Source organism: Atractosteus spatula, chromosome 3 (genome assembly GCF_055471065.1).
Source record: "Atractosteus spatula isolate fAtrSpa1 chromosome 3, fAtrSpa1.hap1, whole genome shotgun sequence".
Classification (NCBI taxonomy): Eukaryota; Metazoa; Chordata; class Actinopteri; order Semionotiformes; family Lepisosteidae; genus Atractosteus; species Atractosteus spatula.
The window spans coordinates 8,025,340-8,169,518 of record NC_142708.1 but is presented as its reverse complement, the minus strand read 5'-3'; the positions used below and the strand labels follow the sequence as shown (position 1 = coordinate 8,169,518).

Below are 144,179 nucleotides of genomic sequence, written 5' to 3'. Positions count from 1 at the left end.
TATTAGTGCCACAGTTAAATGAGAGTTACTGTATGTCTCTGTTACTGGTTTCTGGTTTCAGTGATATAAAAAAGGAGTATAAAACATACCATCACACCATTTTAGGTCAAGTCAGCTTCTAAATGAAGAAGTTTGAGAGTCAAAAGTTTGTTTAATCAGTGCTTCTTTCTAGGATTGAGAGCTCACTAATATTTACATTCCCATAAATCACAATCTTTAAAGATTCTGTAACCCTCAAAGGTATTCCTTGTAAGATACATTTTATATCAAACTGGGAGTGTTTCAAATTGAATTATAAAAAATATAAAATAAAAATAAAAACTATCAATTGAATATCAAATATCATGTTCTGATCATGTTTTGCAAGCAAATTCTAGAAATGACTCAGAATGATATTGTCTGCAGTCAGGGAATACCAAACTTTACACAACATGTGTGTTCTTGCTTTTCAGTTCTGTGACCAAGTACATTAATAACCAGGAAGCAATCTTAAATACAGGACAAAAACAATTATTACAATAAATTATGGAAATACAGTATTTAAATGTGTCGGATAGGTGTACAATCTTTAAGATGGATGGTATGATTTAGGAGAGCAGTCCTTCCCGGTTGTGGTAGGAATAAGACTGGGTACTTGTCAAATATTTGATGACAATCACTCTGCTGTTTCATCAGTCGTGAAGTAAAGTTAGTTCCCTGATCAATATTTCACAGACATTCACAGATCTTAGATTGGGAATGACTGTATGACTGTAGTAGTCTCCCACTACACAGAACATATTCTCTTGATAATATTCTTATAACTAATTTGCGGTTCTCCTTATAATACAGATATGAATGTCATAAAGGGCGATAAGGGATCCTGTGTCCAATCAAACATGAATCTTGCCAAAGACTAAATAATCACCATTTAAGACAATTTACCTGTACCAATTCAAACTGTGTGCCATGAAACAGTGAGAGATGTTGAAAACTCTTGGATTCCACAAACAGAAATTCAGTATTTTCAGCAAGATTAGACAACAGGTCCCTTAAGGCCTAGTTAGTTATACACATTTAGCGCTCATGTTACCTGGACAGGTAAAGGTTCTCTGTTCTCTTTTGAAGGACGTTGGTAACTCTTGCATGTCCCAGATGCTTCTCTTTGCAGTGTTTTTTTTTTCTATGTACGTGTGGCTTTTAATCCTCTCTTGAGACACAGTATTCCTGTGCAGGCTGGCTTTATGATCTCAACAAGAATTATCCAATCACTGTTAAAAATGTATGAACTAAGCATACAAAACTGCAAATCAGATCAGTCTAAATTAAAGATTAGTAAACCATTTGAATAATTATTTGGCTATTGTGACTACCTCAAGTGAGTTGATCAGATAACAGACAACTACTGTACATTATGTAAATGTTAAAAGTTTGCCCATTGTTTTATACTTACAGAACAGAGTATGTTTGATAGTACATTTAAAATAAGAATATCTGCAAGATATGCTACAATATACAGTATCTACTCACTTCACTGATTAAAGGTCAAAGAAAATGCTAGCCATGACTGCTAGCTTTGATGTTATACACATAAAGCAGAACTAGAAGCCTACAGTAGTTAGATGGTTCTTCCTTGTAGCATTGTAAAACAGCTAGAGAAAATTACAATTCACACTCCCATTATAGATAGACTTGCTCATTTTTTTACTTTTCCCTGTTCTATACCTGCTTGTAAGGCTGCAATTCCAGTAAACACTGCGGGGGCAGAACTCATCTCACTTAACAGAGGTAATTGAAAGAGTTTAAAAAATGAATTATTTTTTTTTGCAGAAAATTGTTTTCTTACGAAATGTTACAGTTCCAGACCATACTGCAAGCTTATTTTAAGTATTGTGAAGACAATAAACAATGCAACTAAGAAAAACAAAAAGGAAATTGCTAAATCCACCAGTCGGGGTAAGAGTTTGTTAAATTGCTTTACTTACCAAAACAACAGTAAATTGTCTAAATAACAGGAAATGCTAACAGTTACTGTAACAAACATCAAATTACAAAATAAAAAGGTACAGAAACAAAAACTGTCCTACTGTGGGTGAGAATCCAAAGTAAAATTCTAAATTTACAAATCAGTAATGAATCAAATCAGTATGGCACTGATATAACAAATGAAAATACAAAAGAACTCAAATTTTCTAAAACTCTTACCAGGAATAACATTTTTTTGGGATAATTGATGGGTGGAATTAAGAGCTGTTAAAAGGAAATAAAAAAATAGAAAGCAACAAACATCTTTCCTTTGTAATACAGCTTCTTGAGATTATTTTGACTTAAATAATAAAATGGTTGTTTTTTTGTGTGGCAGACAAATGTTGTCTCAAGGATCTGCACAATATAAATGCTGAAGATCTTTTGTCATCTGTGCCAGTTTCCTCTCCATTTCCTGTATCCTGCTCCAAGGGTTTTTTTGAAATAACACCAGAGGTGACCTGTGAGTATACAGCTAACAGAAGCTCGCCTGTCTGGAGCACTAAACATCCCTGTGTGGGTAAGACTATTGCTTTCTTTGGTCATAATATAACATACACTATACTGTACCACATGTATAATAGACTGTGGGAAGGCAGCACAATCCATTCACATTAAAAAGAAAATGTATATAAAAATGGAAATTACTGATTTCAGATGCATTAGCATAGACATCACGTGTACATCTGTGTACTGTAGGTACAGTATGTCAGTACTGTGCTATTATTAGGCAAATAGGAAAACACTGAAATTGCACAGAAATTGTGAGAATTCCCACAAAAATTGTTTATCTTTTCTATGAAATCAACTCAATACACTGAACTTGAAAATAAATATAACACCATTTATGCATGTGTTTTTAAAAAAAGAGGGTACACAGGCTTTTTATATTGACTATATGTTTTATGTGATATTTTGATTAATCGGTCACTTGTGACTGACTGTGATACACTCAAGTGACTTTGACTATGTGAAATCACCTCATTCATTGGTTGATGGAGTGTTGCAATTCGTTGAATGTCAAGCCTGTTGAAAACCCAAAAAAAGAAAAACACAGAAAGAAACCAATATGCCCTGCTTATCAGGAGAATAATGTCTGAATTATTCACTGGTGTTAGATCATTAGTTTGTCACTGATTTGCCTGCAAAGGAGACCAAGTTCCAGTAATATTTTAAAATTTTGTTTTCAGAATTGATCTTGTTTCAGTTACAATTTGCAGGACAGGATAAATAGATCTAGAGTATATAGATATGGATTTGAAAGAGCATCCTTCCAGTTTTTGGTGGAAATTCAGGACATACGTTGTAATGAATTATGGGTATGACTATGAGTTAACTTTTCAGCCAATTATAACACTATAGGAAAAGTGTCTTCCAACTTCTCTTGCCTTTTTTTGGACATAAAGATTCAAAGGAGGATGTTTTGCATATTCATCTCTATTAAATATAAAAAAAGAAATATAAATATAAAATATTGTGGTATATCATTATGAAGTCATTTTATTGCAATGGGTGTCATTTGAAATACACCACATTTATGACCCGTATGATATTAATACATTTTTTTGTTATGGCCTTGTGATTAATTATAATGAAAAATGCAGTCAGAAATACAATCCAACACTGATAATAATCATAATAATTCTACTACTGTACATGGTATAAGTATTCCTAGAAATGAGATATTTTGAAATTAGGTAGTCTGATGAACTCCATTTGGATTCATAAACTTTTCGTAATCTATTATAGCTTTTTGTTGTTCTTTTTTACAGAAACACCAAATGTGTGGGTGAAATTTAATGAAATATCATCTGAGAATGTCAGCTTGACATGGAACTACACTCAAATTCAAAGCAAGGTCTATTATGTTAATATCACCGTGAGTTGTCAGCTGGAGAGATTATTTGGAAGGACCTGTTCCAGGCATCAACGTGCAACTGTCCATCAGGAAGGGCCGGGCGAAATAACTTGTGCAGCACTATGGCCATTCTCACGCTACTTTCTAAATTTCACAGTGAAGGTCTTCAAAACAAGGCTGAAAAACAAAACACAGAGACTGGAGTTTGAAGGCCCACTGCAAAATGAAGTAATCTTCTTCAACACATCTCAGACAGGTAGCCCGTTCTACATGTAAAAGCTCCAAAGAGTTTAAAAAATATTCCTAAATGTTGTAGTTCTCCAAATAAGAAAATGTTTAGGATGCATGATATAATAGAGACATATGAGATATAGAGATATTACATATAGAGATATAGAGATATGTAAAAGGGACAATAGAGATATTATGGCAAGACTTTACTTTCTCCAAAATTCAAGGCAAACAAAATGGTCTAGCTTTATGCCTGCACTATATTAAGATTAATAGTATTGTTATTATTTTCTTAGTTCCTGACAAGCCAGAATTTCACAATACGTCTTTCTTCAGTAGTGGATGGATTCAATGGAAACCACTGTCAGACTGCGCAGGAACCATAATAGCATATGAGGTAAAATACTCATTGGACTTTTACAACCAGAACAGTACAGTAACTCCACAACAAGTTAAAATAATTTTTTTTATGGCAAAGAACAGCATTGCCAGGTACAACCATGGGCACATGAGAACCTGCATACAACGGAAGTACCATTGCTAGGACCTAATTTTCAACAAAGGCAAAGAAATGTGCTTCCCACTGTTCCCTGGGCAAAGGTTTACAACTGAGGTCAGCTGTGGGTTCCTCCAAATTAGCCATGATCATTAGTTCATGATTATTGAACAGGTCAATCTAACTACAGAAAATTTACACAATGATTTCAGCATTTCAGCCAAAAAAGACAAACCTTACTGTACACCTCTGTGATCAGAATCACTTTGTTGAATAATGTATTCAAATAAAAATAGTGAAACTCCAGTTATCTAGGAATGTAAATATTGCCATAAAATAGTCTCTACACTGTATGTACATTATGCATTCCAAAATTAAGTTTTGTGAATAAGTACTGTATATACAGTACTGTCATACTGTTAGCCAGCCAAGAATAGGGCTAACATGACAAATACCCAAATATAATTAGATAAAAACCTAAATATTATTGTCATTGTACAAATTGAGGACTTTGAAAGTTTTTGTAAACATCTTTATTTTTTTCTGTGTGTTTAAATCCCAAGGCCACCAAATGGAAGCCCTTGCTGAACTCAGGTGACAGCAATTAAATATACTGTTTTAGTAATCTGAGGCAATTGTGTTGTAGAATTTGCTGCATCAATCTGACAAGTGTAATTGATGCTTACTCTGTGAGTGATGCTCCATTTTAAAGGATGTATCTTAACGTTTTCGTTTTCTGTCCTGCAGCTGAACTACACAGGGAAACGAGACTATAATGATTCATTCATAGAAACATATTCTGTCCTTGTGAATTCCTCTGTGACAAGCTATAATCTTCCAAATTTAAAAAGTGCAACTAACTACTCTTTGGAAATCCGTGGCTTCACTGAGGCAGGCGCTGGAGAAGTGTCCCTTGGGAATTTTCAAACAGAACTAAAAGGTATCAGTTTTGTTTGTGTGTGATTAATTTATGAATAGCTAAATAATAAACTGGACAGACATTAACACAGATTCACAGTTTTTGGCAGGTTCTAGTGGTCTAGTGGTATGTAATAATGCCTTTTACTGCCAGTTTCATTGATCTCAATTACAGCTACATCTAAATGACATATTGTCTTCTATTACTCTCACCCTAGTTTTCTTGTATCCATAATATAAAATGAGTTAGCAGAAAAAAAATTTTAATAATACAAAATAATATATATATAAGTCTTAATTTGTTTAATCAAAATAAACAATTTGCTTTCTATTTGCTTCTTGTTTTATTCAGTGTCTAATTAAGCAGTCCTGTAGTCACATTTTAGTTCAGATCTACAGTATTAAGCAGATAAGAGCAAGCTAGAAAACAGCAGTTAATACTGATATAGGCTTTTAGATTCATATAGCATCCTTCCCATGTCATTGACTGCAATCTTTTCTTACTCTCATGTAAACCCTTTTGGTTTTAAGAATCGAAGAATGATAGTGGTGACTTCCTTGTAATTCAGATATTTGTCTTTACAGAACCAGTTATTCCAGAAACTGAAAACCTTACAGCATTTAATATCTCTAGTGGCACTATTGTCATTCCTCTGCATCCTGTTCTTGACACCAATGGACCAATTAGGTACAATATCATGTACTAAAGTGTCTTACCATCTAGTTATTTTAATTTTCCTATGGATGATATACTGTATGAGGAAACATAGTGTAGCTGTTGAACATGTGCTTGTCATCCAAAACAGCAAGTTGAACAGAATGTAAAATCTGCTCCAATATCCTTGGTGAAAATGTTCTCAGCCTGGAAGTACACGCTACAGGAAATTAGAGCAGAGTAGATGAAATCAGAGCTCTTTGTCATGCCTTTAGACAGGCAGTCAAAGCTTTAGATTCCTGGCAATGCATTCAGATAAAAAAATAAGTATAAAGTGAACATACTTTGGCCACAAAAGCTTCAGTTAATTTCTAAATATGATTTTTGGCATTTTCCAAGGTAGATTCAAATGTTTGCATATTATTGCTTATGATCAAGCTTGTCTTTAATGTAAGACATTTGTTTATATTTTTCAGCTAGTTTTTATTGAAGGTAATTGCAGACCTTTTTAATAGTCTGACTAGGTAACAGAACTGTGGTGCATGGTTTCATACAAAGAAGAAGAAAATAAATTTCTCAAACTCTTTGACTCTTTTCTTTGTCATGAAATAACGAGACTAACTTAAAAATATACAAGTAATTTCATTCAAGTAAAATTGATGCTGTTTCTTCAGTTTATTTTTTGTATTAATTTAACAAAAAGTCCTTTGAGGTTTTTTTTACTGGGTCCAAAACAGGGCAGAAAAGGATGATTCAACCCGGGTTTAAGTATTTTCAAAGGATAATGGAAATCTCTCAGTTCTGATTAATGAAATCTTTAATGACAAATGACCTTACAGGGTGCATTCCTACATGTTTTTAGAGATTCACATTTAGACAAGCAGTAAAAAAACATCTTACTACTACAGGCTAGTATTACCCTAATTTGTGCTTGTCAGTGTAGTGTAGCCATGTCCTAGCTGTGCCCTCATTACATATTCTGTCTTTCTTTGTAAATGTATATGATTACAATACACCTTTGATTTCTCCTTTTTATCTTGTAGCAGTTACCAGGTTATTGTACTGGAACTGGAATCTGTCTCAGGCAGGAACGGAAGTTTGGCCAACATCTGTGTCAGGATGGACCTGGCAGGTTTCAACAGCAGTAGTGCTGGGAGCATCATCTATATTGCAGGAGAAATCCCAGCAGAGAACCTGAGCAGTCTGCCAGAGTTCACTGTGGGAGATGGGAAGCTGTATGGGCAGTACTACAATGCACAGTTACAACCTGAGAAAAACTATTCCATCATATTCAGGGTGATTAGTACATGGAAGCAGGTATACCTCAACACAGCTGCCTTCATTGAATACTCAGAAAGCGAAACCACTCAGAAAATAGGAAGTACTAAAACAAACGATCTATAATTATTTTAATTCCTGATATAACATGTACTGTACATATGCTGTTTATATTAATATCTACAATCTTCCAATTGGAGATTTTAAGATTATATATTTGATTACACTAGTGGTTGATAAAATGATGTTACTGGCATGATTGTTAGATTATTCTACCTCATCAATTCATCCCATTTTAAAATGATCTGGAAATAAATGCAGGAGGTGCAGAAGGAATTTATATATCTGTCTTTCTTGCTTTTTTTTTTTCAAAAAAGGAAGTGAGATTCTCCTGCTCAGAATATGAACCATTCTATGGTAAGTAAAATGGTAAGTGTTACTGTCACTTGTGGGGCATTTCATGTTCACACTGCTCTCTGGTACAGTGCAATTTTTAGATTGTATCAAAGGCAATCAAAGAGAATACATTTTAAATAAATGGACTAGTGTTGTTCCATTTTAACTGTAAAATGTTTTGAAACTTGGGAAGGTTTACCTTGGATATTGTCACTGCTATAACCCTCAGGCGTCCAAGGATATGGCTCGGATAACATCATACCAAGCTGCTGTATTTCTATTTAGAGTTTACCTATATTTTTTCATTTGTTTTCTTAGGAGTACTGTTGCAGAGACAGAGAGTCAGTGCAAGTACTCTCTATTTCAATGTTGGTCTATTTTATTTCTCATTAAAAATTGTTGTCAAAGATTGTTTTCATTTCTTGATTTGTCTGGAATATTTCATGTGGACAGTATCCTCAGGTTTCCTGTGGAACATCACAGGAGGTTCAATGATCACGAGTTCTATTACAGAGAGATATTTACTCATCCAAAACCTGCATGTGTTTACTGAGCAATTACATCATTTGAGATGTTCAATCAAACACCCAACTGTCTCAAATAACAATCACGAGGTATAATTAGGATTGAAAAAATTACATTTCTCCATAATCTGTGAGTGACATGGCATGAAAGATTAATATTTCTCATACTCTTAATATCTAGTTCCTGCAGAAGTCCAGCATGATGCTTCTCACCAGCTTCTAAAGATCTATCTTTATGTATTTCTACCCGTGACCTGCACTCTTCTTCTTGTCTTTCTCATCATCATTTGGTTAGTATTAAAATTATTAGACTCATTTTGTTATCGTATACCTAGTTTTTGTTTTGTAATTTGGTGAAGGTAGAGCTCATGTTCTGAAAAAAAGTGGATTCAGACAATTGTTGTAAAAAATAGTTCTTAATAGCCTTTATATGAGCATACTGTACTGTATAGTATGCAGTTCACACAGGTTACTGCAAGTTAGAAAAAACATGTTCTTTTTTTACAGGAGATGCACCCATCACCATAGAAAGTATATAGACAATAATGCCTTGGCTCTATCAGTTACAATACAATCAGGTAATTAATTAGAACATCTAACATACAGTTTTATTTTATAATAATGACTTTAATTATCTATAGTATATGTTAAAGTGCTTCTTCCTGATAACAAAAGTAAAACAAACATTTATAAGAGTGTAAAAATAATAAAAGCCAAGATGGGCTAATGCACAGAAGGACTCGAAAGTAATACATTATAAAATGAAAATAGGAAGACATCTTCAGAGACTATTAACCAAATCTAAATCTAAATGTTAAAGTCTTACTACAAAGGGCTTAGCATTAAATTTGTGTCTTAAGTTTCTGAGATAAATTAATGTCACAAGAAGACCATTATCGCAACTGTGATGTGACCTGGATTTGTATCATCATGTCTGATTGCAGATGGTACAGTATACTTATAATTTCACATCTCAGGTATAGTATATGATAATGGAAACAGAACCACTTAAAAAATGCACAATTTTGTGCACTGAAACTATTTTTTTAATTTAACAAAATCAAACTTTTTTTTCAGCTTTGTTATTTTCACATCCACTTTCAAAGTTCAGATTGTGTATTTTCGAATCTTGGTTCACACCTAAATAAAGACCCTGAACCCACACACAGGGAAAAATAAGGAAGTGTAGACTGACTCCTTCAGGTTTTGAGTCACTAATCTTCTACGACATCACAGAACACACACCACAAGCCATGCTTGGCTAATGCACAACCCAGGCTTGAACCCATAATGCCTGGATCATAGCACTGCACTCTGAAGGGCCCCATGAAACTAAGACATCCAGGAACCTAATTCAGACAACTTTCAAAAGGAATCTTTGAGAAATAATAGACCAAGAACCCAAAATCAATAATTAATGTATACAAAAATTCTTCATACATGTATAGGTCATTTTAAAGAAGCAATGTCTTCTGTTTTTGCTGCCTGGTGCCCTTGACCTATCAGACACTAAGCCTGTGGAGCAGCTGATACAGCACATGATCCACATGAAGCAAGATTGCAATAGAGAAGCAGAAAGTGAGGAGGAAGGGGGCCTGACTAAGGAATTCAAGGTAAGAACCCCCAAGGTTTTTCCAAATCAGGTAGATTAACAATAAATAATTGATAATTCTAAATGTTTTAGATTAGGTTTATTAAAATGTGCACATAAAATATTGTGTGCAATTTAGTAACCTTAATACATACCTGCACAATACAGTACCTCACTCCTCTGGAATTAGTCCAGATGACAGCAACTAGACATACTGTACTTCAGGGCTCGATAGAATGTCCTACCCTCAAAAGCTAAAAGCTTTATTTAATTTTTAAAAATGAAGATTACAAAGGAGGCCTAAGTCATCAATTTAAAATCCCCAAAGGAATCAACAAGCTCAATTCAACAGTTTCGTTTTACTTAAACCTAAGAAGATTTATGGGAATCTGGAACAATTGCTGAAGCCAATAATATAGTATCTTCCAAGAAATGGATGAATGAGATCCACATCTACTGTATTGAAAATGGTATGAACATGCACGATGAGGAAATGACTTTTTTTCTTTTGTAAATGTTCTTGATTTTACTGTCTTAATATTTATGCCTTTGTAGATCATGTGGGTTTGGGGTCAGGTTTAATTAATTTGGTTAAAAGTGTTTATGCCCCACCCATCAGCAAAGGCATTATCAGGCAAAAATTGTCCTTCATAGTGCTATCTCTAGGGATACATACTGTATCATGTTGCTCATTTTATTGGAAAACACAAACACTGTAGGCTGACGATACTGTATACTGTTATATACAAAGTTTCCTATCTGTACCTCATCTATTAACTATGTGTTCATGCATTTAAAATTTGCAACAGAGAAAACCTGCTTTTTACCTTCAATCTGCACTTTGGAGTGATAAAAAGATTAATAATATTTTAGCAAATATTCTTTAATATGGATTATTTTCACTGGTTCCAAAAATTGACTTACATCTAGGGCAATTTGGTCTCCAAAAATCCAAATTGTATACTGTATGTTGATTGAAGTGAAGGGGCTTCAAAAGGAGTACCAAGGCTTAAAGTGCTGCATGTGATGCAGTCAAGTCCGGATTGCATCTTGCCTCTGTCATCACTGTCTATTTCCTGCCTAGGGCTCAGGTTGGTAACTTTGAAAGAGCTTCATTTATGACGAAGGGGGAGGGGTGCTGTTAAGGTTTACACTGTATACAGTATAGTTTAGCTCTATGCATATTTTATTCTAATTTTGTTTTCCCTTTTTTTTAAAGTTCAAAACATAAAAAAACTATTTTACAAAAATAATACCTTTTAAATGTTTGTGTTGAAAATGTAGGTGACCAAATAATTATGGATTTTAACTGATTTCACTTTGCTAAAATCATCTGTTAAATCAAGTGCTGTGCTTTCATTTATTTTAATATGTGGGTTCTATTGTTATTGCAGAACATTTAACCTGTGATTACAGTCTCATTTTCTAAGATGTCCTTGGTTAGACCTTTATTTCTTCTATGGGTTCTATTTATAGCCCTTGTTTGAATTAAAAGATAGAAAAAAATAAGTAGCTGTATTCTGATGTTAATAATTTTCCTTTATAGAGTTTACCAAAGAGCTGCTTTGGTACCTGTGAGGCTGCAAAGAATCAGTATAATAAAGGAAAAAACCGCTACAAAAATTCTGTTCCCTGTAAGTGGATATTTAAGTAAATAAGCTACTGTACAGTATATATCATTTTAACAGCATTTTTCGGGTGATTGAACATTTGTGTTAAAAAGATACATTATTGAAGCAGATACAATTACTGTACAATAGTTATTATGAGTGAATTTGTTTGTTTTAAGCACATATTTCTTGGGTTGAGGAAAATTTTCAAATCTGATGACTGGAGGGCTTAAGAGACCGATTGCAGAACTGCTCGGTAACAACCCCAGTTAGGGTTAAGGTTAGCATCCCCACAGTACAATTGTGACTTCATGGCTGCATTTTGGAGACCAAGTGAACTTTAGGAAGACTGAGAAAGTTTTCTCCCATCTTCAATTTCTTTTCCGAATACATTTAGCTGCTTACATTGTATTGCACTGTTCAGGAATTGTATTCCTACAATGAGTTAAATTAAAACCTTTAAGAAAACACATTTCACTGGGTACACTCTCAATTTTTTTTCATTTCCAGTGGAATCATAAGTTTAAATGGAGTGCAAATTGCATGATACTTGCAACCCTAACCCTAACAGTACAATGTTGTAAAACTGACTATTGTTAAAGAAGGGTATGTGAATATTAATACTTCTGCAACATTTTGTAGATAAGAACTCTACAATTCTACAAAAAAGCATTGAAACCAACTGCATTTGTTTTCTTTCAGCACTATAGATACTATAACATCATTAAGCCATCCCTGGCAAAATCACTGAGATACAAAATTATCAATCAATCAAGGAGTTAACATAAATCAGTGATGACTAGCACTGAAATGCAAGACCACTGGTTTTTACAGTAAGACATGTCTACTCTAAGAAGACATGTAAATTAACTTAAGTCTATTTCATAAACAAACTCAAACTCAGATGTGCATTGTACTTTTACAAATTGAACCTTTATTTTAATAACAGGTTGTACATTACTTTTGATATGGATCTATTAAAAAAGATCGAAGAAATAACATAATGTATTGTGATTAAAACAGTGTTGAAAATGACTGTACAGTTATGAAAGAGTGATGTATTAAATAAAGAAACTAATCTGAGAAAACAAAAATAAAGCTAAAAAGTCTCATCTGTTTTCTTTTCCATAGATGATGCTTCTCGTGTCAAGCTGACCCCGTCTCAGAATCATCCTGGAAGTGATTACATCAATGCAAGCTACATAGATGTATGTAACATCATGAAATGCTCTCTTTATCCTCTATATAAACATACCAGTTAAGGTATAAGGTGTAAGAAAAACTATATTAGGCTGTTTAAACATTAAGAATAATAAATTGCATTTGTACAGAACTCAAAGAATCTCTAAATATCTTGTACAGACATCCAAACGTAGTTTGGGATGAGGTGAACAACCTACTGTGTGTACATACAAAAATCACACTCTTTCCTTACTCACGTGTTTTCATTTCACATTTCGCATTTCCTCTCACCAGAGACAGCTGTTACCATGCTTCCCTCTATGGCTCCTCTTGTTCTTCCAGCTGCTCAAGGGAATCCCTCAACTTACCCTAGAGTCATCTCCTCCACTGTCGTCTGCTAAGGATCCTGAGGAAGCATGAACTTGTTTTTTCTCAATCCAGCATCAAGGGGCTCCCTTAATATTTCAGGGGAACATCTAGCCTGCATCAATTTCTGTCCCTTTTCATCTCCACAGCCTGTTTCATCACTTCCCAACATTGTTGAGCTTTGTTTTTTTTATTGACTGGATAAAAAGTTGTCCAATCCACCACATCAACAGCATCAGCAATATCCTTGCTGGACACCTCTTTCCCTTCCCTGATCCTCAATCCTCTCTTTCTGCTGTCACTGTAGGTGCCCTTCTGGCTGCCTCCACGCACTCTGACATTACAGTATGTGATCATCCTGTATAGGGGATATTCCAAGCTTCTCCTCCCCTAACACCTGCATTCTTTTGCCTAAACAGCCCCCCCACCCATACACACAGACTTCGGTCACTTAAACTAGTCTACTGTACCATCATCCCTCAGATTCCAGTGTTTTTTATCTTCTTGTCCTTGCTTTGACCCTAACATCTGTGCACCAACCTGGATGCCAACATGCATGGCAAATTAAGGCTGTGTCTCCTGCTCCTGGAGCAATGGAATGTTAGTTCTTTTATATAATGAATTCCCCTCTCATTGTACCCATGCTGCACTGTTTATAGGCATAGTTATCTTTACAGAGGAAAACAGTTCACAGCCACATGGCCTCACACAACATCTCAGATTCCTTTGTAGCATTTTGCAAACTATTGTTATCACTGCACTTCTTTGTGGTTCCACTTGAAGAAAAAATCTTTCCTCACCCTCGCAGTTTGTGATGTGATGTGTCCACATTCATTATACGCTAACAATTTTACCAGTTACATGAAGTATGCATTTTAGGCAGGCCAAATTGAGCAAGCCCAGAGCTGATTTTAGTTTGCACACAATGGTTCCCAACTCTAGTTTTATGAAGAGTGACATGGGAGGTTTAATAACCATGTAGTCTGATCCTTGGTCTAACTTTTCATCTGAAGAACATCTCCTCAGACTTGGATGGTGTCATCTTTTCCCAAATGGTACTAAAACACTGATATTGGAAATTGTGATAAAACAATGCAAGAGTGTCACCAATAACACAGCAACAACCTGGTTTGACTTAGAGCATCAAAAATGTGAAGAGGAATAGTTTTGTAAATCAATGCCTCAAGTCTTAGTCTGCCATGAGAGTGCAAGGAAGTTAGAAAAAAGTAGTTTCAAGCTTAACAAAATGAAAGTCTCCTGAAATCTGAAAGACACATTTAAGAGCTCAGTGTGTGCTCGGCAAGTGCATTTACTGGCTGAGGCAATTTTTGGTTATCCTTCATCCCTATTTTCTGATTGAAAAATATTTGTGATACAACATGTTAATGATTTCTTATAGGGCGTAACACTTCTTTAAAATTTTAGTACAGCTGTGGAGAAAAATATTTTCCACCGGGAAGAAGCAGAAATCTTTCCACTGTCTGTGCAGTAATACTGCCAGTTTGAAATGGTCATTATGGAGAACCCTTAATGACACAGTGTAAACACACTCCAAAGAATGTGATGCTATACTGCGGCTGTTTTTGTTGAAAATAAGGTATTGCATGTCTGAGTGGGCTGTAAGTAAAATATTCAAATTGTTTTACAGGGATTTGAGAAACCGAAACACTACATCGCCACCCAAGGTATTTCTATATGCAACTGTTTTTATGGCTATTTTATTATGGATTTTGTTTTATTTTTCAGTCTTAGTCTTACAAGTGTTTTCTTTTCACTGATCCCCATACCAGGCTCCATCTGTCGATTGTTTTCTTTTTATAAGCTCTGCTGTTTTATCTGAAGCATTTATTTTTTTAATTCTTAAGAAAGAAACTCAGAGTTTTGATTGTCAATATATGCAAATACAGTACCTTTATATTCTGTCAAGAAATAGAAACTTTAATTTCACAAAAGTGAAGCTAACCCTCTTTTTTTTCCAGGGCCCCTTCCCAACACCATAACCGATTTCTGGAAAATGGTGTGGCAGGAGAGGACCTCAGTGATTGTGATGCTCACCAACCTGGTTGAAGGCAATAAGGCAATGACCGATCTTGTACCAATAGTGGTGATTGAGTTCATCATGTGTCCAACAGAAAAGTTTCTTGCTGATAGTTTGTCCTCGTTTCCTAATGATATTTGGGGTAACACATACTGTGTTTTTGTAACTCCATTAATTTATGACGTTTTGCTGGCAGGAATGATGAGCCACAGAAAGGAGTCTAGCAGGGCAGGTTCTAGGCAAATTCTGGTAACTGGAGTTCAAGATAGGGAACCAAGGGGTTTTTACTAGAGTTAGTTTGCAAGACCAGAGAGACACAAAGACAGAGCAGAGCGTAGTAATAACTGATAGCTCAAATGACAAAGCATCTTCCCCATAGCAGTATAAGTGTTTTATAGGAAGTTAGGTCTAATTAGAACTTAAGTTGGCTTGGTAGAAGGAGGCGTGAATTGGCACGTGACCCGAAATAGGAACCTGTGAGGAATGCATTAATTCAGAGAGGAGCTGCGTTCTCTTCATGGCTACTGCAGGTTGCAAGCTGCTGCCCTACGGGGCATGACAACTAATGTATTGCTTTCTTAAAAACACATATCTGTCCTGTATTGACACAAAAGAGATTTCCAAAATGAATTTACTCAAATTCTAGTGATGATGAAACAAGACAACAAATATAAATGGTAGCGTACTTATTACAGTACCTTGACATTGACTGAGGAAATGACAGTGCTGACCAAAGATCACTGCTGGATCAGAAAAACACCTCTGTAGGTTTCTGAGAATGTGGAGCAAGTACCTTATTTTGCATAGTTTTGTAGGAATTGATTGGAGAGCGTTTGCTGCAGTGAGGAGTGAACTAGGTGTGTAAATGATGCAGCGTTCAGCTTTGTTAGATTAATTATATGATTATATATCATACAGTGTTTTGATGGAGAATGAAGCGAGGGAAAAAATATATATTATGTACTCTACAGAAGATCTCCTATCCTATTAGAACTCCCAAAAAAAGAAGTATCAAATACGTTTGCAGGCGGAAGCTTTGGCAGGTTAAAGAGACTAAGGCCCACACTACACCACTCAGATGTCCATGGAGGAGAGATAAAAGAGAGTGTAACTAGCTGCTGTAGCAGCCAGGACTGCAACTGGGGCCTGGGTATCAGGGAAAGTGAGGACTGTGAATAGAGAGAAATATTTGATGAGTAGAAGAGAAAAGGAGTGGGCACTGTGCTCACTGTGCCCCAAAGGTATCAGTGGTAAAAGTCTGTGCTGGGTCAGGTCTTCTTGTTCACAGTCATCCCTGATGCCTACTTTGCTGGCGTCCAACAGGTTTGGTGCCAGCCCTCAACTCTATTCTCTCACCTCCACAAGCTTCACCCATGGCCTCTCAAGTGCAGTTTTTCTTCTCAAGGAAATTACTTAAGCTGACATTTGACTTCAGAATTGTGACATTAAGAACATTGCTTTAGCAGATGGTTTTTCTCCTTTTAGACTGGTTAGCACTTTTTTCCCCTTTACTCATGTGCTGTATTGTTGTTCCTCTGAAGCCTTGCATATCTAAACCAACTTGACTAACTTCAATTACTATTGAAGTACTCTGCATTGGTGTTTTGTCATTCATTTTTATTCTTTGTGATGGCTTTGGAAGCTTTTACTTTATGAGCATGGCTTTCATTTCTGTTTCCTTTGTATATTTTATCTTGACTCTTCTTAATTACAATTTGACCCTACTTATGACATTTTATTTAGTTGCTGTAGATTCTAAAATAACTTGGTGGCCTGATTTAGGTCAGGTGTTTAAGGAATGAATATGCTATAAAGCATTGTCTTTATTTCTTAAAATTGCACAGTTTTGTACCTACAGTAGGTTTAAAATATTAATGTAAGTTACTTTTACAGTATGTTTGGGGAAACATGAATATCGCTAGGGAACAGAACATGTCCATATTTCTTTTTTAACACAGCTGCCAGACACTGAGTGGAGATTTGCACACCACATTTCTCCAGATCACTTCAGAATGACAAGTCTGTCAACCAGAAACTATGGAGTTATTAGTTTTCTTCACCTTTTAAGTTTCCAGACTGACAGCAGAGTCCTGCTCATGCTGTGTATGAAAAGATTATCTACAGTAAGCCATGTCTCAGATGGCAGACTCACGTTAGAGATATCTCTTAATCCAGCCAGGAAAGCTATGCACATGTATGAGGGTGTTAGCAAAGCAGCATACTGTTTGCATATTCTTTGTAGTGTTTTTTATTATTTTTATAGAATAAGTAAAAGTCAAAATGAATTCCTATTTTTTGTTCAGAATTGATTTGTCAGTATATATTTGCAGACTAAATGTGAGCAGTACTGGCCTGAACAGGGGTCCCAGATCTATAATGACCTCAGAGTTTCACTGCATGCCCAGACAAAAGATCCTGAGGTCACCATGCGAGTCTTTGGACTAGAAAAGGTAAAATGACTGGAATTCTGCAAATAGTAGATACCAAACAACCCTCTTCCTAAAATACTAAATATGCTTTTGCCTTTGTCTCGACTCTTCAGTGACACTAGTTTAACGAAGTTTTAAAAATGAAATGCAACAATGATATATACTATGACAAAAATATAATAATTGATTATATATTGCTTTAATCATATTCATCTCCTGGACTCCTGTCAATTTCCAAAGTCATGTTTTTCATATCAGAATTTAATTTTTATATCTCCCTGTGTCATTGCTATGTTCTGGTATCTATCACTTCCTGTTTTTTTTACTTAGTTATTGAAGTCATTTATTCATATGCAAAAAAATCAGTTATCAATATACCTGTGTTAAAACGTATTTGTAAAGTGTTCATTACTTGGTTTATGCTCTTCATTTATATTAATTAGTGACCCACACATACAATTGTAGTGATGAATATGAATAAGCAATGTCAAAAGTTCATGTTGAATAAATAACTTATCATGTAAATTTAAAATGTATTCCATGCAGTTTTTTTAAAAAAGGAAATGAAGGCTATAATTAGCCTAGCATCTAGTGTGCTGGCATATAATTTCTGTGAGTTCTTTATTATGGCTAAACACTATGGGTAAAAGATCAGTGTTTTCACCATTATTTTACATTTCATAATTTGGCACTATTGATGAAAAATATTTTGGTTTTAGAAAAAATAAACTAACAAAAGGAGAAAGAGATACAGTACGTGCCTACATGGTGCAATTTAAATGTACAAGTGTTTCACTATATAGACAGAGTATCGTTTCTTTTTTCAAGGTTGGGGGCTGTAAACATAGAATTGTGAGACAGTTGCATTATACAGCCTGGCCCGATCATGGCACTCCTCGGAGACCTTTAAGCCTCCTTCACCTTGTCAGACTGACAAACAACTGGTGGGCAGACAACAGAGGGCCAATCGTGGTCCACTGCAGGTGAGACCTCTGTATATTGAGATAACACACCTGATGTGCTCACCCAGCAGAATCTGAAACAGTCAATATTTTCAATTTGTCATCAGCACTTACTGTACATAACCTTGAGCTGTAGGGATGCTGCAAGCTCAGGGAAGGTATGAAGCGGGTCTATTCTAATGAAGTGGCCCCTTCTGAAAGAATAAAAGGGACAACGTACAGTAAAAGTGATTTTCTCCTGCTTTGCTCTGATCCCAAGCATTTCCAGATAGTTTTTATACCTCAGAACATCCTCCTAAGTTACCATAAATGTCTTGTTTAAGAGAAAGAGATGCTTAATCATACAGTATGTGGGACCAACATAAATATTACCAGAATGAAAGAATATTTATATATTCTAATATAATATCTTATTCTCCACCTCCCAGTCGCTCTGAAATGTCATATACTCTCAGTTACAAACATTTAACACAACAGGTGTCTGCCTTCCACAGCATGTGCAAAGCTCAACCCAATTTAGTAGGAACCCTATCATAGACCAAGCCCAACAAACACTCAATCATGATAGAAAACAAAAAGCAAAAATGTAGTTATTTTCCCTTTAAAATGATTCTGTTTTCAAAGGTCTTTGTTAATTATTAAAGGTTTACTCCATAAATGCATGGGTTTATCTTAAACAGTACTACCTTGATAAATGGTGGATAACAAATGCTGATGACTCATATTGTCTGACTCGTTTTCAGAAATTCATGCACATCTTTTTTTATCTGTGGTTATGAGTCCCCTGCTAGCTTAGCTGCTGCTGTATTTATAGCATTGAATTGCCTTATGTGTCACATTACCATAATGTGGTACAAATGATTTTTTTTGTAGAACAGGGATGTGCAGCTATTATAGAATGGCATTGGTTAACATTGACATGAACATTGATGTGAAATCCAAAGTTTTCTTTGGATTCAAAAAACAAAACAATTTCACCTGATCAGAAATACAGGGAGGTAGTGTTGAGGGTTTGAACATATCACAAAACAAGAATCTGCATGGTTTTGTATACATCAGTATTTGGATATTAAAGTCAAAGGTTGTATGAAAAGTCTTCCTTAGCTTATTAATGGCCTCAGTCAGGACAGGACAATCTGATGAAAAGGCAACACATCATAATGCTGAATATTAGATTAAAAAAAATACAAGTAACATTTTTACATTTAGTCAAGCAACCCTAGATACAGTATTTACATTTTTCAAACTCTATAAATAAATGTATATTAGCTAAATGTAGAGTATATGCTGAATGAAATCTTAGTGAAAATCTTAGTCCTAAAACAGGAAATAAATATGCTTAGAATGTATATACAATTGCTGTAATTAAAATAAAAAACATTCTGACAAGACGTTGGAAAATTGCCTGGTTATTTTTTTTTTCCTTCCTTCACCTAAAACTTATAATTAAGCAAAATAAAAAGAACAAGATGCCTAAAACTCTCAAGCTCCCTTCAGCAAAAAAATAAAATATACAGTGGATTTCAATAAAAAAATAAAACTTGTACAGGCAAACCATTCGAAAAGAGAAAGTTAAAAACTGTTTATTTTGAAATTTAAGTGTAGCACAAATTAAGATGCCATGTGTACAATATACACTGACAGTTTTTAAGCAGACATGAAAAAGTCTAATTCTGGAGCCTGCCAGTTATTTTAACTCTTTGTATGAATTTGCAAAGGCTCAGTAGTGGAGCTTTAACCATCGTCTGTACATTTACTGTACTTATATAACAGTACAGAAAATGAATAAATAAATATGGTGTGAGATGTATTTGATTTCATTGTCATGAATATATTGATGTGCTCTAAGAACATTGATGACTTACAGTATACAGCATATAATAACAGAAAAAATGATTGGCTGTTTTAGCTCCTCTTTTGTCTTTCTACCTTAAAAGAATTTGAATTGAACTGTTTTTTTTAATGAAGATGAGAAGACTTAATTAACATTCAGCTTGTCCTTTTACACATTTTGACAAGACTGTTTGCAGATTCGTTTTTGACATTTGGTTTTATTATTTTTCAATTAAATATATTTACAATACATTAACACCAAATTCTTCTACATTTTACAACAACTTTGCTTTTAGACATATCACTTACAATATATATTATATAAGTATTGTATTATAATGTTAGGGTAGCCAAGACGAAATATCTTAGGATCCTATGCGGAGAAGAAAGAGTGTTCGAGAGAGGGTCGAGGCAATAGGCGCAAGCAAGGTCAGGGTATCCAAAGCCGAATCGTAAGCCAGGGTCGAGGTCAAGGAACGAGAAACGGTGAACAGAATCCAGCAGAGTCCTCAAAGAAATCCAATCCAATTCGTTAGGCAAAGCCATGGTCAATGAACAGGCAGAGAGGTCTAAATCCAAAAGAGACGATCAGAGAAGGCAGTTGAAAACACGAGGTAGAAGCTCTAGACAAGAAACTAAGACTGAGCCTAGAGCAGTGCGTACAGAGGGTGTACAAGTATGGCATGTACTGGATAGGAGTTGATGAGGAACCGCCGTGGGTGATAGTCAACACGTGCGGCGGTGCTTGTAGTTAATAGGTATACGCTGAAACCGATTAGCTCGTTAGCGAGCAATACTCAGAGGACCGGTGGTTGTAACATATACAGTATACAGTACTTATACTGTATATTAGCATGACAGCTTAAGAGCCAGGTCAGGGCCTGGCAAAAAATCAGTCTCTCATAAATGAAGAGGGTGTTAAGAGACAGGTGAGGTTTTCTTTTCACGATCAAGAAAATAATAAAAAAAAATTCTTCATAATAGGAGAGTGATTTCAGAGCCTGATCTGCAAATTGAAGCAGATATCTTAACTACTCATTAGACATTGGAATCCAAATTTGGTGTGTTTCTGTGTCAATATGATATTCAGTTTCCTCTAGCTTGGAGTATAAATTTCAGTCAGGTTAAAAGCCTGTTCTTAATTAGTGCAAAGATAGTGAATATCATTTCCCTTATCAGGGTAATGCCAGGGGATATCAGTTCATGTGCATTCTAAGATTTATCAATATATGATTTAACTCAAAGTTTTTTTTCTGAAAAATAAAATTCTGTATGTGATCCTGCAATGGCTGCACCTGTAGTGCAGGGATTGGGCGTACGGGCACCTTCCTGGCAATGCACCAGCTCCTAGCTGCGGCTGAGATGGGACACAGGGTGGACGTGCTCCAGTGTGTCTCCAACCTGAGGAAAAACAGGGAGGGCATGGTGCAAAATGAGGTGACTCTATCCATATCCTTGAACTACCCTTCCTGTTTTCCCTCTCCTGCAGTCACACTTTCCAGTCATCTCCACAAACAACATTAGCTCCTTCTCACACTGTTCCCTGGTGTCACTCTTTCCCCCCTTTTCATTACTGTCTTACCTGCTTCTGTCTCCTTTTCTCTTGTTTCTACACAGCTGTGTTCTGTTTATAGCAGGGGTAGGCCACCCTGATCTGAAGAACTGAAGATGGAAGTTCAAGATCTATAGGAGCTTGAACTTCAAACTCCAGTTTCTACAACTCAGCCAATCTCTTCATCTCCTGTAGATCTCTTTAACACGGTTTTCCTGCTTCTTTCTCCATTAAAACTCCTGGTTCATCTCCCTGCACATCTCCTCATAGCCCCTTGCCTCTCTCACACAATTTCTGAACCTTTTTTTCTTCTTTCCCCTTGCTGTCTTTACATTCTGTATAACCCATCTCTCTTCTTCCCCCAGAAGCAGTACATGTTGATCTACAATGTTCTGCTGGAGGCTCTCCTCTGTAGAGATACCCGTTTCCCTGCCTCCCAAATTCAGCAGCAGCTCCGTGAGCTTCAGGAGGAGAACCCTCACTCCCACCTCACTGGCTACCAGATGGAGTTGCAGGTAAAATCAAGCAATCCACAGATGAAATTTTGATATGCATCTTTTTGTCCTGCAAGGAATATCTACTGTCAGAAAGCCATTGATTCCTGGTAAGGTTTGCATGCTAGATGAGACTTCCCATCTATCCTTGGTAGGCCACTAGTCCAATGATGACACACAGACAATTTAGACAGACCAGCCTTGACAATATGTTTTGGAAGGTGGTGGAAAGCTGTAGGGAAATCCAAGCAAAAATACAGAGAACATGCAAATGAATTTTATTCAGTTTAATGTAGGTCAAATGCTGAAAGAAAACACCAGTGAGCATGTGACAGAGGAGCCTGTCACAAGGTACAGATAGCACAGGAAATATATATTCTTACACCTTCCGTTGAGCGGTTGCTAGATAAGTTCCTGAGGGTGCACACTCAGAGCTTGACTAGTAACTGCTATTACTTAATTTCATATACATTCACATACTTAAACACAGGTATGAGTGAATGGAGAGTACTCTCAAAATGGATGATACTCACTGTTTGTTTGGTGTCAGTAATTCCAGGGTGGGTCAGCCTATGGTGGCCTCAGAAGGCCAAATCTAACCCCACTTCTCAAGGCTTATTTAAGGAGATGGGAAAAACCATGCATTGAATTGGAGAAATGGTTTGTTCCAGAGGAGGAGGGGCTTACAAGCTATTTAAACTGGCTCCTCAGCCTAAGAGGTGGTCAGTATGTCAGTTAGTGTGACTGAAAATAGAGAGAAAGCAATAAGGAGGATTTATCTTCATGTAAAGAATTAGTTTTGTTTCTTTTTGGGGTTTTGTTTTCTGGTGTGGGGGACTGGGAGCACTGTAAATAAACTTATTTTACTTGAGTGTTTTTGTGACGGAGCCATTCTGTTATAAAACGGACCTACTTTGGCCTTCCTTTGTAGTTGACTCAATCCAAATGGTGAAGGAATGGAAATTTATTGCATTGTCAAAGTAATACAAGATTGCTTTTATACAATTATATACCCAGTTGCAGAAGTAAGCACAGGTTGTTTTTGTAGAAGTTTTTGGTGCTTTCTTTGCATACATGCTAAATGAAAATGAGGTATCAGGCAGTTTGTTGTGTTAGTTGCCTGTAAGCCTAAGCTGGATCTCTCAGGACATACACAATACAACACGGAACACCACACAATGTGGACAGTACATTACAAATGTAATTAATAATAACAGGAACAATAAATATGTTGTGGGACAATAAATATGTAGTTGTGAGAGAAAAAAATGTTAGACCATGCAAAACGTGCATAGTGCGGATGTGTATTGAGTCTGAGGCATTGCAGTCAGCTGTTGCAGTAAGGATGTGTACTGCAGGAGGGTAGAAGCTGTTCTTAAGGTTTAATAGCGCGGTACCACTTGCCAGAGTGCGATGGGGAGAACAGTCTGTGGCTGGGTTGGTCGGGACTGTGCATGACGGGTTGGGCTTTATTGCGACAGTGGATGGCGTGAATCTGTAATCTGTAAACAAAATACTAACATAGGTGCCCCACCTGCCTAAAAGTTCTAGGACAGTATGTATTGCTAAAGAAATAACATCATCAATTGACATATTTGGGCAGGAAACAAACTCGAATAGGTCAAGGGAGCCTGGGACAGTGCAGTTTATATACTGTAGGATACTTCAAGTTTTTTTAGGCACTTCAAATCCACTGAAGTGAGTACCACTGGGCGGTAATCATTCAAATACTGTAAGTTCGGGCCTTCTTGGGCAGTGGCACAATTGTGGTTTTCTTGAAACACTCTGGTACAACTGACAGGAACAGAGAGAGGTTAAAAATGTCTGTATACAGTATATGGGACATTGCTGGTCTGCACAGGTTTTAAGGACATGAGGGGAGATACCCTCTGGTGGGAATGGAGACATGTTGAAAGTATTATGGTAGCACTTTTTTAGGGCTGCGGTGGTTGAAGTCCCCTACCATGGCAGAAACAGTTTCCAGATGGGGATCTACAGTATACAGTATTTGCTGATGACACTGCTGTTGACAGAAATAAGCTGCTGTTTTTTGACCACAAGGAAACCAACATCTATCAAAAGTCCCCTCTAGGTCACCTTGTGGTGGTATCTTAGCAACTGACAAGAAGATTTAAAATTGGGTATAGATTTATGCCATACAAAGGATTTTTACTTTTCTGTGAAGTTGTGTGATGCCATCTACCAGTTTGAAAACACTTCAAAAACTGCCTGTTTTTCAGAGAGGCTTTGTCTTTTCTTCTATGTTCTGAAAAACAAAAAGCTTTCTTTAGATGTCAAAATAAACTTTTTTTTTTACTTTTGACCTTAAATGGTCGATTTGTTATTTCTGCTCCTCAAAAGGAACCTTTTCCATTACCGAAGCTACGTATCAGTGATTTCATTATTTTCACCCAAACGTGTCGTTATACTTTTCTTGAATAACTGTATCAGATGTAAAAATATGTAAACAATTTTGACTTTTTAATTAAAAAATGACTGAAACACATTTTGCATGTTTCAAGTATTATTTCTTTTATTTCTTGTGCTCATCTGAAAAAAATGACATAGACCCTACAGTGTCATTTATGATCTTTCCCTCTATGGAATGTTATTTCTCTTCCAGGCACTGGATAGGTTATCAGAGGTCTTCATGGCCAGTCCACATTGTGAAGCCCTAAAGCCCAATAATAAGTCTAAGAACAGAGACCTCAGCATTTTACCAGGTGAGAATTAGTGGAACTATGGAAGAACATGCTGACAACCAATCGGTACAGTTCCCAGTTGTATCAGCACTTTTAGATAAATGTTTCCTCTTTTTCAATTTCTCACCCATGAGACGCTAACCTTTTGTAAAAATGTGTTTCCAAAGCAAAAACAAAAACAAAAGATATGTGAAAGTGAAAGTCAGAGCTTTCTGTGATATCAAGTATGTTTGGACACACAGTATATTTGATATACTGTACTACAGGAGTGGCCACCATTATATAAGTGTCCTAAACTGTTCCCTGCTTCACATATATTTTTTGTGTGCAAAACCACATACACAACTTAATATAGTCTGCTACACACAAAAATAAAACAGTTTGTTTCCTCTTTTTTGAGAAATTTTAGGATTGAATGTCATACTGTAGCTGTTTGGAGTTTTTTTTTTCTTTACAATGGCTCTCATATAACTTTATAAATGCTAAAGCTGTATTTTCTGTAATGAATGAATGGATTTAATGTAGTGTGTATTTTGTGTTAATACACACTTTGCTTAAACTGTACTTTTTAAACAGAATATTTTATGTTGCATGTAATATTGTCTTTAAATTGCATGAAATCAATCACCAGTGTTTTAATAGTCAGATTTGTGTGATCCTTATTAACTAGATTAACTATACAACCTAAAACAAGGATAGAATGTTTGCTTCAAACATATTTTGACTGACTGAGGCAAGGAAGTGTTGCAAATTAGTAATTTGCATGAATGTGTATATCTTTTAATAATCTCATATTCCTGCAGATTTGTAATTATGACAGCCTATATTTGTTTGTACTGGCAGAGCTGAAAGCAGTTCAGTGTGTTTCTTGGCTGACTATCAATTTTGAATCATCATAGGAGCCTCTCTATTTTACTGGCTCATTCATGGTTTTCACTGCTCTTAAAAATTATATAAATTATGCTACAGTTTTACTAATGTTTATAGCGTATGAACTGATTTCATGTTAAACATGGTTACTTAAGAGGTGAAATGATTTGGTAAAATGATTGCCAAAATAGACATTGTTGTCCTCTAATTGTCTAATAGTGTGATTTTGTGATCCTTATTAACGATTAACTACACAACCTAAAACAAGGATAGAATGTTTGCTTCATACATTTTATGACTGAGTGAGCTCAAAGTTCTAAATGTGCAGGTTACCTCTTGTAGTCAGCTCTTTCATACATCACAGTTCATGGTTTTCCAGCACACTAATGCCACACAGGAGGGCAATAATAAAATACTTTGTACAACAGTGTAGCAAAGTGTACTGTATCTACAGTACCTATCTACTACATTTTATTCCAGTATAATGAAGTCTTACTTTTATTGTGATCACAAAGCAAGTAATATGTTCCCTAGAAAAAATACAATCAAAAATTTAGTCTTTGGACTAAAAAATTTAAGACTTTTTGTTGCTCACTTTAATATTTCATTGTAGTTGTAGTTTAATTCATAGGAACAGGTAAAGGCTTATTCCGTGCTGAAAAGAAAAGAGACACAACATTTTGGCTGTGCAGTCTTTTTTTAAGTGTGACACCTGAAGGTGACACCTGAAGAAGGCTCCACAACCGAAACAATGTGTCTCTTTTCTTTTCTTTTCTTTTCTTTTCTTTTCTCTTCAATGTGGAATAAACCTTTACCTGTTCCTTTGCATGCTGACACAACAACCTACATAGACACCACCACAAAAGATGATAGAGCTGGTACTATTGTATTCTCGCGTGACTTATTAACAATGATGGAATAAATGTGAAGCACTAACTCTCCTTCTTTCTCAGTGGATGGTCATCATTGCCCCCTGATGTCAGTCATGGGCCCTGATGGGTCTCCAGGTTATGTTAATGCTGTTTTTGCAGATGTGAGTTTTCTCTTCTGCTGCTTTTGTTTTGTATTTATTAGTGCTCATGTCTTCCAAGTAGTAGTGTGCTTTTTACTGTAGTTACAGTACATTTTCAATTCATTCAATGGATTTATTTTTCAATCCTGTAATATTTTCTTCTTCTGTTAGCAATACTACACTCTTCATATTTTCATTTGGCCACTTTTATTTTGAACTGATACTGTATATTTCTCTTCTTACTGTTCTGGTTATTCAAGTGATCAGGAAACTGACCAAGGTAGATTTGATTAATGGGAACCAATAGGAGAATGTCTCAAACAGTCACTGAGCATCTCAATTGTTTCAATTATTTGATTTGTGTTTTAAGAACGTAAAACAATAAAAATAAAATTATTTCCACCTTTAAGAAAGTGTGTCTCTTAAAGAATAACCTAGGAAAAATAAAAATATAAAATTTATACTCAGATATACAGTATGAGAAACAATTATCAGTAATGCTTTCCTTGACAAAGGCTAAAAAATACTTTCATAACTCCTTCACAGACATCTCCCAACACAATATAATCCTTTATAGACATTTGTGCAAATGACAATACAGGGACATAATTTTTGTAACAGTTGGTAATGAGAAAGAAAAAAGAGTAAGAGCAAAGAAGTCAGGTGAAAATGATCATAGATGCCATGAATAATTTGAGAGTTCACAAGGAGCTCATTGACACTGGTCCCAGTATAGATAGACAAAAGTTTTTTTGCTACAGGTATGTGATCTTTTTACCATTTTGTGCTGTGTTTATGAAGCCTGTTCTTAGCCTCTTTCAAGTAGTAAAGTGTTACCAAAATCTATATATTCTGTATAGTCCCAGCCTAGAATGCTGGTAAACACAAACACAGGCAAATTCCAGCAGTTTCACCAATAATTTCTTGACAAGCTAAGTAATTGTGAGAACTACCATTCTTCTTTCTTATTATGCATAATTTCCATCTGGCTAGACATGCACCCCCTATAACTAACTGTAAACATTTGTTCTCACATTTTAACATAATGTTATTTACTTTGCAGAGCCTAACAAGGAACAACAGATTCATTATCACCCAGCTTCCCCTAAAGGAGACCATCATTGATTTCTGGTCCCTGGTTTATGACTACAAATGCACAACTGTGGTCATAATGGGCATACCCAAAAACAGAGATGAGGTTTGTTTGAGGCACCGAATGTATTTAAATTAAAGATTAGATTAGATTTAGATTTGAATAATTCATTATTTACATGTAGATTAGAAGGCTCAACAGCCAACATGTTGTGTTTCTGCTTTCTATTTTGCATTGTGGAATCAACCTTAACTCGCACTTTTCCAACCAGTACATGCTAACGTAGCTCTCTGCTTGAATTTCTCCAATATAAGTATTTTGACTTGCAAAAATACAGTATGTGCAAATAAAATAAAAATGTCAAGTTACATAGCATACAGTGCCAAAGTATTCAGAACCTTGCACAGTTTCCACATTTTGTTGCTTTAAAGCTTGCAATCAAAACACTTTAAAGGTGCAATTACTATTTGTTACACACACTACACAACCTACTCCACACATTCAAAGCAAAAACAAATATATGAAGAAGTAAAAAGATACCATGAAAGAATAATTTAATTGTGGTACACAGAAGTACCTTCTTAAGACACACATTGAATTGAGTGGCCTCTATCTGTGTGCAATTACAGTGGTTCACATAATTTCACAATTGGCAAATGTCTCCCACAGTCACGGAATGAATTTCAAAGATTGGACCATGAAGACCAAAGTGCTTTCAGGCATGGTGGTGGTAGCATTATGTTATAGTTCTGCTTCTCATCAACAGGGACTGAGAAGTTTGTCAGTACTGATGGGAACATAGTTTGAGAAAAACACTGGGAAATTTCACAGAAAAAACAGCTTCAAATCTAAATCCATGGCAAAAAATTCACCTTTCAACAGGACATAAGATCCAAAACACAAGGTCAAAGCTGCACTGGAGTGGTTTAGGAATAAGAAAGTATACATAACGTTGAGGCCCAGTCAAAGTCCTGATTTGAATCCTATTTAGTATCTGTGAAAACATTGAAAACTGCTGTCCATAAGCAATTTTCAACTAACCTGAAAGAGCCTAAACAAGTCTGCCAAGCAGAATGGGCAAAAACTGCACCAAGCCAGTAGGCAAATGTAGTATAGCCTTACCAACAAGATTTACAGCTACTGTATAACTGCTGCCAAAAGATACTTGAGTTCACACTTCAGCAAAAACTAATCTGACTTTTGAAAGTTTAAATTGATCAAATGTGTATGTACAGTATCATTTTGTAATTTCACAAAATGGAACAATACAGGATAGATCTGAATACTTGGCATTGTACATGGGATATTAAATAATGATGTGTAGAAATAATAATTTGAATGTGTATTGTAACTGCATTCTGGTAAATGTTTATTCGTGTATTGTCTGAAAGTTACATAGAATAACACCTGCATAGCAGTGTATGATTCTAGCCTGGTGTTTGGAATATTATCAGATCAGGGTTTGTTTTTTTGTGAGGTTTAGTGAATACAAAAACAGGAGGTGTGCTGAAGAATTCTCCTGAAAAGCCTGTCTATTATCTCTGGTAGTCATCCAAGTAGCAGATACATTTTATCAGTCCTTCCATACAGCACATAATAAGAAAACCTGGTAGTGGTTGTAAAACCCAGAGCCAAACACAATTTAATTCTCCAGAATATACAGTAATATAAAATATATGTGAGAGTTAATTTAGAACATTCCATATTTTAACTATTCCATGTGGTTAATAATGAAAAATAAAACCATGTCCAAGTGTCTACAATAACTTTCTTATGCATTGTCCATTCAGGCTTTCCCTGTGTTCTGGCCAGAGTCTGGATTTTGCACTCACGGTCCTTTCACTGTCAGCCTTTGCAGTGAGGAAATAAAGGATGGCTTCACCTCCAGAACACTAAAGCTCAGCCATACCAAACAGGTGACACTGTGCCCATTGTGCCTGTTGTGTCATATAAATGACAGAGTCCTGCTGTCTGTGAAAGAAGAGTAGTTTATTTCGTATGCTTGCAGACGCACAGAAGAGTGAACGGTTTAATTCTTTGCCGAGAAGCAAGAAAGATTAAAGAAGAGTAGTTTAACATTTCTTAATTCCTCACGCCCTTCTGGAGAACATTCAGACAGAAAAGTACACTTTTGTCAAGTACTGTACTTCCCAATGATGGTGTCACGGATGTCGGAAGGGACGAACCGTGGAGAGGCAGGAGAGCGGAAAAAGACCCATGTGCGTAGCGGCGGAATGGGGGTTAGCGCGGGCTCAGCAGTTCAGGAGTCATATAGAAACCAACGCCCTCAGGCAGCGGACGTGAGGCGACCTGGATGCTAGGCGGGTCTCGGGACATCCGAACGTCAATGCTGAGCGAAGGGGAATCAGTGACCCAGAAATATATAGCCCCAGAGAGAGAGACACCGGAAGGACAGCAAAGCACAGGAAACTAGGGACAGGACAGTAGGAGCGCCCTCTGGCTGCAGAGGGTGTGACATAATGTCTGTTAAAAATCTGCAAAACTGTTTTTACCTGTGTGCTGACAGAGCACAGGATGCTGCTGAAGGGAAAAGAGAACAACAGTATTTACATCTACTGTTCTTGCACCACACTGTAAAAAATTCATACAAAAATAATTTCAAGCTTTTATCAGCATAGAAAGGTGGTTAGCTTTACATGATTTACTTCACTGATTAGTGTTTATTTCTCAATTTTGCACTCTATTTATACTACAATTCAAAGGAGATATTTTATATTCTTCTATTCTAGAAAAAAATAACACAGAACAATATCATGTTCTTTATCCCCTTGGAAATCAATCAGAGATTATCTTTCAGGGCTGGACTTTGCATGTTATAATGTAGTGAAATATATGAAGCACATATATCCCAGGTTCATTTTTTACTCACAAAACATACGACATTTCCTGTGTGAATGTCTTTTTGCTGCCAAGTTTTTACCTTTTTCAGATGACTGATTTTCAGTCAATAAAACAATTTAGTGGAAATCCATACACATGCAACGGTAAATCCCAGACAATTATCAATTTTCTTCCTCAACAAAACTCCAGGTGCATGTCATTAAATGAGTGTTTAATGCTTTTGAGATACACACACATCTCAGTAAAACTAGACCATCATCATTTTAATCAAATTCCTCTTATGAGATCACTCAACACTGAATTGCTCACATATTCATATTTTTGCTTCTGCTGCAGAAATCATTTGCAGAAGCTCTGCAAATAAAAATGCTTCAGCTGAACAACTGGCCAGAAAAAGACATCCTTCCCAAGACAGGTGCCACGATCATCAGTATGTGCAGCTATGGAGAAGAGTGTCAGAGGGAGGGCAATGAAGAAACTCCTACACTTGTCATGTGCAGGTCAGCTCCCACCACCTCAGATCACCTAAAGAGAGCTCCGAAACTTGCACATTTTTTTGTCTTACCAAAACGATTCCAAACTGTCAATGTACAGATTTAACAATTCAGAATGAAGGAGAAAATAAATGGTTTCTGGAACAAAACTTAAAGACATATGGTATGCATCAAAACTGGAAATAAAGCATTGCAATCCATGTAAGTAGATGTAATGCTGCTCTGTATTTTTTCTTGCTATAATGTGTTCTTTCCTGGCACAGTTATTATAATGCACTCATCTATTGCTACGTGCAGCCACAAAATGTAATTTTCTAACCTATAAAATTATTAATGAGTGACTTTCATTGACATTCTAGAGCTAAATGAGACCACAGCTCTTTTTCTCAAGTGGATCCTAATGTAAACATCTGCACAGAAATGGTGATGGAAACCAATCAACTTCCAGTCTTACGCTTGTCCAGGGGGCTACACAAATAGAAGTGAACTCACTGGCACTGTTCTGCAATTTCTATTCCCAACAAACTCTATCACATCTCCTGTCCTGATGTGGTGGTTAATGGAACAATCCCAGGCTTGTTTGTTTTTGTAGATCTTACCAGTGATTGACAGCTTTGTTTCACATGCTGGATGATTCTCTGACATTTCCATGCTAGTCAATTAAAATGAAGGGCCACGCTTGACATTTGGGAAGCAGCAGACAGCAATAGGGAGTTTATGATTCATGTTCTCTCCCCGATCACTGGCAAAAACTATTCTCCTGCTAAACTTTCCTAAAGGGTCATCTGTGTTTCACCATGCTTGTTAAACGTTGTTGCACAAGGCAGGGCTGCATTCATGAATTGTTTTCCATGTTTCTTAACCATGAAAAGGTTAAGCTACGCTCAAGGATAAAACAATAGGACGAGACAGAGATTGTAATGATTTTTTTTTAAATCCAGGATTGAAAGTATCATTTTGTAAAGAAGAAATTTCAAGGATGATATTTTTCTCCTGTCTACTTAATAGTACCAAACTGATGCATGTTTAAGTCATGTAGACTGCATCACCATTGTGTTGCCATACCTCCACAGCATAGACAAACTGAGAATGAACAACAACTCAGTTACAGTATACAGAATGAGTGGACAGCACTGCTCTGCCAGTCCCTGTCACTGGTCATCTTTAATTTTGAAACTTGCCTACAGCAGTTGTTCTATCTCGAAGCTGTTGCAATAATTCACCTGAAATTACACGAAGATGGGTTTGCTGAAAATTCAGTTCACCATCTGCAATCAAATGTAAAAAAAAAGCTAAGAGATCCAAAGTAATAAATAATGGAGGAAGGTAAACAAGTATTAAAAGTCTCAGGAAGACACACACATACACAGGCATAATATAAAAAAAAACATTTATCTTTATTTATAGTGTAATTAAACTCTAAACACAAACAAAAGTCTAGCTCTTTTTGAACTTTTTCTAATGTCCTCTTTAGATATAACTGGCTTCGTTGCTTACTGGCATGGAAATCCTTCCTTCTACCTCCAGTCCATTACAGAGGCTCTTTCCAGAAAGCAGAGATTGACAAACCACTGAAGTCCTTCAGTTTCCTGGTGTTTAACTGTTACCCAAGCGATTGTCCTTCTTCATTTGATCAAGTGAATTAGAGCAACAGGTCGTTCCCGAAGGCTTTCTGAGGAATGCAGTTCCCACAAGAGCAAAAATCTTGTCTCTACCCACCACCCTTTTACACATAGTTTAGGTAAAATGTTCTACAGGTACTGTAATGCATACTGGCACTGTTTTCTAACTTTTGTGCAGCGTTTGACTTTATCAACTTACATTCACCTCTGTTTGTATCCAATCGTGCAATCCAATCCTAAATTTCTAAGAAGGGGCAAAAGAGACAAAACAGAATAAATAAGGAAAAGTTAATTAATGAAAGAACAGAACAAGCTGTACATGGTAGTATAAAACAGGATTTAACCTGCTTTAGTAGCATAAAGGACGGTAAGTCAGATTTGATACAGTATAGTCATCACCTGGTTTATTTGTACACAGGGATGGGGCTTGCCGGAGTGGTCTCTTCTGTGTGGCCAGCCTGCTGTGTGAACAGCTGCAGGCCGAAGGACAGGTTGATGTGTTTCAGGCTGTAAAGATGTTGCGAAGAGTGCGGCCTCAAATCATCAAAGATATGGTGAGCCTTGTTAAATCTCATCCTGTCATCTCTTTCACACTGAAGCTCGGTTTAACCAAGCAAATGGTACTGTATTGGTTTGATTTACTGAAGAATGTGTATTACAGAAATAAATACTGTAACTGTAACTCATATTGCACGAGAAGTGGGTTTCCCAGTGGAATGCAACTATTAATTTCAACTATTTTTTTTATCATAACCCTGCCATGACTCTAAAAAAAATATTAAGCAAAATAAGGGAGAAAACGTACAGAATCCTTGGTTTGAAATCCAAAAGAAATGTACCGTCTACTCAGACTGATGATTCACATGCCTATTAGATATTTATCTGGAAAAAATATAGAATGCATTGTGATTCAAAGAAAAGTTATTTTGAAATCCCAGAATATTTCTGGTGAAACTGTAGAAAATAAAACTAAAACATAATGCGTAGTCAATTAATTTTCTGGAATTTGGTCCAGAGCAGTTCTTTTTAGTATTTAATCTGTAACTTGGATTCTGAAGAATGTTGGTAGAATACCACCTACGGTATTATAAAGTTCTACATATTTTTGAAGTATGTGTGAACTTTCAAAATGCTGTAATGTACTGAAAAAGTCACAATGACAATAAACACATACATACTATACCATAATGTTAAAAATGACCTATGCAGTTTTATTGGATATAAAAAATGTATCAACCATGCTTTGTGAATATGGCAGCATAATAAAACATTTGTGTAGAATCATCAGCTGACAATTTTTACCTTTTGCAAGAAACCATGAATTTTCATGCCTTCTCATATGTTTTTTCCCCACACAGAATCAGCTCATTTTCTGCTACCAAATAGCAGTGGATTACATAGACTCTTAATCCTCAGCCCTACCAACTCACAGCTACAGTGTAACACCTGATGCATCAGTTAAATAATATACCTTTCCACTCTTTTTATTCTGTTTATATATGGAATATATACTTACTACAGAATCATAATGTTTAGGGGAAAGAGACTACAGGTTTACTACTTATTGTAAATGGAAAATGAGAGTTTCAGTTGAAGATATCCTAAAACAAATTGGTTTATTGCACCAAGTACTCTATATTGTTAAATAAAGAAAAAATGAAGAATTAACAGAAAGATACTAAGGTCTAATTATTACCTTGCTAATTCAGTTTTTTATTTCTCTTGGTGATTTATTTAAGATATTTTGGTTGCTTGGTGTTCCCTATGGTTCAATATTGGAACTTTCTGCTACGTAGTATTTATACTGTACATCACCTCTACAATTACATGTAGTACAAATGCTACAATTACATGGTCTGAATGATCATTTTAATGTGGCTTATAATAAAAAACAAATTCTCCACACTATAACTTTTACCAGGTTAGCTGGCTCACTACTCTGTATTTGTAATATAAAAGTTTAGATGATACAAAATATCAAAGTGAGATAAGACATGAGTTCACATACTGTAACTCAGTCCCACCAAAGAGTTATTTTGAATCAATGTAAACATTCTTCATCCCACAATGAAGAATAAAGGGGTGAGTTTTGATTATGGATTGACTTTCGAACTTCAGATGCAAAATCTTTCATTTGTTTTCATGTTAGAAATATTTCCAAGACATTTCATAATGTGGCTTTACAGTCTCTAAGTCAGCAGTAAGTGTTTGTTTCATATTTACCAGGATTGCGTATTGCAATGTGTTCTCTGCACCTGACCATGTACAGTATGTTCAGAATTTGGCAGCTAGAATCCTGATTTGGCTATGTCCAATCACAGGCGATTACATACAGTATCACAACACTCCTCCAATGGAGTCTTTGCATTGGCTTCCTGTCAGGCTTCAAGTTGGTTTTAAAATCATGCTGCTTACTTTGAAAGCTATACAATAAAACGGCATCTTATAGTCTAGTCAATATGTTTTGTGTTTTGACTGGTACATGTGATGTTGGCTCAGCTGATTCTAGCTTGTTGTTTCCTTTTCTTTTCTATGACACACAACTGTGGAACACCATCCCAGCAGAAATCAGGGACTCAGCTGCCTTAGGTGCTTTTAAATCTGATCTAAAAACCTACTTTTTCAAAAAGGCATTTTTGTGATTGCTGTATCTTCTTTGTTGTGTTCTTTTCATACTAAGCTTTGTCATTTTAATTTTACTTTTGTTACATACAATATGCCCTTATTTTTCATTATTCAAATAAAAGTTATTTATGACCAGTGGGATTTAGAATTTCTGTTAAATATTTGCTTAATAGTTAATGTCAATAGTATTTCACCAATCGTATGTGAAATATTATAAAATATCAAATGGTTTGGGTGTTTGATGCAATGGATTTTGAATGAATAATGAATGTGTCAAATAGTAACAGGGAAATGTAGGTGTTTTCTGGGGTTTAGAAAATGATAGGTATTCTATTTTGGATATCGTGTGTTAGTAACTGATAAACATGATGGTACATAGATTCTGAACACCATCAGTGTGAAATTTAAAAACGGGAACAGTGTAATCAACAGATGTTTCCCTTAAAGACAGACCAATATAAAGAGAGAGACACATTCTCTTGTTTATATGGGGAAAAGGAAGGGAAGGATTACTACCAGTTCCAAAAAATGTACACTTTGTACTATTTTTTTTAATGATTAGTGACTGCTTGTCGTGAAGAGCATCTGCTTGTGTGAAGTGAAATTCTTATGATGAACCTTTTCTTAATATCCTGGCTTCCATTAAAAACAGCAAGATGGGATCTTTCAATCAATTAGCTCCTAAGTACCAAATGGACTATATGGATCAAATGGCCACCTTTCATTTGTAACTGTTTGTACAGTACACTTATTCAAAGCTGGTTTAATGAACTCTTCCTAACATTTCACAAACTAACTTCAAATCTACTTACAGTAGGTACTGTATTATAATTCACATTCACACTGCAGAAAAACACAAACAGAATTATGAAATTAAGAAAAATAAAACAAAATAATGTGAGGACATTGGAAATGATTAAACTTATTAGAAAGTAGAAATGATTCTTAAGCAGGTATTTTCAGGGTAAAGTATGTGAGGGATTTTATGCATTGTGGCACAAAACCACAAAGTCCATACCAGAGCAACAGCTTATTTTGGTTTCAGCAGTCTACAGAGCATGTGATTCCAATTTATACAACTGGGAGGATTGGAGCAACTGGGCTAGAGGATGTCACTCAAGGCGCAACAGCAGTGCCTGTAGAAGGAACGTACACCCACAACCTGTCCCTTATGAGTCCATAAGATCACCCGCCAAGCTACATCACCCCCATACAATAACTAAGGCACTTCAAAAATAAATTCATTCTATTAAATGCTAAATCAGATTCCATTTTCAAAGAAGGATAAAAATAATCCAAATAGCTTCAGCAATTTAAGTAAGCTGCATGCGTCATCACAGGTGTACAGTGGGAAGCAGTTTCAAGGTGCTTACTACAACTTCATGCTCCTGAGTATTTTGCTGAAATGCTAGGAAGAGCTGCCATGCAAAGATATTTAAAATGACAAATTCTGAATCAGAAAGGAATATAACACATACACAATGAGGAGGAGGATTTTTATTACGCATTTTCATTTATTTATAAGCTTTGGTGACATCTGCTGGAGACTACACACACACTTTGACATTGGGATAAAAAGTGCTTTTCCAAATATTTGTTGGAACTTTCAAATAGACAGCAGGACCTGCCAGCTCTGTTATGTTCTGTTAATAAGAGCACACCTTCAGAGGTGCATTTCTTTGGTTGCCTCACAGATGACTTTGTTTGGTTGCCTGCATTATTCTGAAATTTTCTCTGTAAATACTGTTATCGCACTGAAACTACATTTTTCAGACAGAATTCTGAACAAAAATCTGAAGGGCATGTAGTGTGTGACGTGACCACTGGAGAATGATTCGCTTCTCTCTTTTCATAGCTAAAATTCAGCACGATTTATATGTTAATACATTCCGAAGCAAAACAATTTATTATTAGGTGGCATTCCTCACAAAAGCATGCCAGGGCATCTGCTGAAGCATAATAAACTATATCTCAATAATTACAATTTACAATTCCAAACACAATTTTAAAAGATTGTGTTCTGGTGTCTTTCCAAAAATCGGATTCCAACAAAGTGAATAAATAGTGTGCCTCTAATACACTTTAAACTAGCTTTGGGAGCAATCTGGAGACCTGCATGAATTTACCAAATTATTGTGGAATTGGCAATTATTGAGGATAATCCTTGAAATTAATTGAAATTTTCATCAGGAGCCAGTGAAGAGATTAGAGCAGGGGCTAAGTTTACCTCAAGTAATCACGTGGTGTGAGGAAGTATTCAGGCTACTGGTTTGAGGCAGTTGTAATGAATTACAAAATTACAGTAGGGCTTCCATAACAATATTGCAGTACTCGGCATACTTCAACCCAGTTTTGTAATGATTTAACAAGTTGTGTATCTGTGATGAGTTATTTAAAGCAAAACAGTTTTCTTTTGTCTGCTAAGGAATGTATTTTAATTTATTTACAGTAATTAATTAATATTAATTTTAAGAATCAAATGCAGAGCAAATGAAAACACATTAGAGGAATACAAGTGTAAATATAAATAAAAAACAAGCAAGTAGAATGTAGAAAAAACCATATGCTAAGAAGCATTTAATTTAAATTGAGCTCATTTTTGCAAGAAAAGTGAGCATTTTAAAGACTAAGCAACAATTAGATTAGTATGAGTAATTTATGTAGCAGCCTTGCTTTTTTTATAAAACTAGTTGTTTTTATAGTAAGTTTCCAAAATAAAAACATTTTTATGTCATCTCAATTAGATCAGTGATATACATTTAATTGTTTTAATTACTGAAAATTTTACAAAAGTTGTAAATCAGCATTGTATTTTTTTTACATGAGGCAAGGACTGCATGTATATACTGTATATATATTTATCAGGGCCACAGGCAGCACTGTGTTCCACTGGTATTATTCAGCATTTATCACTCCCACGGTTTCTGCATAATCCACAGCATATGTGAATATATCCAAGAGACGCCAAAACTGTGCCATCCCCGAACATTAAAAGACTGGATTGCCTGTTTCTAGCCTTTAAAATTGAAAAGTCTAACAGCTAGAACACCCGTTACCATTAGAGTAGGAGTTAAAACCAGCAGTTACAGTGATTTATGGGTATGCATATTAACTATAAATCCAGTCACACTTCTATAGGAAAGGAAGCTTTTTATATGCCTTTTATTATGATTTTTCATTTTGCCTTTTGCTTTTATATAGAGTCAAAAGTTAATAGTCACAATTGTTTCCCTGTTAGATTTGACTTGAAATAAGCAAAAAGACCAAATGAAATATAGTAAATCAGTTTTGTCTCCTGTAATATTGTGATTAGACAAAGATCTAATTAACACTCACAACCAATAATTGTTTAGATAGATATGCTTATCTTACTTTATATTTACAAAATATCAAACTAGAAGCCTCTTTACACAATTCTACTTCCTTAAGTTGTGACACAGTAAGAGATGATTAATATTTAGTTCCATAATTCATAGAAACGTCCAAGTGTTGTTCTGTATATCATAACAAAGGAAACGTAAGAGCCTTACAGTACCTTACACAGTCAATACAAATTTGGTATAGAAGGGTTAATGATAATAATAAAATTAATGATAATTCCTTACACTTATATAGGGCCTTTCTGGACACTCCTCTCGAAGCGCTTTACATGTAATGGGGACTTCCCTGCACCACCACCAGTGTGCAGCCCCACCTGGATGACAGCAGCCATAGTGTAGCAGTATGCTCCCCACACATCAGCTATCAGTGGGGAGGAGAACAGAGTGATGAAGCCAGTTCATAGATGGCGATTATTAGGAGCCCTTGATTGGTAAAGGCCAATGGGAAATTTGGCCAGGATGCCGGGGTAACACCCTGGGATTTTTAATGACCACAGAAAGTCAGGACCTCGGTTTTACGCCTCACCTTTACAGTATATTGTCCCCGTCCCTATACTGGGGTATCGGGACCCACACAGATCACAGGGTGAGCATCCCCTGCTGGCCCTGCTAACACCTCTACCAGCAGCAACCTGGGTTATCAGTCCAAGTTAATGTATTAGAAATCCTGTATTCATATCTTTCCCCGTCAATAAATGTACAGTACTCATAATAAGACTGACATCAGTGCTTTGGCATTTCTCTTTAATTCATCCTCACACCAGTTATTTATTAAGCTTGGTAATAATTTTAAATGCAAAGTTATAGCTCATCTACTTTAATTATTTAATTATTTAATTTATTTATGTTTAATTATGATTAGTGCTAGACAGGAAATATGACAGGAAATATGATTAATTACTCAAGTATGTTTGAGAATAGATATGTTATTCTTATGGTTAAGGCTGATATTTGGGCTTGGTGAAGGATTAAATTTAGATCTACAGCTCTGCAGCTGTGATACTTAAATGACCTCATATGTAAGATACAGTGCCTTACAAAACTGCAAAAGCATTCACCCCCTTCTATTGCCTAAGAGGTTATTTTTAATTTAAACATGAATGTGCCAACTTAATGCTTTATGGGTGAAAAAATTAAAAGTCAACAAAACCTACCAAGAAAAATCAAGAACTAAAATGTGTAGGTTAAAAAAGTGCAGAATGCTCCCTATATCCTATATAGTATGTTAGCTACACTCTAAAGAAGTCCTTTCTTGTCTGGGTTCTGAATCTGCTTCTTCTTCACTTCCATGCCATCTCTTTTGTTTTCCTTCAGCTTGAAGATGTAATTAAAAGAAAATAAGCTTTCAAACATAAATACTTTATCATTTTAATAAGACCTCTTTAAGAATAATTTAATGCCACTTATATTTTCCTCTAAAATTCCCCCATTATTCTATTTGTGTTCTTCAGCATAAACAGATGAGATTTGTTTTGCTTAGGTACTGTATCAAAATAGCTTGCTGCTGTAATGGCAGAATACAGTTACACAGCATGATGGTATGTGTCCAACTACGCTGTACATGTCTAGTCATCTCATACTGTAAGTGAGTCAAATGCCTCCATTTGGGGCGGAGCAGTGCCTCTGTGGCTAAGGATCTGTGCCTATGGCTGGAAGGTTGCTGGTTTGAATCCCGCAGCTGGCAGAGGAATCCTACTCCATTGGGCCCCTGAGCAAGGCCCTTAACCCCAGCTGCTCCAGGGGTGCTATGCAATGGCTGACCCTGTGCTCTGACCCCAAGCTTCTCTCCCTGTCTGTGTGTCTGTGTCTCATGGAGAAAAGCTGGGGTATGTAAAAAAAGACAAATTCCTAATGCAAGAAATTGTATAGGGCTAATAAAGTTATGTTGTTGTTGTTATTTCTAAAGTCAAGCAACAAATCAGACAAAGGCTAGTGTATCACATCTGCAGCACAGCAAATCTGTTGGTGGAAGAGATTGAGTTGCTGCTGTAGACTGAAATTGATGTGCTTCACAAATTGTTTTATTTAACACCCCTATATCACTTTCACACTAGTTCTTCAATAGTTTCCAGATAAGTTATCCCGGATAAATTTTAATACACTGTACCTGGCATTACCTTAAACACTGAACAAGGGGTGGAAAAATGTTGAATGTTCATAATTTGCAGAAACCACTAATTTTTAAATCATGACTGCTAGGAGACCTGGAACCCACGGAGTCTGGAACTGACCACCCAAAAGAACTGAACTGAAAATTAGAACTGATAAATAAAGCTACTGTAGCTAGAAAACAGACTACGATTGCTGGTAAAACACCTAATCAAGTGTATATATAAATGAGAAATTGTGTATTTATTTCCCTCTATTTATCATTGATATCTGTGGGATTTCTTAAAATTCCTATTGCTATCAAAGTGAAAACATACAGTACCTACTGTACAAATGTTTTCATGCTTTATGGAAGGACTGAGGAAAACAGAATTATTCTCTACAGGATTCTAAATACCCGCCTATCCCCCAGAATATCACTTGTTTTGTTCTACATTATGTTTATTTTTAATCCCATGGTTTTTAAAGGCTGTTTCCTTTATGACTCATGCGGTAAATGAGCTATTATCGCCTTCAAGCTTTCAAACCTTTTTGATGTACACAAAGTACTTCTGGAGTATAAGGCCTGCTTGGGCCTTTGAAGTTTTGCTCTTCACTGCACTTTGGTTTGTTTATCCACTTCAGGATACAGCAACTTTTTACTTTAAAAGTTTTAATTAAATATTAGCTCACTGAGGTGATCTCCACAGCTCATTTGCATGTGTTTGCCTTTTGTGTGTGTCTCATTAATTCTGGTTGTAATGAGTCTGAAAACATTTTTTTTCATCATGGGTTATTAGCTGGGATGATTGAGAGAATTAACTTTAGAGCTCTAGACCTCTCAGGAGACTGGGAATCAAGGCCCTGATGTAAAATTACTGTGCAATGACCTCTGAATAGACACAAGAGGAAAAAGCATATTTCTAGGTAAATAGTGTGTTCCATGTACTGCCGAAGACCTTTGTATTGTGTTGCAGTGACCACATGACACCATGCTCATCAGGACACTTTGTGAGAGAGCTTGATTTTAAAATAGCCCTTGATCTAAAATAAATTAGTGGGTAAAATTAAGCATTGCCCCTTTGCTTAGATGACTATTACTGGTTGCTTAATGACCTTGTTCCATCAACATTTAATACTAACTATTCACTATTTCTTATTATAACTGAAAGAAATACTGTATCTAAGTATTTAGAACAAAAATATACTTTAGGACCACTTTTTTCACAACTTTAAGGTCACTGATGGGTAACTCTACTCAGTCTTGCAATTGACTAGTGCTTAATTTAAATCCTAAGGTATAGGTAAGCGCTATAGGATGTCTCTCTTTTCTTTGAATGTGGGAGGTGTATAGGGCCTGAAAATTAGTGGGTCAAATGACATGTCTGTGTGCAGTGTGTGTAAAGACAGTGCAATAACCTTCTGTGGGTAACTTTCTATCGCTGAATCATAGTATGACTGTCTATTGAGCTGGCCTCAAGTGTTTTATTTTTAATGTAAAAAGCATTTTTTTTACTGCATTGACATTCTGCTTTGAACACTTACCTGCTGTGAGCACTGTGCTGGAAACTTTACTGGGTAGTTTTCATTACTGTACCTTCAATTAGATAAATGTCAAAGGATTACCTGAAAAGAACATTCCCAGCTCATGTGTTGTAATACAATATTTATGATGATATTAAGCAAACAGAATGATCCTTTGATTTGTCACGGTGTTTGGCTGATGTTGGCCACCTAGAACAGAAACCAGCTCAAATGTTGTTCTCAATGCTGGCCTGTGTAGCAGATCCATGGTTAGCCAAGCATGGGAATAAACTATGGAGAAAGGGAATCATAGAACAAATGGCATGGTGTCAGATGTAGACCACAAACGTTGAAAGTGAAAATGTTTCTAAAGGGGAATTTAGACACTGAAGTCCAGTTAACCCAGGATGCAGAAGTTGACTCTTACTCTTTTGAACAATATTATGATATCTTTATTGACCACATAACCAGCATATGTTTAATGTTTCATCCAAAAAAAAACACCTCTTATAGCACAATGCCTTCAAACCATGCCCAGTCACCATGCTCGGCATTGTTTGGAAATTCTACTCCAGAGAGAGGAGTACCACCTACTCCTCTACCAACACCATTCACAGCAGGAACCTGGTTTTACAAATCAGACCCAACCTCATTTGCTTCAGAGATCTGACAAGATCAAATCACAAGGTGCCAACGACTTCTTCCAGCATTTTCTTTTCTTATACTTACTTTTTTTACATAAATCTTATGATTCAAACTTATATTGTTAATACTGTCTTATACTGTTTTGAAGATGATTTTAGATCCGCATTCACATAGCAATGGTTAACATGATAAAAATCGATTTAATAAATTTTAAAACAGTAAAAAGATAAGTTATAATGATTGCAGGGCATTCTATGAAATGCCATCAAAAAGAAAACCTTGTCATAATATTAAAATGTTTTTGCACTGAAAATGATGCACCATGTTACAGTTTCAAACTTCCTGATTTTTTCAGGCACTCTATATCCTTCTGTCAAAAGCACAAATTAAAACGTTGTACAAAAATAATAAATATTTTTCTAACAAAACAAAATGTATGCGAAATTATATTCAGAAACAAAAACTGAAAGTCTATACTTTTGCTTCATATTAATCCGAAATACAACTTTCTGGATTACAAAGCAAAAGTGACAAACTTCATTTCACTGTCTGAACTACAAATTCAATATGAGCTAACTTTCTGTCACTTAAGGAAATACATTTTACATTTATGGTATGATCCGATTAAATTCTTTATAAATGTGGCAAGTCGTCTGGACTAAAGTCTTGGTCAATTTCCTACTGCCTTGTATTATTACAAAAATAGTACAAGACAGTAAGACATGCATTTGTATAACATTGTATTGTTCTGCAACACTTTCCCATGTTGTGATACTGAAATGTCTCAGTAATCCACCAGTGAAGAATAAATAATGAGTGATACGCAAATTCGTATTTGAGCTAATAACATTTGTTGCATGTTTAATGTTTCTTGGTATCTTTAATAAATGAAAAGCACACACATCTGCAGATCCCAATCATTAGCTACCCAAAAAGTTCAACACGTTATTTATTATGAACATGTCACAATGCCAAAAACAAGTTTTTAGTACCGTGAGAATTTGAAAGCTTAGTGAACAGAAAGATGTCTATCTCTTTTTTTCTCACCATGAGGTGTGTTCCATAGTTATTTCAATAATGTGAGACAAGGTTATGATATACAGGGTATGCCTGATGCTCTAATCACTATGTCAAAGCTATTTTGTGTAATACAGTATAATCCTATAATCCTTAATAGGAACTCAAAGTACAGAAACATATTACATTCACTCGCTGGGCAGCCTGTAGCAGCACTGTGAATATTTTCAGTATGTAAAGGGATTGAATATTTTTCATCAGTTTTGTTTGAAATACCTGTATTATATTTAGATATTATCATTATAATATTTGAATCGAACTGTGGGAACAGTGGTTCATCAACAACTGTATATGAACCAACTATATGAACCAGGTATTTTCTTTTGAAATATATTTTAACTCTGATACAAGAGGAAATGCTCTTTTTGCACATTCTCACCTGCTCTGTCCTTTGTTCTCCTGTTCATTATATCTCTGCTTCACACCTGAAGAAAGCTCAGCAGAAAAACATTATGTTTCTTCAGACTTTTCAGTGAGGAATAAACCTTTACTCGTTACTTTGCAGCCAATGCATGCTGATGCAGCTCTAGTATGCATTTATATGAATTTCTTATTTTCTTTGAGGCTTCCAAGGTGAAATTTATTGACTTTTTGAAACAAGAAGAATTACTCCTGGTATTTCTCCTTCATTCTCCTTCACTTGCCTTGGTGGAATAAGAATCTGTAAAGCATGTTCTGAAAGTATTGATTAATAATGAGACAGTGTTTCTCTATCTGACCTTAGAGCACTCTCTGTTACAAAGAGAATATCCTTTCTTTATACTGCTCACATGTTTAATTTTCATGATCCATTATGTGGAGGAACTGTAATCCAATCCTTGTGTAGAAACCCATTGATTTTATAGAAAAAGGAAAAGGGATTGATTGGTATCTGTTTGGAATTCTATTAGGTCTGTTAGAAGGTACCTTCTCCCTGATTCACCAACAAAGAATGACTGGTATAATTTAATAAATGTAATTCTGTATATCTAATGGAAAAAAATAACATTTTGACTTCAGTTACATAATACAGTTGTTAGATATTATTGAGAATAACCTAAACTTGAATTAAGGAAGCACATTTGTTTTTTTTTTTGCTTTTGTTTTGGTCTATCTTATACAACAGTTATGTCACATACTGCAGAAGTAATGACCCCATTCTGGAGTCAGATTTCTATAGTATACCGTACATATACAGTAGAACTCTGAAACAGTCCCCTAGTTTGACCCTGTCTGTTCCTCTAAGAATTGCATACTGTATACTTGGATTAACGCTCCTCTCGAATTACTGTATTGTATGTCTTCTCCAGTAGACTGACTCACATGAATCACAGAGAGTGCAGACTAATTTGATTACAGCTAAACACTTTGCAGACTGATAATATAAAAATAATCCAGTAGAATACCTTTCTGTAGAATCAAAATCCAATTGCTTTCTCTGTGGAAGTCAATTTGACCACTCATTCGTCTTATGCCCTGTGAGAATACTGAACACTTGCAGAATGACACATGAATGTGAAGCTCATATCTGTCACATGGATGAAGAAATTCAAATTTAATTTAATTCTTCAATTCAAGAGCCAAAACTGTCTAAAAAATGACTGCAGAGTGACTTCCAGTGGTCGAGTCAATCTTATGTCCCACTTTTTTAAGAGAAGGTCTTACTCTAGGCAAACGCTGTAAACAGTACTTCCCAAAAGCTGTAACTCCAGCTTTATTACAACAAATAATGCTGTCTAGATCCAAACTCCTATCCTCTTTCTTTTTTAAAGGTACAAACTGAAGAAACCTAAATAAATGTAAAACGTGTTGCAGCATGCCAATTTTTAGGAAGCTTTAAGAAAAATATAAGTTTTGAATTTACAGGTGGTACTCGAGCGGCAATAATTCAGTTCTTATCCAAGGACAGATAAACCACATTGCCAGCAATATACTGTATAATGAAGGTATTAAATCTTAGATGGCAGATACTAAATCCTTTTTAAAATATATATAATTTCAGTTTTAGTTCCAACATACTCAAATAAAAAAAAACATTTTACACCATCCTTGGTTTTCAATTAGGCTTACTAAATGTAGCCCTTCACTTTAGAAATTAGTTATTTCCAGGGAGGATTTGAAAAGCTCAGCTAATTCTTTACTTGCAAGAATGGCTCAGCTCAATTTGACACTCACAGTCAGTCAGATAATATTCCCAATTTAACCAAGTGTCTTTTGATTTTTCAATTATGAAGGTGTCTAGTAGCAGTAAACAACACATTCATCCATCCATTATCAGAACCCCATTTATTTCTGGAATAAATTCAGAATTCTCCAGTGTTAGATCTGCTGGCTAAACCCAACACTGACAGATTTATTGAGTACATGGGAAAATAACAGTGATAACTGGTTAACCGTGTTACCCCTGAAAGATTACAGTTAGAAATCAATACCAAATGTTTTTTATAGCATCACAGCATTTGTTCAAGACAAACAAGCTACTGGAATGCGCTGGTTTTTGCAGTACTGTATATTATCACCTGTTACATCAGAAAGTCTGAGACACCAGATCGTTTTAAAACCAAATCAAAATCGTTTTAGATAGATATACTGTACAAGAATTAGTTTCAGATTTGCATATACCCTGTTTTTATTTTAATAAGAGTACTCCAGGATGAAGAATAATAAAGGCATATTATATTGAATCCATCTCTTTGCAATGTCATAACTCAGGTAACCAGGTATGATTGTAAAGTTAGTCCATGTCGTTAAACTGCCCATAGGTAAGCTTAACAAAGTTATCACTTTTGCTGTAGCATAACTACAGCTTTAAAAAACAAGAGCATGACTTGTTTTGTACACTAGTGTTTTATAGAGAGATACCATTAAGACAGCTTTGCATTTGCTGAGATAGGTCCTTTAATAGTTTTTAGGTCCTTTCTGTTTGTCATTTGAAAAGCTCCATGTGGCTCACAGAAAATATTGTCTTGCTGACTCTAAAGGTGTTTAATTAGTGGTTAATTTCTTAGGTGGCTTTGGAGACATGACTAAAAATCACAAAGTAGTAATGTTTAAAATAAGGGGTAAGGATTATTCTGATAATTTTGTGATGAATAAAAAAAAATGAAGCATAGTTTCACTTCCTCATTTCTAAGGTTCAGTCTAGGACACTGCTGCTGTCAATAGCACAAGCATGTACAGGTATGTACAATATGTTCTGCCTCAAGGTTGGAATGCTGAGTTTACCAGTGGAACGAAATGAAGAAAATGCCTCTCGGTCTCTTTTGGAATGCACATAAATGTCTGAGAAATTGAATGCTTTTACACTGTCCAATTTAAATGCAGTATAAAAATAACTGCTGCTGAGATACTGTGTGTGTGTATACATCTGTGGTACAGTACGTGAGTTTGTTCACATATTTCTGAACTGAAAAGGCCAAGTGTTCCAAATCCATTTTCTCTACTACTGAATTATTCATGAAGCAGTAACCATTACCTGGTCTGTTTTTAGATCCTTTTATTTGACTGAGTTACACAACACAGGAAATACAAGTTTTGCTTTGCTGAAGCTCTCCTTTCCTAACAGAAGAAACAAAATACCTCACTGACATTGAAGCCCACTCACAGCATTGCAGCAGTTAGTGCACTGTCACATGAATTATCACTTTAGTGACTGAAATAGTTTAGTAAGCTTCTCAGGCTCAAATAAAAAACAACCTTCTTTAACATGTTTAAAATCAAGAACCCTAATTCAGTTTCCTAATGTTATTGTTTATACACATGTTCCTGCCTTCCTTCATTTAAGATACAGGGGTTACACAAAATAATCAAAACGCCAAGCAATATACAATATGAATCTTTATTTAAGCAATAAGGCACGAGAGGCCGTGCTATATCATGAACATAGTCACAGTCAAAAGGTGTTGTTAGGCCCGACGCGAAGCCTTTGCATTAACTAGCAAAGAGAGGACATTAGCTAGCCAATATGATAAAGAAATAAATGACTTGGTTTTTGTTTATTTCTTTAGTACATTTATTTGAACATTTCCATCGATCATACAAGCATTGAATAACTGTCCAGTCCCTAGTTCATCAGGCATTTTCTTTTTCACTGCAGGACTGCTTCCACTGGTGCTGGTCTCGGTGCCAGTCAGGATATCACTCCAGCACTTTGTCATTAAAATTGGGTTTCCAATAACGCCGTAGTGAACTCTCGCTATAATTATAAAGACATAATCTCCCTTGCTTTTAACCAAGCGTTTGATCATTTCCAAGAATTAAAATTATTTTAATTATGCGACACTATCATTCAATGAGAGCACAAAAAAATCACAAGGATCCTCAACAGTGCAACCAAAGACAGCAGAAGATGATACATGTATCACATCCTTGAGAGACCAAGCTTTCTTATCTACGCTAAGAAGTAATCTTTAAAAGCCTTTGATATTTCTTTATCACACAGTAAAAAGTCAAAATTCCTTCCATGGTATGCGTATATCAGAGAATATAGCAGGCTTCGAAAGCGTTTAAGAATATTCACATTCACACTTTATTATTTTAGTGCACGATTAAGATAATCTGCCAAATCACTGTGGTGTGGCGGCACACCACAACATTAAAATAAAACGTTTATTTAATTTTAACAAATGCATCGAAGTAGAATGGAACAGAGAATGTATCAGATGTCTGTGCATTTCCTTGCCATTTTAAAAAAGAATCACTTGTTCAAATCTTCAAGAGATATATTTTTTAGGAAAAAAAACACAAAAGTGCAACTTGTACAGTATATTAAGAAAGAGACAACTGCAGCAAAATAAATTCCTTCACCTGAAAAGAGGTAAGAGTTCACACATTGATGATGGAACTCCAAAATATAACAATTGAATAAATAAGTCATGCAAAAAAGGAATGTTAGACAATAAAACAGTACCTTTAATTTGTCTGCAAAGTATAGCTGTAAGACTTTCAAGAAATCTGTTCCAGATATTGTTTTATAGGATGCTTGTATCTTTTCAACAGTACTATCCCATTTTTTAAAATAGTTTCCTACAATGTGAATGTGTCTGTGGCATTCATAAATTATATTTTATATAATATTGTGAAATTATAAAAAATAACTATGTTGTTCTAATGAGGAAACCCTCCTTGTTCACACTTTACCCTCAATTTCTGTACTTTGAGCTATAAAAAACATAAAGTGAAGCCTTATCTGCAAAGGATAATTCATTTACCTCAACGGGAATAATATCTGACACTTTATAATCGAGGATAATTAATCCTCACTTTAAAAAGATGGCTGTAAATTTGGATTCATTCATAACCAAATGGGTTGTGGAAAGGACTCTAAGAGACAAATGGATAATAAGAAAAGGATGGTGTGTACTTCAGTCAGCCTGAATTCTTACAAAATATGAGAAGCAGTTAAAAAATTAGCCATAATGCTGTGACTCAATACATGTTGTTATTACAATAAATTATTATTTTCAAAATGCTTTATAAGAAGGTTTGCTGTACGCCAGCCTGGCTAAGTAAATACAGTAAAAACAGGCAACCTGTGGAGCTCAGTGCCCCATCTCTGCCAGAATGAGGCCCACTTCTGCTGTTGAGTCCTCAGAGAAATCCTGTTGCCTACTAATGAGTCATTGGTGTTCATTCAGCAAGCTCTTAAAGAGCCCATCTGCCTCTTTGTATCCAAGCAACCCCTTATGAATTAACATCAGTAGTTTCAGAAACAGTGATCCTGCCCTTTCTTATCGGTACACTGAGAATGCAGCAAGGTGACCACCCAAAATATATATTTTTTATTCATTAACAGCTAGTTAAGAAACAAGAGAGTATGAAAATTGTAACTTTTTTTTTCAGTTTCATCTAATGTCCTGTCACACATTTAAGGGATCCAAACCCTACACTGGACTGAAATGCATGCTCGTTTCAATACCATTTTTCCAGCATTATTCTGCTGATTGAAAAATTGCCTACACAAGAAACAATATTGAAGAAGATACATTTTCAAGAGCTTTATTCAAAGGTTTTGATGGTCTTGGAAAAATGAGGCTTTTTTAGACACAATCTGCTGAAGCTTACTGTTACTGATTGTCTTTGAACAATCTGTGATTTAATACAATAATAACTTATTGATATGTTATTCTAACAAAGTGGTGCATTTGACAGAATTGACCTTAGATGTTCCAATATGTTAATATTAATTACTTAGCCAAAGTAGCCACCTGAAGAAGGCTCCATGGCCGAAACGTTGTGTTCTCTTTCTTCTTTTTTTCAGCATGGAATAAACCTATTACTTGTTCCTTTGCAGCCTACGCATGCTGACGCAGCTACCCACCTGAACTACTGTATTCAGTGCTGAATACATACTGTATAATCAGTGAAACAAATACAGTATTCACCCTTTTCAATTTTGTTGAATTACAAATGATTTAAAAATAACCCTCATTATACAAGCATAAGTCATTCCTCAAGAACTGCTCAGAAAGTGAAAACTTGTATTACAAAAATTAAATTCCCATTATTTCCCATGTTAAAATCTCGGATTGGTTACAAAACTCTAAAATGTTCCCTCAAGCACCCAAAGTTCCTAGGTTTTTTTTATGAAGACAATAATATTCCTGGCTTATTATTTGAGTGACATGCTTAAAGTCATTAGCCAATGCATAAACAGTATGTAGGAAAATAGTAATACTTGTGCTGATTTACAGCACTATTTATTTATTTATTTCATTCCAATAGAGGACATTCTGTCAAGAGGAAAGTACAGGGGTATTTGTATCAGTATCTTTTTAATAGCATTAAAATTAAAGCTACAGTATATACAGTACAGTAAAACCTCTGCATTTGTGAAGATTAGATACAGTACATTGAGGTTTCAGTGACTGGTGAATTTGCGAATGCAGAATTTCATACCTTGTGGAGAAAATAGGGTATGGTACTGTATGGCTTACAATACAAGCGTAAAAAAATAAAAATAAAGTTTCACATTCATGAAGATGCTAGAAAAATACAATCTTAGCAATGCTTTATGAGAGCCCAGCTCATAGGAGTAAAGATCTGCTCATTAAATGTAAAAACAGTAGGAATTTATACATCTGTTATAAAAGAAAACAAGAACAATATAGTGATTGCTCATACAGTATAGTGAGGGATTGCTGTATACACATTATCAAAGTAAATATTTTGAATCAAAAGCTGAATGCTCAGACTGAACACTTTTATGGGTGAAAAAAGACAAATATCATTTGCAGTATTACACCTTCAGGGGAAGCAGAAAGAAAAGGTCTGTAGAAACAATGTTTTTTAAAAAATCCCATGATGTGAAGATGTGAAACTCCTGAGAAAACTCCTTTTCACATCTAACATACACAATCAGTTCTTGCTCTCTTAAACTCACCTACAAATATTTTATTCATCCACCAATGACAGCACCTGCTCTGCAGAGTCTTTTGTTTTGTAAAGAGCTCAGAGTGTATGATATTTCTTATTGAGGTTGCAGAATTATTTAAGGACATTGACATGCGTCATTGGACGCAGGCATTGCAGCTCTGTAATTCAATTCATTTTAAGATATTCATTTCCTGTAGGCCTAGGAAAGTCTGTTTAACAAAGGTTTTTTCTATACTTCAATATGATAAAGGATGGAATAAGTTCTATTTTGATTCTGTGGAATCACCTTTCCGAAACAGATAATTATATTTTAAATCATCTAGCCTTTTTTCAGATAATCCTGTGGTCATATGACAATGATAATGAAGGATACTGAAAGCATGGATGGTATCCAATTTGAAGGAAGAATAATTATGCCATACACTGCAAACTGCAAACTCTTTGAAAGCATAATAGGAAAAGTTATTAATAGAGTTTGGTAAGATGTACACAATTATATTTAAGGAAACAGAGTAAAAGCAAAGGAAATAAACACAAATACTTTATAACGAGTATTCCAGTCTTGGTCTGGAAGGCTGACAAATCTTTTTTCTTTCCATCTCAGCTCTTTAGGAACTAAACTAGCTGCTTACTGGCTTAACTGGACCAATGTTACAGCTTGGCTAGGAGCCATATCACCCTGACACTGACTACTCACAGCTGGTAACCCACTGAAGCTAAGCAGGTGTGAGCCTGGTCAGTACCTGGATGGGAGACCTCCTGGGAAAAACTAAGGTTGCTGCTAGAAGAAGTTTTAGTGGGGCTGGAAGAAGTTTTAGTGGGGCCAGCAGGGTGTGCTAAAAAAAAAGGCGCTGTCCTTCAGATGAGACATAAAACTGAGGTATTGGCTCTCTGTGTGAGAGAGAGAGATGTTTAAGTTGGATAGTACAGGATTAGCTGCAATACAGTAAAAGGACTCCTGCCCTTTTACATCAGCAGATAGGTCTAAAGTCTTAATACAAGTGTAGGATTGATAGGTTTAAGAGTAATTGTGGAAAAACTTGCAAGTGTTTTCTTTTGGATTTGATTTAATTAATGGGGAATGGATCCAGTGTTAATTTCTAGTAAAAAAGCAATGTTTGTAGTTCTAAAACTCCAGAGTTTCTGTGGGGTTGTCTAGTGTTCATTATAGCACCAAAGCTGTGTTTAAAAGGCTAATCCGTGCTGCACCAGTAGGTGTCTGAGGAGACAAGACAAAGGACATGCTCCAAAGGTTGGAGACTAGGGAAATGCTCTCAATTTCTCTTTCTTACAAAATAAACTTTGTCGTATCTTCACATGAAGCAAAGAATGACACGGAGGCAGGTGTGGAACAATGAACTATATACTAAAGTTAAATTTGGTTGTACAGAACATTAGACTACCGATCCGACTTCTTACTCTCAGGCTAGCTCTCCTCAACTGTCCTCCAGCTCCTCAGTTCTTCACGGTTTTCTCCTTTGCTTTCTGGAGCCAAAACTGCAGGGCGACTCCTACAACTTGGGAAAATGGGGTAGACCCATCTGATGGACTATTACTTGTAATTCCAAATAAAACTTCTACATTTATTTATGTATATATCACTTTACTACAGACTTCAACAGAAATTCATCTGTTCTGGCTCTTATTGTGGATTATTTTTAAAGACCAAATAGTTGATCCACAGAAGATGATGAGACAACAAGCACCTCTATGAGATTAACTGTTTCTTGGGACTGAGCAGACGTCTTGAAAGGGGAAAAACACAAGTTTATAACGACTAAATTGTGTAGTTAAGCTAAAAAAAGTCCATCATACTTCAGGAAGATGGCAGATCAAATCAGATATAAGCTCTGAGTGTACTGTGTATCACAAGGCAATATGACTTGGACTTCTAGAAAGAGCGATACGTTGCTGGGCAATGTCATTCGGGTAGAGCACAATACCAGACTTAAAGTCCTGGATCCAACCAGAGCTACAAGTTTGAAATTGAATAAAGCGTATGAGCAATGCAGATTAAATTTTATAGCAGATGTGATCAACAGCGAAGGTAAATAAGTTTCATCAATTCCAAACATGCCATGTTGACAAAGCAAGAAACACAGACATTTAAGGGGATGATCAACAACATGCAAAGGTTCATACAGTAGCCAATTTTTCAGAATTAATACTCAAATTTATGCAAACTGACACCAAAGATAACTGAATGGATTTGGATGTATGAGCAGAATGCCAAATAGGCATTTTGAGTTGCAAACAAGCTCATCAAGATCTTGGCAAATGATCTGCAGTATGGCCTTGGAGTTAATATACTATAGTGTGATGATCACTGACAATCAGCATTATACGTGTTTTGCTGAGCGAGATCTTCTCAAATTTTAAAGGAGCTTCTAATCTTTACATTTGCATGTGAGAGATTCCACTAATTTATGTCAGGGCAAGCAGTTGTAAAAATGGACCATAAATTAATTGATGCAGAAATTGCTGAATGACTTTCACTCTGTCCAGAAGATGATTAAGCTACATAAATATACACTGTACACTTGGTACACTCCAGTAAATTCAGGTGCACTGCCTACACATTGTCAAGAGCTGTTACATTAAAAAGCAAAAACAGAAAAGAAGGAGGCCCCCCAATGACAATGCAATGACAAAGTGTACTTTAGTTTGATATTAGTGAATATTACTTTTATGAAGAAGTTGGAAGTCAACCACATTGAGAAGCCTGCAGACCACAATACAACAGAGCTGGCCAGAAATAAAACTGGACTATGTGGGAGATGTACAAGAATATTGGAATTGATTAACAAATTAACAAGATTTCCCGTGATAGAAGAGATTACATACAAAGGAAGGAGAATTGTGATGTCTGGTTGCTTGAGAAAAGAAATGTTAGGGAAGATTCATAAAGGCCATTTGGGAAAAGAAAAGTACAAGCAAAGCTCTTTCAAATGCATGGGATTCCCTAATGTTATCTTTCAACTTCTATCCCACTGATTCAGTTTTGTGATGGAATTACTAAACGGTGCAGCGCGCCATCCAGGCAGCCAAGAGTTTCTGACATTTTTTTTTTCAGAAAATAGTAAAAAAAAACATTCGTTCTCAAGCAGCCTTGGGCCCAAAAATAGGGATCTGAGCATAAAAATTGACAAAGCAGTGTGTGAATCCCAACCCTAACCCTAGCTTGGGCTTCTACTGAGCAGTTGCACAATCATCTATGAAGCCCTCCAGTCATTGGATTTTGACATGTTCCCCCAACAAAATTGTATGATTGAGAAACAATTTAAACCATTGAGGAAAGCGCTTTAGATTTCCTAATGTTTTCTTTCAACTTCTATCCCACTGACTCAGATTTGCGGTGGATTTACATAACGGTGCAGCGCGCCATCCAGGCAGCCAAGAGCAATCTGTCAGAAGGGTTTCTGAAAAAAAAATTCAGAAAGGAACAAAAATCACTGGTCCTAAAGCTGTCTTGAGCCTCAAAGTGTGAAAAAATATTTTTCCTTATAACTTTAGCATCACTTCCAACGAATGATAATTATGTCTTTGCCATTAACCTAAACCACAGACCAGTTGAAACACATTGTCTGGGACCCAAAAGAGTCATCTGCGACCACACGGATTAAAGATTGTTTTGTTTTTTGTTTAGCATGGATATTTGGGTAATGAAAATGAGCATACAAATGAGGTTGAAACAATTTCGCTGTCATTTCTTTCAAGAGACACTCATCCGTCATTTGTGAGCCAGACATAGACCACTTCTAGGTCAGCCTTTTTTAGTTTAAATTACATTTAGTTTTTCCATGGATTCTAACAGTTTTGCAAAACTTCCAAACTATATATGCAAACTGAAGTTGAGGTCACATACTTAGTCATATACTGTACCTATTTTTGTGCTTTTGTTTTGAACTTAACATAAGAACATAAGATTGTAAGAAAAGATACTAACAAGAGGAGGCTACTGATTAGGCTACTATTAGCTAATTGATCCAAGAATCACACTCACTTTCTGATAGAAGCCAGGGCTTCAGCTTGCACAGCATGATTGAATAGTTTATTTGTCAAATCCCACAACTCTCACAAAATACTTTTAAACAGTGAGCTCTGTGATTAAATGGAAGGATCAGTAATTCATAGAGATGGGTTTATTCTAGGAGAAAAGATGCATATTCTCATGCAAAGAACCCAAATCTATCTTTCATATACTGTATAGACTGAGTGTTCACCATTAAGCCTGTGCTACTGTACATTCTGAGGGGATTATGCTTCTAAGTAAAAATATCACAGTGCATTGTGACTGCCCTATCGATCTGAACTTTTATGCTGCAAGACAGAATAATGGATCAAAATAATAAATTGGATAGACTGCAGACAGATAAAACTGAAGAGTAATGTGCTAACAATTTGCATTCAACTCACATTAACAGCTAGACCAAGGAAGAGCAGAAAACATTGTTTTCTCTGTGGTTTACTGAAATTGAGCAATATTAAAACGATCAATTAAAAAGATTAATTTTAAAGACTGCTGTAATCATGCATATCAAAGTAAAGAATTTGTTGAATATGATTTGCTTCAAGCTCTATTTTTTTATTTTTGCAGAAGATAATGTTACTTTAGTAAGATATTTAATGTGTTCTTTCCTTTTTTGTGTATCTGGACTTTGGCTTGCCATGCTGTAAACACAGGATGTAATTTTCAGCTTGATATTTTGGATTTAGTTCTTTGAAAAACTGTCTTTGATAAAACCTTCTCACCCACTGCTTCTTCCCCAGGGGAGAACAGTTCGCCTTGATCCTGCCTCTGCCTTTTAGTGCTGAAGACCTTCGATCTATAACTCTGCTGCATCAGAAATTGCATTTTGCCTTAAATGTGTTAGCCACTGTGGAGGAAACCTTTGGAGATGAATGTGTCTCTCTTTTCTGATACTTGTCATTGATATTAGCAAATACCAGCAGACTACCAATGCAGTTTCCAGGTCACTGAGCTGTGTATAAGGTCTAACAGACCATTAGTTTGTATTTCAGTATGAGTATTTGTTTCGCAAGTGAGTAGAGTGAGTGATCTTGAATTCCATCATGCCAACAAGACATTAATCACTGTTACTCAAGTGAGGTGTTAGTGCCATTCTTTATGCAAGATATATATGATTCATTTATTTCACTATCTGGAAAATTATCTCAGAGCTTTGCATTACTTTTTTTTTCTACATACAGTAGCAATCTGGGACTCCATTTTTGCAGCTGATTTTGCTTGATGGAGAAATTTAGTTCAAGTGTTCCTAGTTGAGATTAAAATCCATGGGTTTTAAGTCAGGAGTCCATAAACCAATCAAGTACTCCAGATTGTCGCCCCTGTGCTCATTTCATAATAGACAACGCAGAGACACTTGGATGCTCTTTTTAAAGCACATTACATGCTCATGTGGCCCGTTTTGTGAGTTACTGTATCATAAGCCCATCCCAAGAAAATTCCTGACCCAATAAAACACTGGACTTGTCAGGTGTCTGTAGTGCTTACACAGTTATCAACTAGAGCTGCATCATTCTTCAGTCTAGTTTATTATCCTACACATATACTACAGTATGTGACTCACACTATATTTTCATTTATAAAACATGGTGGATATCTTCAATAAATATGTTTCTGGAAGAAAACAAAGACATCTACAGTGGTGTGAAAAAGTGTTTGCCCCCTTCCTGATTTCTTATTTTTTTGCATGTTTGTCACACTGAAATGTTTCAGATCATCAAACAAATTGAAATATTAGACAAAGATAACACAAGTAAACACAAAATTTTTAAATGAAGGTTTTTATTATTAAGGGAAAAACAAAATCCAAACCTACATGGCCCTGTGTGAAAAAGTGATTGCCCCCCCTGTTAAAACATAAATCAACTGTGGTTTATCACATCTTTGGAAAGCTGAGTTCAATTTCTCTAGCCACACCCAGGCCTGATTACTGCCACACCTGTTCTCAATCAAGAAATCACTTAAATAGGACCTGCCTGACAAAGTGAAGTAGACCAAAAGATCCTCAAAAGCTAGACATCATGCTGCGATCCAAAGAAATTCAGGAACAAATGAGAAACAGAGTAATTGAGATTTATCAGTCTGGAAAAGGTTTTAAAGCCATTTCTAAAGCTTTGGGACTCCAGCAAACCACAGTGAGAGCCATTATATACAAATGGCGAAAACATGGAACAGTGGTGAACCTTCCCAGGAGTGGCCGGCCGACCAAAATTACCCCAAGAGCTCAGCGACGACTCATCCAAGAGGTCACAAAAAACCCCACAACAACATCCGAAGAACTGCAGGCTTCACTTGCCTCAGTTAAGGTCAGTGTTCATGACTCCACCATAAGAAAGAGACTGGGCAAAAATGGCCTGCATGGCAGAGTTCCAAGATGAAAACCACTGCTGAGCAAAAAGAACATAAAGGCTCGTCTCACTTTTGCCAGAAAACATCTTGATGATCCCCAAGACTTTTGGGAAAATACTCTGTGGACTGACGAGACAAAAGTTGAACTTTTTGGAAGGTGTGTATCCCATTACATCTGGCGTAAAAGTAACACAGCATTTCAGAAAAGGAACATCATACCAACAGTAAAATATGGTGGTGGTAGTGGGATGGTCTGGGGCTGTTTTGCTGCTTCAGGACCTGGAAGACTTGCTGTGGTAAATGGAACCATGAATTCTGCTGTCTACCAAAAAATCCTAAAGGAGAATGTCCGGCCATCTGTTTGTGACCTCAAGCTGAAGCGCACTTGGGTTCTGCAGCAGGACAATGATCCAAAACACACCAGCAAGTCCACCTCTGAATGGCTTAAGAAAAACAAAATGAAGACTTTGGAGTGGCCTAGTCAAAGTCCTGACCTGAATCCGATTGAGATGTTGTGGCATGACCTTAAAAAAGCGGTTAAGGCTCGAAAACCCTCCAATGTGGCTGAATTACAACAATTCTGCAAAGATGAGTGAGCCAAAATTCCTCCACAGTGCTGTAAAAGACTCATTGCCAGTTATCGCAAATGCTTGATTGCAGTTGTTGCTGCTAAGGGTGGCCCAACCAGTTATTAGGTTTAGGGGGCAATCACTTTTTCACACAGGGCCATGTAGGTTTGGATATTTTTTTCCCCTTAATAATAAAAACCTTCATTTAAAAACTGCATTTTGTGTTTACTTGTGTTATCTTTGTCTAATATTTCAATTTGTTTGATGATCTGAAACATTTCAGTGTGACAAACATGCAAAAAAATAAGAAATCAGGAAGGGGGCAAACACTTTTTCACACCACTGTACTTTGATTGTTTATGTTCTTCATTTCTGCATATTGTGGGCAGTTTCTGGAGCTCTTCTCAGTTATTCACCTCAGACTTAAAGATGTAAAAGAAATCTGGGTGAGGTTGCCCTTGTAATTACCAAATGTGAAAAGTTTTAAGACCAATAGAAAAAAGATAAGATAAAAAAAAGATAAAAGATAACTGTAAGAGATATATTACCTGTTTAATAGTCTTCAGAAACGGAGAATATTCATGGATTTAAAATTCCCTTTTCTTGACTTTATTATTTAAACCAACTGCACTTCCAATCCTTAGGAAATTACTGTAGATACTTGTACTTCTTTAGTTACAATTATTTTTCTATCAGATAAGCTACTTTAAAATGTTTAGCCTGAGGCCACAGTAATTAATATCTGAATACTGTATGACTGTGAGTATTCTGTTCCAGTAACAGAAATTCCCACTTTGATATTATTTGCATCATTTTCTTAAAATTGTTCAGCCCACAAATCTATTGTCTTTATAAATCTTTTCTCATTTTTCTGCCAAATATAAATCTGTACTCCATGTTTTTCTTTTTTAACTGAATGATAGCAATTTCTAAATTTCCTGAGAAAGTCAATATGATGATCATTCGTAATTAAGCCCATTCTATTCCACCTCAATCTGGTGTATTTCAGACACATTTTACATTTTTTTTAAATGATTACATATTTTTCTTATTTGAAAATAAATAATTATAACACGTGTCTGTGTATAAACAGTACATATACACTAGGAGTCAAAATGATTGGGTCACTTGAAATATAATGAAGATAGGAATAAGCCCCTTATCTACTTAGAAAGGTTCTTAAAAATGTTACTTAGGATCATTTCTGCTGCCATTTTAACGTACACTTTTCCATCATTCTTGTTCATAGTAAAGGCATTCTGTCTCACATATTTAGAAGTACAGTATATCACTGTCTGTTGTTAACACAGTCCATATCGTTTCCACAATATTTTATCTGCTTGTTGTACTCTTCTCCTCTACAACATGTGCTCCATGCTGGATTACAGTTTTGTCTTTCTAATTTAAGAAATCAATGTTTAATCAAGTTTAGAATCTTTATTATTTAATTTTTAAGAAAAGATGAAAGTTTCTGAATCTATATCAGAGAATCTCACAGCCTTTTTAGTTCTAATCACAGCTCCTATTTGTAACCTTTTGTGAGATCTCATCTTCAGTATGTTACTCTGTTGACACTGTACATGTACAGTACATGGACTACAATTACTAAAACCTAATCAATAACCAGGGCCTGGTGGCATTTTCCCAGCCATAGATAAAGAAATGAGTATTCATAGACAGGATATTTCAAAGTCTCGATTTGAATATGAAATGTTCACACAGATTGGGCAATTGCAAATGTTAACACCACTGCATAAAAAGTGGAACAAACCTAAACCAGAACCATTAACTTATCTGTCTTACTTATATTACTGGTCAAGAAATATTAATGGTAGCTTGAGCTCATAAATGCATAAATGTTCATAAAATAAAAAAACACCGATTTTGACAGGAAACATCTTGTTCAGATAGCTTGCTAGAATAAATCACACAAGCTGACTGTCTCATAAGAGTTTAATTCGCCATACAATTTGGAACCCAAGTTAATCAATGCTCAAGGCACCGATTAACTAAGTCATCTTTTATCAAACACACGTCACCAGCCCTTAGTTTCCCGTTGCTCAACTAGGCAAAATGTTTCATAGAATTATCTTCATTGTCACAGGCTTTAATGTCTCTGATGTTATAATTCTAGTGAGTTGCAACAAAGGAAAACAAAAACTCCTCCTGGTCGGATTGAGCTGTAAAAAAAAGTACAGTACATTCTGTGATATCAGTGAACATTACAATTCATACAGTAGCTACACCATTTCCCCTGAACTTCACCTGTTATACAGAAGTTTTTTTAGGGGGGGTAAGACATCCATATACTCGATACTCGCCAATCGGACGTCATCAGGATCATCCACCTCTGGAAATTCACGGTGGATTGTCCAATGGGAAGGGAAGGAGGCCCCGCGGGAGGTCAGATGGAGTTATTTTGCAGACAATACTGTCCCTGCGAGAATGAGAGGGGCAGTCGTGATACAATGCCTCGGTCCTTGCTGTTCTGCGCCCTGTCGTACTGCTCAGAACTTTTGGTAAGCGGATATATCTTTGAGGACCTCTTTAATTCTTTATAAAAATCGATGACAACATTGAAGAAGTTGTGAACTGATGTGGGAGCTCTTCCTAAGATACAGTACGCAGCGTTGCCTTCCTCCTGCTTGTTCGATAACTTGTGTACTAGAGAGTGAATAATCGAAATATCTCCAGTATCGAATGCAATTACATTTTTTTGGTGTATTTGTAACGCATGATGGCATTTTCTTCAATACAATGTGAATGGCTTCAAGAAAGTTGAAAGACCATATGCAAAACTGCGGCGTAACTGACTGTCTTTGGACACGTTTCTGAATGCAGTGCGTCCATAAATGTACACAAGCAGTATACAGCCTCTATGGTTTAAATACTTTATCGGTCAAAAGGGCAGGCTGTGTGGAATACCGGGGTTACGAGCTGTTAAGACAGAGAAGAAATAAGACTTAATGAGCCGTACGGATCGAAACTTAAAAATAGATGCTGTTCACTGTGCCTGTTCATCTGAAGCAGTGTGACAGCCGCATAGGGGGAAAAACAACAACTGGTGAATTCCGTATTACATTGCTCCTAGCTTTATAACATAACTAATTAGTCTCCTTACAATTTAGAGTTGAGGCTCTCCCTTATTCTCCTTCCCATTTTCTCCTTGTTTCTTCACAGCCGAAATTGTGAATTAGAACGCCAATCCTGCTGTTTACAGTCTCCGACTCAACCGTTAACACGCCCGAAAAGACGAAGATCAGATTTGTTGTGATAAATTGACGGAAGAACTCATGGTTTTTAAAATAACCTTTTTGACGCTTACAGTTTTTTTTTTCTCCCATGTCATGGACCGTGCTAATTCGGATGAAAACCTGGAAATGTAGTTATTGAAGAGGATTGTAAAATATTATGACGTCTCGTCGGTCGAATTGAACAGGTAGGCAAATTGCTTTCAAATCTCGCTTTATAATCGATTTAGAAAGAAGTTCTATAGATGACTTATATCTGTTAGAGGAGGATGATGGACTGCTGCACCTTAAACACATAAGGCAGTTATTTTCACGTATATATTCTATAACCTTATCTGGGGAACACCTATAACCTGCGTGTGCACAGTCATGAACTCTTAAAAGAATGAGTACATGTACAGTACCGTGTTTACCAGCGCACCTTGCTCTGCTCGAGTAATGCCGAGCTAAAGCTGTGGAAAAGTCTCAACTTGGTACAGTAAATTACATTGTTGCACCGTAAACTGAAAGTTCAGTCAGGGCTAAAGAGCAGCGATCGTCTGGAAATGAGGATGCTCTTCCTTCCCGTATTTATTTTAACCCCCTCCGTCTGATTTACTGTACATTAATGCGACCCTGCTAGTTGAGTTCACTTGTTTTTTTCGAATCCCCTGTGCTTTTATTGTTACCAATGTTATGAGAATTAATGAAGCGATGCATTTAACCTCAGGTTATGAATTCGTCTTCCTAAAAAAAACCCAAACAAACCAATATTAAGTTAATAACGAATCATATATTTGGCTAGGGTTTTGAGAGAGAATGACTAGCTGTATGTTTTGTCTTACAATGTATGATGCATTCTGAGAAAACCCCGGAGGAACGTCATACAAGCAAATCTGTTTAAAAAAAAATGGGGATGTCTCTGTTTAGCTTAGCCAAGACAGATCATCTGGATAAACCACTTTAGTGCGTGCATGTCTGTGCATTCATAAGACTGTTGTGTAATAGCAGATTGACTAGAGGATCAGCCCCCTCAATCCCTGTTATTGTGAGATTTCTGTGCAGCTATTTCCCTGTGCACTACTGACACACAATTGTTCACTGGAATCGCTTCCAGCCGGCAAAAATTTCCAACACGAGCTCTGACTACCGTTTACACGGTGTTCACTAGTAATTACAGTATCTGCGTGGAACACGTATCAAGGCCACCATTTCCATCGCACTTGTCGGCAATAAAAGTTCTGACTTTATTTTTCAAAACTTGTTTCCCTGGGTGTCTCGGAACGTGTCTCTTTTTATATAGTAAAAGATAATAGGCCAAATTGTAACATTAAAGGTTTGATTGCAGCTTTAGCTTTTTGTGTTGACTATACTGGGCATAAATTCACAAATATTTACTCAAGTTTAAATGCTGCACACAGCTCTCTGCAGAACACAGAACAGCAGCATTAGCAGTACAATTGATGTTGTAATTAATGGTTAAGAGTATGGTAGTTCCGTTCCAGTTCATTTTACTTTAAGCATCTTTAAACACCAGAACGAGTGAAAGGGTGTTGTGTGTGTAATTGTATGGTAAAAGCAAAACTTGAACTCTTTGTCCAATGATTGTGCTACTAGACACTACTGTGTCTGTGTTGCTATCCAATAAGAGATTTAGTGGAATTTTTTAGACAATTGTATTCGGTATTTGTAGTCCTCTAAAAAACTCAAAACATACCTTAATTTAATGAACGGTGACCACAAAGGAGGCATTCCCGATATACATGTAATCTATGCATAAAACAAAAGTCATGATGCTATATTTTAAACATAGTACGCTGTTATCCTACTGAATCACATTCATCTCAAACATTTCAGTTTTCACGCATTTTTTTGTTGTTTTTTCTAAAAAGGTCTTATTATGCAGTGCTAAAAAGAGGATATTGTGAAATAGTAGCTTCAATAAAGTGAGCTCTATCAATACAAGAACAGTGCTTATCAATGCTGTCTTTAAGAGTATAAAGTTACAAACAAGAAGAGGCCATTTGGCCAGTCCCAACTAACAGTGTCTTGAAAGACTCCTGAGAATGTGCCTAGTTATACTGTACACTTTGTGGAGAGATGAGCCTCCTGGATTCAGTCTTAAATTTCAGGTGTAAAAGCAATGGAAAACCATAGGATTAACTTGTAAAAAGGCATTGTACAGTAATGCATTTACAGCAGTGATACTGTATGCAAAATTCCATATAATAACTGTCTGCTATGTCATACTGTAGGCAAATATGTAATATCATTGTTTCCATTGTAAAAGTACTGGAAAACTAATGGATTAACCAGTGAATGAAATAAGGCATAATATTATGTTTACAGTAAGCATGAACTGTATGATTTCTATATCATCGATGTGTGGTATGTCATAGCTGGGTGAAATTATTCTTTCTGAGTGTGACAAAAAAAGAGATGTAATACAACCTCTTTGGAAGAGAAACAGCAAAAGAAACTAACCAGTCTGGTTAATTGGAATGCATAAAATAACATATAATATAATTTTATATTGCAGTGGGAATTGTGGTAAAGACATTAGAGCATGATCAGAATGTATGCTCTTTTTAACTTCAGTTATTCATAGAAAGCTGTCTGATAGTACTGTATATCTTATTACTCACAGGCAGTTAGTAGTGTAGAAACCACTTTTTTTTTCCTTTGCAGGATCCTCACTAGAGCAAACCATAGAAGGGTAAAGAAAAGTGTGAAACAAGCTGTTTTATTTCAGTCCTGAAATCAGCTTTTTAATTCTGATTCATTTTTTTTCAGGTCCAGAAAAGTTTGGGAAATGAACGGTTAAACTCCCCATGTTTTAGACAATCAAAACAGAGCTGGGGCATCAAAAACCTTAGGATTTCTCTGTTCTCCCAAAGCTGCCAAATCTAAAAACGTAAATACATTAAAATCAGTGACATTCAGACATACCCATGAAGAAGATACACTAGAAAGCCAGTTAGCTGTGAGCAGACTAATTTCTTCCAGTTCAGTGCTGTATCGGTGGATTATCTAGTTATTCAATGAGAGTTTTCTCAGACCACTGTATGTATTGTTACACGTTTCACTTTACACTGTTAGTGTGGCGATATCTTCAATAGGATTTTGCAAGTCATTTATAAGATATATTAGTTAAAGTAAATTTTAACTTATTCTGAAATAAGCACAGTTATCTTAATTTTCCTCTTTCTTCTGTACCCTCAATTTCCAATATTTTACATGTACTGCATTAATATTTTACACTTTCTTTCTGAGACCACTCTTTGCATTTAGAACACGTACACTCTTATGTAATTAGTATCATGCTGTACTTTGTTTGGCAAGAGTAAATTACTTTGCCTTACTGCATGTCCTGTACCCCTCTCTGTTTCATTCCTGAAGACAATTCTGTGCTGCCATTTGGGTCCTCATCACAGTTGACTAATGGCTTAACCCAAGCTCAGATCTGCAGAGTTGGACTGCAGGGGTCAGCCTGTACTGCGCAGTAGTGATGGGCTACTCAGGAGTCTGTAAACAACAGCCTTAACTTTAGTGCTGACGACTCTGCTCATGTCACTGCAGAGCACTTACATTATTCCCACATGGATCCTTAATTCAGTTTTAATGGAACATTGAACTACATGTCTAATAACCAGTGTTGTATTCTCATAGAAAGCTGAGTCGGTAATCTGTTTCCTCTCTTAATTCTCTTCTGAATCAAAGCACTTTGCTTTATTGTGGAATGTCATGTGGAAAGGTTGTATTTAATGATTAGAAATTAGTTCTAAGGCCAGCCTGGCAACAGGGGCAACATCGGTTCATGGAAGACTATCACAGGAGAGAGAATAGATCATTGTACTGACCTTTAACCATTCAGATTGCTTTATTTAAGGCAAAATGTTTTCATAGAAGTGACAGGGATGCTTGATGATTTAAATTAGTTTTGCATAAATGAATGAGTTTCAGTCTGACTATCAAACATTAGTCTCCAGGAAAAATGTTTTTGCAGATTTCCATCTTGCACCTTTACAGTACATGCAATTTTGTTTTCTTTACTGACAACTAATTTGTTGAGTTTAAATGTAGCTGTACATTTCTCCAGAGTTGAAAAGTTGGAGGTAATTTGGACAAGGAGATAAACACCTCTAGATAATTTTAATTGCACACAAGAAATGCAAGATTTTATTTTAATTTATCTCTATCTGAGACAAATTGCTGCATTTATTGTAATTAACCCTTTGGAAAAAGGAAGAATAATGGGCAGCATATTCAATATGTGTCAGCAGTGCAATTTTAGTCAAACAAAATGATCATCTTGTGTTGGTTCATTGTACATTGTACTTTTAAATCAGACCCATTAATAATTAAATAGCACTTACAGCTTTTTGGAAATTGATAATCTTTGTATAATCTCCCTGGAAATCTACTGCTTTGTTAATTTGTAACAGACAGGATTTAATTATATTTAAATACCTAAATACCTTTTCAAGAAAGCTGAATGTATATTCTATAAAGAAGCAGGAATAACTGTACTAATATGATTTTAATAAAAAAAAACTTGATTCACTGTATAATATCCATGCTTTTGCAAGTACTGTACTGATGAAGTATAAGTAGTATTATTGACTACCTTATGTTAACTATTTTTAACACCATCAGAATCTTAGACAATTTGAAATACTCAACGCTATACAGTATACATATATAGCATATCAAGAACAATAGAAAAAAACACCTGAATGAGGGACATGAAAATAGGTGTGGTTCATTCAATAACATCCCAGCATGCTTGCAGTTATGTATTGTATACAGTATAAATGGTGGATAGGTCTGGTTGCCTAGAAGTAATGGAGACCATTTTAGCTGTGATTAAGGTGTAGAAAGTGGTTCTGAGTAAGAGTAGATTTAGCTGATTCAGAACTTTCCCCCAATACCATGCATAATGTATGACAGTAGTTATAGTTAAAAGTAACCCTCCCTTGTATGATAATTAAAGTACTATTGGCTTTAAGTTAAAAAATAACATTGTACAATTTAAAGAAACAGCAATGAGCATAAACGTACAGTAATCAGTTAAAATAAATACTTACATCCAGTGAATGCCTGTACTTTCTGTCTCTGCATTCGTGGTGAGCATGCCACACTGTACTAAAACAGGCATCAAAACTGTCAGTGAGCACTGGGAGAGTACAACATAAAAATAAGTATAAAAATCTAAAAACAAGACCTTGTTGAGATGGGGATGCTGGGTATTGGGTACTTGGGCATGGAGCAAGCAGAAGCTCACTCACTAATAAATTTGTTTCACAATCCTAGTCTGTTTTATTGCTACTTTGAAGGTTGTAAGACAAATTCCCAATACAAGAAATTGTATATGGCCAATAAAGTGATTGTTTCTTATCTGTTGAGACCCTACTATATAAGGATTGAGAAAATTTGTGGAGAAAGGGACCCTCAGTTTGGACTGGTTTCATTGAAAACAGAGTGGACTGGGTCACCATATTAGTTAGAAATAAGGGCTTGGTAGCAAAACAGTACACTGAATACTTGTGAAAGACTACTACAATGTAAGTGGGACATATCTGGGGAAGGGTGTTACTTTTCTGAAGGAATACCCCTGTAGAGGTGACCGAAATTTGAAAAGATATTTGTGTTTGGGGAGTACAGAGAGAATTTCCTAGGTAAGGGAAGGTTAGTCATGGGTGGCAATTTTAATCGTCTCCGGATTCCTTCCACTAATAAGCGTATTGGAGAAGAATAGATGGGATAAGTTTGCAATGGTTTTAAAAAATATTTTGGAGGATGTTAGCTTACATGATTCCTTTAAAATGTGCAACCATTGGGTTTACCTTGGTAAAAGACAATGGGAAACACATTCAACACTTCAAGGATAGATTCAATTTTTAGTAGATTATCAGCATGTAAGGGGAGTAGTGTGATCATTATGATCTTTTTAGATTGTTTATGTTTAAGATCATGGTTTGAGGTAGGAGTTAAGATTGGAAGTGGACGCTAAAAGCTAAATGCTGAGCCTTTGGAGGACAAGGTGGTGAGTAAATATTTTAATTTATTTTAAAAAATACATGGACTGGCAGACACTGAAGGATTTTTTTGCATCACAAGCTTTACAGTAGGAGTGGGTAAACACCAATAAGAATGCGACGGCGTGCCAAAGGAAAGGTTGCAAGAAAACTGTGTCACTGGTGTTGGAATTTATAGAAGAAATAAGAGGTGTGAAGAATGCGTTGAGGAAAGGGCATGAGCAAAGAGGGTTCTCACGTGGAGAAAAGAAGAAGGGAAAAGCGATGAAGACCTTTAAGTTGAAGTAAGCTCAACTCTGTCAGTGGAGTTTTATAGGACGTGTGGGGATTTTAAGGAGAGTGAAAAGGAAAGTGTTTTGCAATATAAAAAATTGGAGTCTGGTTTGCTTGTTGAACACAAATTTTAAGTAAGGTTTATCTTTAATAATAAAAAAAAAGGTTTGGGGGGAATAAACCTCCTTGATCAGACTTGTGCACTGCCAGGACAGAGTAAGAGAAGCTATCTGTTTTGCAAGAGACGGAAATAGTCAGTAGGCATTAGTAAATTTAGAGTTTAAACAAGCGTACTGTATGATCTATTCCTTCACCAGTAGATTTAGCATGGGTAGGCTTGCTGTACAAGGGGAATTCTGAGCACATTTCTGGTGAATGGGGTGCTGGCAGAGTCAGTGAGAATACATTGTTTGAATACACTGTTTGTGTGCTGTACAGAACCTTTACTGAAAAGTTTCAGATCAGAAATGGAAGTGGGGAATAAACAGGCAAGTGCATTGCACTGTATGGACAACGTGGCATCACTTGTACTGTATATGCAGGGTCATTCTCACAAGAGTGGTGATCTGGCAGAATTTGAAAGGTTTTCTTTTGGAATGCAAAATGAGAAAGAACTAAAATGGAGATTTGAAACATGTAGACAAAAAAGGAAGAGTGTGAGAGATTACCCTGTTTTATTGTTTTATGTAAAAATTAGATGAGGGTGTGTCGAATGGGGTTTCTAGGGTTCTTTTCACAGAATGATGAACGATGTAAAAACTGCCTATACAGTAGCTTTTAAGTTTCTGTTTTATTATACATTGTTAAAGTTTTTGTTTTCTGTGCAGAGTGGTTTAAAAGGCATGGACAGAGATTTTAATAGATTAAGGTATTACAGTATGTTTTTTTTAGATAAAAGAGGTAGTAGAGTATGTTCATTCAAAAGGGTTTGCAATAAGGGACAGTAGTGAGGTATGGATGAGTGTTAACTTTGGGATGTTGGTTGGTTGGTGGCGCATGATGTCCTTCAGGGCTAAGGAGTGATGTACACAAGGCGAATGGACGATGGCTACGAGGCAACAGAAACTGCTCTGTGCCTTTTCCTGGAATAGCTAAGACGGTCTGGAAGAGACAGAGCTATTTGTGGACCTATTCCTGTTTGGAGTGTATTTACGAGGGCTGGCTGAGGAGCAGTTCGTCATATTATGAGTGGTGCTGACAGCCTATGAAATGGCACTGTGGCACATGAGGTTAATTCTGGTTAGACTAATACACTTTTTGCGAGAGCCAGAATGTTACAGGGACAGTAGCAGTGAACATTAAGGAAAACTACAGTACTCTACAGCAGATTGACTTTAAACATGTCATCCACGAAGAGGTAAGAAGCTAAATTTCCAGATATTCAATAACCTTAAGTTCAAACCAGTCATTAAGTATTTGTACGAGTTTATAGCTATCGTTAAAGCAATGTGTACGATAACTCTATGCAAGCAAAACCTTGTGATGGTATTACTTTTTAGTTATTATCCTTCTGGTTGCACTGAGTTTAAATATATATATCTATAATATATTTAAATATAAATATCTATAAATATATAGATATTTGTGTTCTTTTTACTTTTTGGGGGGTTTAGAGAACTTACCTAGTTCTGTTGCCATTAAATTTAATTGTTTTGCTGTAGGGACTTTGCAATCACTTGTATCAGCAGTTATAAGGTTATACATGGTATAACTTGGATGTGTTCATTAGGTTGTGTTAAGTTATGTTTCTGCCTTCCTATAAAGCAACAATACATGAGAAATATATTTCACAAAAAGTTTCTGTGTTTGATTTTTTTTCAAAATATACATATTATTGTCCATTTGAAAGATAATACTATATGAAATTCTATGTATAATGTCAACACGTGCAAATGTAAATTGTTTGTCTGTGTACTGTTTACTCTTCTGTAGGTTTGCACTTTAATTTTAGATTTGTTTAAAACAAGAGTTTGCAGAAATTAATGTAATGTATAACTACGAATAAAGAACTTAAATATTGTTCTGTATCCTAAAGAATCCCAAAGTGCTTTCCCTCTTAGGAAAATTAGGTGGATGCTGTAAGTGTGTTGTTGGACCAGTAGTTGACATTATTTCCCCTGTACCAGAATTTCTATTCCAATGCCCTGATATTGAATCTGTTCTTCAGGTGAGACATGAATCCAAGGTCAGGTTTACTTGGTTGTTAAAGATCCCATTTTACTTTTAGAAAGAAAGGGGGGATAACTCCAAATTCCACTTTGTGCTGCCTAAGGTTCCTGCTCTGTTCAATTGCTGAAGCAGTTTCTAATATTATCTCCTTAATGTGCAGTGTACTGGGGCTGCAGGCCAATTACTGTAGGTGTGTTCTGCACTCAAAGTGGAGGAAGTGGCACTTTGTGGCCTATAGTAAATTGCTTTGGGATCATAGGGGATGAAATTAATAAATCACTTTTATACTATGTACTTACTAATTAACTTTGTTATTGGTTACCTATTATAATACTGTACATAAGAACAAGAAAGGTTACAATCAAGAAGAAAATCAGAAGAGGAGGCTATCTGACCCATTACAACGTTTGAATAGAAAGTTCTGAATTTAATGCACAGTTTTCCACAGTGCACCATTCTCAAGAAAAAACAGAAGAATCCTCATGTACCAAGTTCATGAATGCACCTGCAAATACTGTACAGTATACAAGTGGGCTGGAAAGGAGAAAGAGAAGAAAACGCAAGTCTTCGGCTGTTGAGGCTTCTTCATGGATACCAAACTTGTTTTTTCTTTATTCGCTCTGCTCTCCAGCATGAAATTAACCTCTACTTCTTCCTGTGCAGCTAATGTTGTTCCCCAGTCAAACCTCTTCAGTGCGTGCCAGTCATACAGCACTCCATTGTTACACTTCAATGTTCCTTACATTCCAAAATCCCTAGAGCTACATACTTGTACACTGGCAGTAAAAGAAAGCTCTCATTCTAAACTCTGATTGGACTGGCTTTTACCAGTTGTCCAAAACTACAAAGAAGTCGGAATATAGATTTTCCTTCTGTAGACAGTTAAACATAAGAAATAAGAGATCATTTTAAACCCAAATTACAGTACACTAAACAAATTTAGTAAGATATTATCCCATTTGGCTTTCTTCCAAAACAACTAACATTTGTAACCATATACTGTATGATGCTGTGCGTTTCTCTGAGGCAGTTTAAGTGAGATATCTTGCTCAAGTGTACAGCAATAGTGACCCACCTAGAACATCAACCCTCCTGTTATGAGTTCAGAGCTGTAGTGACAGTGCCCCACTGCTGCCTATTGTAATGAATGCACTTTGAAAAAGAATATGATGACAACTCAATCTTTCATTTTTGTTTCATTCATTAACTGAATGTCAATCTCAGAACAGAGTGAAAAGCCTCCATCTAATGTAGGGAGATCTCTAGCAGTTTGCAGTTCCGAGACATGATCTTCCATCTTTCCATACCTCCATCCATCTATTTTAAACTGCTTTATCCAAAACAGGGTCACTTTTCCCAGAAGCCAGTTAGCCCTCCAGTATGCCTTTGAACTGTGGGAGGAAACTGGAGCACCTCGAGGAAGAGGATGCCCATGCAAACGTGGAGAGAACATACAAACTTCAAACTTCACACAGATAACACCCGGGGGTCTGGAATTGAACTCAGGGTCCCAGTGCTGCAAGGAAGCAGTGCTGACCACTATGCCACTGTGCTGCCCTGCTTCTATACCAAGTATCTCCAGAAGTTTTGCCTTCCAGGCCCTGGGTTCAGTTCTGGACCTCGGGTGTTATCTGTGTGGAGTTTGCTATTCCAGAGTAACAAAAAACAAAAGCCTATCAAAGTTGGTAGCAGTTGATGCTGTTGAAAAATGCATGAAACAATCAATTCAGTTTCTAGCTGAGGTTCCTCTATGTATTGAACAGCACTCATTTGTCTCTAAAAATACATGACAAGAGACTGAAGAGTGGGGCAATGGTCAGATTTGTCTAGTGTTCATACTGTACCAAAGCAATAGTGGACAGAAATGTTCCTTATCTCAGTGAGGAGTTCATGTCATTATATCTGACTATTTGCTGTTATGACAGACTATTTAAAAAAATAATCACCTCATTAGAACAAAAATAATTGACCTCAATACAACGGCTTTTAGAAGCTGCAAGAGGCACACAAGAGGTCAGATCCCCTTCTTGTTTGCAAGAGGCATTTTGGGAAGATAGAAATATTTGCTGAATGGGCTCATCAGTGTAAAACCTTATACAAATAATGTGTAGGTCCTACAGAAAAATCCTGTAAAGAAACCTTTTAGTTGTCTATACAGATTTTCTGTAGATCCGTATAAGGTCATGCTTCAACAGAAAAAAATGTGCCATTTTGTACCGTGTTTGAAACTAGAATGCTTTTCAAAATATTTCCAAAAACACATTTTTTAAGAACAGCTGTGTCCAATGCTTTGTGTACTGTTAAAATCAACTGTAATGTGAGATGGAATTTCTTATTGGCTTAAATTAATTTTGTGAAAGACAGTTTTCACAGTTGCTAAAAAAGCAGTTCTGAATATTATAGCTGTTTCTTTAATACAATAATTACAGTGTGAAATTTCCAACAGATTTTTAGGTGGCTAAGAAGGGTTTTTTTATTGCATTTGATGACAGATATGGCAAATAAGTAACGTGAGCATAGGGTTACTTAGACTTGATTAAAGTTCAATCAAGGTTGTTCCTCACTTTAACTTTGCAGTTCTCTGTAGAAATATTCTGTATATACCAATCCTGGCTACCTTATTTGAAGTGATGTGATGCTTACCATTTTTACATTACTACCTACCTGTATGCTTGAAGAGAGAAATAGTCCAAAGAGAACTTTCTTGATTATCAGGAATAAAAAAATAAATCTATAACACCATGTGACAGTGGTGATGCAGTGTCTAAGTATTCTCCTGCTTGAAAGAAATTTTGCAAAAATTAATTATGGATTATTTTTTATACATGATGTGTGGTCCAAATTGACTGAGCTGTTGTACTGAATTGAAGGTATTGAATGTGTTATGCTGAAAGTTTTTTTTTTTAATCAAACATAGACATCTTTGCCATGAATTACAGTTATGATAAAATTGAAAAAATAATCTGCTGAATCACTATCTATTTGTACTGTACTACTCACAGATCTTTTTTGAAATGAGATAAATCTGCAAATTTTAGGTCAGTCTCGAGAGATAACAGGCCTGCTGTCTCCAATTCCTCATAAACCTGACTCAGGTCAGCATGCCCATATTTCACCCCCTCATGTGCTGGAAATGTTGGTAGATAGTATTATGACAGGCAGAGCTGATTGAAATGATCGTATGTCACTATTATCTGTGTCATTAGGCAAGAAATGTGAATATGTTCATCATCAATGAGACTAATGAAATAAATGTACAAAGATTAAATTTAGACAGTAAAACTATGGCTACTTTTCTTTTTCATTTTTGTTAATAACTGTGAATTAACAAACATAATGGTCTAGCTGGTTTCAGAGTCAGACTCTGATAATGCTGTAACCTATGAAAATATGCTTTCTGTCTTCTTCTATAAACCTACCAGCTTACAATACCTTCTAGAATTTCATACAGATCAAAATCTCTGTAAATTATTCCCACATCATCCTGTTACTTTGACTTTACTGGGTCAATGGGTTGTTACTCCACAACCGGTTGCTGCGCACTGCCATGGGGGAAAAGACAGACTGGGATCTAACTGCAGGACCTGGGTTTCTCCATGAAGCTTCGGAAGAGCCGAAGTGTGAGAGAAGCAAAGCTGGCTGGCAGACGCAGACGGGCTGGGAAGCAGGCTGACGGACAAAAAGGACTGACGGGGAGAGCCTGGTGGCAAGTCGAGGCTCAAAGGGAAAACCCGACGAGTCGGGGGTGACAGCAAGAGCCTGGCCAGTCGAGGCCGACAGGAAAGGTATGGCAAGCCGAGGCTGACAGGCAGGGCCTGGAGAGTCGAGGCTGACGGGGAACACACGTCACTGGATCAGTGTTGACAGCTGGCGATAATCAGGAAGCAGAAGTCTCTAAGATCCATGGTTTCGCGAAAACAGTTTTCTCAAAGCAGGCTGGAGACTGCACTGCCCTGGGCAGCTCAATGTCAGAGCACTGAGCCAGTGAGATTTCGTGGCCTGAAAGTGGTGCCTAATTGGAGGGCTGATTGGATGATTGGGTGCCTGATTCGAAGGGAAAGTGGTGAATAGACAGTGGTGAAGAGCCTCATCTGGTCCTCACAGGCTCAGGAAATATGCAAGGGTTTCCCGTGGCAACCACAGGCTGTGAACTGCTCCCAGCTCAGGTGAGACAATGGTGGGTTGACTTCAGGAACCGATAAAGCAATTGTGGTTTTAACATGTTTGTCCTCGCTCATTAATGCTGCAATCTCTGAGCCCCGAGACTGATCTAGACCGAGCTGAGACAGGCATGGGAAAGACAGACAGAAGGTACAGAAGGGTGAGTGAGGGCTTCTGGCAAGCTTGAAGTGATTCCTTTTCTCTATTTGGAAATTGTTTTCAGGAACCCAAAATAGCGTTTTGAATTTAATGGTACAACATTTTTGACAGCCATCTCCACATACTATGGCTCCACACAGTATGGCTGACTAATTGATGATCATGTTCTGAGCTGGCTTCAGTTCTTGCACTTGCACTTGTTTAGGGGGTGAAGCTACACAACATATTTCTGTTTGTTCCGTTCTTGTGAACGTGTTATTATTGCCAGTAAGAGCACACATCTCAACCACTATAAAAAAACCTCTGAGTATACATGTAAGTCATCAAATTGAGAAAAGATGGGAACTGTTAGAGAAATGACATTTATATATTATATTACAGAACTCCTCATATTTGGTATTTTTTTCTAAAATGATTTCTGTTTTCTGCCTTAACATCAAGGGAATCTTGATGTTTGGCAGGTGGTTTCAATCTTACCAGGTGAGCAAGTCTGTTTGAAGGCAAGATTTTACTAGTTGGAAAATAGAGGCAGACACAGGGTTCAGTGTTTTTTTGTATTTAAAAACAAATGAGTTATCAAAGATATATGATATGCAATCCTTCTTGTTTCCATGTGCCTTTAATATATGAAATGTCTTAAGTGTTTTAAGTCCCATTTAACTCTTTAAAGGTCTAGTATCCTTTCCTTTGTCTCTAGTGAGTTATCTTTTCATGTACTGTTCTGTATGAGATATAAATGATGCTTTGCAGTCAGACAACACAATAGCACAGTGTTCAGTTTTGGACTGGGGTGCTTTCTTTGTGGAATTGGCATGTTCTCCCCTTGTTTGTGTGGATTTTCACTGGCTGGTTCGGTTTCCTTGTGATTCAGTGTGTGGACCCCAACTTGAAATCTGATGGCAGAGTTTATTATAGCTAGTGTAAGTCTACCTTTTAGTGGCAACTAACAATTATGTGCTGCTTCTGATTTGTAGTGTGTTCTCCTTCCTCACCAAAGCTAAAACCTCCATGAATAATTGGGCATCAGAGACCGCATTCAAAGGGAGAGCTTATACCCCAGTGTTGTTTAACACAGGCCAGAGGAGAGAGCTGCAGGCAGGCAGGATTAGGTCCTCTCAGACTGAGAGATCACAGAAGCCTAGACTGACAGAACTATCAGACACTCCACTCTTAGGACGAATTTAATACTGAAACTGTATCAAGGAGCTCTCTCTCTAGTTTGACATCAATAAGAGAGCTCCTGCCATTGTACCCTTTCCATTGCTTAGGTCTCTGAAAAAGTGCTCATATACTGTAGATGTCAGAGATCCAGCCTTCTAAGCAATTTGTGTCTATCAGATTTGCTCCAGTGTATTGAAAATGTCCTGCCTGTGATGATCCTCCAGAAAAAAAACATTTTAAGGCATTATCTATTGTCCATCATCATATATCCGGTGTGAAAGAAAAAAAAAGCATTAAATGCATTAAATTAAACAGATATGGTAGGAACTCGGCATTGCTTGTACTTTAGAATTCAGTAAAATTGTGGTCCTTACCTGTATTGCTAGGTAATACGCCTAGTTTGGCTTGCAAGAATGTGAAGACTTGGAACAAACAGAACTGGAATTAGTAGCAGTATCTCTGCACATTTCAGACCCAAAGGTGGTTTAGCTGAGAAGCTGAGCTGCATAATTTCCCTTTAAGCTCAGCATGGCACAGTAGCTCCTCCTCAATTACCCTGCTAACAGTAGTATTAAAAGGGGATAATTTCTATAAAGCTGTTAGGAATTAATTGTCTGCAGTGTCCATCAATTTCATTTCATTATGATACTGGGTCTGCAAGCTGGGTAACCACCAATAAGAATGCATGGCTAGAGCAATGCATTCCACAATGGAGTCTGTTATTATAAAGCTACACAGTTAAAGTCTGAAACAAAATAAAAAACAATTCAATGGTATCATACTGTAAAAACCTGTAAACTGTTATGATTTAAATTCCTCTTTCAGTAAAAGAAATAGCTGGAAAAAATGTATGCTGTTTTTACTGTGTGTAAGTAGAAACTCTCATTTAATTAAATCAGGAGGTTCTATTAAAATGAGCATGTTGCAGATGCTTCATGGTACCTGAGGCATTTTATAAAACTGCATGTGTTGCGCTGTAGATCGTTTTCCTTTTTTTAAGGTGACTAGTCCATTCATTACTAAAATTGCTTATTTTAGTAATTATCATATTTAATAATAGTCTGTTTTCATATTAGTTGAAAAATATATATTTCACAACCAAATTAACCAATACTGTCTCCTTACATTAGAGGAATGTAAGTTGTGAATAACTCAAGCTTGTATTCAGCATTTGAACTTTAATTTTCAATTAAAGAAAAATTGAATCTTGAATGTATTACTTTCCCGGGATAAACTGGCAGTATGCAGAAATTTAATTTTAAGGGGAGATGTCTGTTATAGAAAAACATAAAGTTTTTAATTAAGCCTGTGCAAGAAATTAGAGTGACTGGAAAAACTCTTTGGTTTTTCCAAAAAGCTGTTTATGTTGTTATCTGTTGTGAAAGCCCACAATAAGCAATCTGACAAGGAACAGAGGGGTCCGATTTCTCTTGAATTCCACTCAAGTTCTTTGCAGATCAACTTATGACAAAGGCAGTAGTACTTAATCTTTAAATAGCACTGGCTTAGGTGCTTATGCCAAATCAGCTCTACTGGTACAGGTTTCTGTATGAAACTGGCAGAAACTGGATGCTGTTTTTCAGCAAGATGCTTGTGCAGCATAGTTCCACATAACAAATCCTTGTTTTGTTGATGCCGAATAAGCTGAGCACATGAGTTTGTACTGTGGGTGAACATTTGGTAAAAAGAACATGCAAACACCGTACAGAAAAATCCTCAGGCTGAAATCTTTGCCTTTCATCAAATGACCTACTCCTCCTACAGCAACAATAATTGGCGAACGTGTTGAACCTTATAGTACTATTGACTTACCAGCACTCTCAAATGTTGGTACACAACTGGCAAAATACCCCCAGGGCACCTTCGGTTTCCAGAGCTGCAGCCACCCCCTGGGACAAGCCTGATACCTGTAAACCTATAGGGTTTGAGATCAATGAGTTTTTTATATCCTTCCTGTAATAATGCTCACGCTTCTGTAAGAAACTGTGGAGCTCACACTGTGTAAAGAGCACAAGTATACAAGGAAAAATATTAGTTATACTGTATACGGGTTTTCCAGCAGGAAAAGGCTTAGGCCAGGTGGAAACAGGAGATTTTCCGACCAAGGCGTTAGACCGTGAGATTTGCTCCTGATCTCCAAACCTAGCTATGTGATTTAATACATTGTGGCTAGCAAGCGATCTTGAGGTGTATTGGTGTGAAACGGTATTTCAACATGGATCCTTGTGTATGTTTTGTTTGATTTTTGACCAGGGAGCCTGCCTGCCTGGCCTGTGGGAAACCCTGTGGAGTATATAATAAAGTGAGGCAAATTCCACATTTCCACAATCTGTGACAAGGCTTGGAAGTGATTATTCATCCGTGACCCCACATAACCTGACAGTATCATCCCACGATTTTGGATAAAGAAAAGTCTCCTATTGTTGGTTGTAAATGCACTTGCACATAGTTTCCACTTGTGCTCTCGTTTGTCACTGTTCATTCTAAAGTAATATCCTGATTTGGCTCTGTCAGTGCCTGTAAAGATTTCCATTACTTGTACAATTTTACAGTACTTGTCGTAGGTTTTTACAGTACTTGTTCTTTCAGCCTGTCGGTGTAGGACATTCCCTTAAGCCCTGGACTGTATCTGTTTGCTGTTCTCTGAATTGATTTCAATGCAGTAATATCTTTGTATATTGCGATTATTAAAATGTTAAACAATATTCTAAACAATGTTTTACTAGAGTACAATTTTAACAAAATACCACTTGATTTCAGTATACTTTTTAACTATAAATTCTAATATTTTTATTGCTTCCCCATATTGTCTGAAAGACAGAAATGATGTGTGAACTGTGAGCTCATTATATATTGTGCTAATTTTGTTTATGTTGTTTTGTTACAATTTACTTGTAAAAAAAGCTGAATCCTACAAAGAATGTGGAATGTCTTTGACCCAAATAGGAATAGTTGTTCTATATCACGTATTATTCTTCCACTGTGACAAATGAGGGTAAATGGATTGGGTATTAGGGCCAAAAGGTCTTTAATAATGATGTATTTAGTGCTTAAGCTGGGCCTGTTCAGAAATATGTCCTGTCTTATTTAAATAGCAACTGTCCCCCTGTTGCCAATGGGATGACCTTTCATCCTGTTTTTGTATTTGTCACATGATCTCCATGCTTTTCTGCTGCTGTCCTGCCATGTGTCTGTGTGATAACAAAGGCTTGGTATCTGCTGTGGCAACAACACCCTGCTAACGACAATGCTAATAGAGCCCACAAAGACCACTTTAGCCAGTTTTGCTTATGCATGGATTTTTAGGCTTCTAATGCTTTCTCTTGTTGAACTTTTTTTCACTTTAGAAGAATATTTCTTCTGAACTGAATGCTTTGGGAGGCCATAACAAGCTGAAAAAACACATATTTTGTAAAAACAAAATTGAATTACTGTAGGCAGTAGTCCTCTATTACATGGTAATTGTTAAAATACAAAACAGAATAACACTTTCAATATAATTTAATAATTGATGTTGTGCAGCAGAAATTAAATCCTGCTGAAGTGCAGAACTCTGAAATACTTTATTTTAGGGCAGAGTTATGAAATAAATATTAATGAATTGTATGATTAAATAGTGACAAAGGCATTGTTACCAATTGGAAAGAAGGGAAATTGTGATAGTATCACAATTGTAATAGTAATAGTGTAATAGTGTCGTATTGATAAAATGGTATTTGAAGATATAGAGGTTCCTGTTTTTCTTAACATCAGTTTTTCCATTGTAAAGTACAGCAGTTCTCACTGGATATCTAATGTATGCTTTTTGATTTCATGGCAGGTTTAGTTGATCAAAATTGCATATTAAGAATAAAAGGTTCATTTTCTACAAATCTTTATCTTGTTTATGATAAAATTGAAAACAACCAATATTTTGCTGAGCAAACATACTTATATGAGGAATCAGACCTTGTCCTTTCATCTGAATCAACATATTTAGATAGTAATGTACAATACTTGACTGTGGTTTAGAAATGTTACTTTCAGTATATGGATATCAGGAATTTATATGAATCTGTATATGAGTCAAATGTTAACTTAATTATGATTCTGAACTTAATTATTATTATACATAACTTAATTATGGAACAAGTAATAGGTTTATTCCATGCTGAAAAAAAGAAGAAAGAGAACACAATGTTTCGGCCGTGGAGCCTTCTTCAGGTGTCACACCTGAAGAAGGCTCCACGGCCGAAACGTTGTGTTCTCTTTCTTCTTTTTTTCAGCATGGAATAAACCTATTACTTGTTCTTTTGCAGCCTACGCATGCTGACGCAGCTACCCACCTGAGTAACTTAATTATGATCATACATTTTGATTTAATTATGATTTCCTTGTGTTTTTCCAAATGATAGTGAGTATTAAGGTTTCACAGGAAAAAGCCATATAGCTCCTTGCATTAAAATATTATGAATCTGTTCCTTAACAGTTTAAGGAAAGAGGTGTCAGAGCACAATTAATTTTCAATAACAATCTTGTGAATTAGGAAATGTTACTGTGTCTAGAAAGATAAACAATATTTTAAGACATCTACTTGCTCTTGTTGTTCCTTCTGATTGCTGATTTGTATTTGAAGTTTAGTTACTGTATATTTTCCCTCAGTAGGTTCACCTTGATAGCCTGCCAGACTGTCACAAGACCAATTATTCAAAGTTACTGAGGCAATGGAATGACTTTAATATTTCTTTCAACATGGACCTTTTACAAATTATAAATTAACCTCCTGCAGGAGCATAGAGAAACAGAGCATTACAGATCCCCACAGAGCATTTTAACTGAACATTATCTCACATTGGAACTGATGAGAAGAGACTTTCTGTAATTAAAAAGACATCCGGTCAGACCCTCTGTTATCATCCCTGTGCATCCCTGCATAGGCAGTAAAAGTGAAAGTGGCAAGACGGTATTTACCTTTCTGCTTTTATTCATGGGTAGCCTTGTACTCTCCTGTACAAATCGAGACATCAATAACAGTACCATGTCTCATACTCTGCAAATCTTAGAGCTATTTCTTTCTGGCTGTCTGCTTCTGGTGCTTCTCATGTCCAGTGTTATTTGTAACCCATATATAGAGTAGATGACCAAAAATGTTTATATCTAAGAAGGGTACTAAAAATGTGGCAAAATGACATGTGAATTCCGAAAAAGGATGATGACAATAAAAGAACACTTTTTGAAGGGCAGTGCAATTTATTTCAGCTGATACATTGTGGTACACTTTCAAAGCATTGAAATAAGGAGAACAGTGTTCAAAAAGTTTTTTGTTTTAAAATTAAACCCGGTGGATAATCCACCAGTGACATTAAAAATTCAAAAGCAGCACTTCTGAAAAACAAATAGATTCTCATGGGTAACATTTCTGAAAATGCGGAATAATTCCAGGAACGGAAGTACTTGGAATACGAAACGTTTCTTACCAAGGGGGTGATGAGAGCTGAGCCTCACAGAGCTATCTTTGGAAATACTAGACTTATGCTGGCTTTAATGAGTTCTCATGTTCAATGATGAAGCAGATGGCTAAGAGTTTAGTCAAAATAAATCTCTGCTTGTTGTAGGGGAGATTGTACAGAAGTGCAAGCAGGCTGGTTAGGGTGACTGCGCACATAGCAGGGAGTTAAGAGGGGAAGAGAGGAAGGCATGATCGGAATGAAAGAACAGATTCTGCTCTCACTTCTTCAGATGACATCTCATCTGATATGACGCATCTGGCTTATAATTACCAGAAAAGGATCCGAAATGGAACACTGTTCATAAACAGAACACAGTCTGTGTGAATTTGTGCCAAACAGCAGTCAAAGTCCTATTTGCCTCTTCAGGTTAAAGCAGGATACAGAGGTGTGACCCAGGTATATTGTGCAGTTGTTAGATTTCTGTGCTGATACAGTATTGTACTTCCCCCAATTTGCAGATTGTGGAAGAGGGAGGGGCAATAGCTCAATAAAACAAAAAAAAGTACTGTACATGGTTGAGCTGGTGCTCTAGAAAGTAAAAGAGGGCTGGTAAGCTTGACCTGAGTGTGGCAACTTAGTAGGAGTCATATAATGAGAACAGTTTGTTACCCACATGACTGGACCTCTATCAGTTTGGCTTCTATCGATAGAAAACGTTTGATTTAGATTTGTGTGTATTTGGACAGGGGAAGAAAAACAAAGTGACAAGCTTACAAATTCAATAATTAAGTAGCTAAAAAATAAAATGGAATTGTAATACAATAATGAAAGCCAGATGTTGGAAAGTCTCTGCCATGTGTATCAAGGCTGACAGTGGAAGAGAAACCCTGAGAAGCAGTGTTATCAGAAGCATTCTTGTAAATTTGTAACCCTCTGTGAATTTCCTTCTCCATGAAAATGAAAGGATACACATTTTATCACTGTCCCCTAGGAAGCATAAGATTATATGGCATTACAGTACATTTGCTTTAACAGATTAAGGAATCCCATGCATTATTTTATTTGTTCTTTTTAGGTGTTATTCATTCAATATTGATTTGCCATTTTTACTTACAATATTATCTGTTAAAATAATATTTTTAGTTTTGTCAGTTTTAATAGTATAAAAAATAGTTTTAATTACTGTATGTTAAGTAATCTTTTTATAGCGACCAGAGTGTCTTAGTTTACTGTTCTGTGAATAAGCCAGTCAGAAACAGCTATACATCTTTCCACCAGTACAGTATCTTCTATTTTTTAGTAATATTCTTACAGTACTATTGACCATTTATTATGAAAAATGTGTAGACAGATATTTGTGACCCTCACCACGAGAAGGGACCTAAAAATGGATGAATGAATAAAGATATACTTCAGTGATAAAGATGCTTTGTCAGCTCAAAAAAATGTTTTGTCATTCTTTTTCTGCAAAAATTGCTGAACTCTAATACACATTATTTACACTACTAAATTAAATCTACTTGTTCTGTAAATTGTTCAGAAGCTAATGTAGATTATGATACCTTTAGTCGTTTTCAAGTAATGCTTGAAGGTATTTTCAGCTAAGCCTTGTCTAAAAATTATGAATGTAATGCTGTTTAATTCATTTGCATACCCCCTGCTGACATATTACATATGCAAATACACACCACAGGCTACTTCTGTTCTGTCAGTGTCCTTCATATCACAGCAAGTACATGTACTACATTTTCACTAACAGTAGGGCTGGTCTGGGCTGTGTGTGAGGCTCCATATATGTATCTTCTGTTTATTTAATAGAAGAGTGTCTTGAAAGAGGTACAGAAAAATTAGGCGGAGACAGAGTCATAGTAAAATCGAGCATGCAGTTGTCAATAACTTACAGCACATAAAGTGAGAGTAAAAGTGGACTTTGCTGTTTCTTTAGTGTCGGTTGTTAACATGCTGCAGTAAATGGAAGTTGGAAGAATATGGAACCTCTTGTGAAAGTTCGCACAGGTGAGTCCCATATAGCTCTTTAAGATAGCAGCAAACAATCCAGACATTTCTAATATTTAACTGTTTTTATTAGTTCAGCTGTTATGTTCTGTAGTTGAAAAACTCTATCTTAGCAAATAACTTAATCTCTGAGGGGGTTCAGCCAGTGCCATTCTATCAGTCTACATTTTTTATGTCAACAGCCCTATACAGCCATATACTGATGCAGCCTTCTAGAGCGTGCATAGAAACATTTGCGGTCAGCAAACTGGTATACTGCGCTCTGTTTCGGCATACTGAATTTGGCGCTTCACTGCCCAAAGAAGATTGATAGGCACACTTGTGTTGCGTGAGATGAAGGAAGTGTAATAATAAAATTGTTGCTTCATTTAATCTGATTTTTTTTAGTGTAATAATCAAATTTCTTGAAAATCTAACATAGTTCATATGTTATATAAACATATAAAATTCATAGCCTAGATACCGTTTTAAAATGTAACGTAAGTTTTTGTTCTGAATTTCATGGAGTGACGGTAAACTAATCAAAACAACTGAAATACTGTCAACAGTATTGTTAATATTGCAATTTCCTTGAAGTACCGCATCAGCATGTGGTTGTCAGACAAATTGTTACAGTATTACTGCATTATTATTAACTCCTGTATTATTAGTAATAATATTAGTAGTGTTAGTGCTTTACTGTCCTAATCACACTGTATAGGTACTGTAGTAGCTACAGACAATTCTGTCAAATACAATGATTACATTGTCGAGACAGGATGTTGTCATCATGTTGCCACCACAGCTCTAAATCAGATGCTGTATGTAACAGTAGTGTATAACACTAATATTGTCACGCTCCCCGGTTTAATAGAATTGTCTTTTTTTTAATTGCAGCACATACAGTATACAGAATTATTAGTAATTGTGTAAAATAGTAATTAGAAAAATGCTTTGATAAGACATTCTGTTAAATTAGATGATTAACAGAATCAATTATTTTTCAGACATTAATTTCTATATCCCTAAAGCTACCAGTTACTCTGATATTACACTACAGGTACAGGAGGAAGATCCCATGACTTCTGAGTATTTAAGACTTGTATGCCATCTCATTCCACTATTTGGAAAAATCGATACATTTTAATTTTATTCATAGGACATATCACTGACTCTCTGAGGTGTACTCAGTGTTCCCAGGAAGCTATGTTCTTCATATGGTCTGGGAAGGCTCGGATATTGTTGCACCACTGTACATGGTGCTGAAGCAGAGTGTTCCCTGCCCCCCCTTTGGTGTTACTGTTGAATGAGTGTCTTGTTGGATTTGCTGGCAGCCGCCTGGTGCCAGTGGGCCCTTGCCTTTATTGGCGTTGCACAAATGGAGCTGTCTACTCTGGGTTCTTGATGCCAGGAAAGATATGTTACGTCTCTGAGGATCAAGTGTAAAAGACATAAAAGCATAATTAGTCCCTCTTCCATCCTGTAGTTGCTGAACTGGTTTCATGGGATTCCTAGGGCTGGTCATTTGCGATAGAGTGGAATTTGATGAAGGGGTGTGTTCCCCGGGGAATTAATTATGGGGGAATTTATGCTGTTGCTTGATGTTAATTTTTTCTTTTCCAAAAAAACAAGAAAAAATTAATCACAAAATAAAATAGCAAATGGTTGTATTGATCTAGTATTTCACACAGAGTGAGGAAAAGGGGTGAGAATCATAATATAATTGTGTGCTTTAAAGTAGTGTACTTTGAAACTCTACAGTATGTGTTAATCCAAATAAATATAACAATTTCAGGAAAAGCACACTTTGAAGAAATGGGACAGAGCGTGAGAGAAGTTGAATTGGATAGGACAATATATGCAGAAAATAAATTAACAGTTTAAAGATATTCTGTAAACAGATTTTGCCCAAAATTGTGAAAATCAAAGGCGAAAGAGCAGCAGCCCAAATGGTTTAAAAAATCAACTATGAAAAATATAAGGAGAAAGAATGTTGGCATGATGGCACAGTGATTAGCATTGCTAGCTTGCTTGATATTGGAACTGTGGTTGGCAGCACAAGACACTACAGCAAACCAGAATAGTGGCCTGAGGTCAACTGTGCTGACGGAAGCAGGATAGGAACCATAGTGAATGATCACTTGCGTTAATGGTGGAGCCTCCAAAAGAGGAGTGTTCTCAGAATATCTACCATGTTTATACAGTGGTTCGGAGATTGGGGAGGTGAAAGAGTTGAGGGCAGACTCTGCAACAGTTTGACCCCAACAGAGTGGGGGAAGAGGGGGAAACCTTTTACCATGGCAACTAGAACCATCACATACTGTAGGATGGCGACCAATAGCACTATGCACATTGCACTTTATGTACCCTGTCAGAAATGTCTATGTCTACATTGTCTATAGCATTGTCTTGTCAGTGTCTTGTCTGTATCCGCACCGAAGACCTGGAGAACGATATCTCGCTCCTCTGTATACTTGTATATAGTATATATATATGGCTGGATTGACAAATAAACTTGAATTTCAACTCCCTACTCTTATGGAGAAATGCCTAGGGATCTGTGAGTCAGGACCTCGGCTTAATGTCTCACCAGAAAGACGGTCCCGATGAATGTGAAACAGGTAATGTCTTAGCAGTGCAATGAGTGTGACAGACATCTGTCTCTGACCAGACTGAAAGCTTGAGTGCTAGAAAAAATTTTTACTAATTTGTTGGCAGCCAACGAGTATTCATACCTTATGAGAGCAGAAGTGCCACATTAGAATTTGTTGGGATGCACAATTATACAGTACGTTAACGCTCGCAATTGCTATCATTATAATTACAGTACTGTAATAATACAAAATTCTTATTATTATTTTTTTTACTTACAGTACAGTAGCGTTCTGCTCCCTGGTGATGAACTTTTGGAAATGTTCTTTTGCCTTCCCCCATCCCCCCTCTAAAATGGTAGAAGGATCTCTTCTTGTCTTTTACCACATGGGGGATAAGCAAATGCTAGGCTCTTTCTCTCTCTCGACCCCTCTCTGTGACTTGCAGGCACTCACTAAAGGTAATAACCCCCCCCCCCCCCCCGTGATCTCGCAATCCTGCTGTCCCACTTCTGCTTCCCCACACGCCACTTCACTTTCGGTTGAAAAAAGGAGACAATTGCTAGATAGATAACAAAACTCCAAAAAAGGAGCCTTGATAAAAACTTAACAAATCTTAATCTTCAGTGTTGGCTCGATTTTCGAACTAGAAAATCTTTTAGCCAAAAGAGTAACACTGCAGGCACACAGCAGAAGTTATTCCAACGTGTACATATGAGAAGAGATGCACACAACACAATGTGGAATAAGACTGAGACTTACTGTATGTGAAGTCTGATTTACAGTCAGGGAGTAACTATACTGTATACAGTATGTTGACATGTCATTTTCTTTAGCTAGACAATGTGAGGAAGTAAAAAAATGGCAAATGTTAGGATATGTTGTTAAAAGCATATAATTTAAACTAAAGTTAAATGTTATGTTAAAATGCATTATGTATTAGTGAGACCCCATTTGGAATATTGTGTACTATTGTGGTCACCATAATACAAAAATGTAATTGCAGCTCTAAAATCAGTTCAGGGAAGAGCAATTAGATTACATTCTGTTGCTTTAAGGAATGTCTTGCATTCACAGTATACAGTACAAGCACTGAACCTGAAGACTTAGAAGAGTAAGAGGGGACCTAGTTCAAGTATGCAGAATCCTTAATGGCATTGACAAAGAAGCACCAATGGACTTTACTTTACTTGTAAATGTTTTTTTGAATTGCCTTTGGCTATGCATCTGTAGACCAAGAGTTTCTTTACTTTATATTCAGGGAATAAAATGTACAGTGCATTTCAACAGTTTCTCACTCTAACGAGCTACCTTTTCAAATAAAATACTGTGTGTGTCAGCGTATGCATCCAATTTCTGCCATTTGTTTGGACAAATAAAAATAAGGTTGGAATGGCAGGATACATAATAGATGTGAAAATATCAAGGCACATATTGTACACTGCATCCTGCTACAGTATGTAATGATGCAATCGGGTGTGTATGGAATCAATACCTTCGTTAAATGATTACTTTGACATGCTATTCAAAGCATTTTAAAGGTGAAAGACAATATTAAAACCACAGGAAGAGTTTGTAAACCAGCCAACTGCACAGGGCTAAGGGGTTTTCTTTTCTTTGTTTTGGTGACAACTCTAACAGCAGCATCTCTAGGAGACCTGTAAACATGCTTTGGGTTAGAAGGAAAAAAATGATAAAACAGTGGAATTTCTTAGTCACCACATCTGACACATACAGAGCAGGCCTGAAAGGAGGATGTTTATGTGGTGCTATAGTCACCTATGTTATACCTTCAACCCTGAGGTCAAAATAACTTACTGTGCAATAAGTTACTGTTATTCCGCAGTGATTTTTTTGTTGTTGCTTTCTACATACTTCAGGTTTCTCCTGAGCACTTCGATATTACCTTTCTATTTTTTCTGTTTCCAGTGGAACGCACAATGCTCAAGTGCATTGCAGAGTAGTAATGTGTAAATAATTCATCGCTTTTCCTCCTCACATGAGTGGTGTAATATGTTTAAAATTAGGATTAAAATCTAGGGCAAATCCCTGGTGACTGCCTGACGTTGACTTTAAGCACTACAACATCCAGATTCCACATGGACAGTGTCCTGTAGGAGTTGAAATGTTGTGTAGTCATGCGGTCCTTCTGCACTATCTACATTAAAAATACTCGCTGCTTAATAAAAGGAAAGCTTGAGCTATCATCTTCGCAGCAGATTTTTCCGAATGTATAGTAATAATATATACAGAAAATTCAAGCTAATCGTTTTGGGCGTTTTTTGCTTTACTATACATATAGAGGCAGACAGGGTGGGGTTGTCAGTATCGCATTCTAAATTTTTCCCCTATTGCATATTTTGATGTGTTAAAAATGAACTGAATAATAATTTAGCACACTTGCGAGTATTATTGTTAATATTACTTTCTCTGCCAATATGGTATTAAAGAATTGCTTTTCAAAGTTTAAAAAAGAAAACCTGTTGTACCCACATACTGTATGTTAATTACCTTCTACCTTGTTAAATTCAAGATATGCAGCGTAAGGAGGTATGGAAATCATACATCTGTGGCCAACACACTTGTGTCCTTGAAAGATCATTCTGGGTTTAGAACAGATTTACAGAAAAGGGTGCTGCAAATGTTTCTGTTGGCTTTGCATGATGAAGGGCTTGCATTGCTCATTGTAAAATATGAAACGCCATTTTTATGTAGATTCAAAGAGCTTCATTTCCATTCACATCCAACAGAGAAGCAGAACATTACTTTTCTAGGCTGCATTTAAATCATACCTCTGTGGTAAACAAGGTTTTGTCCTTGGGAAGGTCAATGAGAAAGAGATCATTCTGAGCTTAATGCAGAGTTACAGGTACCTGTTCTGGAAATGTTCCTGTGCACTTTACATTATCTCAGTCTGGTAAGAAATGAAATCCATAATCTTTTTATTAATATTCAGAAAACTTTGTTTCCATTTTCCAGTTTTGCAGCTCTGATCATTATAGAGTCAGAACATTACATTTTATCACACTGAAAGGAAGTAGAGGTTAGGGCTCAATACTTCTAACTAGAAGGTTGTGAGTTCACATCCTAGGTGGAACTTGGCTGTTTATACACTTGAGCAAGGCAATGAATTCAAAATGCTCCCATAAAATGCCTTACTGCTGTAAATGTATTTTTCTTACATTTGAAAAAAATAACAGATTTGTGCTTTTTTATCTGTATTTAAACTCATAATTAAGAAACTCAGCATCTGCTGATCTATGCTGGTAAATGTGTCTCTTTGACACAGTAGGAGTGGGTCACAATTCGAACATCAAATGCAATTCAAAAAAGTCTCAAGTGCTTACTGAGCAGATGGTGACTTACAAACTACCACTATGGCCAAATGTTTTGTACCACCCCATCGTTGTCTATATTTGTATGCTGTCATGCTTAATTATTTCTCTCTTTAAAAACTAATTTTACAATAAAATAAAACAATACAGTAGTTCATAAAAATATACAGTAGAATTAAAGTGGATTGATTCTACCTGTCTATATCCTTTTTTTACAAAAAATGACTGTGCAGTACATATCACAGTGGATAATGCCTGCTTTGTTTTTAAACCACTTTCATTTAATTTTAAGCAACTTCAGTGTTGGGTTTTTTTGGACACATCATTATTTAATAGGCTTGCTGTGCTACCATGTACCAATGGGTCTTTGATTCTATAATTGCTGTAGTTTTAACAACCTACTGGTGTAAGACAGTCTTGGTATCAAAAGGCTTTTTTTCCAAGTTATAGTCTGTGGAGAATACAAAACAAGTTTACATGGTTAAATGTCATATATATTAGTCTTCATCACTCAGTCATTTTTCTTATTCATTCCTATCAATAACAAGAATAGTTAAAATAGCAGAAATCTAATGGAAATCGTAAATATAAAATCATTCATATATTGAACTCTTGCTTGTGTTTATGATCCTTAAGATCTTTCTACAGTAGCATATAGTTATGTATAGATGCCTTAAATAATATAAACTAAGTTAACATTGTGTAAATTTCTACTCTTAAAGCTATAATATAATATTTTTTGCTTTTTTCAGGAAACAAAGAAGAACTGTCTTTTAAACAAAGGGGAAAAACATCTGGTCTAGTCTTCTCTCTGAAACTTCATCCAGTTACAAAGAACTGTTGTTAAAACTAAGGGGAACCACATCTGGTCCAGCCTTCTCTCTGAAGCTCCATCCAGTGATTCATTTATTTGGTCACTCATCTGGGACAGAAGCCAAAACTGGTACTTTATTGTTCTCTCCCCGCACAGCAGAGGGATTAACAAATAATGCTTTGAACTAAAGTGCAGAAGCCCATACTGGATATGTGCTGCCCAACTGTTGTAACTCTTGATGCCACACAATAACGTTGATGATGGAATAAAAATCTTTAAAGCAAATCTTATTACCCTTGGTATCTAATAACACAAAATATATGGGAATTGAAAGTAAGGGAAAATTAGTTGAAGTTAATATAACAGAATACTTTATCTCCAGTAGGCAGCATTCATTATGAATACACATGGACTGAAAAGCTTTGAAGCTGAGTCTTTTTGATATCTGCTTGTTCCAACCTCTCTGTATGCTGGCTTGGAATTAAGAGTGCCTCATCGTTACATATGCATTTTTAAAGGACTTGTGAGCACACATTCTTTAGGTCTGGAGTCTTCAGTCAGGGCCATCTTTCCTCATGGAATCTGGTCTGAGCACAGGGCTCTCCACAGGCGCCATTGTGGCCATTGTATGCAACTCTCTGGTGGCCGTCTTGATCCTTATCCTTTTTGTGATCCTGTACAAAGCTTGTAAGGTACCCTCTAATCAGGAGAGAGTTCCTGTCTTGGCCACTGGGCAAGAACGGCAAAAGAATGAACAGAAATACCTATTGGCAGCTTAACAAAGCATCTTTAATATTCTGTAGGCATAACTTTAAAACAAAGTTTTCTGCTAAAGTGGCTTTTAATATACCAGGCAATAAAGCCTTTATTCCCAATTGCCTTATATCTGTTGGATTTATCATCCATTTATGCTTTCATCAAGAAATGCGGATCTCAAATAGATCATGTATTTACTTGAACCCAAAGTTCTTTACCAGTCATGTGGGGAATTAGAATATAACAGTGGTGGAAGAAATGGTGTTTAGGTATATTCTAGTGCATTTTAAATGCAAAACTGACACACCCATACTGTACTTTCTTGCTTGTAACTGGTCAAGAAGTGTATCCAGAGGCTTGGTTAGGCTCCATGAGTGTTAAACTGCAGCAAATACCAGAAATGGAAGAAAATGTCTTGGAACACAAAATGTATAGTGTTAAATGTTTAGGTTACAGTTCTAGAGCATGTCTGTAGTTTGTTTTCCATTACCAAAAACATAAATGTATTATTTGTGAATGATTATGGTGGTAGTAATTTTTATTTTACAGTACTGTATCTTTAAATGTGGTGAGGAAAGCAAGAAACAGATGCTCTAGCTCACTTTGGAAGCTGTCTAGCTGTTACTGTCAATGCCAGTCAATGTTTCACCGTTAGAGAACAGAATGGATACTTATCTAGCTCCTGAGTAATGCCCGTTTGTATTTAAAGATTCCAGAGGCTTCTACGTTAACAGCTGGTACTGGCTTGGGTAAGACATATGGGCACATGCTCTTCCACGAGACTGCAAAGCACTTTCCCAAATGCTTCCAAATCTTGCTATATCCCAAAATATATTTGAGGAGAAAAAAAAAGAAGATTAAGCTTTTTTAATGCTACCAATAAGAGTCTTTTGACACATGATCCTTTTAAGTGTTAATATGATTATTTTCAAATGTGTTTTGCCTTAAGTTTTCATAGATACTGTGATTTCCTATGTGCACAAAGCATAATACAAACTAAACTTTGGCACAAATGCCATAATACATAACTAGGTAACTACTATCACTCTCTGTCTTTAATTTCTTTGCTATATACTGTAGGTATTTTTTTAAGAAAAAAGAATGAAGAAAATATCCTCAGAGGTTTATAATCATTTTTGCTGTTTTAAGAAGCTACTACTATATTATAAAATTAAGTACTCAAAACACAAACTGCTATTATGTTATCAATAACATTGTACAAACCTATTACTGATCAATAAGTAACTTCTGATGTAATGCTGTTGAAATACTTTTTTAGATTGATTTAAGAGTCAATGTTATGACATTACTTCTACAATTAGAAAATACTAACAATCTAAAACTAAAACTATTACTAGTCTATTCAATAATGTTTTCCAAAACTTAATTTTAGTTTGCACCTTTTTTGCTAATTTATTAGAATAACCCATTGACTATAATGTATAGTTTTAAAACAAAATTATATAATAGTGTGAAAGTGTTTAATGTATATTTATTGTTTAACCCCATCAAATACATGTATTTTTTTGCTTTCTTTTTTTAAAATAATATTAAAAAACAAGTTGTGCTGATAGCTTCTTTTGTGCATCCTTTACTTAGCATCTACTATTTTTTCTTATAAAATGCAGCTTGGGTTTTGGAGTGTCTGGGGGATTCATTTGTTCTCTTTGCCTTCCTCTGATCTTCAGTTTTTGCCAGAGTTGTCAGGCTCCCTCAGCAAACTCAGGAGCTTTTCCATCTTGGCAATTTCCACCTCTGGGCCCTTCGGCGCTTCCTGTCCTTTCTTCTCCTGAAACGACCGGCACGGGAGGTTACAGCCGGAAAATTAAAACTTGTGGCAACCTTCACTTAAGGTGTTTCAAGACACTTTAAATTAATAAATTAATATTAATAAATTACATATACTGTACATGAGAAGATAATAGTTTATTAAATAATCCTTTTAAGAAATATTCTGTAGAATCATCTGAATTTTTCCAGTGTCGTTTCTTAAATGTGACCTTAGGTTTTTATATTGTGTTATATTGTGTTTGTCATAATTTTATTATTGCCATGCTGTTTTGTTTCATATGGAAAAATATACAGCTGCTCATAGCAAACAGATATGGTGGTTAACCATGTACTGTGCTGAACCCACTAGAGTTGCACTGTGCATTTAAGTTTGTCCAATAAAGGCCCATTTTTCACATTCCATGCTTAGAAAAAAATATATAAAAGGGACTTTTTTCTGGTATAATTAGCCTGCATAATGAAAACTAACTGAAAAAGATCATTATCAACATAGACTAGCAAAAGTCTTCAACAGCAGCATCATTTCACAGCAAAAAAAAATTAAAAGTCAGATTATGCTCACATCATGAAAACTGACAATGTAATAAGATTGTATTAAAAAAGGATTTATTTTAGTCCCACCACAAACACTTAATTGTAAGGTCTGTAAGGTCTGTAGTCACATGAAAGTCTCACACTCACACACACTTCTGCCGATTCCTAAATAGTACATTTTAAAAACAGTTACTCATCAATAATTCACTTCATTCCTCTGGAATTTGTAGGAGATTAATTTAATGGTTTTGTAAACTATGATAAAATAAATGATCTGCTGCATCTATAAAAAGTTAGAATTTCCATTTTTACAGTGATTATAAATCAAAAGCATGTGCATTCTTTTTAGTTTTAGACCAATACAAGGGTTATTCTTTCCCTTCTTCAAACATTTTAATGTAGTCAGACAACTCTGAACTGATTTGTTGTAGTATTGCATAGGTTTAAAAACATCTATCCAGTTAATTACAGTAAATGTGGAACAACGAGTTTAACTTTATTAGTGCTTGCATTTTTGTTAACTAAACATAACCAAACAGAATATATTCAAAACCGAAATATTTTAACATGTCATTTAAATTTAGGTCTCACCATTTCATATTTAAGACTTTTAAAAAAATACATTTTAGATAGCTGTTATTCTAGAAAAAACAGAAAAATCAGTTTATTTTTTTCTTTGGTTTGCGTCCCATAGATTGTAATATAAAAGCATTAATAAAACATGCTGGCTAGCTATTGCAGCCTTTAGAAAAACACTAAACATACTTTAAAAGAACACATTGATCACTGTGTTTCTGTATGTCCATGGGGAGTAGGTGTATTGATTTAGATCATTTACTGTATGCTCACACCTTAACTCATAAAAGTAGATTATCTTCATTTTACCAAAACAAATAATCTATTACCAGAGATGTTAGAAAAAGGATCTTATGTTTTCAGACAAGAATAAAGAAAAAGTACACATTTAGAATCTTCCATTATAATTATACACAGTGGTTGCAGTATATGTTGATGACTCTGGCTTTCAGCACTTTGATAAGAAAGAGCACTTAAATGAAATTACACTCTTCACCTGTCCAGATTCTGAAGACCCACTCTATTTCTGAGGACTACACCAATAAAATACTGTACATTGAATTACTGGTCAGCTGGTTTGCTTTGTGACTAGTTGATGTACAGGTGTTCATAAAAAGCACACTGTTTTTAGTCAATGTTATTTACTTTGACTGTAGCACATGTAAATGTGAACAAATTAAATAACTATATAAGAAGCATGTTATGGCTATGCCTCAAGAAACTGAAGAGTGGACAAAAGTATCTGTCCCTGGTCTATTTTGAAAGAATTTGAGCAGTCTAGTCAAGCAAGGACTATGCACCAAGGCAGCCAAGCGACAGGGTTGCAGGATAGAGTACGAGAAACAAAACTGTAGTAGAATTAGCAATACCTCACCAGATTGCATCATATTGTCACTTTCAGCATTCTATTAAGTGGTGAAGTTACCAAAAAACAGTTTTTGCAAATAGACAACTAATAATTAATGAATGAATTGTACTATGTATGAAAAGTATTATTTCAAAAGATTTGGATTGGATTTGAACTGAAAAATCTTCCATATTATTTCAAAAGCATATGTGTAATAAGCAATTGCGTGATTTCTTTTTTTACCCAGGTGTATTCATACTTTCTAAACAATATTTAAAAATGTGATTTTTACAATTTGGAAATCTGAAAATATGACTGGAAAGGAGGGGCAGCAAAAATATTAAATTACGTGCACAGTCGGGCCAGGGATTTTAAATAACGGAAGCACACCATCATGGAGAAAGATGTGATTGATTAGGTTAGAATTTAATATACTGTAAAATTTGCTGCAGAGAAAAAAATGGATATTTAATGTTTAATTATTGTGATGTCCTGATTGTATTTATGGTTTAGATAATAAATAATATTAATAATGATAAAGGCTAGAGTTTGTAATTTATATGTTACAGTATGTAAGGCATAAAAGGGTGACTTTTTATGGCAAGGAGTTTATCAGATCCTTGCTGGGATAACTCTTTGAGTGAGGAGCGGGTGTTACTGTAGGTTAATGCAGGTAAGTTTTTTTGTAATACACCTCAGATGGAAAAAATTGACATTTTAATAGAAATTCCTTTTTTTTTTTGCTTGGTTCTTCCTTGTGCTCTGAGACATTGGGCTACTTGGAGCCCACTCTTCCCAAGTTAGAAGTATCAAAGCCAAACATTATGAAAAAACAAAAGCTGCTCTTCAACCTTAGAAATCCAAGTTCAAGAAATATGTATCATCAAAGCAGTGTAACAGAAGCAGTTAAATACTGTAGGTAGAGATAGTCTTTAACCTCTAAAAATGAAAGGTATGATTTCTCAAAATAAAAAACTGCATTTAAATTGATTTTCTTCAACAAAAATAACAAAAAAACAAGGCTGTCTGCAGAGTACAGTTCTAGAAGCTTCGGCAGCAATGTCTTGTTCCCAGGAATTCACTGTACTTTAAATTTTATTCTGAAATACAACTGTATTTCAAGATCAAGGTAACATTCCTTAGCAGCTATTGTGCTCCTGAATTTGATAATATTGAAGCAGGATGACAGCTGCTGACTTTTATAACTAATATATATATAGAATATTAATATTAGAATATTAAAGGAGCAACTTTCAATATACAGGGAGGCACTAAAAACACAACTGATGAATACAGGAACCAACAGCATTTTTTGCAACTGTAATACCTCTCTATACAGTATGTTTATATCATTATAGTACCTATATACTGTACTGTATATAGCAATATATACTGCATATATCATATTGACAATTATGGTCAATAAAACTACTAATGTTAGTAGAAACCTAATAAAAACTTTGTTCCCTTTCTGGAAAATATACTGTATAATAAGATTCCCTAAGATTTTAAAAAGGCAAAATAAGTGATGGTGTGAAAATTATTTCTTAGAATTTCTTAGAATAGTTTAACCCTTACATATAATAAAACATGTATGAAAAACAGAATGATAATATCAGTCTTGGCTTCAATAGTACATTTTAGTGAAATTTTACATTGACATTCAAGGTCAGATAGTAACAACCACAATTATAATCCTCAGTTTTCAAAAATGAAAAAGAAAGCTCTAGGATGTATTGAGGAGTGTATAGCCATTATGCAATCTGCCAGTTGTATTGATGTTAAACTAAAATTATTTGAAGTTATTAAAAATAAAAAGTAATTATGTGGATTTTTATTAATATGGAGTGGGATATACCTGCAAAAAACCTTTAAATAATCTGAAGGCACTTTAAAATAATTGTCCAATATTTCAGATTTGATATACAATAATCATTTGTGACATCCTATGTGTAACCTCCTGCAAAGCTGGGAAAAAAGTAAGCAACTCAAGAGTTAAAAATAGTCTCATGCGGAATTGCCTCGAAGCTCTAGTTGTATCCTCACTGTGTTGAAAATACTCTACAATAAAACCTTGCCTTATCTGGCCCATCCATCAAGATGAGCTGTATTTGATTTTTCGGAAATTTAATTTTCATAGAATACACTTCAAATTAGAATACAATTCAAATTGGAGCAAGCCAGACAAAGTCTGAAAAATAAACAAGATGCTCTCTCTGAAAGTGAAATATACTTTATTTCACATTGTGATATGTATATACTGTATTGTTACAAATAGAGGTTAATAACCATAAATATATGGTTAGTATAAAGTTACTTCCTGTATTCTATTGCTCATACAGTACATCAAAAACTGAATTACACCTATTAGCAATATTAAATGTCCAAACTGGGGCCTTCCCAAATATACTTCTTGAGTTTGCCACCAGAAGGAAAGACACTTAGCAATACTGTATCAGCTCTGTCATTTTTGAACCATGTCTGAGCTTGCAGGGCACTCAGGTGTCACTTCATATCAAGCACGTACAGTTTTTTTTTTGGGCAACATATTCAGCATTTTTTCCAACCATGAAGAACAGTTTAACTTTGCCCAAGGATAATTTATACTGCAGATGAAGTGCACTGAAACAGGGAGGTACTGTAAATAACCTAGATGTACAGTAAGGATAATTTAAATGATTCACACATCAGTTTTTGTATGCCCATGGGACTTTTTAATAAAAAAAGAGTGCACATACTGTATTACAGTCTGTACAGTTACAGTCTTCAATAAGAATGAATTTCTCAATTAAAAGCTACATAGGGGATAGGATTAAAAATATTGTACAGTCTTCTTAATATTTATTAAATTCAATAAAAGTTAACGAGGAAATATCTGTAGAGCTCCTTCTAAAAATTTTAAAATGGAATTGTTTAGTAACAGGCATCTAACCTGTTATTCAAGGTACTGTATAATGTAGCAAGCACTGGCCAGCTGCTGAGACTGACCAGCACATGTATGGATATTGGGGTAATCTTGATAAAATGAGGTGAAACTGCACAAGCAATATATCTAAATATATCTAAAAAGGCACCTTTGTTCTTCATAGTCATTATTAAACTGAAAGTCATAATGCAGATCTCAATGACAGAATATTTCATTCATTAATAATTCTAGTGGATTTTTCAGGTTCAGAATTCAATTATTTATCCATACATTTTTCTAACCACTTTATGTAGTGCACTTTATGTAATCTGGCAAGCAGCAGGTGCAAGGTAGGATATACTGTACCCTGGATGCACATTGCAGGGTGCACACAAGATATACACTAACCATTTTCCCAGAAACCAATTAACCCCCTGGAGGAAACCCACATGAACAGTGGGAGAATCTACCAACTCTATACAGATAGCACCCTGGGTCAGGAATTGAACCCAGAGCCCCAGCACCGTGAAGATAAGATAAGATCACTTTATTGGCCATTTACAATTTCTTGTATTAGGAATTTGTCTTTTCGCATACCCCAGCTTGCTCTCCATGAGACACACAGACAGGGAGAGAAGCTTGGGGTCAGAGCGCGGGGTCAGCCAGTTATACGGCGCCCCTGGAGCAGTTGGGGTTAAGGGCCTTGCTCAGGATTCCTCTGCCGGCCGCAGGATACGAACCAGCAACCTTCCAGCCACAGGCGCAGACCCTTAGCCACAGAGCCACCGTACCGCCCTCTAAGCACTGCACCATTTTGCCACCCTTCAGTTATTCAGTTACAGCTGCAGTAAATTAGTCAAATGTGTTATGTGTAGATAAACAACGCTCTCTTCTCTTGTTGCAGAAATTTGTTTTTAAAAAGGATGGGATTTCCCTACAGCTACATTTTTCAAACCAAGCATTAAATATAATAAGACTTTTAATTAAAAAATATAAGATGAATAATGAGCATCACATAGAAAAGTTTCCATTCAATTTCATTTTGAACAATCAAAATGAAAAGGAGAGATCAATAATTCAACACACATTCTGACACCCGAAGAAGGCTCCACAGCAGAAATGTTGTATTTCTTTTCTTCTCTTTTCAGCATAGAATAAACCTTTACTTGTTCCTTTGTATTCTACAGACATTATAATTATATAGCAAGATTGAAGATTAGTTTAAAAAATATTTTCTCTGATAGTTGTATAAACAATACATTTATAAATATATTGGTAATGCATTATTTGAATGTTGCAGAATAATATCTTCATATTTCCTTCATACCAGTTACACATGATGTAATAATCACATTTTTTGCTTTATAGAGACATGTGCAAATGACATATAACATGCATATCACACAATGCAGAGTGAATGTCACATGCATTGTACCAAGCACTGTAAAAGATGTTGAAACAAATCTCACAACCTGTTATGCGCACACTTTATTGTGTCATTTGTACATATCCCTATAAAATATTAATATGTGATTATAATTTCTAGCATTTATGAAATAATTATGAAGCTATTATGCAGCAACATTCACATAAAGAGTTACCAAAATACAGTCTTTGACCTACCACTATTAGGTGTTACGTTCCTAAACCTGCTACACCTTGTAAGATTGAGTGCTTGGGTGAAGCTCCACAAGCAGTTTTCATTTCTCCAAACAATTTCATCACCTTTGATTTATAGTTCCTACTGTAGGCAGCCAAGGTATCCATGGTACTAAGAAATATTAAAGCACAGTCTCACAATATAAATGCACAATATATTTTGTAATAGACTACAAAATATAAAAAAAGATTTAAAAGAAAATGAACAATCAAAATGTGTCTTTAGTTTGATACTTTGCAATTTACTAAAAGAAAAATATATGTTTACATTACCGCTCAAATATAAGAAACGTAGCTAGTGTACCTAAGGTATACTGATGCTATTAAACATTTTCAATATTTGACAGAGTCATATCAGTCATATAAATGTATTTGTTAAACACTGAAGTAGCAACTCTATGACAAAATACTTAGAAATATGAACAATCTGTTTAATTTAAATAATAGGATTACAATGAAATTATAGGACTGCAAATAAAATTAATTTTTTAAAAGTTTTTCAACTTTGTTCCCACAGCACATCAATAATTCATGGATTTAATAATGGATTTTAATATGTTTGAATGCGCTATTAAAAACAGCTATTTCTTATGGCACTTTCTGGTATTTTGTTTACTTCAGTATAAATGTGAAACTGAAGCCTGCCTAACCTCTGTTAATACTAAGGAAAGAACAGATTTTAGCCTCTTACCTTGGGTTTTTTCCGCAGGTTGGGTGAAAGTTTGAGACTGGTGACGTACCCCCGGTCATCCCCCACAATGATGATGGGATGGACCGGGTTAAACTCAATATGTGTCAGCTTGGTCTTCTTCTTGGCCACAACAGGTTGCTCACAGATGGCCTCATATTTATTAATGCTCAGGTCAAACACATGAACCTGGAACAAAAAACACAGCCTGCTCACCACAATTCTCCTGTGGTAAAAACAAGAAGGTAAAATAACATACTGAAAGCGACTTCGACAAAAAAAAGGCACACAACAGGCAAATTGACACAAGGGGCTCAGAACACGCACACTGTCTAACCCATTTTACAATATTTTCATAGACTCAGTTAAATTAATTTGCTGTTATACAGATATGCTGGCTATCTTGCAATGTACTTTCCCACTGGTTAAATTTGCTCTAAGCAGATAAAGAAGCATACCAGTCTACAATATTTTGCTAATTTAAATTCCTTTCCTCTATGGGTCTATTGAGTCATTGTAGGCCTTTTAATTTACTCTTTATCAGAATGTGGTAAAGTCTGCATCAGAAATATTAGTTGACTAATAAGAAGATAAGAAAGATTTGCAAACACGAGGTGGTCATTAAGACCATCAAGCTGATCTGGATTTTTATTTGCAACAAATAGATTTCATGATCTCTTCTGCTGCTTCCTGAAAGAAGCATTCATATATTTTTTTTTATTTTTGTCTCTATCAACATAGCTGGGCTGGATAGTTTGCTTTATCTTTTTTGTCTCCTGTTTTCATTTTCCCATTCTCTTGTTTGAAATGCACATCAGATTAGTTTCCACTTATTTCTAATGGTTCATCTTTCCCTGTTGGTTCTGAAAAAATCCATAAGGTTGATTTTTGTTAATGCCTTTGAAGACTTTGAATATTTAAACAACGTTCAATTCTTTAGTTTGATGTGATACTCTTGTATTTTGAAGTCCTACATTTTCAATGTATTGAAATGTATTGAATGTATTTTATTATTGAATTATTGAATGTATGTGAAATGTATTTTCAATTTATTGAAAATGTCTTCTTTTGTTGACTTGCCTTAAATTTCAATTAATGTTCACCACAAGTAAATAGCGGACACGTGCTATATTTACTTCTCACTATGCTCTTGCATCTGTTACCGAACTTTTCCACCTCTGGTGGAAACCTAAGGAGCTTTATGCCATTGCATGTGTTATTTCAGCTATATGAAGTCCATTGACTTTTTCCCACCCTCTTGTCTCATTTCCCTTTCAAATGTCAAAATCTCCCATTAACAAAACAAGCTCAAGCTTTCTAATAACAGAATTTATCACTGAGAAAGAAAATTAAAATCTTAGTCATCTTCGTTGGTGTCATTTATTGGTTCATATACTGTACTTAGAATACAGCACACTCTATGTGTCAGGAATTAAATTTTGTATCCTGTTTGAAGGCAAATTCCTTGCCTCCATGCTCATGACGATTCCTGTACCTCTCCCATGTACAGCATGTACAGAGCCCACTAAGCATATTATTGTTGTTCCTCTAGATGTTACCACAACTTTCTTTCAGTCTTACTACACACACTCCTAGGATGTTAGTTTTCTGTATGTCTACCTCTCTCACTACCATTTTTCTTACACTGCTTAAAGTACCTATATTCCAAGTGGCAATCAAAGTATTTTTTGGCCATTTGAATTGCGAATACCGAGTGGGTGACTTCCAGACGTCTTTCACTTTTTACCATCATAATTGCACCTGCAATTGATTTATGTTCATAGTTTCTGTAGCTCAAAAGGATTGTATAGTGATAAGAAAATCATCAACCAACCCTTATCCATTTAGGTTTGGCTCAGGACCACATCCTGCAGAGATCTACTATAATCTAGCCAATGCTAAAAAAGCCTTAAGTACTTGATAGCATCAAGTGGATAGCATCAACCATGGATGCATGGGTTGTGGAGGGTTAAAACAGCCATGTGAAATTAAGGCTAGGGAACACTGTACACACTGTATCAGTGGTTAGTGCCTCTGGTAATTTCTATCACTTACACAGTCATATTCCCTTTGAAAGCCTCTATTTATCACAGCAGTATGTTCTAAGCTCATACCGTAACCATTAATTAAGTTGTTTGATTTCCTCCATTCATTCTCAACATTTTAAAAAGCAGTGATGCAACTGACTCCCAGGGTCTGGAAATTAAAATAATGGAAAACATCTGTCTCATGTAAGAGGGTCAATCAAAATTCCACAAAAGTTGCCTTTACTGTATGTTGTTTTAATCACTGCTTATTTCTCCCACAAAACGATTTGTACCACAATAACCACAACATGTTGACCAAGACTACAAAGTGGTATATATTCAAGTAGATAGAACGAAGGCAACACTTAATAACAGAAAAACAAACACTTAATGATGATAGTTACCGAGAGCAATTTTCTGAGAATTGGGAATGAACAAACACTCTTGTACTGTACTTAGGGCTTTTGTTAAATGTCACATTAAAAGGACAGAGCACAGGAAGATTAAAGGTCATGTTGTTAAAAATGACACTCCGGCTGTTTCCAGCACCAAACTAGCCGGATAGACCAAATGACCACCTCTCCATTTCTTATGATGGTGTATTTCTTTTTAAACCTTAAATATTCTGAAATAAGGCTATACAGACAAGATTTATACAGTTTATGGACACAAAACTTAATCAGGTCTACAGAGATTTCACAGTAATGTACAAACCGTCCATGATCTAGATACTAGTATGAAATTCACAGCCACATTTAACTAATCTACACATATCTTATGGCTTACTTCAATCTCCTTTACTTAGATTTACTGAAGCAATGCAACACTGTATGATATGAAATTATTAAATAGGACCTAGTGAGCTCTATGTTTAAGATTAAAATTCCAAAAATTAGTGTTACGCTTTTTAGCTGGTGCATTTTGCATAATTCAGCAGCTGTCAACTCTGAATAACAGAATAATTCAGGTAAGTAATGTTACTGTAACTGTAAGTAATGTGTTCATCACTGGAGAACATTAAAGTGATTACATATTATTTATTTCAGTATACAGTACATATTGCATACATTCTAAATAAAAAACACTTTTTCAAATCACTTTTTTTGATTAAAGAAATCTCTCCCCATTCTTAGTAAAACTGTACTCATTGACAGTAAAAGCAGCAGCTTTACCTATTCTTTTGTTTTTATGGAGGTGCTGGATTCACAGGTTTAAAATGTACACTCCAAGGAGATAATGGTACTTAAAAATGTTTCAGGATCTATCTTCTGTTCAGCAAGAGTTCAGCTGAGATATGTGGGAATCAATTTGAAATAATTAGATAATATGTTCATCACTCCAACATTCTAATAAATTCCAATAATTAGGTTATCCAGGAGACAAGGAAGATGAAAATCAGGTCATAACCAGGGCAAAGCTCCAAAAGAAGAGTATAAATAAACACAGTGGAAATTTTGGATTCCAGCTGGGGGTACCAGAAACAATGCACATATACACAATTAAACCTGACTGGTTCACAAATTAACAGCAAGACAGATGGTGAATTTCATTTTTAAATTATTCTCACTGTGGGAGAAGAAGATTCCTGTACAGTAGAATGCTTTGAAAGGTGTATACAGGAGGTATACTCAAAGAGACAAAAAAGCATAAATCAGCATAAAATACGTTATTTATATGAGTTTTAAAATTCTTACTAAAGTGCATTTAATCTTTTTTATTGCACTAAACTTTGGGAAGATGTTTAATGATGCATTTATGCAACTACAGTAATACTAGTTATATTTATCCATATCAAAGACAAGGATAAAGACAAGAAAATAATTTAAACCATTTTGTGGTACAGTACATAACTATGAAATACAAATTCAGATTTATCGTTATTAAGGTGGTCATGACAACACTGCATCTTTGACTGGCATCAGAAACATATTCAGTGTTATTAGTAAATTATTTGGCTGACACTTTTGTCCAAAGCAACGTACATTTGCACTCTTTAATACAGCTGGGTAGTTTTATCTGGAATAATTCAGTACAAGGGTACAAGGGTATGACATCAATGTACCTGAGATGTGAGCCCACAAGCTTCCAGTTATGAGTTCAGAACCCCAGCCACTGCTCCCTAACCCTGTCGTGTTATTCTCTGACCTGAAGTTGTTGTTTCAAAGCATATTAAAAATGTTCAATATTTACTTTCGGCAAATATGATCACTTCATAGTATTTCCAGTCTATTTGTGGTAGCTGATCTATGTATTATCAGAAAACTACATACTCCCAGCTGGCGTGACAGCTATCCGAAGCCTATCACAGAAGCACACTGTGAGGACATCCTGGGATGCCGGTACATTACTGGGAATGTGACAAGCATCCACAGAACATTTATAGACACTAATTTAACAAGCATTTGGAAGTTGGAAGTAAACTGGAGCACCTGGAGAAAACCCATGCAGACACAAGTAGAATATACAAACTCCCCACAGAAAGCACCTCAGTTTGGAATCAAAGCAAGGGCCCAAGAGCTGTGAGCAGCATTATCCTCCATGTCACAATATCACCCTAATGTATCTGTTCTTTATCTTCATGTTCTTTTCACTGATTAAACATAGGTCAAATTCATGGTAGTTTTAAACAGTTTTTGTATTATTTATTCTTTGTCTTCCTAGATGACTCCTCAAAAACGTGAATATGGTCCTCAAAGATTCATGCAGGGTTTAGAATATTCCCTTCCATTTGCATGAACACACATGATGGCTAGCCCTGGCTCTATACAGTAGCTCTGTGATTGCTCACTACTGCGTTATCCTGCACCTATACATGATCAGTTAATGAAAATAACTGTTCTTCCTGAGTTAGGCAGGGCCTGTACAAGGTTTACATTATGGTGTCAGCCTTGAAAGAAGAAACCACTGGATGTGTTTGAAAGTCTCTTTCCAGACTGACTCTAACCAGCTTTTGTACATCAGAGAATGAAACACACCTGGCATGTTTGATGGAATTCCACATATGGTACAGCAGTTCTTTGTCTCATGTTCCTGAAGCTAAAAATGTATTTTCCATAAAGTTTTGTGCAGAATTACACATTTTCTATACTGCAAGTCTGAAACACATACAGTATACTGTACATCTTTGCATCTTCTCTGCATTTTTCTTTACTCTTATTTTAGAAACATTACATTATTTCCATGGTAGATAAATTACAGTACACAAAATATGTACTGAATAAATACACAGAATACTTTCTCTGACTCCAGTTATATTCAGCAAAATCAGGAAAAATCAGTATTTGTTGTGTAAGTACACTAATACCAACCGTTCTTGGCACTAATTACCTAATATATCCTATGAAAATGTAAGTATCAGCAATGTTTCTTTGTGTATTTTGTGTCAGGTAAGTTAATTGGGATATACTGCTGTGAATAACTATTTAATCAAAATCAATGTCAAGCAGCTATGATCGGTTATCCAACAACAGAAAAAAATAGTTATTATAAATCAAACTATATTCTTTTCTCCTTAATACACACATTGACTTTCATCTTCTTTATTTTTATTTTGCAATTGCTTAAATGTGAACTACTATAAGATTATTTTTGACAGATTGGGGAGAGCTTAGAATAGATAATGATTATCCAAGAGGAGTCAGTACATAATAGTGATGCTCTAGAACTCATCTGATTGGTCTCTTAACCATTGGTTTCTAAACCAGTTTTTATTACTTGGTTGATTATATATGCTGTCATGGATAGGAAAATAAATTTATTGTTGCTTAACACACACTTACTGAGCTTTTAAATGAAGCCATGCAATGTTTATGCCATGAATACTGAGCTTTTAAATGAAGTAAAGCAAAGCTTATGCAATGAAGCAAAGTAAAGCTTATGCAATGAATAACAAAGATACAATATACATACTGTATATACATACTGTACAAACATGATCCTTGGCAGGTATGACATCAGTTTTTATTTATACTGTATGCTGATGACCCTCAAATTTATGTTTGCATGAAATTTAATATTGATTAAGAGCAGTCTTCTCCCAGTGAACTCTAAAAAGACAAACCCTACCTTTGTTTGACTGTTGAGGGTTTTGGAATGAGCTACTCAGGCTTGGAAATTCAGGTATGTTTTTTTATTTGAGCCGTGCATTTGAACCTCATGGTCCTCATGGTGGTGTTTTTTTTAATCTAATAGCATTGTATAAAAGTTTTTGCATACTTCTATATTTATATATTATTTATATATAGAGAGAGAGTTGGTTATTGTAATGCACTGCTTGTTGGAGTATCAAAACACATTTAAAAAGGTTGTATCATATTCTGACAACAACTGCTCAGATCTTAAGTAAAACTAAAATCCATGAGTATATTCCACCTGTTCTAGTTTTCGTGTAATGACTCCCCACAGATTTTAGAATAAAATTCAACATAAGCAACTTACATTTAAGGGCTTGAACAGTTTGGCTCCTTAGTCAGCCAGCTGTTAACTACCTACAGTACATGTTTTTTGCACTATTTGAACTTTGGCCTTCTTTAGTTTCCGAAAAGAGTCTCTAGAACACTAGAAAACCATGCTTTTTGATCACCTGCTTCAAGGAAGAGGAATGATCTCCCAGTTTATATTAGTCAGCACTTTCAAATCCTTGAAATCTTCAGTGAGAGTCTTAAATAATTTTTATTATCATTTTTATTACTCTGATTTTAGGTTCTCTTTGATTTCCTGTATGATTTACCTGACTATATTGTTTTATTGTAATCCTTGAGATGATGCACAATGAAAGGTGTTACTTTTGTTAAATGCTATACAAATTGAGCTTTTTGGGTATTATTATCAACAATCGGTTTGGCACAGAAAAATGATGGATGTGCTGCCAACAAAGTTTCTGTTAAGCTCTATATCTCACAAGAATTTTCTGATGAACACACAGTTAAATCTTTTTTTATGAAATCTTGATTTTGAAGTCTTAATTTTCTTAGAAGGGGGTCTGTTTTTTAAAAGGTGATACATGATGTTTAAATATCATGAGAATCCTTCACTCAGGCTTGCATTATTATTATGCTTTTTATTTCTTGTAATGTTTTGTGCCACTCAAGTTTCCATACATTTCAAAAACCGCACAGACTGCAACTTAACTGTATATGTTCTGAATATGTTTTGTAATTGTTTTCTTAATCTCTGCAACAGTACATAATTTTCTAACTCTTCTGCTGTTGATAATTATAGCAGAATTTGAAGATAAAACCACAGTTTCTTTAAAGCTATGTTTTGTAAAATGTTTAGAACAAAAGTCTTATTGGTTTTTATGTGTGCACATGCAAGTATACTGTATATGCAGCACACAAAAAAAAGATCCACTGGACTTTCTAGCCCACATATCAGAACTAACAAAATTCTGTCTGACAAGTTTCAGACAGCAATGAAAAAGAAGAATGGTACCTGAATAAACAAATTCTGAGAGAAAGAGCTGAGTGGAAAAAAAAACACCTGTACAAATCAAACTTTATGACAAAATGCCCAAAACATGTGACGCTAACATTGCTTATTGCAAATAGTTTGATTCAAAATGTTTCCGAAACATGCTCTAATGTGATCTGAGAGAGGGTAATAAAGTATTTACAATTTAAGAATGGTATCATATCTTAGTTGTATTATAGTGGAACAATTCAGTGTCTCCATAATTAAAATGTATTTAGAAAGAGTATGTACTAAATTATAGTTTTGATTGTTAGTATGCATATACAGTGCATTTAAAACAGACTTGGTTTATTAAAGTGCTTTTTTGATGCACAATTATATGACAGTTTGAATCTATTGCAACAAAAACAATCAGATTACAAGCAGAATCAAATTTAATTGATGATTTCCTGTTTCAATTTGTATTTTATGTGTATTTCCTTGAGGTTAATTTGTTTAATCTTCTGCATTACATGCAGATTATTAAACCAAACTATGAAAACAAGTAAGACTTGTTCTGAATTTGTATCCTCTTTCAAAGAATGAGCTTGAAATCAAACACAAAACAACAAAAAAAAACAATGAAAACATTGAAAATCTAAAATAATTAGTACATTTTTATGCAAAACAAATTCTGTAAAATAACTAAAGCACAAATCTCTTACTTTTCAATGGAAATTTACAGCTACATAGCTAGATATTAAAACCAGCTTTGATGACGATGCTTACTAATTAAATACAAAATATTATTAAATGAAATGTTAAAATATTAAAATATTGCTAAAATATTTTCTCATGTAAGGAATTTGCTCCTTACACAAAACCTTAGTATAAACCAAAAAGTTATTTGAAATGTACCTAATGCCTACCAGCTTGCTAAATAAATAAAAAATAGTCACTGTGCAATAAGGACATTTTTGCCATTGCCTCTTTGCATCAACTCAAGACTCATAAGGAGTCTTCATCTGTCTTAAACAGCAGTGAAATTTTTACTTGTAGTGCTAAGAAAGTGTATAGAATATCAGGAGAGAATGTGAAACTTACAATAATTGAATTATGTTAAGAACATTCATGAAGACTCAATACGGAGCAAATGATCCAAATGTCCTTTTCTGAGTATACAGTAGAAATGCATTAAAACAGAGAAAAGAGATCCCTGCTAATTCCCCTACCTTGCCATCTGTAGTTACAGCAGCAAATACAGTGGATGAATATGGTGACCAGGCCACATCTCCAACTGCTGAATTCAGGTCAAAAGTGAACATTGGGGTGCTGAAGAAAAACGAGACAGTGTTAAAGATGAAAGGATGGTTGTCTGACCACGTTGTCAATGCTGATAATCTAGCTTCATTTAAGAAACAACTGGATGAGACCTCTGGATCAATTAATAATAATAATAAGAAGAAGAAGAAACTTTATTTTATATAGCGCCTTTAAAGGTGGCTTCTTAAAGTGCTTTATTAGCTACAAATTAGCTACTAAAATAAAACAAACATGTTAGACGTGCTAAAAGGCCTCCTCTCATTCCTATGAGACCTTAAGAACAGTTACAAATTAATGTTCTCATGACAAAGGGATTCAATTTCTCTGAGAATATACTTCCTTAGGGGCTGGTAAGAGCTGGCAATGAAGAACGCTAAAGAAAATGTGCTCAAAGGAAGAGAGAAAAAGACTGAATTATATTCAAGACATAAGATGTGACTATACTGTAGGTATTAAAATATTTTAGCATTGTTTCATGGGCTATTGTTCTCAAGGCTCCAACTGGCACTCAAGACTCCTAAAATCTGCTATACAGGCTCCTGTACAGCTGTATATAGCTGTATGGTATTATACACTATATATATATTAATGTTTCTATTAATCATAAATCTCAGTAATAAATTATTGGATATATACCACTCCTTACTTTGACCAGGAGGGGACGTTCTACTAATGAATTACAGTTAGGTCTCGAAATCTGCATTTTAGGTCTCTTAATCTGCATGTTTTTGGTTTGGTTTTGTATATGCTACATGCTGGAAAGTAGTGAATAGTGTTTTGTTGACACACAGGCATCTGGGTAATCTTTCACTCAGTGTTCTTCATCTCCCATTGTCTCACACTAAATAAATCTATAACAAGTCTTCATTATTTTATTCTGATTATATTGTAGGAAGTCAATAAAACCCTAAAAGAAAGTTTTTGTGTAAAAAAGCAAAAATATTATATGTATAACATTATAAATTAAACCTTGTTAAAGTAATTAAAAAAACTAAAAACAAAACTGTCAACCTTAATATTAAAAAAATAGAATTATTAAATGAAACAGTCTGAAATAAATAATTAACTGATCAACTGAAAACCTAAATAAGCATAACAAATATTTGTATTGTTGTACTGTGACATACAAGAATATATTAGAAATGGTACTTAAAAGGCTCACAGAGTAAAAGGACCAAAGACAATTGTGTAGTTTAGATGTATCTGTGGGCACATTTTCCACACCATTTACCACCCACCACTAATAACAGTCTTTCCTTCACATTTTGCATAAGCATTAACAAATGTTTAGGTTAAAAATGACTTTTAGTACAACCATTTAAAAATCTTATATAAATAAATATGAGCAATTGTTTTTATTTGGGAGTTCAGCCCTGTGGCTAAGAGTGGGCCTGGGATACCTTTACTTGCATTCTTACGGGGAATTAGTATTTAATTTATGCGCTTAATCTACACAGCATTTTTTAGAAACACATCTACCAAATAACTGAGAACTATTGTACCTACGTTGGTCACACCAAACAGCCAATATGCACCAGCTACCCCACTACACAGCTTATACAGTAGAGAACTCACAAACTGCTTCACCAATTGAAAATGTGGAAGGCCTGTATCAAACTGGGTACTTGCGGTTAAAGCAGGTCAGAATATGAACGAATTGGCAACTTGTGGGTTGAGTGCAGGTTGATTTATATTGACTTGTGGTAAATGAATATATTTAATGGAGTCTACATCCAAGAATGCAGCTCAGTCTTTCTTGTCAGTACATGACAAAGAAGGGCAAGATTCGTATTACCCATCTGAACAGAAGAGAACAAGAGTAATTAATCAGAAGCCCTCTTTAGAACATTTGTATTAGACAAGCATTAAAGAAAAGGATCAAATCTGACAGCCTTTCCTACTGAGACATAAATGCCACACAAGTCACTAAATAGCAAATATTAAATTTTAAAAATCTGTCTTGTTGAATAAACATTTTCTGACTGACTCAACAGTACAGCAGAAACAAAATGTTAGAACAAGAGTGCTCTCTGTTGGTGGTTCTGGGTAGTACAGCGACTAAATAAGCTTGACTGCATCTTTTCAAGTGTGATTCAATATGGCAGATCTCTGCTAATGAATAACAGCCACAATAATTATGAACTGCCAATCCATTAGAACCTGTTTCCAGTGTCTTTCTGGAATTGTGATTAGGGCAGAAGATATGGTCTATGGGAAGCCTCAGAAACACTACTGGTAGTAAAAGCATTTCTTTAAGGCCAGGAAGTGCAAGGGCCCTTGCATGTTTAATCTGATCCATTATCTAATGTTTATTGTTTCTATCTGTTTTACCAGAAGTCAGTATATACTTTCTCTATTGCACTTTTTCATACTGAGCCTGTAATTTCATTCAACTTGATATGGATCACAAATGACACATTGGTCATTGATCACTGAATAAGAAGATGTGTATTTCTGCAGTACACAATGCAAATTAAATTCCTCTTATTGGCAGCTGAACAACAAAAAGGAACAAAATATACTAAGCGGTACTGCCATAGACCTAAGCATGAATGGTAGGTACATGTACTGTATATACATGTACATAAATAAATAGAATTTACATCATACTGTACATAGATATACAGATACTGTATACTGTACATACTGAGTTTAAATGAGGTATTTTTCTGCAACTCACTGACTTTTGGTGAACGTGCCTTTTCTGTCACTGCTCCAGTATTGTGGAATGACCTTCCTCAGACTTTACAAGAGATGTCTTTAACTCTCTTCAAATATAAATTTAAAACTTACCTTTTTACCAAGTCTATGTCTGATTGCCTACAGTCAATCTGTAAAAACCTGTATGCCTTTGTTTTTTCATTTACTTTTATTGTACTTTTTTAGTCTTTTTCTTTATTCATGGTGTACAGTGTCCTATTGTTGTTGTTGTTGTTATTATTATTATTAACTATTTTGTGCAATAAAGCTTAATCATTAGTACAGATAAATTGAGCATCAAAAGAAACTCCCATCATAAAGTTATCAAGAAAATGACCTTTTTTGTAGTACAGTAGGGTCACTTGCATTTTATTGTACAGACATGACAATGGTAAATTCATTTTCCAAATTCTCATTGTTCATAAACAGGATTAATCCACAAGGAGTCTATTGTGAAATGAACATGGTACTAATGTAATTAATCAGAAGCCTGCTTTAGAACATTTGTATTAAGTTAAGATTACTTTATTGGCCATATATAATTTCTTGTATTAGGAATTTGTCTTTTCGCATACCCCAGCTTGCTCTCCATGAGACACACACAGACAGGGAGAGAAGCTTGGGGTCAGAGCACAGGGTCAGCCATTTATATGGCGCTCCTGGAGCAGTTGGGGTTAAGGGCCTTGCTCAGGGGCCCAACGGAGCAGGATTCCTCTGCCGGCCGTGGGATACAAACCGGCAACCTTCCTGCCACAGGCGCAGATCCTAAGCCACAATGAGCATTAAAGTGTCCACATTTGTAAACAATACAAGCCGTATGTCTGCAACCTATTCCTCATTGAGCCCTGGACAAGTATTGTATATATCTTGTTCACTGGTCTCTGTGCTTTAGATGTCACTATAAAGTTATATTGATGATCTACATTCCTGTACTGTATGATTTAAAAAAAAGGTAAAAATTAACAGTGAGCAAACACACGACAGATGATGTTTAATGTAGACAGGTGTAGTGTCTTGCATGCAGAGGTAAAAATGTAAAGTATAAATACAAAATTGGAAACAGTGAGTTAGGAGAAACTAAATAAAAGCACTTGGGTGTTTATGTTTACAGTACATAACATTTATATTTTCTTGGGGAAGCAATTAAAATGGTAAAATGCTAGGTTATATAGTTTTCAGTGTTGTATATGTTTTTTGCTCCTTGGGAGTTTTAATTTAACAGAATTTACGTCAAAGGATGTTCCATTAAATTTGTGTATCAAACTATTAAGGCCTCATTTAGAATATTGTGTACAATTCTGTTCACCACATTGCAAGAAAGATACTGTTCCTGCGACATTATTCCAGATAAGAGCAACCAGAAACATTTCGGGGCTTAAGAGAATGTCGAACATTGTCAGGTTGAAGAAACTGAAGATTTTCAGTCTACAAAAGAATAGAGGGAGTCTGATGCATGCATTCAAAATCCTCGAGGGCACTGACAAAGTTACCAGAGTGGATTTCTTCAGAATGTACAGCAAAACACAAACCAGAAAGCACTATAGAAATTATATTGAAGTATATTTAAAAGTGAGAATGGGACATACTTTGTTTCCCAAAAGGTCGTGGAAGTATAGAACAAGCTTCTCAGCCATGTTGTTGAAGTCGATACCCTGGCTACCTTCAAAGCACGGCTGGATAAGATCCTTGGATCAATTAACTACTAACTACCAAATAGGCTAGATGAGCAGAATTGCGTCCTCTCATATATACTGTAACATGTCCTATGTTCCTATGCTTTCTGGATGTTAAGTGGTAAACAATGAGTTTCAATATCATGTAATTTAATTAACATAATGATTAATGAAATATCACCCTAATGTTTCACTTAAAACAAAAGACATCTAATTTTAAAACAATTTCAAGATGTGACATAAATAAAACTTGTATGTAATTGTGGAGAGAAAACAAAGCAACCTGACATTTTAGTTAAATCACAAAATATTCAGATAATGAAGAATTTTTGATGGCACTCATGATTTCTGCAGCAACGCCTGGAAAACCCGAATCTGTGACTACAGTCGGAAAGCCACTGAAGTGTACTAAAGCGAAGGATGCAATGATATTTCACCACAAAAACAGTGTCTCACAGCACTTATCAGCAGTTTATGGCCCTGATTCACTGAACTGGAAAAGTTACTGGACATCTGGCATGCACTTCCTGCTGTTAGGACCAACTGGTCACTGAAGGAAGTGCAGTCGGTTAAAAAAAGGCACGTCAAGTACAACAAAAACTATGACCAAAATAAACTGTGTGCACTCTACATGTCTTCGAGCCTCTCATCCATACACCCTGCTAGTGAAAACCTTTTACTCTGAACGATTTTTTGGGTAGGACTGCCACTCAAAATGCTTCCAGGTGCTTCAACATTTCAAGTTTTCTCTCTAAAAAGGTAAATTGATTTTTTTTAAATTTAAGTGTGATTTATTTAGTTTTGTAATAGTGATTGTATATTCCTGGCAGAGGTTGGTATATTATTTTAAGGAACATTAAAAATGAATTTAAAAGAATTCCATAGATGATGTTTTTTTTATCGAAATGATCTCTATGGTGCTGTATTCCATAAAAAACCCTCAAGCAGCAAAAAACTCATAAAAGACTAAAAACACCACAAAATATTTGTTATTATCTAAATTAAACTAACAGTAGTATGCAGTCTTGGTGCCCATGGTAATCAGATAAATTCAACGCTACCTAACCATTTGTGTAGTTCTTTAGTGAATTGGTAAGATCATAAAATAAGATTTCAATACAGGGCTTCTTGCATTCTATCAATATTAATAAGCAGACATGAAATTGAAAAAAAATATTGAAAACAATTGGTCCTAGTTGCAGTTACCACTATAACTTTCTGAATTGCTAAGGTTTTGTGTGGACATGGCCGAGAATGACTGGTGCTAGTTTCTGTCAATAGCAAGTCAAATTTTTTTTCTGTTCTTGTGATGTACTGTGTCTGTGGCAAAGACAGCTTGTTTACACATGAGCTTGTGGCAAATCTGAAAAGAAAAAAGTAGCATACTTAATGGTGTGGTCCCAGATCTTTACAGTCCAGTCAGAGCTGCAGGAAATGAAGACTTTAGGGTGGAAATGGTTCCAACGTACTGCGTCCACAGCCATGTTATGGGCATCATAGGTCTCCAAGAACTGGCTGGAATAGGCTTTGGAACACTGAAACAACATGGCAAAAATGTTAATATATTACAATCAGATAAAAAGTCCTCATTCAAGGTTTGTGATGACGTTCTGCATTCATTTGTAACAAATACAGAAACGTATAAACTTTATCTGTTTTACATTTCATTCTCTTCATTTTTAATAACAAGAACTTGTTTTTTATTTGATCATTTGTACATTTGCTCATGATGATACCTATATAAATATATTATACAGTACATACTATATCAGGGAACTCATGTAATTACTGTAAACAAAATTGTCTTACATTCATAGATAGCAGAGGTATCCTCCAAAATATTCATACACTTAATAATTTCTAAAGATAATTTAGCCTAGAAAATGCAAGTTGAAATATTTTTCAACATTTCTGATTTTTAAATTAAATAAAACTGCATGAAACGATACTGAATGTACCTGTAAAATAATACTTAATACATAAACTGTAGATACACAATGTTTTGTCTACCCTTTACCCTTTAAATATATTAAAAATCCATCCATCCATTTTCTAATGTCTTTAACTATTACAGAGTTTAAATTTATGTTTACAAAAAAATACTGTAAATTTAATCCAGTAATATTTTCAGCCCTCTGTCAATTTCACAAAGCCTCTGAAACTTTAAAGTAGTTTTTGGAGGTCACCTTGACTGTCACAAGGTACTAAAGGAAGTTGAAGACAGAAGTCAAACACTCAGTACCACATCCTGGAGAAATTTACAGAATTGTATTAGAATGTAGGGTAAAAGATAATTACTAGTATTTCCTACAGACCGTACTAGACAGTATTCAACTGTCACATCTTGCCTGGTTAGAAGTTCCTGGCTCTGAACTCCCCAGATGTTGAGCGACACTGAACTGACTAAGTCTTGACTCCGTCATACTGACATCACAAAAGTGTTCTTTTGATAACCAGATTGACATATTCTCTGTATCTTTCTTTCTTGATTTTCACCAGCCTTGAAATTCAACAGGTTAAATCATTTCAGCACCAGTGTGCCCAATCAACTCTCATAGTAATGAGTTGATTTAACGTACCAATCAAATTTAAATACAAATACAAATTTAAATACAAATAATATAACAGTGACAGAGAAAGCTGCGTGACTACTTGCTGTTATAAATTGAATGTATTTCATTTTTTTGCAGATTCGATGACATATCACCAATATGACATATCATTTTTTTGCAAAGAATTTTGCTCTACAGAGTACTTATGTAAATACTGCATATTGCAATTTATGTTGCTAGGCAAGAATGTGTAGGACACAGAAATCCTGGATTTGGGCAGGTGCTGTTGGTACCAATGTACAAGATGACACAAGGAGTGATTCTCTACAAAAATAAATGCAAAAATACAAATAAATAAATTTAGTCTCAGTTGATGGAAGCTTTGGCATCATGCTCCCACCAGAAATTACCTGTGACATTACCTTTGCCAGTCTTTTTGTGGGACCAGGGGTCTTATAAGGGTGACCTTAGTTACTGTGCATCTTTGTTCAAGAACTAACTTTGCGTCATTAGGTTGCTTACGTTTTCGGTAATTAACACAGTATCTACAGGCTGCTAGCTTTGGTTACCTAAATCATTAAATTAATAATAAATCATAGTGAATCAGAATTCACTTAATCTACAAGTTTCACAGTATCATTATTATGTAAATTGTAGATATGTACAGTATACTGTACATTTTCATTTTATAGTACAATTAAGAATATGAGTATGCTATTAAATCTTAGAATTAAAAATAGAATTCAATTTCAATTATCTGACCTTTAATGATACTTTAAAGAACTTTATAATACAATTAACTGAAACAGCATTCCTGCATTTTCTTCTAATTTATCATTTCAAGCCATTATAAGCCACCCTGGATAGGGCTGACTGCTTTTCAAATGAATAACAACAATAATAATGCAGTTCATGTATACAGGTGATTATAGACTTGCAATGGGGTGTGAGACAGGGCTTGCAGGATAAAATCCACTAAGAATTACATTGAAAAAATGTTGCATTATGAAAAATAAGATTTTACTGCCTGGGATTTTCATGGCACATTGTATTCTGAGCAATATAGCTACTGTATAGCTACAGGTCTGCAGGGGGAATTTTAAGTGGTAGTGAGGTACAGTATTTCAAGAAGAATTAACTCATTCTGACTCCAGCCTAATCCCAAAGCCAGGGCAAGGGGCTGTCAGGCAAAGGACATCTTTCTTAGTATACTCATTCCCTGCTGGTTTCAAATGTTTAAAAAAATATTTGGTAAGAAGTGTACATCAAGTAATGCTGACTATTTTTTATGGGGTTCCAGCTAAGCTCAGTGGAAGAGAAAAAAAATATTAAGTTTGAGGAAAGCATTACTACATTACTTAAATCAAATTATATTAATCAAATTATGTTAAAAGGTTAACAGCTGTTATAGCAAAGGATTTGTAAAGTAAAATGCATTCAGGGCAGGTGATTGATATGCTTAGAGATACATTGTTGGGGTGGAGGGGAGTAAAGTGTTTTAGGTGGAGTGTCCAGAAAAGTGCTATATAAGTTGGTTCATAGTCAATTATTATTATAATTAATGTTCAATCAAACTGTGAAACAATAAAGCCAAAGAAGAAAAACATTGTAGATACTTAAAAAACGTTTCAGAACTGGATTCCATAATGTATGTACAACACCCATTCAGTGGAGAGATATTTAAATAAAAAATAACAGTGTGAAGAGGATTCAAAATACAGATTATAGTCTTCACAAAGCAATATTTATCTAGACTGATTTATAGGAAATGCCTCAGCAGAACTACCTCAATCAGCTTGTGCTCTTATAGACTACAATGTGCCAGTTGTATGAGAGACATTTCTTGATGCTGTTTATTTACAGTGACAGTCGTGAAGTGAAAAGTCACTTTAATTAACTAGGGAAATGATAAGACCTGATTTTGTTTCTCGCAATGGATAAGTCTTACAGAACATTTCCTTTTAGTAAATGAAAAAATACCTTAAAAACTGTTGCTTGTAAAACAGTTTGTAGTTTGGCAATAAAATGTACTTTTAATTTTACACACATTCACAATAGCAAACAACATGCCATTGTAATGTCAAACACATCAAACACTTTTTGGTGATTTTGTACACTTGAGTGTACAGTACCATAGTTTAATTTTTTATAAAGATAGAGGAGTTTATTTGCGATATAAACATGTACAATAGGATTTTTACTTGTGCTGTTCTCTCAGGACATGCATAGTACAGCAGACAACACCATACAACGACAACACCATCCAATGTAGACAGTACATTACAAAACACTAAATAATAAATAATGACAGGTTGTACAGACAACAAACAGAACAATAAATATGTGTTTTAGAAAGTCAAACTGTGGGGTGCAGAGGTGGTTTTCAGAACAACACTAACCTTATTTATCATATGTTGTTTCATGTTAATAATATGTAAAAATACAGTAGACTGGGAATCTTGCACTAAATGCTTTTAATTTTAAAATGCTTTATCTTTTCACATCCCTCCACTTCCACTCTTAAAAACAGTCAAGGGGGTTCTGAAGGCCTCAGGTTGTCGAGTTCTCAGCCAGGTGAGTAAAGCCAATAAATCAAACTAATTGGATTTACCTCTCTAATCCATTGTAATTGGGATTACGCAATGGGACAATTATTGCATGGCACAGTAAAGGGCATCACAGCAGAAATAACTGTGATCCACAAATCACGAGGGATTGCCTGCACAACAGAAAATAAAAATGTGTTTACTGCACTATAATAGTTTCACAAGGACATTCTAAACCTAGCAATGCAAATGTAGTAATTGCCAGATGAATATGCCAGATGATATGTGTAATCATCCTCCATCTGAGTGCATACTGTATATAGTATATGCACAGAAATATACTGTATGCACTTTATGTACCTGGCCAGAGTGTGAGGTATATTAATGTGAATAAACCATGCATGCATGACTGATCATGCTAGCCAGGGATATTGCTTAGTTCAGGCAAGCAGAAACTCCATACTTATGCTTACTAGGACTAACAATACTGATATGCTTTGCCATGCTGTATATAAAGTACTGAATATGAAGACTGTTCAAATATTCTTATGTAACAGCAGTCTTACCTTGTGTATTTTTCCTTCCTCTGTTCCTACCAAGAAGAGGTAGTCAATTTGTTTGTGGAAGTCAAAGGATGTTCCACATGCTGTAGGAAGAAGTATAGAAACAGTGAATACACAACTGGCAAATTATACATCTACAGTTTATCTGACAGCATGTTAATACTAAATGTAGTTGACAGGCAATTTAGCCAAAAAGAAAATGAGATATACGGTATCTCTTGGTTATCTTTCACAAGTCTCATATAAAGTCTATAATGACTCATGATACAGGTTTTGCATTTGAACCTTTAGGGCGGGTATGCAGTATAGTGTAGGTTGCAGTTTTATAGTAACCCTAATCCTATCTGAACACATTATAGAGTTATTAATAAACTGCTCAAAAACTGCTCTTGAACTTTGCCAAAAACCTCAAATTTGTTTGCTTATAATTTCTTAAAAGTATTATTATTATTTAAATGTGTATATATTAAAATTATTTTTTATATTATTTTATACAAAAAAGCTTTAACTTCAAGTTCTACATCATGACATATTATTCTGTATGCATAAAATTTGGCCATGAACAAACCTGACAGAAAACAAAATCCTATTTCATGTGTACCAAGCTGTATTTAATTTGTCCAAAGACAAGATCCTAAAGTGTTTTTTTTTTATCAAACAAAGACCATGGCTAAATAATGCGACCAATCAAGAGGTCATGAAAAACTATTATTGTAACCCATGGCTTATTAGCCACCAAAATACAACAAGAATCAGTTTTGGAGAACTTTGCAAAAAATCCAACATAGAGAGGGAACTTGTCAGTACAGAATTCCCTTCGACACAAGTTCCACAGGCCTTCACAACCTACAGTATCTGAAAGTGTTGAGTTTTCACTGGGGGTTGGTTCATAGTCATTTGAAAATTGTAATGCGAAAACAAATCCTAAGAATAGGGCTCCTTTAACCTCATTGTTTGGCCCTCTAAAAACAGAATTTGTCATTCAGACAAATATACCATTCAGATTCCTATAACATTATTATTACTTGTTTTATTCTATTACCACAAAACAAGATCAGTGTAAATGGAATGAAGCAGCTTAAGACACAATACATATGAGAGTAGTAAATGTTTTAAATCTTGGCTATGATCAACATGTTCAACAGAGACAGTCAGAGGTGTCATTAAGGAATTGTAGGTCTCAGCAGACAAAAAACAGTCGCTATAAAGAAATGTAAACTATCGGGTGTCTTGAGTGATGTGGTGGTGCAGAGATGGCATGGAAAAACTGAGGAGACGAAAAATGAAGTTGCATTCCTGACAGATGATGTGCTTAATGTAGTTTAAGAAACCGAGGAGGGAGAAAAACTTGTGTTCTGAATAGATGCAAAAGCGAAAGATGGTAATAAGATATAGTAAAATGGCGTGTGGCAGTGTGGCACAGAGACTGTTAGAATATAGGACAATTCCCAGAAGCTCAATTGAAGTGGGATTTAGCCACACTGAGGGGTACTTTGAGATAAAAAAACAACTTGAGCAGGAGGGCGAAGAGAAAGGTTGATGAGATGAACACCGTCGAAAAGGAGTTTGGAGGATGAATTAGTTCTCACACTAAAGCACTTGGGAGCAGTCAGCAACTGGCAACTTGACCCTTTTGAGCACCAGGATGAATAGAGTCACCTTTGCGACACGGACAGCTGGGCAATCTTTGCCACAGTGCTCTTCCAGACACCATTCGTCTCAATCTATAATCTATAATGTTTGTAGCTGACAGATTTTATCATGTGACATAGGTTTTGAAAGCATGAACAATCCAATTGTCACCTCAAAGTTTCTACCAAAATAATGACATACAAAATGTGTCTGCAATGATAGACTAAGATAAAATGCATTTTGATCTCCCATATTCACAGAGATTCTGTTTCACTTGACATTGAAGATAACATAAATAACAACATTCGATGTGAAGATAGCATATGTAGTGACTAAAAAAATCACTTATTACCTTTAGTAAAACCTGCGGATACTTGCATGTGATGCTCATATCGTTTGTGCACAACAAGAAGTTACAATAAGAACTGGATACACAGTGTCCAAAAAAATAAGACAAATTGATTAATGCAAATGTCTGAGGCAGATGTAGAAATAATAAGCTTTTCTGCCCTAATATGATTGTTTTATAGAATAACAAGAGTGAGCAATTAGTGTGTCACGCAATAATTAGCTGGTCTCCTGACTGGAGGTCCGGCTCATACCCATGGTTTGCAGCTGCAGTCCCTCAGGCCCGTCCATCACTGCGCCTTCCCCAGACAGTTTGATGATATCTGTGTAAACCAGTTCATTCTGCAAGCAGACCAGCAAATGTATATCAGAATTAATAGCTGCCCTCCAGAGAAACAAGCAAAATACTGATTTTGAACACAGTTGAGCTAGCCAACTGCTAAATTGCAATAAATCCTCAGTGCCAGGCAATGAAATCCTGTCATTTAAACACACCAAGTGATGTCCTTAGAAATCTAGTCTTTTGATGTTTGTTTGATGTTTATAGTAGGGTTTACGAATTCACTGCACATTTCATCAGTTTTTCAAAGAGCACAAGTATGACAAAAGAGAAAGCTTTTTTTTTGGTACACTACATTTTATGGAAAATGTAGGAATGCTCATATTCAGATGGATTCTGTGTAGACATAGAGTATATACTGCTAATACACTGTAGCTGAGATACAGAAACCATTACAACAAATGACTGATTTCAGTACCTAAAAAACTTAATATCAGTTTTGGGGTGAAAACAGTCATTTTTATTGTGAAAATCATTAATTCATATGTTAGAACTTAAAATGTTGAGTTCAATTTTCTAAAGATAAACCTTAAAAAGTGTCTAAATTATCTGTTGTATTTCAATGCTCAGGATTTCCGAGTTCTTACGTGCCAGTTACCTTCACAAGAGTCCAAGACACAACTCGACCATCGGAGGACACTGAAAAGAAGTTATGATTGTTGTCCATGTCATCTTTCTGCCACTTTACCTGAAACATATATTTTACTTTTTATTAATTAAACAAACATAAAATTAACATAAGCATGAGTAATTATTATTTAAATGAATATGAATAATTATAGTATGCTTTGTGAAGTTGCTGATGTTGATCTATGATTTATGAGACAAAATGACTTCAAAAAACTATACTGACATACGCAGGCCACATTGATCCCTACTGAGAAACCACCTCTGGTGCATTTGCTTGGCAACAAAATTTAACAAAACACTGACTAGTATCAGTGTTTATAGGAACTAATATTTTAATGACTCAATTAAAATGTGTAGAAAACTGTAAATGGAGGCATACTGTTTGGCTGCCTTGCTGCTTTTGAGTAAGTCAGAAGAGGAAATGTTAATTAACAGCTACAGTACCTGTAGTTTGCAGACAAATTAAGTTATATTGTGACATGTTAGATCTGACTTGACCAGTCATTCATTGTTTTGCAGTAAAAACAGAAAATAGGCAGTAGTTGAGCAGATAAGTAATGTTATGCAGTGTCCCACGAGTTAAAGTGGAAAAGTGGAATACTGTATATAGCACAAACTGAACAAGCAGGGAGGGAGAAAAATAAATTACACAGTTGTAATTATATATGCAGCAACTATAAGCTATATAATGAGGACAAAAGGTTTAATAAGATATAAGTCTGTTGTCACACATAAAATCTCTTTTAAGAGCTGCTAAAATTTGGGCTTTTTTACTCTCTACAAATTCCCCTTTTGGTCTCACACTTACATCTCACCTGGGGGCAGTCAGTCTGTTGACAGAATTTTCCACTCACACAAACAGTTAGAGACATATACAGATAAGCAGTACGCTCCTAGTAAAAGATCTGCACTGGCTCCTACACAGTAGGACCCATGGGCAAAAGGACAGCAGGGTAGGTGAAGCAGCAATGGAAAGTGACTGAGCGCCTGTCACAGCAAACACTGCCACAAGGGTTGCCTGCTGATTGACAAATTATCGGCAAGGTTTACTGGAGATGTTTACTATTCATACAGTATTTCTATTTCTTAAAAGATTAATTTAGTTTTATAATAAGAAATTTCAATACACGTTTTCCCAATGAAATAGATCATATTTCCAATAAGCCTGTCATATTAGCCTTGTTTTATTAAAATAAATTAAACTGTATAAGTAAGGTTTCAAAATTTGTGGATTTAACATTCACGAACAAGGGTAGCTATTAATTTTGATATACATTTATTCAGGAGAGGTCACAGTAATAGTCCACACAGTCTTGACTTTATTTACTCGCAGTTCAGTATACAGTACATTGTCTCTTTTGCGAAGTGATAAAATCTCTATTTGTTTGTGAAAATGAAGCCCAACAGAAAGATACCTACTGGTGTTAAAGAGAAATAAGAAAGTGAGTACTCTGGATGTGAAAACTGAAATCCTTGATCCATAAGGGGATGGATTGTTGAGAGAGAAGTAACATGCAGGTACCATATGAGAAGGTCAACAGTACGCTACATGAAGAAGGAGAAAGCAGTTCATGAAGCTGCAGACACTACAAAATCAAGTGTGAGATAACATTGTAGTGAAAATGTAAGAAGTGTGCCTGTGAGCAAAGGCTGGATCAATCATTTGAAGAAGTGCTATTATCTCTATAACATCAAATTGACAGTGGAGGCGGCATCATCTGATCACATGGCGGCAGAAGCATTTCCTGAGAAGCTGAAGAAACTCATCTATGAGAAGGCATATAGGGCAGAACAACACAGATGACACGGGCTTGTTCTGGAAACAAAAATGCCCACGCAGACATACTGTACACCTCAAAGGCAGAGAGGCAAGCGCCAGGACAGAGAGTTAAATATAAAACATAATAATAAAAATAATATTTAAAAAAATAACATAATAAAAAATAATATAAAATGTGAATTAATGTAAAGATGGTATAAAGATGTCCAATCACTGCACTGACAAAGTATAGAACAGGCAAACATAATCTGTTGCCCATTTACGCATTACTTCCATTTTATTGAAGAGAGAAAGACGGGATTTTTTTTACTTTGTTTGCTAACTTTGTTACATTGAGTGTGAACTATTTTTTAATCTGAAAAACTATGACTGCTCGCTTTGATAGGGAGTGATGTCCCTAATTCTGCACTGCTTTTTGATAGTGTTTAAAAACTAAAAATTGAAATTAGTTTTTGTGAACAAAGTTTAGTTTCACGGAAGAGAAAAATACACAAATGCAATACTGCGGTAGAAAATAGCAAAAAAAGAAATATCACTGAGAACTGAGATATTCAGAACTATTGAAAACCTGATTTATGTCACTGGATATGACTTGTCTGCTCTGCTAGCATTCCCTGTCAGTTTGCAAAACATATAATGTGAAATGACACTCTGAAACTCAGCACTCAGACTTCCACAAGTATCCCGCTGGTAATGATAATGGTAAGATGGTGATGACAGTTGTGTACCCATCATGTGTACCCAGCAGTTACAAATATTTACATTTTTCCTATATATATATATCCTAGCTAAGGGCTAATGTTGTATTATTCTTTTGAGTAATGCACACCCTGTTATAAAAAATAAACTTCTTTTTTACTTCTGGCCAATGATTCAAGTTGAGTTGCACTTTGATATAATGTAATATTTTTGTGAAACTGAAAACGCAGAAGACAGAATGACAGACCTGCCAGACAGGGTCAGTGTGTTTCCCAGTCTTTGCTGTGCTTCTATATGTTGGCTGCTCGCCCTCTTCCTTCAGGTTGTACACAGCTACACAACCGTCGTAGAAGCCTACTGCTACCAGGTAGGGGCATCCTTGATGGATGTCCAGGCACATCACGCCACTGTGAGTGGGGAAAATGTATTCAGGAAAAGTTGAGTTCTTGAGGGTGTAGAACAGTAGCATCCCACGTCCCTGCTTGGTGAAGTCATCTGTGAAGAGAACACATTCAAATACACAAACTTTATCAGAAACATATACAAAGTGAAGGAAACTAATTGATTATAATATGCGACCAAAACATGCCTAACATAGCAGAACTTGTTCCAAATTGGTTTAAAGGCTTTAAAGGATTGTACAGAAAATTTTATTGGACGCTGAAAAACAAATGACAAATCCATGACACAGATTACGTTTTAAGAATAAAACAATTTGAAGTTTCACATCAGGCTACAGCAGGATGAAGTTTTACTGAAAAAAAAAACTTCAGAGATAAAATTAAACTGTTTACAGATTATTATCATGAAAAAGGTGCTTTGGAAAGAGTTCTCCAGGAAATGCTTTAATGTAATTTATGGATGGCCCTCAATCAGATTGAGATATTGTACAGCAATGGCGGCAAGCTACATGCAGCGTGGACAGAAGATGTTATGGCAATGCACTGACATCTGTTAAACTAGCTATTGGCTCTGAAGAGGAAGTTTTCCCAAAGGAATGAGACTCCCAGCAGGAGGATGGACTCAGCAGCAGAGAATCTGCTAAAGCCCAATATGAAACTGTCAGCTCAGATAAAAGCGCTCATTAGAACTCTCTCCAGAGAAGTCTGGCTGACATTTTAATAAATACCAATCAAGCCAACTCAAATTCCTTCGGACGCCCCATTGCAACTCCCACAGAGGGACACCGCCACAAATAATCCAGTGAGAGATCAACTGAAGATTTTATAACTTTCTGCCACTGCTGCAGGGGAGAAATCATATTTTACTTTAATATCTGTATCTTTTCTAAGGGAAAATTGATCAGAAATGAGAATTTTGAGCTTTCACATACATTGAAAAAGGCTTAAAAGAAGACTTGAGAATACCAAACTAGAGAAGGAGAATGTAGTTTTAAATTCTCAGTAAAATATTTCTGTTTACAGGGAACTCACACAGACATACAGTATCAAGAGTGAACAACACAAGATTCTTCCATATCGTCTGATTTGCAATGGCAAAACAAGAAAACCATAATGACAAAATATACTGGACAGATATACCTAACGTCATTTATCACATTTCTAAAGCAACTAAATAAAATTAAGGACTCTACACAATTCTACCATGTAACCCTTTAGAAAATAGGTTTCTTCCAGATTACTCAGATTTAATTTTCAGTTCTGCAGTAGCGCTTATCACGTATACTGTACAGTGCCTTACAAAAATACTCAGATCCTTGCACACTTTGAAGTTGCAATTAATATTTGTTTTGCTGTATACACAACCTACTCCAGACATTCAAAGCAAAGAACAAAGAAGTAACATATAATTTTAAAGAAAAATGGATGTGATTTCCTCTGTGGTCATAAAAGACAGAATTGGAACATTTTGGTCAAACTTTGTTATGTTTAGTGCAAACAAAAATCTGTCAATCATGGTGGAGGGAGCATTCAGCTATGGGCCTGGAACTGCACTGTGACTTCTGTCAGCCCTACAACATCAAGCCAGTGCGCAGTGCTGCTAGAAACTTACCCACAAAGACTTGAGGCCACAACTGCGGCCAAAGGTGCTTCTGCCAAATTCACAGATCTGAATACTGATGCAATCAACATACAGTACTCCATTTTTTGTCTTTAGTTTTTGATTATATTTACTATGACTTATCGTACTCTTAGTAGACACAAGTGTGAGCATTCAGGTTTAAAATAAAATATTAAAGTTAAAAAAACATGTATCATTTGGCAATTTCATTAAAAGGGACAGTATAAGAAGCGCTTGAATACTTTTGCAAGTTACTGTATTTTTAAGTTAGATCTTTTAATCTGAATGTAATTTTAATGTGTTTGAGTACAATCATTAACCTTTCCTAACAATACTGTTATTATTCCAATAATGGAATAATTTTATACATGGAACTAGATCAGGAATAATATTTTATGTCTTTTGACTATACATACTGTATCTCTTTTGTTAGGAATTATGTGACACAATCAGTGTGCTTCCAGGATAACATATTCAATAACAACTTAAAACTCATCTGTCTGAACTAATATAACACACATGGCAAACTCACAATGTGTTTCAGCCACAATATCATGTATTCTGTAGTTCAATTAGTGAAGAGAATGGAAATTATAAATTAACAATTTAAAAAAGAAAAGTAATTACAGGCATATTTCTGTTTAATTTTTAAATATATTTAGATATATTTTATTTTTATATTTAATTCAGTAATAACCCTGGTCTTAAACCTAAAAAGATGTTTACGTTCCTTGAGATTCAGTGCTACTCTTAATCAGTAGACATTTAAAATTAAATATATACTTACAGGATCCATGTCCCACTGCAAAAAAGTCTTTGTAAGTCTGATTCCTACAAAAGAGCAAAAAGAACATGCAGTCACCTCCACAATTATCGTCACCTTCAATAAAGATTAACAAAAAACTCTGTATACAAGTCTGTATACAATAAAAACACATATAATGAGCTATATTTTAAATTTCAGACATGGGGAATATCTCCTACTACTAATTTGTCAAATTATAAATTCAGAAAAAAATAAGTGCCACAATTTCCAGCACCCCTATTTCCAGTCGTGATACACACTCTGCTTGGAAGGAGAACTGCAATCAGCCTTTTTCTATAAGGTTTTATGAGACTGGAGTACTGTACATGTTATAAAACCATTCTGATTCTTTCCAGATCCTTGTTTGTGCATATGGACTGCTCTCTATTCAAACCAAAGGTTTTCAATGGGGTTCAAATCCAGAGACTGAGATGGCCATTATAAAATCTTAATTTTGTGGTCAATTAACCATTTATTTGTGGATTTTGATGCTTGCGTAGGGTTGCTGTCTTGCTGGAAGATCAACTTGTGGCTACTTTTAAGCCAGGTTTTTGGCTAAAATGTCCTGCAGTAGTACTTGGTGGAACCATGAGGCAGCAACAAGGGCTCATAGAGCAGTGAAAGTAAAACAGCCCCATAACATCAAGACCCACCACCATATTTTACAGTAGGTATGATTTTTTCTGAACACACATCTTTCTTTTGATGCCAAATAGCTCTCATCTGACCATAGCACCAGGCTCCAATCCAAGTACCAATGTCAATCGGCAAACAGGTGTTTTACATTTGTTGGTTGCTCTCAGTAAAGTAATAGCCTATTGGTACAGCAGAGGTGGTGACTAATTGCAGATTAGAAAACCAAGTTCTATAATTCTTCACCTATGGCCCTTGGATTTTACTTTGCCTTTTGAACTCTCTTATGGGGGAAATTTGCACCTACATCCTGTACCAGGCAAGTTTAGCACTATTCCAGTGGTTCTAAGCTTCTTAATTATTGCCCTAATACTGTAATTTTACTTTACCTTTTGTACTTTACTTTAATTTTATGTTTACTGTACTTTCTTATAATTTCACATATTTCTGAGCATAAAATATAGCTTATTACCTGTGCTTCCTCATCTTTATCAATGGTGCCAATAATTTTTTAGGTGAAAATCATATATTGGAACATTATACTAATATATGTTATAATAGCGTTGTTATTTCTTAAATATTATCTGGCCTTAACCCTGACTATTTAATAAAAGATACAGGAAAAAATAATTTCCTCCAACACAAATTGGATTCAAGCCTAAGTACAAAGAACAACTGGTCTTAGTCCAACAAAGGAAGCACATTGAGTCAAGTATAGCTAAGGGCTGGCAAACAGTATAGGTGTGGCTTTTAAAAACTAACATTAAATACATTACAAAGAACTTGATTCCTTTATGAAAATATAGCAATGAAAGCAAAAGCATAAGTTTACTTTTTCTATTTGCCAACAATTTTTTTAATGTATTCAGGCTTAAACTGCAACTTCAAAAGTTGTTATTTAACTCAACCACAGGAGGCATTCCAACAGCACACAGGATGAGTCACAGAGGTCAGACACTGTTGATTCGAGCTGAGGTTATGTTATCTGATGCTTATGACCGGTAGTCTATCCTTTGGAATCATATCTAATATGAAGAAGTACCAGACATATGCCAGGACATTTTTGTTCATACTGATTCTGCATCCATGAATTCTATTGGGAGTTCTGATACTAAGGAAATTTATCTGTTCCTCATAAAAAGAAAAAATCTGTCTAGCCAATATTTGTGAAGTGCAGTGATGTGCAGCATGCAGAGAGTTAGATCTTGACATCAGAAGCTTGGTAGATTTTTATTACACCCAATCTGATGCAAATGTCACACTGGGACACATGCGTAATCAGGTTTGAAACTGTTTGAAAGTTATGTGGAAAAGTGATGTCTACCATGGCCTTAATATTAGTTATTACTATTATTACAATATTACATTAGCTATTTACAAAATGTATAACCATTGAGTATCTTGTTACCTTAACCACCTTTGATTGTTCTGTATCCAATGTTTAAGTGCTCTGTGATTAAAATATTTTAAATGCACAATTCTGACAATATACAGTAAAATTGTTGAATTTATATGCTAAATGATGATAAACATTTGAACATCCATCTTTACTTTCCCCTTCCATTTCCAAGTTATGATCCATACCTGCATTTAATTTCATAACTTTCCATAAGTACTTATTTACTTAAACTCACTCTGCCCTTCAAAAAGACCTGAAGGCATGCCCCAGATGTTGTGGACATTTGCCTACTCAGCCAGCATCCTTGATAATAGTCATAGAATCTTCAAAGTATTAGTTGATAGCTCATTTAAAGTGAAACTCAAATATACCTGAATATTTTTTATTATTTCTAAGTCAGAAGATAAACATTTAAATATAAATTGTAGAATTTATGTAATCTCCCAATATGAATGTCTGCAAATAGCTTTTCTCATTATAATCCTGAAAGCAAAGTGATATTTTACATAAAAGAGTGGATACATGCTTTCCAATCAAACTACACTAATTAAAAAACAAGATCAGCATATTAGCTTTATATATGATTTTTTTTTATTTTGCAAGTAGTATTTCAGAAATCCGTAAAATTGGCTTTTCAGCAAGAGCAGTAGTGCAACCTAGTGGTCAGTGAAAAGGAAAACGTCTACTTCCTACTACTTTAACATGTGTAATTTCTACACGCAAACACTACCTTGTTTCCCTTCCCACCTAAAATTTCCATTTTCAGGTAAATGTCACATATAAGATGTAGATTAGATTAACCAACTCTTCATCATATGACTTCATCAGTAATTAAATATACTGTATCCATGACTGTATCCATCCTTAAGCCTGCTGAGATTGTCTGGTTGTTTTAGATATTAAAGTACATTATGCTGTTTGAATGTTATTTTATAAATAATAAGCTGGAAAATTACTATTTACTACTATTGTATTATTTCTTGTTCTATTTAGATTATTAACAGTCATGCTCACTCACCATGTCAGCAAAAGCATGTTGTGAAATCTCTCAAGTACTTTCATACATTTTGAGACGCTCGTTTGACAGAATAGCTCACTGGAACTGGAAACTAGAACTGAACATTTAGTGTTTCTTATATACAGTACATCTATTTGGGCTGTTCAAACACATGTTACAGCTTGCTCATGAAATATTTCAGAAATCTCACAGAGGAAGCAACTGAGTTTTTTATTATGACCAGATATTTAGTAACCAAGCCATGGCCAGTGGTTATTATAACCCTGATAACCCTGCAACTCACAATTGGCAACCCACTGAAGCATTAACCCTGCTGTCTATGTTTCTCCTAATGTCCTAGAATATCGATGGGTAAACCATACTGTAAAAAAAGGCGCCATCCTTTGGATGAGATGTAAAACCGAGGTCCTGACCCTCCATGGTCATTAAAAATCACAGGGCATTTCTCGAAAAGAATAGGGGTCTTACGCCGGTGTCATGGCCACATTTCTCCCTGGCATTTATTAATCATGGGCTCCTAATAATCCCGATCTTTGAATTGTTTTCATTACTGTGAACAGTACTGTGTGGTAAGCAGAATACTGCATCATCCAGGTGGGGCTGCACATTGGTGGTGGTGGAGGAGAGTCCCCATTACCTGTAAAGCACTTTGAGTGGAGTGTCCAGAAAAGTGCTAGATAAAAAACCCAATAGAAATTCATTTTGAATGTTACAGTTTACTTACCAGCAGAGGGCAGTCACAGCTAATCTTTTTGCCTTGTCATACTGAAATTTCCACAGTGGGAGCAGAGTGCCCTCCTGTTCCCTGAACTCATCAGATGCATCTTCAAAATATTTGAAATCTGAGGAAAGGAACATATTTCACAGGTCTGCCTTACTGAGGATTTGAAAAGTGAATGGCCATTTTGTTTGTGAAAAATGAAAGATTCACATACAGTAGCTCTGATAACGAGAATCACAGGAAAAGAGGCTCCACAGAAACCAAAAGTACATTGTCAAAATGGATAGTAAATGAAACAGGTTATCCACATGCTCAGCTTGCATAAAGGCATTATATATAGCATACTAGAGATTTCTTCAGTCACAATACCCTGTAAATGCATACTCTGCTATGTACAGTACTTTATCATTAACATAAAACTTCATAAAGAAATATAGTGATAGCTTTATGATTTTCATGATAAAAAATGGTCACCAAACCCAATTTATTTTATACTAAGAAGCACTACTACTACTAAAGTTTAAGATATTAAATGAAATAAATTGACCTAAGGGTAATTTAACTAAAATAAATAATACAAACAGTAATATACCCTGTGCAATGTCATCAAATGTATTCTGGTTCACCATTCGTTCAACGATTTTGGCCACCTTTCCCACCTTTGTGATGTCATCACTCTGAAGAAAAAAATGATTTTTATTAGTCCCCTCTTATGACAAACACAATTGATACTATAAGACACTATTTCCACATATGTTTATGACATCCATCTTGAGAGTCTACCTGGCTTTTACTAAAGAATAGGGGGAGAAGAATGGGCAGAATGCAACTAATACAAAAGTTAGGGGTTTTTCAATTAAATTATTAGAAAGCAGAGCAACTACTCCTTAAACTCTGCTTAAAACCTTGGAATGCTTCGTTATGTCAGACATTACCATCCTAATAACACCCTTATATCAAAACTTCAAAACTTTAAGTACTTTTTTATTACTTACAGCTTTGTCAATGTTTATACTGTATCTTTACGTATATTAAGATCCCCACAAATCTGTACCTGTGTCTCAGTCACCATCAGCTTCTTTTTGGTCTTTTCCTCCTCCTTTTTAGTTGGGGCTGCCTTCTGCTTTTCCTTGTTCTTCTCTTGCTTCTGCAGCTCCTCCACATACGCATCATAAATTTCCCACTGTGTAGACAGGCACCAGGAGCAATTACAAACCAGGAACAATAAGGAAAAAGAGGCACTGAAGAACAATGAAAGTTCCTTCGGGATTTGTCTGGGTGTGTGGATGTAAATGGATTGGAATGAGCCACATGCATTTTCTGCACTTGCTAGTGCACCATAATTCAGAGAAGATTACAATAAATAAAGAATCAAAGGCTGGCATTAATATCGGTAGTTACTGTATGTTTTGAGTATCTTTGTGAGAGCACTAGTGGGAAGAAATAAGGAATTAAACGGTATAGTGCCCGTAGTGGTTTTATTTAGCACTCTGACCATAGCATAAGAATGAATATTACATTGAGGTAGGAAAACGCAGGCAGCTGAAACTGGTTTTTGTGATCATGGTTTCTTACAAATTTGGTTTCTGTATTGTATTTTTGTGGTGTTATATGTTCAGGGAAAATTTGTGTTGGTAACGTTCCCAGACACCTGTATTAGAGCTTGGTTAACAATATTTGCAACAGTACAACACAATGTTTTTTCATAAAGAAGTTAAAAAAATTAAGAACATTGTTCCAGACAGCCTGAACTGCAGTACTTTGAAGCAAGCTATCCTTGTAAGACTCCAGCTGGGATACTTGCAAGATTTAAGCAAAAAAAAAAGGAGCATAATTTAAACTACTGTGTTAAAATAATAATCATCAAAAAATAAATCAAATACTTTACCTGATTGGCTGTTGCTAAGAAATTGGCTCGAGGAGGGGGTTCGGTCTGCGATCCTCTTTCCTAATAATTAAACAAAAAGAAATGTCATTATAGTATTTGCTCTATACAGAAAGAACATATTTTTTCTAAATAAAATTCACATACAAAAATATCTGATCAATAGTCAAGTTTGAAAAGTCTTTCAGAAAACACACAATAGGTAAAGGGAAAAATACCACAAATCAGTGAAAGGATGAACAAAACATTGTTCTACTACTATGAATTTACAGCAGACATTAAGATCTGGGAAACACTGCAAACCTGTTAAAGCAATCAGAATACAACTGGAAAATGAGAGTGAACAACAGGTCCTTAGCCATGCACGCTCATATATCTTATGGACAATATTAAGTTAAAAGAGAAGGCTAGGGGGTTAGGGGACTCTGTGCTATTCTGTGCCTACACAAAGAGAAGCAAGCAGCAAGCATTCTCTTATTTCTTTTAAGAAATACACGTTCTGTACAAGATGATGTTCTTGTTACCTAATTTTCAAATATGTAAACCAAGAAGAGAAACTGCACTATACAGCCCATATTAGTCTTTTGTAGAAAAGCAATAATAAAAATTTCTGAATGGTTATATTTAGTACTTTAAGATAGTCTACTTACTGTTTTTTAGGTTTCTACAGACTTTTAGATTTTAAGTTAAAAAAATGTAAAAGGAAAATAATGAAAATGTCTGTATTGTGGATTTTGACAACTCAACTATTGTTGGCTTACTGTATGGACATTTTCTTCCAGTTCAGCAACTGGGCTCTGTAGTTCTTTCAAAGCCAACATTGGCCTCACAGTGGCATCACTAAAGTGCTATCTCCTTGCACAGCTACACTCTTTGAAGGAATAGCTTAATCTAGACAGCACCTGGGTGATACAATATACCTTCATCTTCTGTATTGAAAAGGAAAGAGGCAAAAAACAAAAGAAAGCTCGACCTGCCCCAGTGAATTATCACAGAGGGACAGAAGAAAAGAAAATAAAAAGAAGCAAAAACGCAGCCTCAACGCTCTCTTCACAATCCCCTCCAGGACTGTTGCTGGAATGTTCTCCCCTTGCTGGGGTATCAGGACTGGAGTCCTGCTTGCTTGTCCCTCCAGGGAAGTGCTCAGTGTGTTCTTAAGGCATCCACAGCTGCGTGTCATCCTAAATTAGCCAGGTCAGCTATAGTTGTTAAGGCAACGTGTCGCCCCTAAATCCAGGGCTTCGCCTCCACACTGAACACACCCCCTTGTTGTGCCACACAACTAATTTCAGATATTAAGAAATAATTAAATAGACATTTCTAATACTATGAAAAAATAAATACAGTAAGTGAACAACAATATTGTCTTCTACAAATTTGGGTTCTATATTACCCTTTCAGATATTATTCTGTAAATTACCTATGTTGAATAAAAATGAAATATTATAAAAAGAAAACTAATTAAAGTAATTCTTCATTGTTTTAAAATTAGAGACACTAATAACAAATTCCGTTCCCGCAAATCTAATTAATTTTACCAAATGTAATAAATTGTTAAACTAATAAAACTGTTAAATTAATTGTGTTTTTTTCCTATCCACATAACACAGAATAACAAAAAAAATGAAAGCCAAATCCAAGACGAGATATTGTTACATTTTCCTGGATGCCTTCTTCAATGACCTGATAAGGATAAATAGGAGTTTTGCACAAGGTAATTTAAACAACCAAATCAATTGAAATACACCCCCCCCCCCCCAAGCCCACTTGTACAGCACTGTCCGTTTTCCATTGGAAAAAATGTTTCTTACCCTTAGGGGGTTGTTCAATGTCTGGGAGGCTCTATCACTGAAGTTAAACTGATTGGTGAGTTTCTGTTCCTTCTTGTTTGGGATTTCAGCACTGTCAGCACGCTCCCCACTGCCTCCTTCCTCTGATTCTCCAATCTCTTCCCCACCAGCCTGCAATAAAACACAGACAGGATGAGGACTGTGCAAGTACAGTACTGTATAACAGATAGGCATGCTAGTCTCGGGCTCTTTTAAGGTTTTAAATTTGAGGTTTGTACCTTTTTTATCATATGCATTATTCATAGCAATCGAACTCTCTGTAATTCCTTTCGTAAGTTACAGTACTATACATGCATTGACAATGACGAACTGAGGATCAGTGAGTGCCTTCTGGTAAAGTCTCAATAACCTGTTGACAAAACTTGAAAGTCTCTGAATGCTGCTTTTTAGTCAAATGAGTAAATTTGGGTTTGTTTTGCTTCAAAAACCACAAGACAGAAAAGATACTCTACTTTTTACTGTACTGTAAATATGTAAATATGAACTAATCATGAACAAAGGTCAGGAACCAACATTAAATTAGCTGCAGACATTTGTGTAAAACAACAGGGTTAATGAACATGTTGAATTGGTTGCTTTAAAATATATGATGGAATTAGCATAACAATTCCTGTTACCGGAGTTTCTGCCTTTTCTTCTTCAGCCTCTGTTGTTGCAGACTCAGTGGTAGTTATTTCTGAAAACAACAAAAATTTCTTTATTTGTTAACTGATTAAAGAAAACAACAGATAACATGAAGAATATACAGTTTATTTGTTTAAAGTTTCCAAAAGCACATCTATAAAGAACTTCTTCCAGTAGTACTTAGCACAATACAGAAGCAAATACAAGCAGCTCAGCATTCAGACATCAAGTATACAGAACAAAAACATTCAATTTGTGTTGTTAGCTATTTATTCCTGGTTGATCATTTGGATACAATACCTTCCTGGACACCCTGTTTGGCTCTTTGTCGCCTGGCTTCATCAGAGTCCTTGTGCAGCATATTACCATCCAGTGAGAAATGAACAGCCAGCTGGTCAACACTGCTGATGGGTTTATATGCACGTTCCTTGAAAAGAAGCACTTTTTAAAGTTTTTCTTTTAAGACCTTATAAGTTTGTCCATAACTAATCCTAGAAAACAAATTTCTTAAATTATCAGTAAACTTTTTACATGTTTTCCAAATCATGTATACTCATCCTTTACTATACAGTACAAACACAGATGGTTCCAAAATGCCTGTACATAGGCAAAAACAACAGATACTACATTCCCATTAACATACATGTAAAAGTCTCAGATTTTTTGCCGTCAAAGACTATAAAACCTATAACTGTAAAATTAAGATGTAGCATCAAAATGTCTGGTGATACCAATATTGTGTATTTGTAGTGTGCATAATCAAAAAACATTTCATTTTTGCATTTTTCACTATGCATTCAAAATGTTTTCTACACCATACTGTAACTAGTACAATACCCTTACAACCTCTGTTAAGACTGTTAAGATATTTAAGAAAACAACAGCTGAGAGGAGTGAAAAATAAAAACTGAAGAATGAGCTATGTGCTTGGAGCTCATACTGTATTAGTAGGGGAAGGTGACAAAAATAGGTAAGTACGGAATATGTATCTCTCGTTTTAGCGACTACTTTTTTAATGAGGGATTAGTGTACATCATTTTGACACAATTATACAATATTTATATCAGCTTCCCTGCATCTGCAGATTTGATACAATTCTGATAATTCAAAATGTGAAAATTTAAAGCAAATTGTATACTGAAGTGGATAGTTGGTACAGAAAGAGTTTAAATTATCATGTGCTACTAGCAAAAGGACATACAGGTTGTGCTATGACTACATCAGAGAGTCTGGTGTCCTAGGAAAACCTGATAAGGGTTTATTCTGGTCTAAGAAACCTACGGTACTAAAACTATTGTAAATGACAGGCAATCTCTATCACAGATAAGGCAACTTCACGCCTGAGCAATGAAAGCATTTTGTTAAAGTGAGATAAGAAATACTGTTAGATTACAACTTCAAAGATGGGCAGTATTCCTAACTTTAGAATTAAACTGTGTCTTCACATTTAACCTATTTTGATTTTTATATAAGAAGTGTTTAATAGCAAATATATTTGACACCCAAGTGTTTAATGATTGATCATGAACTTGAAAAAAAGATATTGTGATGTTACTTACAAACTGATATTGCTGTTTTTCATTGTTTATGGTTATGGTCTCTGATTTATGGTTTCAGTAAGATCACCCAAACTTTAACTCTTTTTAAACTCTTTCACATTTCTCAAATTAATTCCTTATCAAACCCAGAACAATCAAGAATTAATTCAGGATAGTTAATATAAAAACACAAGCACATATAGTACTTCTACAGTATATGATCTTTTAGTTACTATTTTCAAAATGTGATGAAAGTGAATATTGTTTAATATCTTACCTGTCTTATATCATTTTTTTTCTAAATGTCACAGACTGAAATATTTCTATAAAATATGAATATGTGATGTGTATGAATTTGTATTGCTTATAAACAAGTATATTTGAGGGAGCAAAGTCCTATGGTACTGACTTTGAAGCTGTAGCGCACAATATTCTGGGGAGCATGTGGATTGTTTGCTGTCAAAATCCTGGTGAACTCCTCTTTCAGCTCCTAAAAAATACAAATAATAATTATTATTCTTCTGGAAATGTACAATTTTCAAAATCCAGAATTGTCATGACACACCATAAATGCAAAGCAATATCAAACTGTCCAGTGAGCATATAGCACATCTTAAAAGTGGGAATGCATTGTGTGTGGCATTTGTTGAGACAATTGTGACACCTGTTGTGAGAAGCATTTCCGGCTTCTGTCATACTCAGTATCAAGGGTATTATGTATCAATGGTATGTAAGGCAAAGCTTTCGCAAAACACAAAAATATTCAGTGCTGGCAGGAAAGTTGTGATTTCATGTTACTCAATCAGGCTAATTCTAGCAACTTTCACCTTCAGTAGAACACAGTAATGGTAGCCCTAGTTATTTCATATTTACAGCCTAGAGCAGAAAGTTTTATACAGTCACCAGAGGGAAAAAATTAAATCAAAAAGCTTTGTGCTTTCGTACCTCTGGTGTATGATGGATAAGACAGCTTATTAGGGCTGATTTAAAGTCCATGGAGTATCAAGTTAACTGAGTAGCAGTTTCTGAATTCTTATGCTGAATACTGAACAATTCAAGGGACTTCAGGTTCCACAATAAAAAATTACTATGGCTTTTTAAAGGAGCTATACAAAATTACCTACAAACTGGTATAGTTTAATAGTGTTCATTTTTTTAAATTCAAATATAATACTATTAAAGACCCATATGACTGTGATTTATAATAAAATTTCATGTAGCTTAGAAATAAACACAGTTTATTTTCCCACAGTTATATTGTAGTTTAGTTTTAGTTTCCCACATGAATGATAATAAAATTATATGTTTTATTTTTGGGAAATTTCATGCATACATTTGATCATATTACAAAAAAAACTGTGATCAAACGGTGATTTTGAATGTCCATAAATATTGGGCACATTTAATCTAAGCAAATTTCAGAATGTAAAAGTCACCATTTTGCTGGCTTATCCCTAAAACGTAATAACTGCATGAAGTCCACAACCATTTGGACTAAACAAACTCTATGTAATCATTTGAGATCCTTTGCTAAAGCTACTTTGAGTTCTTATCAATTATCAGATCGTTAAAACAGCAGTTTTCTCTTCGGTGTGTAAAAATATAATTCGATTCAAATCAGAAGGTTGGCCTCGCCAGTCTAAGATTTCCCTTTTTTTTCCTCCCAATGAACTCCTTGGTTGTACTGACCACATGTTTTGGGTGACTGTTATGCTGCATAGTGAAGAGACACCCAATAAGTATGGAAGTACAGTATTTTCCGCTACATGGGAAGAAAGGGTGTTTCTGTAAATTTCATAGTTCATTTGGTTGTAGCCATCGTTAATCACAACATCAATAAAGATGAGTGAGCCAGTTCTAGGCAATTATTCATTTTTAGGCTATGCTTCAAAGATGAGGTGGTCTTCTTTGGAACAACTGCACCCTCTTTCCTTCTCCACACTTTAACATTTCCATTATTTTTAAAAAGGTTTATCTTGGTCTCTTCTGTCCACAAAACTCTCATCCAAGGCACTTTTATGGCCTGGACATGCAGTTATTGCTTATTTGTCTGTATTTAGGTTATCTGTATTATTGATGTAACTATAGTTGATTAATTCAAATAAACTAAACAGAAATTGTAAAACAAAAATAACAGTTTGCATTTTGCTGTTGGCTGAACTATCCCAGTACTTTGGAGGGCACAGTATTTCATCCTAATCAGCTATGCAGTATTTCTAAGAAATAAAAATACCTCTACAAGGCTTCCTGATTACATCTGTTTAAAAAGTTTCATATTAATTATAACTGCAAAATGTATCTCTGAATAACAAAATGTAAAAACCAGCTTATGTCATTTATGCATCTAAGTAAGGGAAGGACAAAAAAATATATTATAATATATCCCATACAGTATATTACTTATAAATTAGTAAAGCTAAAACAAATCTCATTAATCTCCATCCTGTATATTATTACTGTTAACTCTCATTCTGTGACTGTTTGTAAATAATAAAAATAATGGATGCTCAGGAGTTCATTAACTCATAAAATAAGACAAGACTTCACATGAAGGAACAAACAGTAACCTGATACCCTGAATGGTTTTATTACTAACTTTAATTTATTATGGGTCTTTTTTAATGACTTTAGTAATAAGCATTATTATATAAAATATTGAAAAACCCAGGCACATCAGTACTATTCTATTGTTTTTAAGTGCTCCAAACCACTGTATTGAAAAAAGACGACATTAGTTACAACAAGAAAGGCTGTAAATGTCTCCAGCTGTAGACTGATTAATGCTAAAACTAAGTAAAACATTTTTTAAATTAGATCTATTAAGACAAAACCGTAGTACCCAATCATTATATCTTTTCAATTTAGAGAACAAAATATAGCTGATTTCTGTATCAATCATTGGGTACTGCTTGTCCTACAAATCTCAGATATAAAGTACTTAACGTAGCCTTAGGTTGAAGCTAAAGTTACTGTTAAATGAATATTCCTTTATTTCATTATTTAACTAGATAAAGCAAATGAGAAGAAATTCTTACAGTATGTATGTTGGTGACTGTGAACCACATTTAGGCCTACACCAGAGTATGTACTCTAGTAATCTGATTGAAATACCTTGCAAGGTACAGCAGCAGCATCTTAGTCTGAATTTGAATTTACTGTACAACACTCTGCTATGGAGACAAGAGCCCTAACAACTACTCCACAAACTACTCTACTGCTTATTTGTAGTGGGACAGGACAATGGCATCACCAGTTTCACTATTTTCTGTATCCTGTGATTGAGTATGAGCTGCACCTACAGTATGTATATATATATAAATCTTTGCTGGGTGAAATATGAATAATATCACAGAACATACAGCTTCAGTGAGCTCCAGCTGGTCAGGTGGTTTGATAAGAGTCTTCCCCTGCATCCACTCTTCTGTCCCATCACCCATCTCAGTCCCATCATCGTCATCCTGAAAAATACAAGAGTCAGACATGGTGCTTCTTCAAAAAGACAATGCCTACACAACAGCCAAGAGTAATACAGGTTGAGTCTGAGTATTTTTCTTTCCCTTTAGACATGAGTGCACATTACCTGAGCACTCCAGGTATTGAAGTAAGGGGACAGATCATTACAGTGCAGTTGTCTTTTTTACTAGAGATATTTCACCTTCAGATGTCAAACTGAGATGAGTTTTACAAAGAAGCAAACCAAGCCACATCGTTCCCAGTTGTCAATTACTACTGTACTTTAACTATTACATTTATGTGTCTTGCTTTAAAAAAAAAACGTGAAGATTCACACCGATTAACTGTTTTGCAAAATCTGTAATTGTGAGGTTTCATACAGTACGTTAGGTTTTTAGGTTTAACTGTTAGAAGCACATCCAAATTAAGTGGACTTGATTTTATCAACAATGTTGAATATATTATTTTATTATCACTGCTAACCTATATCTACACTGGGTCTAATTTCTATAGATACTTTAAAACGCTCAAAAAATACAAAAATTATGTTAATGCACTTGACACACTCCTGTTATGCAAGACAGCTCTACAAAAAGAGATGGGGTTTTAGGTATTTGTGATAGTACCATATAATTTCACAATTCAATACTTCAGCCATTAGGTATAATAAAACTTCTTATGTTCATCACCCAGGATATAATATTCTCTGACTATTTCATTAACTAGTTCAGTAAATCCATCTCTGTACTGTAAAACAGAATGAAACAAATAGAAATGTTATATAAGTGTTGCTAGACTATGTTTGTATGGCGCATCACTGACACTTCTTGGCAAATAAAACAGCAGTGAAAGCTTGTTATACTCTATTTCAAGACAAAGGTTCATACCAATTTATTCGTCAGATGCTTTTTATCCAAAGCAACATTTACCTGTACATCCATTTAGAAAGCAGAAAATCTTACTCTAGAAATGTGAGTGAAGTACTTTGCTCAAACGAATAACATCGATGCCCCCACCTACGATTTGAACCCACAATCTTCCAGTGAGGAGGCCAACTCCACAGGGCCACCAGTCCCTGCACTGCTGTAGTCTAAACTCTCTTACCTTCTTCTTGCCTGCAGGTTTTGCAAGCTTTGCAGGGAGTGGCTTGACCGCATGGGGTGGGATTTGACTTGAGCCCTGAAATTCATAAGCAACATAAACATCAATAGACCTCTAGATTTAGACATGTGCACATGCTTACAACGTGTACTGTATGAATATAGACTATACACTGTTTTAGTTTTATTGTTTCCATAAATCACTAATAGAAGTCTGGAAATGATCATCCTGCTTCGATTACATCAATAGTGGTATTCCACAGGCTGGATACGGCTCAGCTACGTTGTGAGCTTCTGCTGTTTATTTCATTATTTCACGGGCTATTTCAGTCACCATAGACATGCACAGAAATAAAGTATTATATCTTTTTAAGAAAGTAATTCATCTGGGGTTTTTAAATAAAGAAAAAGCATATGGGGAAATAAACTGCGAATGATGACCATCTTATGCCAACAAGGAATTTGTTTATGGCGATAAACCGTTTCTGAGTATCAAATTTTAAAATCATAAAAGTTTGCACAGGTATCAAATAGGCACAAAATAATTGTATTTAAGAACGCGGGAAGATTCCCGAATTGTATCTCCGATGTGTTTTGGGTTAATACAGTATATGTTTGCTTTTCTTTTGCTGCTGTATCTTTATATTTCAATAATATAAGTGAAAATTAGAAAAAAAAATACATCGGATGTTACCTGCTTGGATTTCACGGTTCCTGTTTTATGTGGCACAGGCATTGTTTTCAGAGTAACCGTTGTAAAAGTCCCCCTATTACTTAAACGCCATTGACAAAAAACAAAGGAAAGAATGATCTTCAAAGTTTATTCTTATGTTGTCTTATATGACACTACTAAATTAAAAAAAAAAACGTAACCAGGCGGGTTTAGTTATTGAAGCTGAACAGGCGGCTGTTCAGAGATACAACACAAACTGCAAAAGTGTACACCGGTTACCCCTGGCAACCAAGACCTGATCAACTGCGGCTTGAAAACAGAGATCACGTGTAATATTCCGGAAGCGAAGCTAAACTATCTTTAATTTAAAATTACATTATTTGTAAATTTGTAACTGTAGCTACAAAATTTACCTGTACCATTTCCGTTTTTTGCATTGATCTTCTGTGTATAACTTACAGCATTGCACTATTTTGAATGTAACACTTTTTCTTATATTGAAATACACCATATTACGCTGGCTCTTTATGCGTTTTTACAAATCATTTTTGTGTAGAACACGTTTCCTTCAATAAAAGCAATAATAAATATAAAAATTTTAAAAGTCAGTTACACAAACAGATGAATTAGATTCGTTTTAGCTCGTCATTGTTGGTATTTGAGGACTAGACAAAGTGATACAGTCAGAAAAACACATCTAATTGAGATTTTTTAACATTTTAAAGTTTGAAATTTAATTTGAAATTTCACAAAATCAGTTCTGAAAAACATACATTTGATCAGTGTCTTCGTTTTATTTTTCCTTCTAAAGAAATACATTTTAAAATTCAAATAGGAATGTTCTCAACATGGGTGGGTGCTGATTAATTAACTGTCCTATAGAAGCGTTTGTTTATTTGTTATTGTTAGTTGCATAGCATTTGTAGATCAGGTCCTTACAGTTTTGCATGCGCAAAACATGCGCTATGGTAGAATATCTTGGATGTTATCGCTGCTTTCATCGCTCCTTTGTTATATACCTTGAACGTTTAAAATCGATAACGTTTATCCAAGACAGCAATAGATTCTGATAGATTTGCTGAAACCCCTTCAGTTGCAGCTCCCATGAGGAGAGTGTTAGCCTGTTAGTCCAACACTCAAGGTGTTAATTCCTGTGATGTCATTAATACAATGTGTATGCATTAATATAGACGGGATATTATCCAGATTAGGGGATAGTATTGGACGTGATTCATTGAGGATGGCACCAGGGGTGGTTCTTTAAAGAAGTAAATAACTGGTTTCTGCTGCTGGGTATCTTGACATCTGACACCTACAGTATAAGATACCACTCATACTTTGCCATGATCAGGAGAGTCTACAAGCAGGGGGTGCCCTTGCACAGGTTTTTGGTTGAGATGTTTTAGATGCCCAGTCTTTTACAGTGAAGATTTCTCTCAAATTCCACACTGTGTCAAGAGCCTGGAAGCACTTCTTAGCCTTTCTGTGCTCTGAGCATCCCAAGAACAAGCTGAAACAAATTGTTTCATCACAAGGTGTTAGAAGAGGTGGTTAATTCAAGGGAAAATAAAAAAAATACTTTAATTAATCCAAATACACCTGATTTAAAAGCAGAGTGTCTGCCTGTGAAGTGCAGTCACTCTCCACAAGATGGCACATAAACTGACCAAGAAAGAGGATCCAGGGAAACGCTAAAAAAGATTTCAGAACAGAACCCTGTGGTAAGCAGAAAAACACCCCTAGTTAAGTGGACCAGCATCGGATTTTAAACATCCAGGATTTAAGAACTGGTTCCTGATAGTCAAACAGAAGTCAAACCAATAAAGTGAAGACACAGGATGGAAGATGAGATTGTAAAAGACCTACAGCGCCATGTTTTCTAGAACAGGCAGATTTAAAAGAGGGGGGCAGTTGATAAGCATTTGGAGGTCCTGAAGTCGTTTTTGTTTGTTTTTGTAGCACAGTTGTGATAGCAGCAGACCTTAGGCCTACAGGCACATCAACACTAGATTTCAGAGGTTAGTAACACGTGGACAAAAGACTGAGGTCAGCTGTCAACTGAGGTATAAGAATACTGTAAGTTCCAGAATGCAGATAAATCACTTTCTGATACAACAGCAACTCAGAAATATAGGGAGTATAAAAAAATGTGAGAATTGGGAACCTATTTTTACTTCAAATATTTCTTTAAATATAATCCTTTATTCCTTCATTCATTAAGTTACTGTACGGAATACTTTCTTCTCTGCTATTTCTATGCAATTACTAGGAGTAGGTTTGTTAGCGCCCTCTGTGCCACAGACAATCAGGAGACTGTCCTAAACCAGTGCGCAGCTGCGGATCAGATGAACCCCAAAAGTTCAACCCGAAACTGGGTTTCCCTCAGGACCTTTGCCGCGCCGACTGCCCTCGCGTTAGCTCTCAAAATGAAGAC

The 144,179-nt window shown here is 35.5% G+C and overlaps 2 protein-coding genes and 1 long non-coding RNA gene across 3 annotated transcripts in view; 2 read left to right on the top strand and 1 right to left on the bottom strand.

Annotated features, from left to right (window-relative positions):
• LOC148837338 (receptor-type tyrosine-protein phosphatase mu-like) overlaps positions 1-34,533 on the top strand; it is a 37,517-nt gene extending 2,984 nt beyond the window's left edge. Inside the window, exons 3-28 of the mRNA XM_088912326.1 lie at positions 1,810-1,935; positions 2,342-2,524; positions 3,777-4,118; positions 4,390-4,490; positions 5,337-5,529; positions 6,093-6,195; positions 7,206-7,479; positions 7,818-7,857; positions 8,542-8,650; positions 8,868-8,938; positions 9,867-9,973; positions 11,498-11,585; positions 12,693-12,769; positions 14,758-14,794; positions 15,089-15,186; positions 17,478-17,597; positions 18,405-18,559; positions 21,673-21,808; positions 22,289-22,438; positions 25,041-25,140; positions 26,943-27,022; positions 28,065-28,199; positions 29,885-30,010; positions 31,293-31,456; positions 33,491-33,626; positions 34,431-34,533. Coding sequence (XP_088768452.1) covers positions 1,810-1,935; positions 2,342-2,524; positions 3,777-4,118; positions 4,390-4,490; positions 5,337-5,529; positions 6,093-6,195; positions 7,206-7,479; positions 7,818-7,857; positions 8,542-8,650; positions 8,868-8,938; positions 9,867-9,973; positions 11,498-11,585; positions 12,693-12,769; positions 14,758-14,794; positions 15,089-15,186; positions 17,478-17,597; positions 18,405-18,559; positions 21,673-21,808; positions 22,289-22,438; positions 25,041-25,140; positions 26,943-27,022; positions 28,065-28,199; positions 29,885-30,010; positions 31,293-31,456; positions 33,491-33,626; positions 34,431-34,481 — 3,302 coding nt within the window. The 3' untranslated portion in view covers positions 34,482-34,533. The remainder of the gene's footprint in view (positions 1-1,809; positions 1,936-2,341; positions 2,525-3,776; positions 4,119-4,389; positions 4,491-5,336; positions 5,530-6,092; positions 6,196-7,205; positions 7,480-7,817; positions 7,858-8,541; positions 8,651-8,867; positions 8,939-9,866; positions 9,974-11,497; positions 11,586-12,692; positions 12,770-14,757; positions 14,795-15,088; positions 15,187-17,477; positions 17,598-18,404; positions 18,560-21,672; positions 21,809-22,288; positions 22,439-25,040; positions 25,141-26,942; positions 27,023-28,064; positions 28,200-29,884; positions 30,011-31,292; positions 31,457-33,490; positions 33,627-34,430) is intronic.
• A 26,606-nt stretch (positions 34,534-61,139) lies between these two features.
• LOC148837337 (uncharacterized) lies at positions 61,140-92,388 on the top strand. The gene is made up of 3 exons (XR_016090800.1): positions 61,140-61,228; positions 61,890-62,148; positions 90,003-92,388. It is a non-coding gene; the product is annotated as an uncharacterized LOC148837337 (long non-coding RNA).
• On the bottom strand, positions 92,296-142,011 carry LOC148837336 (dynein intermediate chain 2, ciliary-like). The gene is made up of 20 exons (XM_088910472.1): positions 141,767-142,011; positions 141,077-141,151; positions 139,879-139,977; positions 136,929-137,009; positions 135,282-135,408; positions 134,963-135,033; positions 134,319-134,468; positions 132,511-132,570; positions 131,677-131,805; positions 131,215-131,299; positions 130,626-130,743; positions 126,834-126,877; positions 124,272-124,519; positions 121,514-121,603; positions 120,830-120,917; positions 118,599-118,678; positions 114,321-114,469; positions 108,471-108,570; positions 99,824-100,009; positions 92,296-92,609 (listed from the first exon to the last, which is right to left on the bottom strand). The coding sequence occupies exons 1-20, from the start codon at positions 141,806-141,808 to the stop codon at positions 92,505-92,507; spliced, it is 2,127 nt and encodes a 708-aa protein (XP_088766598.1). The 5' UTR covers positions 141,809-142,011; the 3' UTR covers positions 92,296-92,504.
• Positions 142,012-144,179: the final 2,168 nt, after the last annotated feature.

Bases quoted from the DNA above. Each gene is read 5' to 3' on its own strand.
- LOC148837336 (XM_088910472.1), bottom strand. From the start codon at position 141,808: ATGCCTGTGCCACATAAAACAGGAACCGTGAAATCCAAGCAG. The intron at 118,679-120,829 runs GTATGAGCCGGA...TTCTTCCTACAG, and splicing joins ACTGCAGCTGCAAACCATGG to CATGTGGAACATCCTTTGAC. The intron at 108,571-114,320 runs GTATGCTACTTT...GTTTTTCTTCAG, and splicing joins ATCTGGGACCACACCATTAA to CACCCCAATGTTCACTTTTG.